The 144,179-nt window shown below is 36.7% G+C and overlaps 1 pseudogene; it reads right to left on the reverse strand.

Moving 5' to 3' along the window:
* Window positions 1-28,174: 28,174 nt before the first annotated feature.
* Window positions 28,175-107,783, reverse strand: LOC130876342 (spatacsin-like; annotated as a pseudogene).
* Window positions 107,784-144,179: the final 36,396 nt, after the last annotated feature.

Below are 144,179 nucleotides of genomic sequence, written 5' to 3' on the forward strand. Positions count from 1 at the left end.
ATTTGATTCAAGCTCTCTCATGTGCCTTGAATTAAAAGCAATTAAAGGCACAGAGATTTTCATACCACTGATATCATACCCTTAATACAGGTTACTCTAGTTTACAACCTTATTACAAAAAAGCATATTTGCAACACATGGGTCAACTGGACTCAGTTTACTATTAATGATGATGATGATGAGAGAGAGAGAGAGAGAGAGAGAGAGAGAGAGAGAGAGAGAGAGAGAGAGAGAGAGAGGAATATATTGCCTGCCTCACTTCTTACCATAATCTTGATCCATCATCCCCTCTTGTCCCAAGTCTGAGACCTAGGGATTTAAGGTTTGTTATTAGTTCTAGTACCACACATATCAGATAGAGACTAGAGGACCCACCATTGTAGCTCAGGTTCTGTCTCTCAATGTGACCTTTCAGGTATTTGAACCCATTGAAGTCTTTGCAAAAATACTTGACTGATGCCAGCACTATTTTTTTCTTTCTTTTTTTAAATTTTTTGTCCACATTTTGAAACATTTAAAATTTTCCTTTTGTAGCCTAGGGAGGCTTCTTATCCTCAAATCTCTTTTATTCATGGAAGTATCAACCTCAAGCTTCTTGTCTCAGCTGCTGTTGCAACTTTGGAAAGAGCTGCAGTGAAGACTCAGACTTCCTACTAGCTGATTCCCAAATTACCTTTCCTTGGCTTTGCTTTTGAGTCTCTCAGAATTGGAACAATTCCTTGTGCTTTGATGGCAAATATACCCTTTTCTGTTGGTTTATATTGGTCTGCTGCTTGGATGCTTTGATCTACTCTATTGTCTTCTGAGAATCACTGAGAAGTTCTGGGTATTCCATTTCCCAGTAAATAGACTTCTTTTCTCCCCCACATGATAGAAGCGAACATTGTTTCTCATGTTTGATTATCTCTCTTAACTTTACTTCCTGCCTCACTTTCAGATTCACCTTTTCTTTGCGTTGTTCCCTAGCATTTGTATGGTGAGGATCCTGAGAAACAGACATATTAGCTTGTTCTGGCTCAAATCCATCATTAGGCATGCTATCACCATTTGATTTTTTAGATCTTCTTTTTGTTTCTTATACTCTTTGACTTACCTTTGAGTCTGCATTGGCCAAGGTTCTCTAGAACCAAGAGGATCAATGGCTAGATACTTAGGCTAGATAGATGAGAATGGATTTACCAGGGACATTTTCTCAAGTGACTATGGGGACTAAACAGTCTCTTGAAATGCCAACTGGGTTGTTTTAGGAAGCTGATACCCTGATTTTGTCCTAAATCCCAAGGCTTCAGAATCAGGGAAGGCAGTTGTTTCACTTCTAGTTTGATGAGGCTGAAAGTCTGAATTACCAAGAGCTCACTGCTGAAAGTGCAAAGTCAACAGAACCTGGACCGTTGATGCCCAAGGGCAGGTGACAAAAAGTGTCTCTGAAGGACACAGTGAATGAGCTGTCCCTCTGTCTTGTTGTTTTGCCTCTATTCCTGGCATTTTGAGTCATGCCTCCCTGAATTGAGAATGGACCTTCCATGTTGAGTCCAGGGATTCATGTGCCAATCTTCTCTGCAAGTATGTCTTCACAGCTGTTTAGGCAATCCTGAATTCCATCAACTTGATACCTAAAATTAAATGCACATTTCTACTCCCGTCAGTAAGGAATGAACTTGATCCCTAATCCTTGATCTCTAATCTTTCTCTCTGCAGAAATGTGTTGTCCTGTTTTTCTTTTCTTTTTTTTTTTTTTTTTTGGTTTTTCGAGACAGGGTTTCTCTGTGGTTTTTGAGCCTGTCCTGGAACTAGCTCTTGTAGACCAGGCTGGTCTGGAACTCACAGAGATCCGCCTGCCTCTGCCTCCCAAGTGCTGGGATTAAAGGCGTGCGCCACCACCGCCCGGCTTTGTCCTGTTTTTCTTATTTTTATTCCTTTCATGCCATAAACTTATCTTTTGAACTTTCTTCTTTTCCATCTCTTCTTCTTGGATGTAAGGTCCATATAAATTTGTGGCTGATGTTCTGTTTGTATCCTAAGGTCTTGAGCAGTACCAGACAAATAGTAAATACTCAAGGACTCAGTTGAATGAACTTTTAGTAGGCAGGGAACAGCATGACCACGGTGAAGTGAGCCTTGTAGTGCAGAGAGTGCTTTGTGATTTGACTGGTTTTCCTTCCAAAATGTGCAGATAACCTGTAATGGCTTCATGCGGCTTTCCCAGTCTTCGCGAGGTTCTTCCCTAACTGTGATGGCTGGAGGCTTCCCATCTGCAGTTACAGGATGATGCCTTTAAATGCTTTCTTCAATGTGTTCTTCTAGGGAAGTCACTCAAGCTACTGCTGAGAAATTTCACCATTGCCGGGGGAAGAACATTTGCTGTAGATGAAGCTCATCTTCCCTTTCATATAGTTTCGATTTGGTGGCAATGACTTTAAGGTACCTCATAGTTAGGTCTCCATGTTTTTTGATTCTGTGCTGTTTCCAAATGGAGATCCATGTTATGAGCCATAGCCTTTTACAGTGTTTTAAATGTGCTAATCTGTTTCCTTTTCTTTTTCAAGTTATCTGCAAATCGTTTTTATAAAAGGAAGGAAAGTGATAAATCTTTGTGATAATCTTGGGGTCTTAGCTTTATGTTCATTTCTTTCAAGGTACTTACTCATTAACCATTTCTAACATATGATGTTTCTTATTCTTGCATCTGATCATTTATTGATTATTCCAATCAAGCATCTTTCCTTTTATGAATCAGTTTCTAGAAGTTAGTCCTTAGTTGGATCCTATTCAATGACCAAATCGGACTGCAATATAGGAGATGTCTCAAGGTGAGACTGTGTTACGTAAGTCTCAGCTATTAGCTCTTGGCAGGTCTCATGTGGCATTCTTTTTGGAGCTGGATGCCCTTTCAAATGTGGAAAGAGGAAGGAATTTCAAGCAGGTAAACTAATGGCTTCTGTTAATGTCAAACACGAGCAGCACAAAGGCTAAAGCTGCTCCCACTTGTTTTATAGCCCACATAGATATTAACTCCCTTTGCAGATGGAATCCTCAGCTAGCTGATGACAAGAAACACTACGAGGAACAGAAGTCATTTCACTCTTCACTGCCTGGAAAGGCTGTATGAAGTGAGCCTTAACTGAAATGAAAAGACTCCCTTTCCTTGATAAACTAATCCCTATATCATTCATGCTTGCTTAGGTCAAGACTACACCTGCATCAGTCAAGGTCAGCCACAAAAGTCAGCATAAGATGTGCTTATGAAACTGTCAACTGCTTATAAAAGAGTTGCTAAATAGCATAGATGTCTACTGCAATAAGTTTCCCTGACAAGATCAAGAGCAGAAGCCATACCTGAAACAATGTATCCAGATAACAATTTGTTTTGTATGTTATCTGATCACTGCTCATTCTGTCAACATTCTGGGGCATTGTTTAAGGATAGCAATAAATGATTAGTATGCCTTTCTTTTTTAATTTTACAAATTGTTTTTACAAGTTTCCTTCCTTCCTTCCTTCCTTCCTTCCTTCCTTCCTTCCTTCCTTCCTTCCTTCCTTCCTTCCTTCTTTCCTTCCTTTTTTTTCTACTTATTTATCTCTGTGTGTCCACAGGTGCACGCCTGCTATGACTTCCCTGTGATGACCAGAGATCAACACTCTTTCCATTATATTGTCCTGAGGATTAAACCCAAGCCAATGGGCTTGGTGGGAAGTGCTTCCATCCACTGATTATCTTGTTGAAGATAGCATGCCTTCTTTTACTTTAGTCTTATGTATTCAATTTGGCAAGTAAATACACAAGTTCTCTGGTGACTACTAAATTGCCAGTTTTATTAGTGAAGGGGGGCAATGGCAGAAGAGAATTTAGGTGTTTGCTTCTTGTAACATTTATAAATTTTATCCTTCATTAATTGAACTTACCTACACAAAATGACAGGCTGCTCAGCAAAGGAGAGCCATTGTCTCAGCAAATACAGCACAGGCAGAATAGGTAATATTAGCTTTGCCACGAAAAAGGCAACCTAAAGTAGGATGTCCAAATGCAATCATAGCATAATCCTAACCAAACCTAGTAAGAGAAATTGTGAAACCATCTCAATCTAATTTCAGAGCCTCTTCTTTAGGTTTGGAAACAAGCCTCTGTTAATGAACAAAATCAGGACAGCCAATAATCACTATGTAGTTAAAGTCCAACTTAAAAAATTTAGTCTTCATCATACTAAGACACTTGGGATGGAAGAAAGATTTTTGTCTGAGGAGATAAAATGCTGTTGAAAGATGGTTAAAAAGAGAGGTTATATTAAGCAGAGATTAGAACAGAGAGAGCTCATATGTGTGTCATTAATGGAAATAAAACAACATATGGGAAACATTAAGACTATGAGAGAAGGGTTGGAGAGGAGTGGCTAGAGAGATGCCGTATCCACGCAAACATACACATAAATAGAAATAAAAATGAAAGAGGGAAGAGAAAACAAAAACACTGAATGGCAAAAGTGACTGCAGGGCTAATTTGATGGCATCAAAAACCCTTCCAGTTGGTCCAGAGGGATCATCACTGCTGGTAACATCTGTGCAGTCATTGTTTGTTCACAGATAAAGGAAATCAGTAACCACTAGAACTTGAGAGAAGTGATAGTACAGCATTTACACACATCACATCTGGAAAGAACGATGGCCCCTTCCCTGTCTAAATCTGACAGTGCTTGTGTTGTTTTGTAATTGGGTGACAAATGCACCACTTTTTCTAGGTTCCACTGCGTGGACAGATGTGGAATCGTATGAATAATACAATTTAAAAGAATAAGAATCCCCGGTTCTCAGATTCTGGATTCACCCTTTCCTGAGTGTATTGCAATGATAAGAGTATTCAAGCATTCCGTGTTCTTGGTTTCCTATATTTAATCAGAGAATATTGATGCCCATGTTAATTTTATTTAGTAATTCATTAACTTTGTTCTCATAAGTTGTATTTGTTCTCCAGATTTTCTTCTAGTGAGTAATATAAAAGATTGCCAACAAATCACCAGTTAAAACTAAAGTTATTTGTGTATTACTTTTTTCTTTTATTGAAAATAGATTATTTTCATAGAATATACCATGGTTACGGTTTCTCTTCCCTGTACTCCTTCCAATTTATTCCCACCTCCCTTCCCATTTGGATCTGCCCCTTTCTGTCTCTCATTAGAAAAGAAGCATGCTTTTAAAGGGAATATAATATAAGAAAATAAAAGCCAAAGCAACCAAATTAAAGTAGGACAAAGCAAGCAAACAGAAGGAAAAGAGCGCAGCAAAAGGAACAAGAAACAGATAGGCATTGAAATCCACTTGCACACTCAGGAATCCCATAGAAATACAAAGTCATAAATCAGAATATACATTCAGAGGATCTGCTGAGTAAAAAAAAATGAAATCGAAAATATAAGAAAAGAAAATGTCCTGACACAATGGCCTGAGTTTCTTTTCTGTTGGCCCACTGCTGCTGAACATGTGGTTCGCACTGAGGAGTATTTTGTTTATTCTTAAAGATAAAATTACATTTGTATTATGTCAAACCATTTTTGTGATTTTAACTGATAATTATTTAGTATCTGCATGTATGTTTGCTGAGGTTTTATAAACTCTCAAATATGGTATAAAAGGAAGAATCAGCATTGGAGACTTCCAATGTTTGAAATCCCAGCTCAGTGACGAGGGGGATGTTACATAAATTCTGTGCCCCAATCCTCTCATCCGTGAAATGAAGATAATAGCATACTTATCTCATAGGATTTTGTGAGCTTAAAATACTTCAGAGTATGAAGTACTCTGAGCACAGTGTAATACATTGTACTCCAGCGTTTACTTTATAATTGTACTTGTTAGGTAGCCTGGGCATCTACTTAAGGTCAAATTGCCACCCTACAATTTACTAAAAGTGAAGGATCAGTTGCAATAGAAGCCATGCCTGTCTTTAGCAGCTGACTTTAGTGGAATACTCAGAGAGGATGCATAAGTGTCAGAGATCTAAAAGCTTATGTATCGCCAGTTTCCATTGGCCTATGACCCTTCCATGGTCAGCTCAGTGTGTTCTTTCTTCTCTAGCCACTTTCCTTATTAATCAGAAAATTGTGAACTGGGATATAGCTTAATGGTACAGGGCTTACCTACCATGCAAAAATCCCTGGGATTGATCCCTAATCTTATATCCCAAATATAACGATGGCTACAACATCAGCAAACCTTTGTTTTCTAGTAGTAATATAACCTGGTCAGTGAGTTATTGGTAAAATGTGAGACTAGAAGAGAAGATTCCCATATCTTTACATAGTCATACTATACTCCCATCTTTTCAAGTACTATTGCTATGTGGTTTGAGAAATTAATATTCTCTTCCCTTCTTCCTTGCTAAGCAGATATTAGTGAGTCTGTTAAAATAAATGGAGACTGCTCTTGTCAGGTTAACAGATCATATTAACCATCATAGGCAGTAAGAGGAGAGTGTTTTGAACTATGGCGTTTAAGAGATAGTCAAGACAAACAGTTCCAAACTTGGGTTAAAAGTCTCTCCGTTGCTAACAGGTCACCTTCATATTACTGCCGAGATGCAGGACAATCTTGGATTGTCTAGCTTAGACTTAAATGTTCTTTTAAAACAGGCGAGAAGATGGAAAAACAGGGCATGTTGATTGAAGCAGAGATTCAAATGATGCTCACTAGAGCTCAGAAGTGCAAAAAAGCTCTAGAAATCCAAAACCACAAAAATAGATTCTCCCCCTCAGACTTCTGAGTGGTATAAGCCTAGCCAGAACCTTGATGTAACACTTCAATAGTCAATTTAGACCTCCAACAATGTAAGATAATAAAACTGTATTGTTTTAAGCCCCAATTTGTGATGATTTATTATAACAGCCACAGGAACCTGATAAAGTCTGACAATACCAATAAAAATTGATATGATAAGTCGGCTAAGCTATCCAGAGAATGACCACATATAATTATGGGATGCTGATATTAATATCAACTGCTTTTTGCCCATAGGACAAGCTGTCATTTGCAGGCATTAAGTAATTTGTAAAGTCAGGGGACTGTGTGACCGACAGAAGCACTTGTGGAACGAGGCTCAGACTGAGCCATCCAGAAATCAACCCATGTCTTTGGGTGTCAATTTGATTCTAATCTTCTATCTCTGCTTCTCTGCTGACTGTTCATGTGTATCTGTCTTTAAGATTACTGACCATAGCCTTACTGTACAGTTTGTTGGTCCAGATGATAATCACATCAAAATACATGATGTTTAGTACTGTAGTCATTTATTAAGCAGATATTTAATAAATAACTATGATATACCAGACAGTCAACTACCCATACAGTTGAATGAGATAAATGGAGTTCCATTAGTTGGAAAGCTGAGAGTCACAGTAGAAATAAGACCTTTTTAGGACTTGTTACATTTCTACTTTATTCTCAGTCTCAGTTCATTTTGTTTTTTACTTTTTAGCTATTTTCTGAATGCATTACCATTGCTGGGTCACCACAAATGCAGGCCATATAACTCAGCTATCTATGTGTTTATAACATTGTTATCCAAAGCAGAAGATGAGGGCTGTTTTAAAAAGATGAATAGCAAATGTGGAACACAACATTCTCCTGTAATATCACCATTAAGAATTCTGCATTCTAGCATTCTTTACATGTGAGGAAACCACTTTTAATTCTCATTTCCTTTACTATCTGCAAAGCAAAATGTATTAATCAACATCTCCATGTTTTTAAACATGACAGAAAGTTTAAAGCAAGGCCTTTGGGAGCAGAGGAAAATTTCTAAATGAGGCAGCAATGAGTTCAGGGGACAGATTCACAAATAAAAGAATGCATAAAGCAAAACAAAACACAACAAAAAACATCCAAGGCATTTTTTTCTCTCCCTTTGATTTCATTCTCATGCTTTCAGGAGACAAATATTTCAGAGTCTTGTGTTAAATAAAAACAAAAGGCTTCTTTGCATACTCTTAAATAAAAAACTATAAAAATAATTACATAAAAATATATTGTATTTGGATTTTCCCAGTGCTATTTTTTTCCCAGTGAATTTGAGTTCATTATATTCACCTGACTCGGTTGATTCTGTTTCTGCAGAAGCTAAGTGAATTTTTGCAGTTTACCAATGTTCTCCTTTTAATTAAGCATGGATATTTAATACAGCAGCAGACATTATTTATTCCATAATATTAATTCTGCAGCTGCACACACACAAAGAACGTTATATTAAACAAACACAAAGTATGCTGCAAAGCCTCCAGGTGAGGTTCTATAGATAACCTAGGGATTCTAAGGTGTGATTTCCTTGCCTGGGTTCTGAAAACACAGCTCTGGTTATCTCTGAGTTAGCAGGGCCCTTAACTACATGCACCTTAATCCTGGAAGCTGTAAAATCAAGCTCTCTGGAATTCTTCTCAGCACAGTTTGTATAGGTTTCTGTGAGTACTTGCGAGCTAATGCTGTGTTCCACTGCACTCTAGAGAGAGTCAGCATTGGCCACAAAGAGAAATTCACCTTACATGTCAATGGTCATCAAGACTGCCTGGAGGAAACTTCCAAAAGCCTCTTGGGTGAAAAGTAGCTTGTTCCCAAACTCAGTGCTAACATATTTTTTATTTCCTGTTTGCTTTGTTGGATGGCAAGTGCCATGTCACAGGCAAACCAGCTCCAGCTAATTCTCCAAGGACTTTAGAAAGAGCTTTGGGTTTTTTGAACCTCTATTTTGCTTTTTCATAAACTTTCAGCTACAGAAACCCAAAAGGCAGGAGCAGTTTTCTTCTGAAGTTTGTTTCCAGTCTTATCCCCTAGTGTGATGCTCCCTTCCTTGTTGTCATTATGTTAAGCGAAATAAACAGATTCAGAAAGACAAGTACCATGCATTTGCTCATGTAAGAACTGAGCTTTAAAATTCTGTGTGTGGCTGTTATGAAGAAAGTCACTATGAACATAGTCGAGAAAATGTTTTGTGATAGAATGGAGCATCCTTTGGGTATATGCCCAAGAGTGGTATAGCTGGATCTTGAGGTAGATCAAGTCCTAGTTTTCTCATGGACCATGATATTTCTTTACATAGTGGTTGTATGAGTTTACTCTCCCAACAGCAATGCTGCAGGAGTGTTCCCCTTGCTTCACATCCTTACCAGCATAAGTTGTCAGTTGTGTTATTCATCTTAGCCAATTTGGAACTCATATCATGAGAAAGAGCCCATGTTCAACAGTGCCTGGATGACCAGAAATCAGAAGCTGGAAAACCTAAAGACCTATGAGGAGGAAAAAAAATCAATAAAAAAGTGATTCCTAACTATATCTTTACTCTTTTGTTTTTTTAAATATTTATTTTTATTTTTTTAAAAATAATACCAATCCAAATTTCCACTTCCTCCCCTCCTCCCACCTCTCTCCCATCCCCCCCACACCCTTCTCCCAGCCCCCTACAGTCCTAAGAGTGGGCAAGGCATCCTGCCCTGTGGGAAGTCCAAAGCCCTACCTCCTACATCCAGGCTAAACAAGGTATGCATCCAAAGAGAATAGGATCCCAAAAAGCCAGGACATGCAGTAGAGACAAATCCCAGTGCCACTGTCATTGGCCCCTCAGTCTGCCCCAAATGTCAACCATATTCAGAGGGACCAGTGTGATCCCTTGCTTGTTCATTCCCAGTCCAGCTGGAGTTGGTGAGCTCCCATTAGCTCAGGCACACTGTATCAGTAAGTGAACCCACATGGTCCTGACTTCCTTGCTCATATTCTCCCTCTTTCTGCTCTTCAACTGAACTTTGGGAACTCAGTCCAGTGCTTCGATGTGGGTGTTTGTCTCTGTCTCCATCTGTCCCCCAACCAAGGTTCTATGGTGATATTCAAGATAGTTTACAGGACAAGGCCAGTTCAGGCACCCTTTCCTCCACTGCCCAAGGTCCTAGCTGGGGTCATCCCCATGAACTCCTGGGAACCCCTCCAGAGCCAAGCCTCGTGCCGACCCCAAAATGGCTCCCTCAATTAAGATATCTCCTTCCCTGCTCCCATATCCATGCTTCCTCCATCTCAACCATCCAACTCCCCCAGTCTCTCCCCAACCCTTCCCTTCTCCCCTTTCTCTCCCCCTCTCCCCTTTCTTCTACCCTCCCTCCATCCCCATGCTCCCAACTTTTGCCAGGTGATCTTGTCTGCTTCCAGGTGGATCTATATATATTTTTCTTTGGTTTCACCTTATTACTTAGCTTCTCTAGGGTCATGAACCATAGGCTCAATGTCCTTTGTTTATGGATGGAATCCAATAATGAGTGAGTACATACCATATTCATATTTTGGGGTCTGAGTTATCTCACTCAGGATAGTTTTCTACTTCCATCCATTTGCATGCAAAATTCAAGATGTCATTTTTGTTTTTTTAACCGCTGAGTAGTACTCTAATGTGTAGATGTGCCACACTTTCTTTATCCATTCTTCCATTGAGGGGCATCTAGGTTGTTTACAGGTTCTGGTTATTACAAATAATGCTGCTATAAACGTAGTTGAATGAATGCTTTTGTCTAACTATATCTGTACATACTCAAAGATCAGTGCATAGCCCAATAAACATCAAAGAGGCTACCACCAACAGCTAATGGGAGCAGATGCAGAGGTCTACAGCCTTACATTAGGTTGAGAGAGAACCCAAATTTAAGATTTCCACTGGGTACCACTCTGTGTTGCTTAGGGAACCCTGTGACAGATAAGGAGGAAGAAATGTAGGTGCCAAATTTGTCAAGAATACAATGAGAACACAGTCCACAGACTTCAAATAAGTAGGGGTCATTGGAGTCCAAAAGAATGGAATGGCAATCATGGAGACTGCATGGATCTGCACTAGGTCCTCGGCATATGTTAGAGTTGTTAGCTTGATATTTTTGTGGGACACCTAACAATAAGAGTGGGTGTCTCTGACTCTTTTATCTCCTCTTAAAACCATTTTTTTCCTACCGGGTTTCCTTGCTCAGTCTTGATACTAAGGTTATTGCCTAGACTTATCTGATCTTCTTGTGACATATTTGGTGGATATTGGGGAAGGCCTGCTCATTCCTGAAAGGAAATCGAAGAGGAATGAATCTGCGGGAGAGGGGAAGTGTGAGAGAGGTGAGAGGGCTAGAGGAAGGGGAACCCGGGGTTGGGATGTATGGAAAGCTAAAAAAAAAAAAAAAAAAAAGTATGTGTGTGTGTGTGTGTGTGTGTGTGTGTGTGTGTATCAGGAAGCTGATGGAGAAGGAGAATGATGGGAAATATAATACATGTGACATGCAAGCAGAAGGGAAGCCTACTATTTGAGTAAAAGAAAGATGGGAACTACCAAGTAGAGAGTCAGGGGACATGAGGCAGGGGAAGCAGAGAGTCACACATACACACACAGACGTGTGTGCGTGCACACACACACATGACACTTTGAAACCTGTTTCTTGAATGTTAAATTAAAACATATATATTTCATCTGGCTGGGAAGAGTAAACAGACAGATCTCTTGAAAAAACTGGGAGGATGGGGGGATAGATAACGGAGGGTGGAAGTAGGGGAGGAGGTAAGAAGGGGAGAGGAGAGGAGAATATGAGGGAACAGGATGGCTGAGATGAGGTAAGGACAGGAGGGAAAGCAAGGAAAAAAATATCTTGATTGAGGGAGCCATTGTGATCCTGGTGAGAAACCTGGAACTAAGAAATTCCCAAAAACCCACAGGGATGAACCCAGCTAAGACCCTAAACAATAATGGAGAGGGAGCCTGAACTGACCTTCCCCTGTAATCAGAATGATGGCTACCTTAATTGTAATCATAGAACCTTTATCCAGCAACTGATGGAAACAGATTCAGAAATTCACAGTCTGAGCTCCCAAAGTCCAGTTGAATAGAGGGAGGAGCAATGAGTCAAGAAGTCAAGACTTTGATGGGGATACCCACTGAAATAGCTTACTTGAGCTAATGGGAGCTCACTAACTTGGAACTGACAGCAGGGGCAACCTGCATGGGGCCAAAATAGGCTCTTTGAATGTGGGTGACAGATGTATGACTGGGGAAATCTGTGGGGGCACTGGCAGTGGAACCAGGATTTATCCCTACTGCTTGAACTGGCTTTTTGGAGCCCATTTCTTTGGAGGGACACTTTGCTTAACCTAGATATAGGAGGTGGGTTTTGATCATGCCTCAAAGTGATGTGTTAGACTTTGTTGACTACCCATGGGATGCCTTACCCTCCCTGAAAAGTGGATGTGGGTGCGGTGTGGTGGGAAGAAGGTGAAGGGAGCAGGAGGAGGGGAATGAGTGGGAACTGGGATTGGTATATACAAGGAGAAAAGATAGTTTTTTTTTTTTAAAGCAAATTTAAATTTAAAAAGAAATAAAAAAACCCTCTTGCTTCTAATGAACAGAAATGAAAACAAAACCCCTTATGGTCTTCAAGCCCAAGATGTCTAATGGTTGTGCACTCCCTTTGAATGTCTTTCTCATAAAACTAATTGAGAGAAAATACAACACGAACAGCAATGGGTCACAGTGAAGGTTTCAATGCCTGCACATTTTCAAATCTCCTTTTAATGACTAACATTTAGTGTTTTCCAACACTCCCACCTTTCAAACAGACCCATCCCATCTCGTCAAAACCTGATAGGTATGGCTTGAGGAGAAGGCACCTTCTGGCTTGGCAAACAGAGTCATTTCTCTCACTTTGATACAGATTACATTTGCTGTTTGTGAGCACCGTGAAAAATGCTAAGTCACTTACAAGTCTATTTTCCTGAGCAAACAAAGATGCGAATGCTACATTCCTCTTAGTATCATTACACAGATCAAACCAACTAAAGGACATGAAGACTTAGATGCATAACCATCACACGCTGGTGGGATGAGGACTCGTATTTTGTTGTAAAATTGAACTACTATGACTACAGCTATTCCCAGAAAAGTTTGTGTAAGGCTTTAAATATATAACTTGTTATATTTTTCTATGTCTCTCTCGAGATGCAGTTTAGAAATAAAATTATATATATATGTATATATATAAAATATAAAACATAATCTTTTAATGTATGAATGCTTTGTGATATGATTACCCCAAAAAGCTAACTGATAGATCCATGAACTCAGGTAGCTATTATGTTCACATAGCAAATTTCAAGTACAGAATGCATTATTTTCTTGTTGAGTTCTGACACCCAGCACACATTGTTTATGTTCCTGAAGCCTTCATCCTTTGTTAATCATCTCCCTTACTTTGTCTTCCTCCATTTTCTGGAAAGAATCACCCTACTTTCTGTTTCCAAGTCTGATTTTCTTTCTATTTTTTAAGTATTTTTAGGTACGAGATTCTGAGGGTTTTGTTTTTCTGTGCCTGGCATATCTTATTTAGCACAATTTTCCCTAGATTCATCCACGTTGTCACAGGCAACAACATTTCTTTCTTTCAAAAGGCTGCATAATAGTTTTTAAGTTTCTTTTACAGTGCTTCCCTTAGTCTGAAAGGGAAAGGCAGCATGTACTACTAATTGGCCCTTTCCTTATCAACGAACAATGACAGGAGGAATCAAGTACCATGGTGCTGAACCATTTAGAAAACAATCAGGATACTGAAAGCAAAATTCATGAACTGTCGTTGATACCAAGCCAAATGGGTACTTTGGTTTAAAGGTAGAGCTTTAAGATACATTCTTCAGTTCACTTTTTGTAGGAACTGGAAGAAGCCCCAAGTGAGCCAAGTCTTCAGTGAATGTGTATTTTGACATGGTCATGAGTATGTCAGGGATCCCAAGGTCAATTGTCAGTATGAAGCAGACTCATTAGGAATGACAGTGTCCCTCACATGTCTGAGTATGAGTGTTTATGAACAATTGATGAATGAGAACAGAGGATTTTCACAAATTCCTCCTGTTACAGGGTAGATATTTTTGAGGGGTTATTTTTTTTTTTGTGCAACACTATGTGAAATAAAAATTTAGAATGTAACTGTGGTTTCCTCTGATAATTATAGCCTGGGACTGCTAATATCCAGAGGCTTTCTATCATCACTAGCCTGTGCTGTACCTAATAAACATGCTGAGGTTTGACTTGCTGTGGTAGCGTCAGCAGAACACTGTGATCCCAGCTACATGTCTGTCTGTCTGTCCTTTCTCCATTTCCTCTCATGCCACCCCTAGCCGCAGTTTCAGGACCATGTTACACACAATTCAGCAGCTTTTAGGTTGCAAGTGGGAGGCATTTTGCTTTTGTCAAACATAAAATATCAGTTTTATCATATAATGAAAGGTTACTTCACTTAGTTTCCTAAATATAGACTGTTATGCAAAAGATATGAAAATAGCTCACCTTAAGCATTTTCCCAGATGTGAACGGGTACATCTGGAAAAGAATGGCTCATCTTCTATATCCAAGAAGTGACAAGCCACCAACTGCCACTTTAAGGATAAACAGAAGATTTGCTGGAAGAATGTCTTTTTTTCTGAGAAGCAATTCCTAACTTAAAACCTATATTTAGTCAGAAAAATCAATTGTACTTACCAAGCATAAATATGTATAACTATCCATACTATTAATATACTATCTTTATCTTTTTAATAAAAGAACAATTTTCAACCTTGGCATTGTACTCACAAGGAGGTTTGCCAATACCTAACCATGGGTTGGTCATGAAAGTGAAGGAAAGTGTCTCATTCTCCTTCAACTAACCCTCCATAAATGTGCATGCAGGGTGGGTGGTGATCTGCATTACTGCAGGTAGGGACAGCATGCATTGCTGCATGACTAAATGACTGTTTCCTCTAAACTACTTTAGTACAAGGAATTGCATTTTGTAGTAGGCAGTGTTATATAGTTTGACTTATTTCCTCATTCTGAATTTTTATTTCACATAGTGTTGCACAAAAAAATAACCCCTCATAAATGTCTACCCTGTAACAGGAGGAATTTGTGAAAATCCTACAATTTTGCCAAAAGCAACATAACATTGCAGGTGGATGTAAACTTGAAAACATATTGACGCAGGCAATAGGAGATTGTACGTCATTGTCTGTACAGTCACAGAGCCGTCAGGAGGGCCAAGATTGTGAAAAGGGGAGGCAGTGTGAGCCTCAGAGCGTGAGGTGAGACTAATATAGTCACTTTAGACTAAGCCAGGAGCTCAGAAAAGTCAAGGAGCCCCAGGGAAGAAGGGAAAGGTCAGAAATCATGATCTCTCTTATGGTAGCTGCTTTTCTATCACTGTGCCCATTTTACCTGACAGAAAACTACTGGAAGCAAAACTTATTTCTGCTCATGATTTCAGAGGTTGTCATCTGCCAAAGTGGAAGAGCACAGGCAAGCAAGGGCTTCTTCCATGCTGGAGGGAATGTGAGGAGAATTGTGCCTAATATGACAAATCCACAAGCAGAGAGAACTGGAGGAAAAGACAGGATGTGATCTTTGAAGACAACCCCTAGACACACATCTGCCACAGACCCTGCTCCCTTAGGTTTCTAAAATAGCAGAAGCCAGGGAACAGTGTTCTAAGCTGGAAGCTGTGGGGCCCTAAATATTCAAATAGTAGCACACAGCTTGAAGCCTCCCTGATCCATTTAAGCACGATGATTCACAGTATAATAAGGAGTGTATAAACTAATATAACTAATATATAATATGATAACTTATTATAGCAACAATAGCCATGTATCACAATGCCAAAATTTGATTTTGCAACTTTTTAAAAATATGCCCAAAGAGGTTTATGTACCCATGAAGTCTGGTTTCATTTCTATTAAAGCCATACTTGGATGTAGATTTTATTTCCATAGGCATATTGTTCTACAACACATATTGATCTCTCCTGGAGATCTGGATCCATTTAATGGCATCACTGTAGTTCTCTTCATTAGCTAACGCACTTGCAAAAAGAGAGAAAAGGGTATTAATTATGTAGTACTCTTTCATATGTCTGTGTTCTTTCACTTAATTTGTTCTGAGACAGGTACGTATTTTCTGCTCCAGCCTGTTGTTACTAAAAGCAATCTTTAATCCAGAGATTAGGACTCTAATACATTTGTATTGTCTCTTTGCAGGTCTTTGGGGGAGAATTATTGTGTTCTCTATTAATAATAGCCGCTGATATAACCCAGTTTGTAAGTATATATTTGTCTTCAATCTCATTTACTGTGTGCCCAAATGATATCAACATATATTTCTTTCTAGAATGTTTATGACATTAGACAAAACAAAAGGTAGAAACAGAGAAAGTTTATGTTAGTTACACACACACACATGCATGCATGCACACTCTGGTGGTTTGAAAGGAAATGGCTTTCAAAGGAAATGGCTCTATTAGGAGGTGTGGCCTTGATGGAGTAGGTGTGGTCTTGTTGAAGGAAGTGTGTCACTATGGAGGCCAGGTTTGAGGTCTCATAGATCCTCAAGATACTGCCCAGTGTCTCAGACTACTTCCTGTTGCCTGCAAGACATAGGACTCTCAGCTGCTTATTGAGCACTGGATCAGTCTCTATGTCACTGTGCTTCCCATCATGATGATAATGGACTAAACCTCTGAAACTGTAAACAATCCACCACAATGAAATGTTTCCTTTATAAGAGTTGCTGTGGTCATGGTGTCTGTCTCTTTGCAGTAATAGAAACCCTAAGGTACACACACGCTGCCAAAACTTTACAAACCTTTCATTTTAATTCTTTTACTCTTGTACACATTATAGTAAGTTGGTTAATTCTGCACTACTTTTACAAAGGATGGTATCAAAGTTTATTTTTGTCTATTTTGTTTCAGATCACAAAAATAATAGACCACCAAGTGAGAGCTGTATTTTCAGTTTTAGTTTATGTGACTTGAAAGTCTATAACATCTAGAAGTCAATGCTATGCAGTCCACATTGTCCAAACCTACTCTGGGATTCCATGACAGTGTCCATCTCTGTGGAGTCTGTTAACTTGGCTCACTTGTCCCAGCTTCTGGAGTCAACATGGGATTTCTCTGATCTTTGTACCATCTCTTTTTCTTCTCCTTATTTCACCAGTGATTGAGTCACTTCTTCATCATTCAGTACCAGTTCCATATCCATTGGAATCTTGTTGGATGTCCCACTTGTTAATTGGGTTTCCTCTTAAATGCCCCTAAATTCGTCTTTCTCAAAGTAAGCACTTGATATGGTAGTTAGGATTTGCATCTTTTCTTTTTTAAAAATCTCTTCAGAAAGAAAGTTCTGTATTTAATCCATCCTTATAGACCCCGGACCTCTAGGAGCTAGCCTGTGCACAGTAAGTACCTGATGAATTAGTGAGCATATTCTCTGCTTTTAATATTTATATAAAATAATTTTCTAGAAATAGAATACATTAGTGATGAACATATAAAAATTTAGGACTTTAACTAACTTATTAAACATATATTATTGTACTTATAAGAGTTGCTGTGAAACTTGGGCTAGTTTCATTTACTTAGTTGAGCAATATGAAATTCAAAAGTTATTCTGTACCTCTGTTAAAGTGGGCTATGTGATAATATAATAGGAAATTGTCCGTTATTATCATTATTTTAGCTTAAAATGTTGCTCTAGTTAATAAATAAAGAGGTGTTTGTCTTCTCCAAGGTAACTACCCTCTCTACCCTGTACTAGGAATAAGGCATTTCAATCCCACTTTAATCAAGTAATACTTCTTCCCCACATGAATTTAGCTGTTGAATAGACTATCACAGTGGCCAACACAGCCAGGAAAGAGTGAAGTGGAAGGAATGTGGCTCATGTGATCAGGGTACACTTACGTAGGAAGTATGATTTTAAATGTTCTGTAGCATAGCACAATAGCAATGTTTGACAATAATTGAGTGCATATTTCAGAAAGTGATTGGGGGGTATTTTTGAATGTTCTCAACAATAAGAATATACTTCTAAAGGGACAGATACATCTATTACTCTATAATGATAATCATTGTAGTTTGTATACATATTTTGTAATGTCTTACTATGTAAATATGGGCAATAAATATATATCAATTAAAAATTTTAATAAAAATTTAAAGGAAATATTTTATTTGGCCACAGCAAGTGTTTTTGATCCCCTAGTTGTGCTTATGGCACTTTGGCTTCTAATGTACCACTTTGTACTATTGCAGAGGTCTGGTGCTGGAGGATGCATAAACGGGCAAATAGTAAATATAGTGTATAAATAATCTAGTTTTAAGTGACAGTAGGTTAGTTTTTGTTGCTTCTTATAAATGTGGATTATTATTTTCATGTCTAAATATTATCAAACTATCGGCTATAGCATGTTCAGGCTGTAAACAACTAACTCTGCATTGTATTCTTACAGAATCTCTCTCCTCTATTGGACAGTGATATCAGAGATGTTATTATTCTCAAATTGAAGAATAATTTATGCTGTGTTTAAGACTTGGTTTCTCCCCCAAATTCCCTTTGCTGATTTCCAAATTTAAGATATTTAAAAATCATAGAAAATGAGAGAATTTTAATTCCTATTTTAATGTAGTGTAAAGATAGATATCTGACTGGACCAAACTAGTCCTGGACTGTTAGTCCTGTTGAGTCTGCATGTGTGCAAAGATGTGTGTATATTTGTTAAGCGAAAGAGATTTATATGATATGAATAGTCAGGAACTTATTTTAAACAGCCTAACATGCATTCCTATGAGAGCTAAAACTCAAAACAGATGCCAAAGTTGAATTCAGAGTAAAGTATACAACATCAAACCTGATTGCTATTAACCTCCAAGAGAGACAGTCTGAGCAGAGAACACAGGAAGCCATTGTCTATCAGCAATACAAGCCCTGCCACTTTATTTCACCCAGCCTCCTTGATGCTTGCGTGCAAACTCACCGATTTGTCAAATTAAGCTCTAGTGGAGCATGTGAACAGCCCATTATCCTCTCAGGAAGAATGCTGGTTCTTTCCCCTCTTGCAGCCTGTGCTACATTTGGTGATGGCCTTTGAAAAATGCTAAAATACACTATCACTTCAGAGCATCTTGAGTTACTGTTCAGACTCTGAGCATTTATTTTCTCTGGTAGAAATATGCCAACTATTTCACGCATACAATGTTCATTAGAGATGTATGAGTGCTTCTCTGTATGTGTAGTCAATTAAATTCTAATACAATTTTTAAAAGAAAGAAAGAAAGCTGTGAAACACACATCGTATATTTGCATTTTCCAATCACATATACATTAGTTGTTGAAGACTCAAGATATGATCATGGAGCTTTCACAAGTGCCTGGTCTTAATGAAGTCATCTATAAGGAAACTTGAGGAGGCCACTGAAAACCAATTCTAATTCTCCACTGTGCCTCTGGTATTGTTTCTTATTGTTTCTTTTCACTCCTCTATACATGACAGAGTACAGTAGCTAAGATAACATCACCATTAAGAAGACGGGCTTTTTCCCTTGGCACTGAACTTGGTCAGTCTCTACAGTCCAGAAAAATTCAATACTTTTATATGAGAACCCAGGCCTGGTACAAACACAACCTCAGCTTGTCCCTGGTGATGGTCATGTTGGCAGTTGTTCACAGATGATAAATTGCTTTGATTCAAGAGAGCAGTGAGGCTTGCTACTTAAGGTGAAACTTATGAAAATACCAAGCCTCCTTTCTTGGGTACTTCCAGCTTCTAATTATTCTTTCCTAGATCATTTGTCATCTGTACTTCAGTGTTACCAGAAACTTACTGACTTCTCTATTGTTAAAGTGCTAGTCCTGAAATGCTAATAATCTTTTTATCAATTTGGATTCTCCTTTCTTCAATGACTAATCATTTTGTTTACAATAAGTCTCATTATTTATTTATTTAGTTTTATTTGCTATTTGAGCTTAGAACAATCTAATTAATAAACTCAAGCACATATAGCTGAGCTTTCCTAGATACAGGTATTTGTACCCAGTTTAAGTCACTGACTTTTTCATTCATTCCTATATAAATTGTTGCTCACTGTGGCTTTTACATATGCATTCACCAAGAATGTTTATATCAGTTAAAATTTCTAACAACCATTTTAGCAATAAGCCCAGTCTAGCTTGCTAGAATAAGTTATGTTTTAAAATAAAGTTTGTGTGTTAGGAAAGAAAGTGGTATGGACTACAATGACAATTATAGGTGTCTTTCCTCCCAAGTGTTTGCACTCTCTCTCTCTCTTTTTTTTTTTTTTTGCAAAGAATTCTTCTACCAAAAGCCCCCATTCTTTTCATGTTTTCATTATAGTCCTAATATCTCACAATTGTGTACCTTTGGGTTTTCCATTGTTGGGCTATTTTCAGCATTGCATGCATTTCTCTTGTCATTGTTCCCCCATGCTCAGTTCTCAGGACAATAAAATCGGATTTATCTACATTCTTATCCCTCTATCCTTCAATTTTCCTTTTAAATGATACCCTATGCCCTAGTCTGTGGATGATTAATTTCCCCATGTTTATCATCTCTGACAAACCTAATAACTGAATCAGAAATTAGTCAAAAAGGTCACAAAAACAGTAATCTTGACTCACTTTTGTCAAATACTAAGAACCTTAAATTTGGTTTTCAACACTAATTAATAGATAGCCAATCGCCAATCTTTTTAGTTCTTTCGCAAGGCATAGTATTTTTCACTAGTATGGTCTATGTTCTATGATATGTCACATGCTTTGCTTTTAGTAAAATTGTGCTTTGTTTATTCTTTTCTTCCATTTTTGTCCTCAGCCTACTCTTTATTTATTTATTTTTATTCATTTTAATTTCCAACCACAGTTCTCCCTCCCATTTCTCTCACCTTCCCCCTACCCCCTAACCTACTCCCTTATCCACACTTCCCAAAGGATAAGATTTCTCATGGGGAGTCAGCAAAGTCTGGCACATGAAGTTGAGGCAGAACCAAGCCTCTCCTCACTTCATCAAGGCTGAGCAGGGCATCCCACCTAATGAAATGGGCTTCATAAAGCTAATTCATGTACCAGAGATAGATTCTGGTCTCACTACCAGGGGCCCCTGAGGTAGAACAAGTTACAAAACTGCCTCCCATATGCCAAGCGCCTAGTTTGGTCCCATGCAGGCTCCAAAGTTGTCGGTTTAGAGTTCATGAGTTCCCATGAGCTTGGGTCAGCTGCCTCTGTAGATTTTCCCATCATGATCTTGAACTTCTTTCCTCATATAATCTCTCCTCCCTCTCTTTGACTAGATTCCTGGAGCTCAGCCTCGTGCTTGTTTAGTCTACTCTTTAGTCCTTGTCCAGAAGACTTCTATAATTAAAATGGTGTCAATTGTGGTTCTTTAGATATATAGAATAAGTAGTATATGTGAGTATGTTCAGATACACACACATATGTGCTAGCTGTCATCTATGTATTATCTATCTATCATCTATCTATCTATCTATCTATCTATCTATCTATCTATCTATCTATCTTCTATCTATCATCTATCTATCATCTAATCTATCTATCTCTCATGATTTTTCTGCCTATCTATCATCTATCTATCTATCTACCTATCTATCTATCTTCATCATCATCATCATCTATCTATCTAATCTATCTCTCATGATTTGCCTATCTATCTATCCTATCTATCTATCTATCTATCTATCTATCTATCTATCTATCTATCATCTTTACCTAATCTATCATTCTATCATCAACTATCATTAGACTGGCTTACTGTAACAAGTATCTATCTATCTATCTATCTATCTATCTATCTATCTATCTATCTATCATCTAATCTATCTATCTCTCATGATTTATCTGCCTATCTATCTATCTATCTATCTATCTATCTATCTATCTATCTATCTTCATCATCATCATTATCTATCTAATCTATCTCTCATGATTTGTCTATCTATCTATCTATTATCTATCCTATCTATCTATCTATCTATCTATCTATCTATCTATCTATCTATCATCTTTACCTCATCTATCATTCTATCAACAACTATCATTAGATTGGCTTATTGTAACAAGTATCTATCTATCATCTATCTATCTATCTATCTATCTATCTATCTATCTATCTATCTATCTATCTATCTAATCTATCTCTCTATCATTTATGTCTATCATCTGTCTATCTATCTATCTATCTATCTATCTATCTATCTATCTACCTATCATCATCATCATCATCTATCTATTTATAATATTTATCTAATCTATCATTCTATCATCAACTATCATTAGATTGGCTTACTGTAACAAGTTTCTATCTATCATCTATCTATCTATCTATCTATCTATCTATCTATCTATCTATCTTCTATCTATCATCTATCATCTATCTATCTAATCTATCTCTCTATCATTTATGTCTATCTATCCATCTATTTATCATCTATCTATCTATCTATCTATCTATCTATCTATCTATCTATCTATCATCTATCTATCTCTAATCTTTATCTAATCTATCATTCTATCATCAACTATCATTAGATTGGCTTACTGTAACAAGTTGGTTTATTGATTTATGATTTAGAATCACCATGGAATCAAACTTCCGGCTGTGTTGATAAGAGTGTTTCCAGGAGGGTTTTTACTAGAGAGAGAAGAATATTTACCCAAAATGTGGGCAGCATCATTCCATGCACTGGATTCCAGACCTAATACAATGGAGAAAGTGAGCTGACTATCGGTATTCATGTCTCTCTGCTGACTAACTGTGGGTTCAATTGTGAGCTTCCATCTCACATTGCCACACCTTCTCCAGTATGTTAGACTGTATCCCCTTTTAGACCATGAATCAAAGGAAATACTCCTTTTCTGAAGCTGCTTTCATCAGTGAGAAAAGTGACAAGTAACTAAAACAGGAATAAGGAAAATTAGTAACAGCTTCATGCCCTAGTGGGGGTTGGGGCTAACTTGGGAGGCAGGTCTAGTTGGAGGGAGCATGTCACTAGAGTTGTTCCTTAGGGATGGATATTTTCTCCCTGTCCTCTTTTCCTCTGTATTTTTTGTTTGTTGGTTGGTTGGTTGCTGTATTAGTTACTTTTCTATTGCTTTAATCAAATTAAGACTAAGATAATATATATAAGGAAGAACTCTTTTGGCTTATGGTTCCAGAAGGAAAAGAGTTCATCATGATGACAGAGAAGCACATGGCAGCTGGAAAAGCAAGCTGAGACCTCTCAATTGTGAACAGAAGCAGAAAGAGAGAAAGATAGAGAGGGAGGCAGAGATGCAGGAAGGGAAGTATACACTGGGAATGGCAGGGGCCATGGAAATCTCAAAGCCCACTGCCAAGTGATGTACTTTCTCCAGAAAGGCCAGATATTATAGGAGACACCTCACTCAAATCTTTACACTCCATTTCCTGCCCCAAATCTTGACACCACAAGACTGATATTTTTCATTTGCATTCTAAGACACAGATAAAGCTCAAATATACCCAACATGCATTTTCTCTGCTTGGAAATAGTTTTTAAGAGACTACCATTTCATTACAGTTGATGTAATGATATAACTTCCTTTATTGAACACCTTAACTTTAGCATTATTTATATTAGTGTCAGTCATTTTGAAAGGGCTGTGGATTTAATTTGTAAAAAATTTGGAGATAATATTATTTTGACCTTTTTATTTTTGAGATATATTTATTTATTTACTTATTTATTGAGGTTAGTTCTTATTATGAAGCTCTATCTCTCTAGAACATGTTATAGACCAGACTTGCCTAAAATTCAATGAGACTAGCCTGCCTCTGCCTTCTGTGTGCTAGAATTAGAGGCCTACCTATTGTGTCTGATCTATTTTTTGAGAATGTATGAAGAGTACAATCTCTTTCGAGTGTACTGAACTACTGATCACAGAGTTAAGAAGCAGTTACTCAGCAAATGGTTAAGGTAAATAGTACCACTTAACTGGTCTCATTGTTACATGGATTGGAAATCCTATATAACTAATGATCCACAGCAGAGCCAGGCTCTTCTACGATGGCTATACACACTTCTTAATTATTGCCTGTAAGTTAACAATACCCCGAAGGAATAAACTACACCATCTTCGCAATATTAGCCACTCAGTGTAACTATGAAGGCCTTGAGTCTCTAGGTTGTAAAGACTGACTGAGTAGTTTTTATTGTCATTGTTTGGAATAAGAAATGTTATGAAGAAATACTTGGGGGTGAATTGTCGCATCATTTTACTGCTTTTTTTACTTGCAAATCTGAAAGTATTCACAGAGCTATAGACAGCTTCATATAAATGAATAAAAGAGTTATCCAAAGGACAGACCTGGCAGCTCTATTAGTGCTCTTCACCAAGAAGCCAGAAGGAACAAGTTCTTACCTCTCTTGACTTCATTGTTATAGCAACCACTCATGGTTTACCATCAACTTTGACCCATTTCTTTCTTCTTAGCAACTTTGCTTTGTCCTCATCCTCTGAAAGAGATTGACATATTGGAACAAGAATCTTTTCTTTCTTCTCAATAGTGGGAAAGTGATTCTGCATGGTATACTGTGAGGTCCATTAAGGGAAACGTATAGAGTAAGCAAGCTTTGAGCTTATGTCCCTGATTGTCATTGAGGGTTACAGGTCTTTTGTGATGCTCTGAAAAAAAAAAAAGAAAGGATTGTTTGAAAGACAATCTCTGGTTCAATATTGACAGTAACATTAGGAGACATTTTAAATTGCCTATTTCTTCTGGCTGGAAAGTCCCATAGCTATAGCAGGCAGGGGGCTGGAAACCTTTGGTGGCTGACAGTGAAAATACTTGATCTGAGCTCCCTAAGCCTTTGTAGATATTTCTATCCAGAGAAGATCATCAAGGTTGCATTAGCTGAGTCCTTGAGATGCAATTGAGTGGATGCTGCTATTTTCTTCTGTATAAGAGAAATGACAGGGCCTCTTTGCAACAAATGATCATAAATTGCCTGAGTGTCTCTGAGGCAATGAGAGGCCTTGCATGCTTGTGCTAATGCAAGCTGCTCTCAAAATTTTGAGTGGTACACACTACTGGGAAGAAAAGGGCCTGAGGATAAAGCTACCAAGACATATCTGTATTTTCCTACTAATCATGATCAAAAAGGGAAGCCTCTCAGCTCTTAAATTACTTTAAAAGCAGATTTCAAAGCTCAATAATCAAATCCAGAGGGACACAAAGTCAAAAAAAAAAGTAAACTTTGGATATTGGAGAATGAGAGAACAAATAAGTTTCTCAGTAGAGGTGAGTGGGATGTCAACCTTTCCTCTATTGGTTTAATTTGTTGTTGTTTACTAAATTCTGTATAAATTTGAGTGGTTCCTGTTACTGCTGTGTGTAGTGTAAAATCTGCATCTATTCAAAGCTTGCTGTAAGAGCTCTGCTTCAGTTCTTTATGTGCCATTTTGAAATGTTTTCTGCTGTAAAATCTAGGTCACCTATTAGCTTTATACTGCAGTAGCATGGTTCTTCATGCATTATTTCCTGAATGACTAAGAAGTCTGATTGACACATTAGAATTTCAGTCACGTAATTCTCGAGTCATCTTTAATTCTCTTTACATTCTTGATTGTCAACTTCTGCATGACATCATTGTGACTATGAGGAAAATTTTATGTAATATATGAGGAGATTCCCTAAATCACAACAAATCCCAAAGAGCTACCATAGAGTTCCTACTTTCCTGTAAGCCACTTACCTGATGCTTTAGCATTGTATTTGAAAATGTCTTATCTAGCTGGGTGGTGGTGGCGCATGCCTTTAATCCCAGCACTCGGGAGGCAGAGGCAGGCAGATCTCTGTGAGTTTGAGACCAGCCTGGTCTACAAGAGCTAGTTCCAGGACAGGCTCCAGAGTTACAGAGAAACCCTGTCTCAACCCCCCCCCCCAAAAAAAAAGAAAATGTCTTATCTGACCATGGGTATGGAAGGCCAAGGTTGTTATCAGTCACATCATGAATTGCTCTTCTAACTTTGTTCTTAAGCAAGGTCTCCCAGTCTGACCGAGAGCTAGCTGATGATTGCTCTGTGGAGCTCCCTCAGTCTCTATCTTTCTTGGCTAGAGTTACAGGAGGACATCCCTCCCACCTAAGGCACTGAAGCCTGGTCCTCACATATGTGAGCAAGTGATTTACCTGTTGAACAATCATCCCAGATTTTGTGCTATTAATTCAAATCCTAGTCCAAGATTTGGACTGAGTGAACTGGCTTGTGTCTACAGATTGACCAGATATTTGCCAGAGCGTCTGGAAATTGAATAACTCATTGTTTTGAGAAGCAAACTACGAAAATACACCTTGCCATTTATTGCATGCTATGGAGTTTTGTGAAAATATAAAATTTTGAAATGAAGCATTGAACATTCTGGAAATATAAAAGTAAACCAAGCTCTTGGACCATGTACCTCATTGTTTCACCAAGTTCTGGAACCTCTTTCTCACATTTTGCTCCAAAACTGGTCTTTTTTATTTTTTGGTATGCATGTTTTGATCAATTTAAAATGAAAGAGATTACACTCTGCATCACAGAGGTTGAAGATTTGCAGCATCCGTTTTCAGACTTTGGAATGCTGCCCTAAGACTATGATGTGAGGAAGTCATTCTGGACAGATGGAGGATGATATGTGAACAGGAAGAAAACAGTGATGCTTCAGACAACAGTCAGACTCAAATATGAGACTGAAGAGATGGACCACCTTGTCATTTCTAGCTCAGCTGCTAGAAATGACACAGTAAGTGAGTACAGGAGACAAATCTCAGCCAGCAAGCATTATTCTGAGAAATAACTAATCAATGCCTTTTAAGTCACTTAGTTTTTCGGTGGTTTATTAAAGGTATGTGATTAATTGATACACTCATCATGACTAGGAGATTAGTAAGCCAGGGGGCATGCTTCACAGAAAGATGAAGGAAGAAAAGTGGATTCTTGGCATCATTGTGTGAGTGGTTAAATCAGCCTTTGCATGAACTTGGCTTCACTCCTAGGTTTGGCATTTTTGAGAGTTGGCTCCTTCTCCTGTTAATATTGTTGCTTTCATTGATTTTGTCCATTTTGTTTGGATGTTTTAGGAGATTGGAGAGAATGGTCTAAACTAATTATATTTCTTCAAGTTTTAATACTTAAGTTGCCTTATTCAGACACTGTGTGAGAGGCTACTGCTGATGCAGAAGTGGTTTATCCCGTTTGGTGAATTCACCATCTAAGAGACAGAAACCAAAATCATAATGCTCAACATACCCCAAATCTGAGCAGGGAGAAACACTAATGGCTTTAGGAATATCTTCATCTTATTCACTTATTAAATAAATAAGACTCCATGTGACTTATAACATATTAGTAGGATTTGGTACATTTTAATAAAATAAGAACATTCCCTAGATGAAAAAACGATTCCATTTCCTGAGCAATTGAAGTTCTTTCAGAAAATTTTTGCCAATGCTTGTATCTTGAAGTGCTTTTTATATTTTCTCCCTCAAACAATTTCAGAGTTTCAGGTCTTGCATTAAGGCTTTTGATCCATTGGAATTGATCTTTGTTCATAATGAGAGATAGAGCTCCATTTCCTTTTTGTTAGATGTCAACTTCTAGGTATGCCTTTGGCATCTTTGTGAAAAACCAGATGATTGTGGCCCTATGGTTTGTTTTGGGGGGTCTTTTATTTGGTCCCATGAATTGACGTGTCTGTTTTGTTCCTGTTGATGCTGCTTTTGTTATCAAGCCTCTATATTATCAATTGAAATCAAGTATGGTGACACCTTTGTCATTGTTTTTATTTTTTTAATTTTCTTTTCTTGATTTCTAAACTCAAGCTCATTTAATAGTAGTAACTGTGTTTCCTCAGTCTATATAATTTTGTAGATATTCTTTCATTTATGTTGGTTATTATATTTATTCTATTGCAACAGAAGCAAATGCAAGAAATATTTAAATTCTTGTATTTTGTGTAACGTATCTTATTACAGGATGTAGTTTTAGAAAGTTCCATTGGGTGTTGAAAATGATTCTTGCTATTTAGATGGAATGTTTTGTAGATACAGTTCAGTCCATTTTATTTGCAATGTCATTGAACACAGACAATTCTCTGTTTTGTTCTGGACATATATTTTGGTGAGAGGGGAGGGATCAGCACTTGGTTGATTTGGGATCACTTTTCCGTCCTTCCAGCTTGAGACTGTTTTTGTCTTTGAACATTCTTTCTTTTTGAAATTTAATTGCTTTAAAGGTTTCCAAATACTTTATTGCCATAGAGGTACGGAAAGCAATTAGGCATCTTTCAGATCTTCTAAGCTTTAAGCATTTCTTTAAGAGAGCATCCTGTTTGAGGGTCCTTCAGAAGCACATTTAAATTTCAAAATAATTGTGTTCATATGCCAACTTGTAATGCAGGTAGATGTCTTCACAATATGAAAGTAATTTCTTCAGGTTTTCTGTGACTCTGTTGGTAAGGCTGATGTTGTTTATACTTTTTGGAAATGTCTTCAAATATATTGGGTCTTAGTAACTTTTGCTGTTTAAATTCTTCCAAGTAACTTAATTCTTCTTTAAGAATCACATGTTGGTAGAGAACTTCAGCCCAGTCAGGAACAAAGTCATAGACCTCATACAATAGAAGCCTGGTAGAACCTAGGTAGAGCCATGATACAGTCCATTAGCTTCTGATGGCCAAAGTTGATAAGCATTGTGTTCTGACCAGTGTTCAGAAAATGAATCTGTAGTGTTATCAACTTGGTGAGCCCATTACAGTGTAGGGCTTGTCACAGGCAGGAGTCCTTGGCATAACTCTCTAACATCAGAGTCAGGGCTTTAAGCAGGGGCTGTTTGAGTTGGGCTCCATCCTTGAGGCTTTCCTCCCAGGGCTGAGACTCAATCAGCTTCAGTTGGATACAGCCCACTGCCTCATAATTGATTCTCCCCTATCTCCCGGTATTGCTGAAGCACAGGGCAATCATATTGTGCTTTTCGCTGTCTCCAGGGCAGCAGCGTTTGATGTAGTCTAGCAAGGCTGTCTTCAGGGTGCCACTTGGATCTAGCTTCTTCCTCATCAGAACTTTAAAATAGTGGCTTTTGGTGCAGCAAGTCAACTATGTACGTTATCTCACTGTACCTTCCAGTACCGGTGAGGAGACATACCACCAGCCGATACTCCTCTTTGGGAGCCAAGTGGTTATCAATAAGCATCCAGGCAGCTTATAGGACTCTAATGATGCCCTCCATGTGGCATGTGAAGGAGAAGCAGTGATGGGCCAGGACCAGGAGCTCTGTGGTGCAGGACAACTCCCGGTGGGGTATGGAGGAAATCCTGTCCAGCAACTTCATGCCTACCAGTGTGCTGTCTTGACGCACAGTAGTTAACTGAAGAAGTGTTTGGTTTTTCTCCGCTGGGTTGAGAGGCTGCTTTTCTCCTGTTCCCTCTGATGGGCTCAGCAGTTCTCCTGCCACCTCTTCAGTCACAAGTTTCAGCCACAGTGTTGACTCCAGGCCCTGGGTGCTGATAAAGACTTGGGCTTGTCTGCATCAGTCAGGCCACTGGGAAGCCAAGATTGTTCACAGCATGGCTTCGCTGTCCCTGGCCGCAACATCAGCACAGGAGCAGTCCAACTCCTTGGCAAGTTCATACAAACAGAAGACCTGCCGGCAGTAGTTCTTCCCACGGAGGCACTTGCTTGTGAGAGCTCAGAGACTCCTTGCTACTTCATCAGTGGATGGCAACACTAGGGCTCTCTTGGTCCTCAGACAGCGCAGCACTTGGGAGGAGAGCTCGGATGTCTGAGTGGAGGTCTTCCATGCTGGCCTCTGTGGAAGCCAAGTCTCTCCAGTGCAACACTAGCGCTACATCCTGACTACAGAAGTGGAAATACCGGCACACTCTGCTTGCTTCGTGCACACAGCCACCATCCAGCAGGTGTCCGATCAGAACATTCAGTGATTCCCGCTCCTTGCAATTCAGTCTGTTCTCACACATCTCTTTGGATGGACGAGCATTAAGGTCTAAGTTTTAAGGTCTAAGATGTGTTCAAAGCAGCAAGCTCGGAGAAGGAAAACTCATCGGCTAAGATATCAAAGGAAAGATCAGTACCAGCTGACATTTGTTGAGAGGGGCTGCGCTGGGTTTCCTCTGCGCCCCCTCCATGGGCATGCTGGGTAATGCGGCAGATCCAGGTCTGTTCCTCCAGCTGTTCTAGCTCTTCCTCCTGGGCAAGCCAGTACCACACCAGCGTGAGCAGCAGGTGGCGCTCCTTGCTCCTTGAGGCTGCCTTGCTCAGCCGGATGTTCACTCACCACATGGACCCAGCTGGAGAAGAAGGAAGAGGCTGCTCTGTTGGAAATGGTGTTTTTCTTAAAGTTTTCATGGCATTTTTTTTTCTCCAGAAGTCAATTCTTGCGTGTTTGAGGGACCACTTCTGAGTGCGTTTTAAGGGTCTCCATTTCCTGGGTTAGCTGTTCAATCACCAAACTGTCCGCAGGCAATGCTGCTAACTCTGCCACTCTCCTGGCTACAACAAACTGTCCATCTGCCTTTAGCTTTTCCAAAATAGATCTACACGCATGCTGAAAATTCTCAGGTCTGTAGCTGGTAATAACTACAGGACTAATGGCTACAGGTGTAGCCTTCAAGATCTGGTTGAGCACACACAGCTTCTGCACGTCTGGGCCATCAGAGAAGAGATGCTCTGTTCCGACAAGCAGCTGGAGGAGCTTTCCAGATCATACTGTATCTGACACTGCTGTGGCATAAGTTTCAAAAAGAAACACACCTGATCTTTCATCTACGTGGCAGGTAGGACAGGAGGACCCTAGTAGTAGCTGTGTCAAGCATCTCAAGGCTTTTCTGGAATTCCACAAGCTTAACTTTGGCTTTCTCATAATTCCTGAAGAACATACACAGTTTGTACATCTCCACAATCAATGGAAGGGGAGAATCCTTAATGAAAAGTTGGAAGCATTGGATGAGGGTGTGGCTCTTCTGCCTTGTCAATACAGTTCTCCAGATAATGGACAGGTCCCCAATGCTTCATGGATGATCCTCTACAGAAGCCTGGATGTGTCCCATTGCTCCAGCTGTAACCCTGTCCTCCACAGAGGTGACAATCCAAACACACAGACAGGGGACAGCACTGGCACCCTGTTGTTGGATAAGAATGTTTCAAAAGGAAAGACCTGGGCCTGGATTATACAGATGCACAAAGGCCACAGATGTACATTCCCTGTCAGAAGAGGTCACTGTTTCTTAGTTCAGGTCACTCAGAGAGCTTCCAAACGTGACACAAACTGATGACTAAGCAAGGGACCATCATAACTTGTCTGAAGAATGTGGCAGTTAAAGGCCACAAAGGGTATGAGACTCCACTAACTAGCTGAAGTTCAATCTAAAAATCTTCTTTCTCCAGCAAGTGGGAGGTGGATGCCTGCCCAAAAGAGTGTTCTTGTCACGGCCAGTCAGCCAGGGTCTGAGCTCTGACTGCTGGCTTCACTGGTGTCAGGAGATAGAGAGAAACCTTAGTGGATGGGATAGCCTCAGCTGTAGAATCATGTTCACTTTCAGTGACATTGGAAGCAGGTGCAGGAGCCTCACTATCGTGCATCACATCCCTATCCCCGCCTGTTGCTTGCTTTCCTTTCTTTCCCATCTTTTTTCTTCTCTCTCCTGTTTGATTCTCTTTGTGTCTGAGTATGTGTGTGCTGATGCCCACAGAAGCTAGAAGGGGACAATGGGTGCCCAGAGATGGAATAATAGGCAATTGTGAGCACTGAACTCCAGTTCTCTGCAAGAGCAACAAGCATTCTTAATCACTGAGCCAACTCTCCAGCCCTAGATTGTTTTCGAAAAATGTACTCGTTTGTGCATGTTTGCATGTATGCATGTAGATGTATGTCATGGAGCATGTGTGTGGGTCAGAGGACAACTTCTGGGATTCAGCTATCTCCTTCCATCTTGTAAGGTCCAGGATTCAAACCAGGGTGTTAAGTTTGGTGGCAAGTGCCATTACCTATTGAGCCATCTCACTGGTCCTTGCTTTGGCTTTTTTGTGGTTGTTATTTTACATTTTAAAAAGCTTACTTTATTTTAACTGTGTATATGTTGAGTGTCCATGTGGGGTGTATGCACAAGCGCTGGTGCCTGTGAGGTCCAGAAGCAATGGAGCCACAGGAGTTAGAGCTACAAGTGGCTATGAGTCACCTGATGTGGGTACTGGGAGTCACACCCTGGTCCCCTAAGAGTGCAGTGTGTGCTCATCTCATTAATCTTTGTGCTGCTTTTTTGAGACAGGATCTCACATTATGGCCCAGGTTAGCCTCAAACTTTCCATCCTCCTAACTTAACCATCTAAATATGTGGGATTTCAGGCACCGACCACTATGTTGAGCACTTCTATGTCTTTTTTTTAAAAAAATTATTAGATTTTAAAAAATACCAATTCAAGTTCCCACTCCCTCCCCTCATCCCATTCACTCCATATAACCTCTCACTCCATCCCCATCTAATCCTCAGAGATGGTAAGGCACATTGCCTTGTGGTAGGTCCAAGGCATTCCCTAATATATCTAGGCTGAGCAAGGTATACATCCAAAGAGAATAGGATCCCCCCCAAACCAGTACATGCCATAGGGATACATCCTGGTGCCACTGTCAGTGGCCCCTTAGTCTGCCCCAGCCATGCAACTGTCAACCCCATTCAGAGGAACTAATTTGGTCCTAGGCTTGTTCCTTTTCAGTCTGGCTGGAATTGGGGAGCTCCCATTAGCTCAGGCAAACTGTTTCTGTGGGAGAACCCATAATGGTCTTGACCTCTTTGCTCATATTCTCGTTCCTTCCACTCTTCTCCTCTACCCTTCCCCCTTCCCTATTCTTATCCTCCTACACTCCCCTATCTCTCTACCCCAATGCTTCCAACCATGCCAGTCAATCCTGTCTTTCCAACTTCCACGTGTGTCTCTATATATTTTTCTTTGGGTTCATCTTATTACTTAGCTTCTTTAGGATCATGAACGATAGGCTCAATGTCCTTTGTTTATAGCCAGTATCCACTTATGAGTGAGTACATACCATATTCATCTTTTTGGGTCTGAGTTACCTCACTCAGGATAATGTTTTATAATTCCATACATTTGCATGCAAAATTCAAGATATCATTGTTTTTTTTTATGGCTGAGTAGTACTCTAATGTGTAAATGTGGCACATTTTCTTTAACCATTCTTTAGTTGAGGGGCTTCTGACTATTACAAATAATGCTGTTATAAACATAGTTGAGAAAATGCTTTTGTAGTATGATTGAGCATCTATTGGGTATATGCCCAAGAGCGGTATTGCTGGTTCCTGAAGTAAGTTGATTCCAAATTTTCTGAGAAATTACAATACTGATTTCCAAAGTGGTCATACAAGTTTGCATTCCCACCAGCAATGGATGAGTATTCCCTTTACTCCATGTCCTCCCCAGCATAAGCTGTCATTAGTGTTTTTTATCTTAGCCATTCTGACAGGTGTAAGATTTTGTCTCAGAGTTGTTCTGATTTGCATTTCTCTGGTATCTAAGGATGTTGAACATTTCCTTAAATATCTTTTGGCCATTTGAGAGTTTTCTGTTGAGAATTCATTATTTAGTTCAGTACGTCATTTATAAATTGAGATATTTAGAATTTTAATGTCTAATTTCTTGAGTTCTTTATATATTTTGGAGATTAGTCTTTGTCTGATCTTTTCCCATTCAGTAGGCTGACTTTGTGTCTTATTGACTGTGGCCTTTGCTTTACAGAAGCTTCTCAGTTTCAGGAGGTTCTATTTATTTATTGTTGCTCTCAGTGTCTCTGCTACTGGGATTTTATTTAGAAGGGGTGTCCTCTGCCCATGCATTGAAGGCACTTTCTCTTCTATCAGGTTCAATGTGGTTGAATTTATATTGAGGTCTTTAATCCATTTGGACTTGAGTTTGGTACATGGTGATAGATATGGATCTTTTTTCATTCCTCTACATGTTGAGACCTCCAGTTGTGCCAGTGCCATTTGCTGAATATACTTTGGTAGAATTCTGCACTAAAATAATCCAACCCTAGGCTTTTTTTTTTTTTTTGGAAGGTTTTTTTGGTGACAGCTTCTATTTCCTTGCAGTTTTAAGGTCTATTTAAATTGCTTATCTGGTCTTGATTTAATTTTGGTATATGGTATCTATCTAAACAATTGTCCATTTCTTTTACTTTACATTTTCCATTTTTGTGGAGTACATGTTTTTGTAGTATGACTTAATGATTCTCTGAATTTCCTCAATGTTTGTTGTTATGTCCCCCTTTTCATTTCTGATTTTGTTAATTTGAATGCTCTTTCTATGCTTTTTGATCAGTTTGGATAAGGGTTTGTCTATCTTGTTGGTTTTCTCAAAGAACCAGCTCTTTGTTTCATTTTCTTTGTATTTTTGTTTGTGTTCCTATTTTATTGAATTCAGCCCTCAATTTGGTTATTTCCTGTTTTCTACTCCTCCTGGGTGAGTTTGTTTCTTTTTGTTCTAGAGCTTTCAGGTATGCTGTAAAGTCACTAAGGTGAGCTTTCTCTGTTTTCTTTTTATGGGCACTTAGTGCTATGAACTTTCCTCTTAGCACTGCTTTCATGGTGTTCCATATGTTTGGATATATTGTACCTTCATTTTCATTGAATTTAAGGAAGTCTTTAATTTCTTTCTTTATATCTTCCTTGACCCAGTGTGGTTCAGTAGTTTATTGCTCAATTTCCCTGAGTTTGTGGGCTTTCTGAGAGTAGTATTGTTGTTAAATTGTAACTTTAATCCATGGTGATCCAGTAAGACAAAGGGGGTTACTGCATTTTTTTGTATCTGTGGAGGTTTGCATTGTTCCCAAGTATGTAATCAATATTAGAGAATGTTCCATGAGGTGCAGAGAAGAAGGTATATCCTTTTGTGTTTTGTTGGAATGTTCTATAGATGTCTGTTAAGTTCATTTGATTCATGACATCTGTTAGTTCTCTTATTTCTCTGTTAAGTATCTGTCTGGTTGACCTGTCTATCGGTGAGAGTGGAATGTTGGATTCTCCTATTAGTGTGTGTGGGTTTGATGTGTGATTTAAGTTTTAGTAATGTTTCTTTTACATATGTAGGTACTCCTATGTTAGGGGCATAGATGTTCAGGATTGAGACTGCATCTTGATGAATTGTTCCTGTGATGAGTATAAAGTGTCCTTCTCCATCTCTTCTGACTGATTATAGTTTGAAATCAATTTTGTTAGATATTAGGATAGCTATACCTGCTTGTTTCTTAGGTCCATTTGATTGGAAAACCTTTTCCCAATCATTTACTCTGAGCTAGTGTCTGTATTTTTGACTGAGGTGAGGTTTTTGTATACAGCAGAAGACTGGATCCTGTTTTCATATCCATTCTCTTAGCCTGTGTCTTTTTATAGGTGAGTTGAGTCCATTGATATTAAGTAATATTAATGATCAGTGGTTGTTAATTCTGGTTATTTTTCGGTAGTAGAGTCAAGGGAGTTTGGAAAGGGGCTTGGGGTTTTGTTCCATTGAGAAGGTCCTAGATAGTGGGGCATCCTGCTGTGTGGCTGTTCACTCACCTCTTAAGTCCCCTCAGTATTGGAGCAAGCTGTGTTTCAGAGTTCCACCGAGGTTGCAGGAGGATAGGCAGATTTGGGGGTAGAGTGTGGCTAGTAGTTTGGATGGCAGCTGAATGGGGTTGGGTTTGGGGGTATCCTAGCTGCAGGAAACTCCCAGTTAACTGGCTAGAAAAGCCAAGGGAATTGGAGGAGGGATCTGGGTTTCCTATCACTGGGGAGGTCTTAGAGAATGGGACATCCCACCATGTGGCTGTTCACTCACCTCTTAGGAACCCTCAGTATTGGAGCAAGCTGTGTTTCTTGACATTTTATTTTTAATTAAAATATTATATCACTTTTCCATCCCTTTTCTCCCTCCAATCCCATATATACATTCCCCACTCTCTACCATATCTATGATGCTTCTCTTTAATTATTATTGTTAAATACATGTAAATATATATATGAACATTTACAAATGCATAAGAGGATATATGAAGAAATACATAATTACAAACTTCTGAGGCCATTTAGTATTGTTTGTATTTTTTTTTTTTTGGATTTCTCACTTGTTGTTAGATAAACAATAATGTGTTAATTCTTTGAGAATAATAATTTTGTGTCTCTCAGAAGTTGTTGATTTCTTACATTTCTTCATTTAGGGGCAGGGCCCTGTGATAATTACTCTCTGAATTCTTTCATTGGCATTTTATCTAATTAAATTTCATTGTAATCCATTACTGTGAAACTGATATTTTTTTTAGGGTGGCCACAGTGCCTTGATTTATTATGTTTCTTGCATTTCTGAATTGATTTTGTATATCTGGAAATATTTCACTGATTATTTTTAAAAGCTATATTCTGTCAATTGGAATATTTGCAATGTTCAAGTATGATTAGACTGTAGTAAAGTTGAAGTATCATTCATATCCAGTGGACTACAAAAAAGTTCATTCACTAAATACTAAGTCCACATGCTCACCATCACCTCTTTGAGAGTCTAATATTAATTAAAGAAGCAACCACAAACCACAAATAGATATGCACGTTATGTAACTATTGTAATATTTAAAATAGTTAACCATTTAGCTCCAATAACTGTTGGATGAATTATTGGTCTATTCTAAGACATTGGTTAATAAATATAAGAATGGAAGGGAAGTTGCCTAAGCATGGATATGGAGTAACATTAAATGAAAAAAGAAAAATGTAAGGAGGGAAAATATATGGAAGAGGAAATCCAGGACATTGCTATAATCAAAAGAGATTAAAGGTAATCGAAGCTATAGAAAGTTATTGTTAAGGATTAATGGAGAAGGTGATATGGAAGAGAGAACAAGAACATACAAATTTTCCACAGGCTGAATATTAAAGACACATAATAGGAAGAGTACAAAAACACAGAATAACAGAATAATCACAAACTCCAATGGAGTAACCTCAAAAAAAAAAAATCTAAAGCATGACCATTAAGAGATATTTATTTAAAAAAGTGAAGATTCAAAAATCAAAATAAGAATTAAAATGAATAAAAGAGGGAAACAGTCCAGCAGGATGAGTTTCTTGATGGGGTTTAAGTTTATGTCTTCCCTGTAATGTCTCATGTAGCAGATGGAGTATCTTCAGTTCAGACTTGTGAAACCAAATTTGCAGTTATGTAATGCCCCAGTGAATTTCAAACAAATTTCCGTTTGGGTCGAGTTTTGATCAGTCACCCATGGCAGCTTTGCCTTGGGTCTCTTCCAGTTCTCATCATGGAATGCTTGTTTTTGATTTAGACATGGTCATCTTACCTGGGCTCTGGCTGGCTCTATCACCATCAAATTATATGGTCTGCATGTCGTTTCAAACCAGGCCAGGTTCTGTGTGGGGATTAATGGTTTTGGCACTTCTGAGATGAGTTCAGGGCAGTGTGGACCATGCATACATAGCTCTTTCCAGTTGGTGGTTTACTACACTGTAAGGTCATTTAGTTTTTGTACTATAGATGGAAATAATTTTGTATCTGAATTTAGAGACTAATATTTCAAGAGCATAACAAGTCAGTCCAATCATTACTACAAATAACAAGTGAAACGAGTGGGCAGAAAATAGAACAGAATTCTTAACTACATTAAAATGTTGATTTATATGTTTCAGAGGGAAAATTATAATTGTCTTTGGAAACATCTCAGTCTCTAGCTTTCATTATTTGATTAAATCCTTGAAAATAAATTTTGACTTTAAACACCCTGATTCTAAATATTGACTTCTAAAATATCTCACTTCTAAAAGTATTTCTAAGTATGACATCAAGTAAGAGGAAAACACAACTAAGGTATTAAAAATACTGATTTAATCATCTATGGAAATGACTAATGTAAAGTGAATAAATTATTGTTATAAAGACCCAAAGTTTCATTTTACCGTAAGAAATAATCAGAATAGAGTATAGTATAAATCTCCTGTAGACTTTTGATTAAATATTTCCAGGCATCCCAAGAGCCATTCATTTACTTATTAAATTTATTGAGTACCTACAATATGTCATGCCCCATGCTGAAAGGAATAAAAAATGGTAAATTTTCTCAGGGAGCTCATAATCTCAGAGAAGAGCTAGGTGATATTTCAGGCTACACAATAAAGTGACTTAGAATAATGAGAATTATCAAAAGCATGAAACAAAGCCATGAAACAAATTGAATGTTCTCTTCCAAGGGAAGTGCCAGCCATACCGTACAGAGTTGCTACCTTGACTAATGGGGGATGCCATTCATGCAGACCTGATTCTTTACCACTGGTTGGGAAAATCTGTTTATGAAGTTGAAGTACACCTGATAGAGACACTAGGACTGATCTCCAATATCTTGCTTTTCTGTCCTTTCAGTAACCTATTGGGATTGTACTTGGGGCCCTCTTTGGGTAGATGAGACAAACTGTATAATCTCAGTTCATAAACTACGAATAAACTTTGTTATGCACTGCAATGTGGTAATGTTAGCTGATGTAATAAATATTTACAGAGAATTACCTCTGGCTTAGTAACCAGCAATATTCAATATGGTTTTGGCTGTTAAGAAGATATGCTCTTAGTGATCTTCATGGTCAGTGGAAGGTTTATGCCTTTTATTACTCAAATAGATAAATTAATTATGAGTGAAATGGAGTGGTTTATGAGCTCTTATAATTGCTTATGTATATGATTTGAGTGTGAATAAGCACAGAAGTTATAAAGTGCTTGTTCCTCATCTCTGTCCTAATACTTTATTTCTTTATGTCATTACCAGTACTAGTAATGTGCAGTCTCTCTGAGTAGACCTTTGAAGCTAAATATATGTTCCCATACATGTAAACGTTTAAGAAAATGCAGTGTTTGCTTTATTTTTCTGTTTCTTTAATATAGAATTGTTCACATGCTAAATTACAGAGTTGCTTGTGAGTTCTTTAGTGCTTGGAGAATATGATGTCCTAAATACCTTAAAACCAGAAACTTTCAAGACCTTAGGGAATATACTTCACCTCATTTTAAGGGTGACATGTTAATAGAATTATATAATTATAATCCTATAAAGCTGGTAAAATTGGGAATTGGAATATAGAAGACAAACTGATCTAAAACTATTGAGAGTAAGTGTGCCTGCTTTCTCTAGACATTTAGAGATTATAAAAGATGGTTGGTTCTGTATTCTCAAATAAAATTTCCTTAGGGATTCTCTCTATGGAGGATGCTTTCATTTTCAATGTGACTTTCCATAGTAGAGATCCTCTCTCTCTTTTTTCTGGAAGTTCTTGACGCTGTTTATGAACCATTATTTTAGTTATGTTATGAAATGCTATAGTTTCACATTATGCTCTCAATGATTAATCCTTCCGGAACTGCAGAGAGGATGAGTGTCTTCCCTTAAGAGTGCTACTATAAATTTCTGTAGTGTTCATTTAAAATAGTTTGACAACAAAACATAGCTTAGCGAATAGCAACAATGGCAATTCTGAAGATTTCTTTAGGTAAAGACATTAAAATAGGTATTTGATGCTTCATCAACACAGTCATGTATAGAAAATGAAGTTTGGGATAACTAGACTCCTACATTCTTGCTACTTCTTGGAAACATATATGGCATGCTAGGAGTCATATTGATTCATTCAAGATAAAATTATGATCTCAATATTAATGACTTAGCTAAGAGATTCCATTTATTTTCTTTTCACTTCAAATCATTATAACTTGGTTGGATTAGCTGAGACCTAGCTGTAAATGAAATCTAGAATGTGATTTATCTACCACAGAGATTTGAATTTAAAGTTTTAGTAATATCTTCTCAATTCACTTACAGAGTATTTTTGTTTTAATGGTATTTTACTTTCTCTTTTGATTTTATTTTCCTTCATTTATTTAGCAATAGGAAACTCTAACCTAGAAAACTGAGATCCCAAAGGCCAATGGAAAAAAAAATGGCCATTCAATTGAGGAACTCAGGCTGGTGGGAGGCACTATTTTAAATGTTGGGAACACTGCTGTTAACACTGTGTTAAAAAAGATGATGGCTGGGATGAATTAAAATATGTGGGATTTTTTATAATTTCTTTTTGAGGAGAAATTCTTTTCTGTTTGGGGTTACTATGTGTACTTATATCATGACAAACTGAAGCATAGAGAAATCTGCAGTTATTATGCACAAATTTATACCTAAGGCAATCTGTTTTGTATACACATTCAAGCTGATTGGCACCAGCCCTTTGTGGAACATTGATAGCCAAAAGAGTCTATGATAAAATAATAACATATTCATTCTTATGTGCAAAATACTAACCATAATGGTTGTCATGACACAAACACCATTAAAATACATATCCTGAAATGATGGGATATGAAGTTCTTCAGTTCCCATGCTGATCTACTTTTTTTTTTAAAACAATTTCTGGTTTGAACAAATTATAATATTTTCTAAAGAACATATTACCTGTTCTCTTGAAAACCCAGATGATCTGCACTGTCAGATTTTATTATTACTGTGACAGATACTTCAGTGTATAAATCTTAAACTAATGAAAAATGTCACCTTCTTTATGAAGCAAAATGTTTAAAGTGCATCAACCATTCTTTATGACAGACATTTTTTCCAAAGGCTTGGGAAGAATTACATATTAAAATACTTTGTATATGAAACTCTTACCGTTTATATCCACCGCCACAGTGCATAAGCTAATTGTCAACCACTTTTGAGAACTAAGTTGTTTTTTAAAATTGCTTGTCGAAATGAAAGTCTAAAAATGCCAAGCAATATTTCTGAGCATTTCTCCCTGTACCAAGGATTTTCTTCTTATTTATTGGCATATTATAAAAAAAAAACCAGAAAAGTAATGTAGGAACTTGGGGAGGAAAAATAATGTTTTCTACGTCTTTTAAACCATCACAGGCATAGGAACGAGGGAATAAGCTAGTCATAAGTCATCTTTACTTTTTAATGAAAGTAGCAGTTATGCCTTTTTAGGGTAAGCAAAAAACCGATAGAGTGTTTCTCGAGAAGCCATGTGCATAAGATCACTTGGGTATTTAGTTAATCACAGATTCTTTTACTGTGTATTCAGAAATGCTGATTTGAAAAGTTTCTAGTGGGACTCCAGGGTAATTTTAATGCAGTTATTTCTATATAGGCATTTACATAAAGAATAATGTGAAATGCGTGGATGTATTATTATGTGATACACAATAATACATAACATAATCAAGAGAAAAAAATATCACCTGAGTATATAGGAAACTGAATTTTCTGTAGGTTAAAGAAAGTATGTATTTATATATTACATGCATGTTTTCTCTTTTAAAATAGGCTTACTACTAAAATACATGATTACCCATGGGGAAATGCAATAAAAAAGATCTCCTAAGAAAACCGGGAGCATAAGGGTGGGGGGAAGTGGAAGAACAAAAGGGGGAAGGAGGGAAGAAGAACTTGACGGTATGGGATGATACTGATGGGAGAAGGACTGAGGAGAGCAAGGAAAGAGATATCTTGATTGAGGGAGCCATTATGGGGCTAGCAAGAAACCTGGCACTAGAGAAATTTCCAGGAATCTGCAAGGATGACCTTAGCTAGACCCTATGCAATTGTGGAGAGGGTGTCTTGCCCTCTAGTCAGATTGATGACGATCTTAATTGTCATCATAGAACCTTCACCCAGCAACTGATGGAAGCAGATGCAGAAATCCACAGTGAAGCACTGGGCTGAGCTCCCAAAGTCCAGTCGAAGAGAGAGAGAAGTGATAATATGAGCAAAGGGATAAAGAACCTGATGGGAATACCCACTGAAGCAGCTTACATTAGCAGTGAACTAATGGGAACGCACTGACTCGGGACTGACAGTGGGGAAACCAGCATAGGACCAAACTAGTCCCTATTGATGTGGTTGACAGTGGTATGACTTGGGCAGACTGTGGGGCCACTGGCAGTGAGGCCAGAATTTATCCCTACTGCTTGCACTGGCGTTTTATAACCCATTCTCTTTGGAGGGATAACTTGGTCAGTCTAGATATAGTACAGAAAGCCTTGGTCCTGCCTCAAAGCAATGGGCTAGTCCTTGGTGACGTCTCATGGGAAACCTTACCCATTCTAATGATGGAGGATAGGGGGACAGAGAAGGCAGAAGGAGTGGGAGGTAGGAAGGGAGTGGGAACTGGAAGGTTGGTATGTAAAATTAGAAAACTAATTTTTAATAAATTAATTAAAAATACATTTACCGTTATTCCAATTATATAAACATTTAAGTATTTTTTTACGTTTGAGGTTATAATATAATTACATTATTTCCCCTTCCCTTTATTTATTTATTTATTTATTTATTTATTTATTTATTTTGGATTTTTTCGAGACAGGGTTTCTCTGTAGGTTTTGGTTCCTGTCCTGGAACTAGCTCTTGTAGACCAGGCTGGCCTCGAACTCACAGCGATCCGCCTGCCTCTGCCTCCCGAGTGCTGGGATTAAAGGTGTGCACCACCACCGCCCGGCTTCCCCTTCCCTTTATTCCTACTAACCCAACACCTAAACTTTTTCAAATTCATGGCCTTTTGTCATTGTTTTTACACACACACACAGTATCAAATAAGAATTGGTACCCTCTTCCTTGGGAAAGACTATTTTTTTCCCATGGTATTAGCATTCCTTAGTTGTTTGTAGTTTGTTTTTTTTTTTGTTTTTTTTTTTGTTTTTTTTTTTTGGTTTTTCGAGACAGGGTTTCTCTGTGGTTTTGGAGCCTGTCCTGGAACTAGCTCTTGTAGACCAGGCTGGTCTCGAACTCACAGAGATCCGCCTGCCTCTGCCTCCCAAGTGCTGGGATTAAAGGCGTGCGCTACCACCGCCCGGCTTGTTTGTAGTTCTTTGTGTGTGAATGTCCGAATACTAGGCATGAGAAGCCATCCGAGCTGCTGGATAGGGCTGCCCAAGAGATTGCTAAAACATTACAGGCTATTGCTGTTGCCTTGGTTGCCCCCCACCTTGCACAGCTGTAAGGTAAGTCCACATTGCTGAGGACATCGTGCACTTCAAGTACAGGGCCCAGAGGCCCTTGAGTAGTAACTGACCTGAATGCCTCCTCCCTGACAACTGGCATTCATGGTACGAGAAGTCAGCATGCAAGCCTCCAATGGAGGATAACAACCAAGAAAGCTCCAGAGCTATTATGGCTATGAGCCACAGGGTGGACCAGCAATGCACCATAACCCTAAGGGTGTTATAGTGGCACACAGACCTTGGCAGTCACAAACAGCTATTTAGACTTAAGATCTACTCTACCAGAGGGAAATCGTACTTAGTTCTGAGAACATAGGCAATTGTCCGATTAATTGAAAAAGTATAATCAAAATTATCTTCATATAAATTCATGCTTGTCTTTTAGAATGAGTGTCTTGAAGCTGCTCTATTACATGACAAATTTGGTATTAAGCTATCTTCGTACCAATCTATTTAAGTCATCCTTCGGTGTGTTATGAGACTTCATTTTTCTTTCTTGTTTCTTTAGGCTGACTATCAGCGATGGTAGTGAGTTTTCTCTATTAAAGCACATTTCAAGAATTCTTTAATGATGCAATAGGTTTTTAATTTTTTTGCAGAGACCTTGTGACTCATTTTAAATACTATTAAAAATACAATGTTCTTCTGTCCTCACTTTAGGACACCAAAGAAGGATGAGCATTTAGGCCACAAATATGAAAACAAAAAAGCATACTTTTCACTACTTTTCACTGCTCCAGGTCAATTTAAAAGTGTGCAACATAAGTCTGGTGCAGCAGGACACACTTTTAATCCCAGCAAGGTGGATCTCTATGAGTTTTAAGCCAGTCTGATGTAGATAGTGAGTTGTAAAACAGCTTGACTATCTGTCTGGAAAACCAACCAACCAACCAACCAACCAACCAACCAACCAACCAACCAACCAACCAACCAATCAACCAATCAACACACCTGAGTGCAATATAAAGCATCTGATTCTTATTGAATTACCCTAAGATAAAATACCCTAAATGATATTCACCACAGAGACAGTCAGTACTTTTGATCTAAGAAAAGCCATAAGATTTAGCAGGATTTCATACTGAGTATCAAGCAATTATTAGCCCATGGGTTTCCTTCTAAAATGTTATTTCATGGTTATATGGTAAACATTGCAGACCAAACTATAACTTTGAAAGGTTTAAGATATTTACTTATTTTTTTTTTTTTTTTGGTTTTAGTTATTTGTATGGGTATATGCCTGTGTCAGTATATGCCATGTATCTAAGGGTGACTGTGGAGAAGAGAAGATGGCTTAGGATGCCCTGAACCTCGAGTTCAACTGTGAATCAACAGTCTGGGTGCTTGCAATAAAACTCAGGCCCCGTGGAACAACAAGCACGTGGCTAACTACTAAGCAGCTTTCTAGTTCTTTAAAGGGAAGTTTCTGAAGGGAAGGGTGAGTAAAACCTGTAGAGTTGATTGATAAAGCAAAATCCAGCTTACTTCATTGTTGTATTGACTAAATTTGCTCTTTGCCATCTCCTTCAAATACATTATGCATTTTGTTCGCTCTTGTACCCTGTGGTCTCTTCTCCCCTCCACCCCTATAATCCTCTACATCCTCCCCACAGGCCCTTTTCTTAAATTCAGGTTTTCATTTTTACTATTTATGTCTTATTTTAATTTTATTCTATAAAATTTCAAACTCTGTATTTCAGAAACAAATTTGCCTTTCTAATGTATCTTTCCTTTTAGATCTATTGTTTGCAGGTAACAGTACATTATGTTAGACTATTTTCTAAGTCCTACATATTTCTAATTATTTTTTAAGAAATAATTCTTGCTAGTTACTAATTACTTTGGCATGCAAAATCACAAGCCTATAACTGTGAATGAAGATGATAGAAATTTATTTTGATCACTCCAAGTCTTCTTAATTTAGTACAAGTATGATAAAGCTAGCCTTGAAAAATTACTGCTTAATACCTCTCATTGATCTCACTCTTTTATGGAAAATCAACCTCTAAGACCAGCTGGCAAATTCACAGTGGCCATTCTTTGTTCTAATCTCAAAGCAAGGACTCTGGAACTTTGCTTCTCATTTGTACACCACATTCTTTTTTATCTAGCCCCTTATTTTACCTCCATATGAACCCACCTACAGAAGCCACCAATAGTGTTTTGTTTATTATTTCAGTGCTTCCTCTTCATATAAGGAATTAATGTGAATTTTATAGTAGTTGATTTAAAGGTTTTTTTTGATATAAACCCAAGTAACTGTTCAAGTTGAAGTTATATTACCCTTGAATATATCCTTGTGCATACTTATTTTGCTATATCTTATGGAAGTAATGTAATCAACATTTACTGAACACATAAACATATGAGGATATGCTAATTTCTGAAAGAAACATGAGTTAATGTCGTGTCTTATTCCTGTAATAGAATACCTCACTGAAGTTACTATAAAGAGCAGAGTTTATTATGGCTTAGCCTTTGGTACAGTCCACTGTAGGGGGAATGATACAGTAACTGATGTCTTGCTAATGACAGCAGAAGCAATTGTGATACAGTGTTCACCTGAAAAATGAGAAAGGTCAGTTGGAAATGAGATTGAACTATAACTCCAAAGACATGCCCCTTAATCACTTGTGTCTTTTTGTTAGCTCCACCTCCTAAAGGTTTCACAATCCCTAAAATAGCACCATCAGCTTGAGGACCAAATGATCAAATACACACGTATTTGAAGGACACTTCAGATTCAATCTATAAAAAAATCAAAGCCTCCCATCCTTTCTCTTTTTTCTTTTATCCTTACTGGTGGCCCAAATGACACTAAAAGAAACCTTTTTTTTCAGGCTGAATTTCTAGGATAAGAGATGATGCCTTATGAATACCGGAATGGTCAAGGACAAAGAGAGAATAGGCCCAATATGCCAATCGTTTAAGAAAAGATAAAGAAACCCTTGAGGCCTGATGTATTAGTTACTTTTTGGTTGCTATGATCAAACACCACTGCCAAGGCAACTTATTCACGAAGGCTTTTAATTTGGAGTAAACTCCAAATTTCAGGGCTTTAGAGGTCATGATGACAAAAAGCGTGGTAGTGTGAATGGCTAAGAGTTTACATCTCAGCCCATAAGCAGGAGACAGAGAGAGGTCTTCAAAATGGTACTAGTTTTGGAAACCGCAAATCTCATCCCCGGTGGCACAAGTCCATCAGTATTATATTTCCTAATTCTTCCTAAATAGTTCCAACCACTGGGGACCAATGTGAGCCTATTGGAGGCCATTCTTATACAAATCTCCACACCTGGTAAGGTGAGTCATTAGGTCAAAGCAGTCTACATTAAACCTGAAGATCAGATGATGGAGAGTTACTTTCATTTAATAAAGAAACTGCCTTGGCCCATTTATAGGCCAGCCCTTAGGTGGGTGGAGTAAACAGAACAGAATTCTGGGAGAAAGAAGCTGAGTCAGGGAGTCGCCATGATTCTCCCACTCCAAACAGACGCAGGTTAAGATCTTCCCTGGTAAGCCAGCTCATGGTGCTACATAGAATATTAGAAATGGGTTAGATCAATATGTAAGAGCTAGCCAATAAGAGGCTGGAACTAATGGGCCAGGCAGTGATTAAAAGAATACAGTTTCCGTGTAATTATTTCGGGTAAAGCTAGCCGGGTGGCGGTGGGAAGCAGCCCCGCCGCTCTTATTACAACAATCAGAGATTTATCCCTGAGACATAGTGAAAGAAAGAAGGTAGGTTTTACATGATAAGTCAAATTTTCACAAGCAGAAATATGAAGAAATAAGCATTCCAACCACACGAAAAATAATGTGGAATGCATATTCTGTACATCAGAGCACATGTGTATGAAAAATTTAACATCCCTTGTCTTTCGGGTGCACAAACACAGGGTCTGATATAAAGTCACGTAATAACCATGAGCTATTAATGACATCATTAATACTTGCTCAGAAACACTGAACTCAGGTGTCCAAATACTAAGATCTTTGCCATTCCTCACTGCGATATTTCTTTTCAAATTTTTCGCGGTAGCGGAACTCACCTTTGTCCTCTCCACATGATTTTCCATAGTTCTAGGATTCTTTTCTTTTCCTATTTTGCATTTTATTTATGTTGTATTTGAACATGCATATCATGCTACAGCTTCTTTCCTTCACTGTCTATTAATACCTTCTTTTCAAGCCCTTTACTTAATACTTGTTTTCTTTTACTTTGTCTTCAGAATCTATAAATTTTTCTGTAAGCAGCATTTTTATATAGAAGTAAGCAGAAAATGGCTCAAATCCAGAAGAGAAAAAATACCAAGTGTTGGCAAGGTATGAAACATCAGGCAGGCCCATTCGTTTTAGATCAGAATGCAAGACGACAGAACTACTTTGGAGGACAGTTTGGGGCATTCTTACAATATAAACATATTCTTTTTTTTTTCCCTGAATGTTTTGTGATGAGAATTTGTTGGCTTTGCTGTTTTCTTTGATCAGTGCGTTTATTTTCTCTATGTTGTCTTCAGAATCTGAGATTCTTTCTTCTATCTCTTGTATTCTATTGATTATGCTTGTTTCTGTAGTCTCTGCTCGTAGACCTAGATTTTCCATATCCAGCTGGTCTTCAGTTTGTGTTTTCTTCCTTGCTTCCATTTCAGTTTTCAATTCTTTTCTTTTTTTTTAATTAATTAATTTATTTATTAAAGATTTCTGCCTCCTCCCCGCCACCGCCTCCCATTTCCTTCCCCCTCCCCCAATCAAGTCCCCCTCCCTCGTCAGCCCTAAGAGCAATCAGGGTTCCCTGCCCTGTGGGAAGTCCAAGGACCACCCACCTCAATCCAGGTCTAGTAAGGTGAGCATCCAAACAGGCTAGGCTCCCACAAAGCCAGTACGTGCAGTAGGATCAAAACCCGCCTTTTGCAAGTATTTCCTCCAGTCTGTGGCTGTATATAATCTTACCGTGATGATGCTTTTACATATCTGAAATTCTATTGTGATTGCTGTTTTATTTGTTTGTTTTGGGACAGGGTCTCACTATATAGCATTGGGTGGTCCTGGAATTCATTATGCAGACTAGGCTGGCCTTGAATTAAAAAAGATGCCTGTGACTCTGCCTCCCAAGTGCTGGGATTAAAAGTGTCCATCATTACAAAAAAAAAAAAAAAAAAGTAAACAGAAAAACATTCCTCATCTATTCCTAAGACAGGAAGCAAATATAAAGAAATCAGTTCCTGCCAGGTGGTGGTGACACACGCCTTTATTCCCAGCAGTCAGGAGGCAGAGGCAGGTGGATCTCTGTGAGTTCAAGGCCAGCCTGGTCTACAAGAGCTAGTTCCAAGACAGGCTCCAAAACTACAGAGAAATCGGATCTCAAAAACCCAAAAGAAAAAAAGAAAATAAATCAATTCCTATTTAATTATGTGATTATAATTTAGAATTAGTGGTGTTAGAGTATTTATGCATACATATATATTTAAATGTATATATGCATACTATGTATATTTATTTATAAACTCAAAATAAAACACATCTCAGACACTTTATGTGAAGAGTTGCAATGGGAAATTGTTTAAGAGAGGAAGGTCGTTTCTGAAATCTGTTTTATGGCTTAGGCTGCCTTGATTTCCTTGAGTAGTCCATTTTTGGGGTGCTTATGATGTATGAAACAATACTACAGATCATACATGCTGCCAAGGAGTTTTAAGACCATGTTCCATATGTGCTGGTCAGCTTCCAGTTACCATAACAAAAACCTTGAGACAAACAATTTAAGAAGCAATACTTAATTTCATTGTGTGGGTTCCAGTGTAGCAATCAAGCTTTGTCACTTTGAGTCTGCATTGAAGCCAACATGGAAATAGATTGGGAAGAAAGAAAGATATTCTCAGTAGGTCAGTTAAGAAAAGGGAGAGGAAAAGCCTAAGGTTCCCACATACACTTCTACCAAGCCTTATCTCCTGATACTGTCACTACTTTCTGAAGGTGTGGCAGGATGACAACTAAGCTATTATTAACACAGGACACTTGGGGACACTCTAGATAAAATCATAGCACCATTCATGAGTAACATAAGGAAAACAATGGATTTGCCTGCTCTGGAAGACTGGAAGAGGTGCCTTCTCAGCTTTCCTGTGGATGGTGGTAAAATAACAAAACATGAAAGCACAATGTGCTCCTCCCTAACTGTTCTATTTAGCCAAAGATTCTTAAGGAGAAGGTGGAGTGGACATTGATTAATTGTTCATGCACACAATGAGGCCTGGCTGAAGCAATGAAAAGAGACAAACCACTAATACATACATCAATATCACTAAGTCAAGTAAAAATTACATTATATGAAAAATATGTAACACAAGAATATGTAGGCTATATCTCTACCCACCAGCAGGCAAAGCAAAGAGATACATTGTTCATATTATGCTCTAGAGAGCAGCAAGGGTTATGATGCCATTATCAAACTCACACTGGAAACTTTATAAAGATATTTAAAATTCTATTATGAAAGCAGGGTAGCTTTGGTATAACAGCTCTTCCTTCTTATTATATATATATTGTCATTTTTTTACTACAAATACTACATTGTAAGTAATTAAAAATGATTTATCAAGGAATCATATACATTACAGTGAATTTTTTCTTATAGCTGGAATCAATAAAATTGGGCCTGCCAGTCAGTATATTCCTATATCTGTAGAGTTCCCAGCTCTGTGTGCCCCTTGCTTCATTCCTAATCATTTTAACACCATAGAGGCGCTGCAGTTATTTGATAATAGGCTTTAGTCTGAAGAAGAAAAAGGTGTAAGAAAAATAAAGAGGAAAATAATGGCCCTGGAGATAAGTGAAAAATTAAATTTAATCATAATTAAAGCATTCAGCAATAGCAATGTAAAAATCATCCACAAAATGTATATGTCTTACCAACATGAAATGTAAGCCAGTTTAAGAACTTGGCAATGCTGTGATAGGATCAAATTATCATATTGTCTTATGTTTTCAGTCTAGAATTGAGCAAAAATATAGAAATTGGTGAAGAAATTAAAAAATTGAAATAAGAAGGAAGACATTCAGGGAGAACAGGAGTAAATCATAAATAATTCCCTTTATAATTAGGAAGATTAAAGAAGAGAAAAGAGGCCCGAGGCAATGCACAACACAGGCTTCCCTTCCAGAGGACCCTGGTTTGGTTCCCTGAGCACATCTAGCAGCTCACAGCTGCCTATGACTCCAGTTTCTGGCCTCTGTGAGCACGGCACATTCATGGTACACAGACACACATGCTGTGAAAGCACCCATATACATACAAATAAATAAATAAACAGATAAATAAATTTTCTTCTTTAAAAATTCAAGGAAAGGGAAAGACCAAGGGAACAATTGTGAAAATAATAAAAGAGAATTATCAGAAATGAATATGTTCAAACTGGAAAGTTCTACCTCGTGTTTGTATGTGTGGGGGAGAGGGAATGAGTTTATTAAAATACCACCTTTACAATGTTTGATGTTTCATGTCCATAGGTGAAGCAAAATGCCAGAAAACCCCTGGACAGAAAAAATATAAACCTATCATTAAATAAAATATAATCATACTGGAGCCAATATTTTCAGCCAAATTCCAAGTACAGAATACTCTGTAAAAAAAGGTTTTAATAGTCTAAACTCATTGAATTGGGACATAGGTCTAGTAATATGGGATTTTAACGTTTTATATTCATTTCCTATGAGTTTGTATGAGATTCTCCACTAGGGCAGGTTGGAGGAATCAAGAAACAAAAGATTTATAAAATTAACTAGCACTCCTAGGAGACTGACGATGTAAGATGCTAGGAAAACAGGCATGAAGCTACCCAACAAGTGACTCAGGTGGGTGAGAGGAGGGAGCCCCCTTTAAGGCCTGTATGTGGGAAATGAAAGGGATTCAGAGGCTTGAAAATCTAAATATATAATGTAAAGAAATTATCCACGCTGCATACAAATCTTAGAGCAGATTGAGTAAGCAGAAGCGCAGCACCACAATTGTGTCTGAATTCATTGTCCTATTAAAAGTCTGTTAACATAAACATTGCTCACATATTTTCCAACATGAAGCCAAAGGAAGGCAAACATTAGCCACTTAACGCTGTCCTTGCAAAGCTGCGAGTAACCGGGAAGTTTTGTCACCCATATTGTCTCACACATTTAACTTACATCCTTGTTCTTGTGCCTTTAATCATCTGTGCAAAGTTTCCGACTAAAAATAGGCTGTTTTATGTTTTAATGAATAATGGAGTCAACTGAATGAAATGAACATTTTCCCCCACAAGACAAAGGAGGTTTCAGTGGACAGAAATATGGAGCAAGAAAGCCAAGGCCAGTGAAAACATAGAGTGTGTCAAGGAAAGTGTCTACTTTATTCTAATCATGGAAAATTAAAATGTTAACAAGGAACAAGAATAGAGACCCAGAGAACAAGGGGGGAAACATCAAATATTTGTGTTCAGCAGTTCTGTTAATACATATTGATCGAATGTCTACTTTGTCTGAGGCAGGACTCAAGGTACCAATGTTTAAATTCCAAATAAAATGAGAAAACATTTTTATTCTCATAAAGTGTGACCCTAGAGAATAATAAGAGTGAGCATTAAAACTCTGATTATATACACACCAGGCATCGTTCCAAGCATTTTTAACATGGGCTTTCTGATCTGTGGGGCAGGACCAGACTTTGTGGTGAATGTGAGATACTTCAGAGAAAAGACTGAAAGCAGGTCTTTTCCCAACTCTTCATTTGGATGGAAACGGATTGTGAACTGCTTAATCCCTGTGGTAACCCATCACTTCTACCCATCTGAGGCATTTCTATAGTGGTGTGGACTCAGGTTTTACACTGACTACTCCCACTCCCATCTCAGTTTCCTTATAATACTGTAAATTAAGGCTAAACAAACAAACAAACAAAACCCCCCACAGTATCACAATAGCTCAGTGGAGCAAAGGAGCAAAACTTTATTTATAACATATTTCATTTACTGTATTGGGGCTTTTGTGTGACCCAGTGACTCTGAGAAGATTAATGGGGCTTCATCACTTGGAACATATATCATCCTCTATTACTTTAGTGGGAAAAGAGACATTGTAGAAAATTCTTGGGGGGTTGGTGCTCCTTTCGGATGAACCTCACATCCTTTCTTCTGGTATTTTATTGGTCAACCCATTCAGATAATCCATAAAACACATGTTGAGCAGAGATGAGTGTCCTTCCTATAGTTCTAAATGAGGAGGCCTCACCAAAACTAAACTAAAAAAACAGAAAATCTGAGAGTTCCATTGTGTCTTCTGGATAGTACATGCAGTGAACCATTAGAAAATTATGGTAAAATGGTACAAACAGGAGAAATGAAGTTAGACGCAGAATATAAAAATGACCAGAGTGAAATTTTCTGTAAGAGACAGACAAAGTGATTGAATTACCAGCTGGATGGAAGTTTCTAGTCCTGTGCCAAGTCCAAAAATATCCATCTAAAAGTTCCATCAAAACCCAAGATCACTATCTAAGATGCACAAAACACCCCAGGGATGGTTAAGTTAGAGTAGTACTATGTGACCCTGTGATGAATTCTTACAATCTTCTTCACCACAAACTCTCCACTCCATTTCCAGATGCTGCAAGATGCTTTTGTAGGTGAATTACTAGCATAGAGGAGCATAGTTTAATCAGTGTGTACTCTTACTCTCCCTTCAAAAAAATTCATTATGCCTGATATTGATAGTCCTTAGATAATAGGTTGTTTCCCCCCTCAGGCATTAAAAAACATTTTGTTTAGGAACAAATACAACATGGCACATTTGTGCTGGGTAATCCCCAGCAGGGGCAAAGAAGATACCTGATGGGGAACATTTACATCCTAAACTTTTCTATTGCCTTGACTGCCTCTTTGATGCCCATCATCCTCAAGCAGAGGCTTTTTTCAGAGTCAGAAGAGTCATTACATAAGTATCTTGATAGAGATTATGAGAGTTCATGGTATTCACACTGTTGACATTTATTTACTGATAAAAATTCTTGAAATAATAGACTCTAGTTGATGGTATTTATGGAATATCATTATGAATATTAGAGCTGCAGTTTCGTCCAACAGGTCTAGGCAATGAGGAATTCAAGAAAAGTCAAATGGAAAAACACCCGAAGAGAGACAAAAGAATTGTCACGTGACAATGTACCAGCAGATATACCTGTTCACAGACAGAGATAAGCTAGTCCGGGACTGAGGATTTCTGAGGACAGGGAAACTTGGACTTTCAGGAGGAAGAACTTCTCAAGGCAGGGGAAAATACCCATCTGAAAGACTCCTGGAGTCCTTCCCCAAGGGCATTTACATCCACAGATGTTATCAAGGAAGAAAAATGAGTGCGGTGCACAGGGAGAGCCCTGAATATAGCAAATGGCAGATAATTTGGTTTATTGCTCTGTGATCACCTTCTTGAAAGTCTTAATAATTTTTTCTTTTAATTTGCTTTAGAAGACAGAAGTCCAAGGGAGCAAGTAAGCATCTGTCAGGGATTTCGAGCTTTGGTTTCCATATGGCTTTGCTTCCTACAAGATCTCCATCTCGGCTCCTCATCTTCCCAGGCTTAGTTCATTTCATACCCTCCCAGCAATTGCTCTGTCCCAACTGGCTCTTCTTTGGGGTCTGTTGCTTGGGCAGGAGGTAAGAAAGGTCAAGGGAGAAGGTTAGCAATCACTTGATGCCTTATAAAAGAGCAATCGCTCTTTTGCCTTGTAAAAGGCTTATTAGTTTATAAAGTACAAAATTTTAGGTTGAAACTATGATAGAAGAAGAAAATTCTCCTTATTTTAACAAACAATCCAGGATTTTCACCCTGCACTGGGTTCTGCCATTTATGCTGTATTTTTTCAGACATTTCCTCTGGCAAATGAGCCCTGGAAATGTGGGAATGGAGAAATGTTTTGAGGATTGTTTGAATTGCTATTGGCAGCCTTCTTCCAAAATAGCACCTTTAACGTGAAGACAAGCAAGGATCAGGATTTGAAGTAAATGCAGCAGACTTTGGGTATTCTGGGTGGGTAGTTCACTTCCTGGATATTTTTCAGCTCTGTCAGTATGCAATTCAAAGTGCTATATTTACTTTTATGTGCAACCTCCACGTATTATCCTTTACCTGTGAGACAAGGAATATCAAAGTGGATAAGCAAAAATGAAAACTCCAAGATCTATATCTATATCTATACCTCTATATCTATATCTGGCCAAGAAAGGTAATCAGAAACACTATCTTATTTATTTATTTATTTATTTATTATTTTATTGATTCTTTGGGAATTTCACATCATGTGCTCCAACCCCACTCATCCCCCAATCCCTCCGTATTCACCACTAGTCGTTCTAGTGTGCCCCACTCCACAAGGAAAATTTAAAAAAGGACAAAAGTAAGATAAAAAAGAAAAAAAAAACCCTACTTTGCTTCTCCATCTTCCCCATATCTGCATCACCTTTTCATTCATCTTAGTAATATTGGGAGCTTTGAGTACCATGCAGTATGTACCCTTTTGTCCATACATCCTTACTTCCAAATGTTCTTTGTGCAATGAGTAGCTGATCATGTGCAAGGCCTCTGGCTTTGGTCCATCACCAGTACTGGACCCCACCAACATCTCTTTCCCACATCCTGCTGTTGCCTGCAGTCATGAAGATCCTCCAGCTATGGTTCCACAGGATCAGTCCCTTCACATACTCCAGAAGGCCACAATGGGGTAGATGTTGGAGTGATAACTCCAAGCTGTATATGTGCCTGGGTAGCAGCTGAGTTGGTCAGTTCAGGACAGAGGGACCACCCCTTTTAGGTGAGAGGCAGAGTCAGCTCTTCCAGATCCACGGTGAAGGTTGGAATGAGCCCTCCCAAGTATGGGGTCCAGCTTTCCGATTAGGGAAAGGGTATTAGGGGTGGGGACAGCTTTCCCTTACCAAGATCATCAGGATTCATTATCTCAGCACCCAGGATGTCCAGGGTCTGATCTCCTGGGGAATGGGACAAGTAACCCCAGGCCAGTGGGGGGTGGAAGCAATTCGGCTCTGGGAAGGCGCGCGCGCACGTGTGTGTGTGTGTGTGTGTGTGTGTGTGTGTGTGTATGTGTATGTTTATTTATTTATTTCCAACCCGTGGAGTTCAGTTATTGTGGCCTATGTGTGCATGATTGTGGGATTATCCACTGGGGAATAAAGGACAGAAAGTTGGGAGATGTGATGGGGGTTCTAGGGAAAGCTGACCTCGGGCATTTAGGCTTTCACATGCCTGTATGCACAAATGTGCCATTACTCACATACACACATTTCCCCTTACCTCTACAAACACACATATACATGCAAGCATCGTGCACACTACACACACACACACACACACACACAATTCAATTAAAAGAAACAATAAAACCCTAAAATCATTTTAAAATGCAACATGTAACTCTAAATTATTCCATAATATTGTCTGGGCATTCTCTCAGAAGAGAGGTTGTCATTAGGATTTTATTTTATTTTATTTTATTTTATTTTTTTTTTTGGTTTTTCGAGACAGGGTTTCTCTGTGGCTTTGGAGCCTGTCCTGGAACTAGCTCTGTAGACCAGGCTGGTCTCGAACTCACAGTCTACTATTCTTTAATGAGTGATAAGTATTTTTAATATGCTAAATGCTTGAGCTATTTTATATGCTTTTTTGGACTATTTTTAAACAGGTTATTTAATCTTTTACTACTGAGTTGTTTTAATTTCTAGTGTATTCTGCATGTATAGCTCTTATTAGAGATAGGATTGGTAAATATCTCTCCCATTCCTTGGGCTTTTTACTCTTCAGCTTCCAGTTTTCTTTGTTATGTAGGGACATTTTTAATTTGTTGCAGTCCTGTTTGCCTATTATTAATTATAAACCTGTGCTTTTAAGCACGTGTTTTTAAAAAATTATTGACTGTTCAACATCCAGAAATTCACTCCCTCTATTTTCTTCTACTTCAACCCATTTTCTAAGTAATGTGCAAACATTTTAATAATATTATACTAAATATGAATTATCCATAATAATATAAATGATGAGAATACCAAATGTTCCTAAGCTATTCTGAAAGTAATAACATTTTACCTTTCTGGAACATACGACTGGCAGGTATAATCATATTTAATTCAGTTGGTTCACCAAATAGTGAGGAACAAACAAAATGAAACAGCACACATGTCAGCAAAATTGGCCCTCATTCACTCACACCAGGTGTCCTCAATTACTGAAAGAAAAGATTTCTGGATGCAGCGCTTGTCCCTCACCAGAACTGCCACATGTCACAGACAACAGGCAGTGGCAGGGCTTTTATTGACTTTGATCCTATTATGTGGCTTATCTCAATTTGAATGAAAAGCCTTTGAGAAATGTGTGCCTCTCCTCCCTAACATTAGTAAATTGTGGCCCTTCACTTCTCTTCAGCTTGGTAAAACATTTAAGTGTTTGTTTTCTTCTCGTAATATTATCCACAGCTGTTATTAGACACATTATAAGTGCTGGAATTATATTCAGTCTCTTGTTGGTTTTAATCTCCAGTGCCCGCTTGAGATTGACAGTCCAACTTGTCTCTTCCTGCCTGCGCGGACTCCCCAAAATAAACATCTTGAGCTATGTCAGGAAAGTCTTAAGTGTAGGTCCCTTTCAATAGGTATCATAGTACCATGTTGTGTAGCTTTTCTTTTTTAAAAAAATAACTTGGCAAGACCTAAACTGAAATTCATGTTTCCGGTAATATGATAACCTTGGTATGTCTACTTAACTTTGATGTAACTTCATGGGTCTAAGGTAAAATTTGTAAAGAAAAATGATGTCTATTATGCTCCTTTAAAATGTAATTTCTTCACAGTGAAGGCAACATTGTAATCTGAGCAGCCAATTCAAATGAAACAAATAAAACATTTACTACTTATGCATTTCTTGAGATCTTATTATGTTCTCAGCCCTTTGATAATAATGAGTTTTGATAGGATTTGATAAGGGTCAATGACCATTCTGCAAATGGCACCAGTCTAAAGTGAACATGTTGAGATGAAATTGAGAGAATGCTTGCCTAAGGGCTTCTGGAACGGAAAGGAATGGCTATTCAGCTTGTGTTAAGTAGAGATAGCTGCAGGGAGATTAAATATAAAAATTACCCTATTGTTCAGGAAAAATATCACAAAAAACAAAAATCATTCTCTTGAAAAGCTCAAGCAAAAAAATGCTTGGATTTTAAAGTGTCTCTCATACCCTAAAATGGATAAGCTTGGTGATACTATAGGCCCAAATATGGCCACTTTTTGAAAAGTGGTGATTGCGAATATGGAAACTAGATAGGGTGGAATTTGGGAGCTCCATTTAGAACCCTGACTTCTTTACTTCAGAAATATTTTGGCCATGTGGTCTTGAAGGATGATAGGTTAAAGGAAATAGACTTTCTTGTCACCCTTTGTTAAATGGAGACATCATCACTTAAATTCCAAAGTATTATGGCAGGACTTTGAATAATTTTGTCAACATTCTGCTTAATAACAGGTCATTCAATGAAAATTAAATTTTATTATTAAATTCATAGATTTCTTTATGTAGTCAGAGATTTCAGGCATGTGGTGTCTTTCTTTGAAAATAATTTTACTCTCATATGATTTTTTAAATGACTTCCTAAGGTGGCTGCCTGCTGGAATGTGTTACCCCATGCATTTTCATACATTTCATGCAGGTATCTGTATATTTTTTGAAGATTAAATCTTACTAGGCTTAGCTTAGTTGGGCTTCTTCATTGTGAACTGGATTGGTTGTTATTTATCTTAAGTACCTGACCCAAAATGACTCCAAAAATTTAAAATTCCAGTATACATCTGTTATCTATTTTAATAATTTTATTACCATAAGTACTTGTGTATACACTATATTCTATATAGTTACAGTTAATAAGTCACTCAGATGCTTACTATGAGCTACCTTCTCCTTCTTTGTATCTCATTTTTCTCTTAGAATTCCGGGATGAAAAAGTAAATCTACTTGAATAAAAGCTAATGTACTTATGCTCCCATGAGCAGACTAATATTAAACTCATTGTTTAATTAAACTTCACTGTTCATTAAAAAATATTTTCATTATAAAAGTACCCCAACATAAAATAAATAATTAATAAATGTCAAACATTTAAGAAGTCGGTTCCAATAAGGTTGTTCCAAGACAATCTTTTATTAGACATGCTCTTTATATATTGTATTCATATTATTTGGGGCAGTTTTAATTGCATATCTTTGTTGAAAATGGTTTTATAAGCATAGGGAAAACATACATGTAGTAAATATACATGTCTACATATAATTTTCCTCCATATGTAAGACTATACCAATCCTTTAAAGATTTTGTTCCATCCATTTTCTATCTCACAGTAGAGGGATATAAATAAGAAAACATGAGAATGTGACCAAGTTTAGGCCTAATAGAGACTCCTGTAATTATTGTACACACACTAGTGTTCTGGTTTGATAGAAAATGACTCTGATAGGTTCATACTCTTGAATGCTTGATTCCCCACTTTGGAGAACTGTTTGGCAGGATTGGGAGGTGTGACCTTGTTGGAGGAGATATGTTAATAGGGGTATGCTTTGATGTCTTAAAAGCCTCAACCATTCCAAATTAGATCTCCCTCTCTCTGTCTAATTCCAACTTGTGGATGAAGATGAGTCTTCCAGAGCCAAGCCAGTCTGCCTGCCAGCTGCCATGTTCCTTACCATGATGTTTCTAACTTTAATCCAATCAGACCACAGGCCTCAAATTAAATGATCTCTTTTATAAACAACATTGGTTGTGTTGTTTTGTCATGGCATAAAAAACTAAGACAAGTGTAGAAAGTAACTAAGGCAAATGTGTGTGTATGTATGTCTACATGTGTGTATCCATGCACTGAGACTGACTTTAATATAGTATTTTGCTTAAAAAATTTAGCTGTTCATTTCTCACAATTGGTGCCTACTTATCATTTGTGTAGTCAATACAGTTATGTGTCCTATGTTTTAGAAGTTTTAAATATATATCTGTACACAAATACAAATGTTTGTGCACAGATTTTTTCTCCTAGTGACTAGACATGTGATTGACTTATAGAAGAGTGTAAGTACTTAAGAAGGGTCCATCTCTTCTACAAAGTTTGTGCAACATTTTATATTGCCATTTTCTTTTTTTTTATTAATTAATTTATTTAATTATTAAAGATTTCTGCCTCTTCCCCGCCACCACCTCCCATTCCCTCCCCCTCCCCCAATCAAGTCTTCCTTCCTCCTCAGCCCAAAGAGCAAGCAGGTTTCTCTGCCCTGTGGGAGGTCCAAGGACCACCCACCTCCATCCAGGTCTATTAAGGTGAGCATCCAAACTACCTGGGCTCCCACAAAGCCATTACGTGCAATAGGATCAAGAACCCATTGCCATTGTTCTTCAGTTCTCAGTAGTCCTCATTGTCCATTATGTTCAGCGAGACCGGTTTTGTCCCATGCTTTTTCAGACCCCGGCCAGCTGGCCTTGGTGAGTTCCCGATAGAACATCCCCATTGCCTCAGTATGTGGGTGCACCCCTCGCAATCCTGAGTTCCTTGCTTGTGCTCACTCTCCTTCTGCTCCTCCTTTGGATCGTGAGACTTCAGTCCAGTGCTCCAATGTTGGTCTCTGTCTTCTTTCATCGCCTGATGAAGGTTAATATTCAGGGGGATGCTTATATGTTTTTCTTTGGGTTCACCTTCTTATTTAGCTTCTCTAGAATCACGAATTATAGTCTCAATGTCCTTTATTTATGGCTAGAAACCAAATATGAGTGAGTACATCCCATGTTCCTCTTTTTGGGTCTGGCTTACCTCACTCAGGATAGTGTTTTCTATTTCCGTCCATTTGTATGCAAAATTCAAGAAATCATTGTTTTTTACTGCTGAGTAGTACTCTAATATGTATATATTCCATACTTAGTTAAGCAAGAAAGTAAGGCATCTTGTGCATTTATTTTTTGTCTGCTTAATGGTTAAGATGTGGATAATGGTTCTATGCGCTCATTTCCTTAATATATTAGTTGCTTAATGTTTTTAGATTCTAATGTAATGATTTTATCCATCCTTTAAATCTTTCAATTTTTTGCCTGTTTTTTATTGGTGTGTGTGTGTGTGTGTGTGTGTGTAGTTTTTATTACTGAGTTGATGGGTGATCTTTGTATTTTAGATAAAGATCATTACATTCATGTGTTTTGTAAATATTTTCTTCCAAATGTATGGCATGCCTTTGCTGTCAACATCTCACAAAGAGCAGATGATTTAAGTTTTAAAGGAACTAAGTGTTCAAAATGAAGTTTATGGTGTCAGGTGACCTGTTCTAAATTATAGTTTTGATTTTCATTTCTAATAAATATTTCCATATATATCGTTTCATGTTTTCTTGTAAAAAGTTTAATATTTATTTTTTTAATTTAGATAATAATTGTTTTCTTAAGTATTATTAGATAGTGTTGTATTTGTTTTACACCAACACCATTTTAGAAAATTCACAATTTTAGGAATAGGAAAAAGAAGCAACTTTTTGATGATATAACCTCATAAGCCAATAATGACTTCTAGTATTTTACAGATTCCATAGAATTCCTATATAAATAACTATCTTTTCATAAAATAAAGTTGTATTTCTTCTATTTCTAATAAAAAAATCTTTACTACTTTTCTTGCATCAGTTGGACAGGTTCTATTTTATGACCCCGAGATTTATATAGAACAACTAGGAGTGGATATCAAGATTGCTCAAGAGCTTTTCCTGCCTCTATTGGAGTTATGTATATTTTCTGCATCAATTTAGTGATGATTCACTAATAGACTGTAAAATTTTCAAACAGCCTTTTATCATTAGGAACAAATAATGGGTTCAGATATTTCATTCATTTCTATATTGGTGGATAAAATTTACAATATAATGTTTTTTTTTCATGTCTGGATAGTCAGATGTTATAGTACTAGTACTTTTAATTATTTTCTTTTAATATCATTATTGTGTAGCCTCCAATTAAATGCTATCTCTTCTCTTTAAAATGTAACTGGCGAAGTAGGGATTTAACTGGAAAAATTTTACATATATATATTACATTAATTAAATAGTTATTTAATATTTGATAGAAAGTCAGGTATAGTGGTGCACATCTTTGATACCAAAATTTTAATCCAAGTACTTGGGAGGCAGAGGCAGGTTGACAATTTTGAATTTGCAGGTAGCCTGAGCTGCAATGTCAGTTCCAAACCAGCCAGTCAGCCAGTACTGACAATGAGAACCTATCTCAAAAAGCTATATATTGTATGCAAAATGCTACAAAACTTTCATTGGAAAAATACTTTTTTTTCTGAGAAAGATTTCAGCTATGAATTCAAAGTTAAAAAATCTATATGAGAGCTTCCAGGCTGATAATTGCATAGTCTTTGTTATTTTATGTTTTTGGAATTGTTGATTATTAATATTATGATTTGATTTTAAATGTTCCTATAATCCATATTTTTTAACCCATGGTCTTACACTGTTTCCAAATGAGGAGCACCAGTTAAATTCAGTAGTGAAAAAGAAGGAGGAGGAAGACAAGAAGTCATCAAGTTGTGGATGACATGACCTTTGGAGAAGGACGTGGTGGTAGTGGGGAAGTTCATGAAATAGTTTGATGAGGGGAATGGAGATGGATATATTCTAAATCAATTATATTTATGATGAAATTACCAAAGAATACACAGCAAAGTGATTAGATTAGAAATAAACAAAATAGATGATAGAAGAAGCAGAAAACATGTAAAAGTTGCCTTATATTTTCTGATAGAATGAAATATAAGAGCAATAAAATGTATGCAAACAGACAAGCCTTATTTCTCTTAGTGTCTTGGACAGAGTTTCTGTCTTTCTAGTGATGCTGTAAATTAGCTGCTATTCATGTTCCCTTTCTTTTGAAAGAAGTGATCTTATTTTAGATGTTCTGGTACCTGTGGTACAGAATTTCAGCTTATTTCTGGTTCTTTCCTCCCTACAAGTATTTCAAAGCATTGATACTTTATAGACATAATCCTTGGGATTCTTCATATAATTCTACAAAGTATTTAATTCAGATGTACAAATGTGAGATTTTTGTTGTAACTATTATTTTCCAAAGTTCTCTTTTTTGAATTGAAAATTTTAGTTCTAAATTTTCTTTAAATGCTAAATTATCTTTTAGATGTTTAAGAAATAACAATTTCATTTCACCTTCTATTTGGTATAACCAATACAAGTCTACTTTGATTAGTTCCAGTTTTCTGACATAATTATGGTAAGTTTTAATTTCAATAAATATACATTTACCTGTTTGTAATTATATCTCTTGGTTACTTTAGTGTATGTGTGTGTTGTTTAGTTATTGCATTTTGTATTTCATTACTTATACAATAATATCTATTGCATGTTGAATAGAGAAAGCTTATGTTTTAATTGTTGGTGCTTATAAAAAACATTAATAACTCTAAGTGTCAGTGTGAACATAGTGCAAAGGAAAACACAGTGTTTGAGTAGATCTATGTAGAAGCATTCAGGTTATGGAAAGTTTGTAAGAGAAGCGGTGATGATGTGTGCCTTTAATCCTAACACTCATTAGGCAGGCGGATGTCTGAGTTCAGGCCCAGGTTGGTCTACAGAGTGAGTTCCAGAAAAGCCAGGGCTACACAAAGAAAACAACAACGAAATTTTGTTGTTTCAAAAAACAACAACAAAATGTAAATAAAATCTAGCAGAGAGGATACATTTATTTAATTTAAAAAAGAGTGAGTAACTATTTTAATACATAAGATACACCTAAGTCATGTTGCAGAAATAAAGATTCTCTTGGATAGACAATATTAAATGTTCAAAATCTTCTCTGTCGCTTGAAAATACTCATTTTAAATAAAGTGCTTTGAGGAACAGTCCATGCTAGTACATCAACAGTCCCTTTCCTTTTTTCTAATAATCATAAGAAATTTGCAAGGAATATTTTCAAGGTGTAGATCTTCCTTGCAAATATAGTTCTTTAAGAAGTGTGTATCTATCTGCAAAGGACTTCACTTTCCTCTGAGAGTCATATATCTCTAGTATTCATTTGTTATCAACTGTGTTTCTTTCAAATGCTAAAGAAACAAAATCAGAAATTTCATTAAGTAGTCTTTAACTATATAATTGAGGATCTTGTAGAGTTTGTGTACCAAATATATCATTAGTGCATAGAAGATTAAACAAAGGTAAAAGCAGAGATTCAATTTCACGTTGGTAAATATGATTAATTGTGTGAGTCTGTGTGTGCATTTAATTAAGTGAATTTCTGATCAGTGATTTACTAAAAGAAATTGGATCTCTTGTATTTCTGAAAGTTTCTACGTCATTTTAATATCTAGTAAATCTCACAAATATTTATTTCTTAGCATCAAAATCACCTTTAATAATCATGTTTAAAAGCACCTTGGTTTTGTAATTTAAAGAAGGAAAATATTTAGCCTTGGTAAATTTTGTGTTCCACATTATGGAATTGAAAATGAATATTATCAGTTCTTTTTTTTCAATAATCACGCATTTATTAGAAGTTATGGTCATCATAGGTATACCTGCACAAATAAAGACAGACAACAGTCCAGCATATATATCTAAGAAAATGAAACAGTTTTTTTTTCATATTATAATATAAAGCATATTACAGGTATACCAAACAATCCTACAGGTCAGTACAGGCCAGGAAGTTATAGAAAGGTCAAGTGCCCAACTATGTTCATAGCAGCATTGTTTGTCATAGCCAGAACCTGGAAACAACCTATATGCCCTTCGGCCAAGAATGGATAAGGAAAATATGATACATTTACACAATGGAGTACTTACTACACAGCAGAAAAAAAAATAATGACATCTTGAATTTTGCAGGCAAATGTGTAGAGCTAGAAAACATTATTTTGGGTGAGGTAACCCAGACACAGAAAGACAGTTATCACAGGTATTCACTCATAATTGGTTTTTAAACACAAAACAAAGAAAACCAGCCTACAAAGCACAATTCCAGAGAACTTAGACAACAATGAGGACCTTAAGGGAGACATACATAGATCTAATCTACATGGGAAGTAGAAAAAGAAAAGATCTCCTGAGTAAATTGGGAGCATGGGGACCTTGTGGGAGGGTTGAAGGGGAGGGGAGCAGAGAAAAATGTAGAGCTCAATAACAATAAAAAAGAAAGTCTCAAAGAAAAAAAGCCTGATTTCCAGAAAAATATTTCTCAAAGATACATGTATAAGAGTCATTCATTATTGATTTACACCATATATAGTACATGAAATTTTACTTTCTTCTCATCATTTTGCTGTTATTAATATGTTTTTAAATCTACCAGCATAAAATATTAGGAAAATGACTTGAATGCCAATGGTGTGATCTTTATTGGCACATTGGGAATATATCTTTGTTGTAAATTCAAACCAAGTAACAATTCTTTTGTCCGAAACTGTTCATTGTGTAATAGGAACTACTCTAAGCACTGATATAGAGTTGTAAACAGATTAAGTCCCTGAATTTATCTAATAAGAATGTGATGGAATATATAACAGTTACGGTTAAATTAGTTAAAAAATGATTTATTCTAGGAAGTATGCTTGCTTTTTCATCATAAAACAAACACACTGTACTGTATGAATTTTGGAATTTATTCTGGCTGGATAAGAAGGTGTTAAAGAACCTGAACAGAGGGGGATGTATTACAGCCATCACAGTGGGTCCATTCTGGAAGCTTTATAGTTTGTTGATGACTATAAGACAAAACAAAGGCCATTTAGTTGGGTAATGAGTCATGATAATGGCCCATTTCAGCACTACTGCAGTAATGACAGTGGGAATTGGTCAAATTCTAGATATATTGTGAATGTATAGGTAGCAAATTAACTTGACAGGTAAGATTGGAAAGGAAAAGAGTATCAATGATTATTTAAAGGTTTTTTTTTCTTACAAGAAAAATTAGAAATATAAAATTTTCATTAACTGAGGAAGGAAAGGTTATGCACAATGGTAATATAAAATTTAGGGAAATAATTAAATTTCTAAAGCAAGTATATTCATTTTGAAATGAGCGACAGATGGAATGTGTAGATACACCTTAGGAGCACGTGGGTGTACAAATAGAAAGTTATGCTAAATGTAACCTGGATCCCCATCCATCGTCAAGTATTTGCTGCAGCACCGTCATTGCATAGGGTTCAATTTTCCAGTGTGAGTGTTAAACCCATGGGAAAGGTGTACATGCAGTGGAGAGAAAAAGTGTGAAGTTGTCCAGGTGGCCACAAGCACATCGTTGATTTAATTCAAGACGTGTGTGTGTGTGTGTGTGTATGAGAGAGAGAGAGAGAGAGAGAGAGAGAGAGAGAGAGAGAGAGAGAGAGAGAGAGAGAGAGAGAAGGCTTTCCTCTGAAGTTCACCCTGACCACAAACTCACGGAAATCCTCCTGACTCAAACTCCAGGAACTGGAGTTACAGGTCCACCCAGCTAACGTCGCAATTCTTAGAGATAATTTACAATCCCTGGGATGTCTTCCACGTGACCATGTCAGCTGCTTGGAAGATGGACATTATTTTCATAATGTGGTACGAAAACATCATTTTGAATCCTTTCATACACTGACCATTGCGCTGTCCCAGAATGAAACGTACTGCCTCTCCCCAGTCTCGTGCCTGACATGCTGTTACTCATGCTGGGGCTTTGCCACATGGTGTTGTCCAGTACATGACGTGAGACCCTTTCCTTACTCAAATGCCTATCTCCACACACACGCACACACACAAACGAGTCCCTTTTAATTGTTTAAATAAGTCATATGAGTTAAAGGCCTGTGTATTTCAATGCCCAGCTTCATACCTCTGGCAAGAGACAGTGTGGGTTTGGTATTCTCGAGATTATGTATTATGTATTGATAACTATTTTTTCTGGAATAAATTATTGATACACAAATATACAAATTGGAATTCATCAGTCTCATAATATATTATATGCTAGAAGACAGGATTAGAAATTCAATCCTTATGCTAAATGATCTATATTTTAGCTCTTAGAGCAGTGTTCTGGGTTGCTATGTGACCTGCGACTGATGGGTGTATGTACTGGAAATGTTAGTTATTAACTATTCTCACTTTGCCAGGCATATGTCAAGTAAAAATAGACATATTTACTTCATCAATGCTTTCTACAAAATTATGCGCTAATGCTTGTTGTCCATATTACTTTGCTGAGATTATTTCTTCAGTTTAATTGATATAGAAATTGAGGCACAGAGCAGCTGCATACTGTATCCTATGATCTTGCTGTTTTTAAGGAAAAATGCCATGGTTATAGGAGAGGAAGTCGAGCTTCTGAGACTGAAGTTATTACCTATTACACGTTGCCACTGCTCCGGATACTCTGAACCCATTCATTGATATATTCTTACAATAAATTCTAGATGCATTTACTACCCAAAATATCGCATGACCAAAAAAAGCAGATAAAAATCTCAACATGTTATTATTTTAAGACATCTTTGAGATTTCCAATTTCATGGGAAGGGGAAGGGGTATGTGTGTTTATCTCCAACTATTTCTTGTGCAAATAAATGAATATTTTTGGCAACTCCTAAAAGAGTTCAGATTCATAGTCAGTTTCTCTGTTAATAGTCTTAAAAAAAATCCACGTGTTTGAACGTACTTTTTGCCCTCCATCTTAGAGGTCAGTCATTAGTTTACAACAGAGAAGCTATGAATTTTTTATATTACCAAAGAAGTATGGAATTTAGTAATTCTTTTTCAGGCAAACCTCCATTGTAGAATTAAAGTCTTAGATTCGGAGGTAGGATTAAATTTTCAAGGTCACATAGGTAATTAATTGCAAAACACGGGTTTCCGTACAGATCTCCTGATTTTAATTCTACAGATTTTCTTCAGGATTATGTGCTATCCAGCAAAGCCAGTATATTAACATGATCACATCTCATGGCTATTCTTTATACAATGCACATCTAATAAATGTAGCTGGAGTTTAAAGTTTTTCTCTTTTATTTGTAATTTCATTAAAGAGTTGAAGTTAAACACAAACTTAGTGTTTTGAAAATACAGCACTTTGGCTGGCATGAATTCTAATCACAGAGCATGGATGCTGAAGCACTTATTATAGTAATTACAGATGTACTTTTTTTCAGTTTTGTCTGCACTCTCAGGCCTTATCATGTTTAAATACATTGAGTACAGGAAATAAATAATTGTTGCATACATTTGTGTACATTTATCAGGATGTTTTTTTCTCCTTTGCTTTGAAAATTGTCTCACCAGGTAGAGGGACTTAAGGTGATGATTATCTTTATTAATCCATACAAAATTTATATGGCTTTATCATTATGAATGCAAGAAGAGGAGAAATATCCACATTAATAACTATATTAATTCAAAACTAGATGTCTTTAAACTTCATTTCCTATCTCTAGGGTGTAAAACAAGATGTTAAGGTTGCCAAGTAAAATGTACATTTCTGAGTATTGGGCAAGTCTTTAAAGATCAAGATAATGTTGGACATTATACATATACAAAGTAATATTCTGTTTATCTTTGGGTATTTGACATAATTTAGAGCTATGTCTGAAAAATATAGAATACACTAATTATTTTGGAATTCCAAAAATGACTAAATGCAGCACTTGCTATAAAATATTGACAACTGTGATGACCATTAAATGTCACAAAATGCTAGCAAGTATATCTCTTGACATCGAATGTTCAAACAGAGTTTGAAATTTAACTTTTAATTTTACATTAAATGCAGGAAGGCATTTCCCTTTCATTAATCAAATGCAATGTTATGCCCAGCAAATAACATTAAGAAAAGGCAAAGCTGTCACCAGAAAGCCGATTAAAGATATGGAGACTCCTGCTTTCAAAGGTGAGCCTGGGAGCTCATATGCTGGAAGATTTGTAGTTAGGGTTTTTGAGTTGGACCTTGGTCAAATAAAAGATTGTCAGGACCCTACCCAATATGATATCCCTTGAAAAATATCCATTAGAGCTGTTGTTCTCAAGAGACCCTCAAATTATTTATGACCACTTATTAAAATAAAATTTGTATTGTGAGCTTGAAAAAAAAAGTGGTATTTTAATTGCTTTCACTGCTTATGATGTAGAATGTGGTGGAGTGCTTGTGTCGTGTGCAGAAAGCCTGGAATTCAAGATACAGCACTGTAAAGCCAAACAGAGCTTATTTAATTGTTTTCTCTCTAATGCAAACATTTATGGATCAAATCATAAGTCAAGTCATAAATACTGTTCAAAGTTTTATTTTTTATTTTTTTGATATGTGAGAAGGTAGCTAAGCTGTGAACAATTTTCTTAACTCCATCATCTCCTTCAGAGACCAGGGTACAGTTTCTTAATTCCCGTCTACTCTCATTTTCCTCCTCAAATACACTGCTACTTGCCCAGCACCTTCATGTGCTTCCCTGCTTATATTATGTCATGCTTGAACTGTGCCTCCTCTTCCACTGTTTGTGTCCATTCTGCTACTGTCCATTTTCCTGGATACTCAGTGAAGTGAATCTGTGGAGGTCGAAAGATCACATTACAGATGGTTTCCAAATTCCGAGGTCTGCAAATAGAGACAAGATGAGAGTCAACTATACTAAATTGTTTTCAGTGTTTGATGCATTTCACAGCAAGGAATGTCTTACTTATAAACTGTGATTGTTTTTTCATTAGTGTTCAACACCTTGAATTAATGAGGAGAGCTTCCAGAGTCTCAGAGAAAAAAAAAACCTGTATCTTTGAATTATGTTCTATTATTAGTAGAAAAAAAGGAAGCTTTTACTCATCTATTTTTTTCCCAAACTAAAACCCCTTAATAGACTTTGGAAGGTTTAGTAATCATTTCCAAAAGGGAAAACAATTTGTGGAGTTCACCTGACAGAGCAGGTCATTTCACTTCTATTGTGCTTCCTTTTGCTGTTGTGCTTTAAATTGTCCATTCATGGTTGTGCCTCTACCAACACATCAAGATACAGTTAGAGAAGATTTACATTACATGACTTTACATGGACCGTTCCTTTCATACTACGATTCTTCCCGAGAATTAACATTTAAAAATTGTTTAAGTGTGACATTTTATGATTTCATAATCATTTTTCTGATTGGCATTGCTTCTCTTAGTTAGTGAACTCTTTCGTATCCTAGTAGCATCCTGATAGGTTTTCAGTTTAGCGACAGTAATTCAAGGAGTGTACTGATGGAGGCTTTGTGAGCGAGAGACCTTACAGCTTCCCGCTTCCCAAAACAGGTGTGTGATGCTCAAAAAAATAAAACCTTTTACTATATGAAAGCAGGACTGAGAATGGGAAATCAGGGAACACAAAATCTATGCCATCACTCCCCTTTCCACTGAATATACTAAAAAAAAAAAATTTCAAAAGACATTTTGAGAATCATGACTCTCATTCCCATTCTAGGCATTTGTTATATACCCAGTAAACCTGCCTCTTTGTGCTATTTTAATTCTCATTTAAATTCTTTCATGCATTTCTAGGATGTATAGGGCATAGGTGTTGATGTTTTATGGAATCTAAATAGGGCTATTTCACATCTGGGTGTAATTTATGAAACATGCCAAGAATAGTCACTCTAAGAAATAATAGAAAACAATGTGAATATAAATGCTCTAAGAAATTGGAGAAAAGTTGCAAGAATGCAAATAGTTTGAATTTCCCAAGATTGAAAGGTTGCAGTTATTTTCTGTGGATATTTTTCAAAATGGATAGTGTTCTACCTGAATGCCATTAAAAATTCATATCTTCCTGCTCTGCAAGTAGTTTTCCATGTGTTGCCTAAAATGTCATCCGCAGAACACAATAGAAAAGTGAAAATATGAGCAATCAGGCTCATATTTAGCTTGTGGTTTATTTTCTAAAATTTATTATCAGATATTAAGTTCTTAGAATATTATAAATATAAAAAAGCCTTATAATTTTCCATAAGTGCTCTCATAATTTGAGAAAAATTAGATTTATGCTTTTATTGATTTTTATTGAGCTCTACATTTTCCTCCACTCCCCCCACTGCCTTTTCCCTCCCCTTCAACCCTCTCCCAAGGTCCCCATATTCCCAATTTACTCAGGAGAACTTGCCTTTTTCTACTTCCTATGTAGATTAGATCTATGTATGTCTCTCTTATGTCTAAGTTCTCTGGAATTGTGATTTGTGTGCTGGTTTTCTTTGCTTTATATTTAAAAATCACTTATGTGTGAGTACCTGTGATAATTGTCTGTCTTTGTTTGGGTTACCTCACTCAAAATGATGTTTTCCAGCTCTATCCATTTGCCTGCAAAATTTAAGATGTTATTTTTTCTGATATGTAGTACTCCATTGTGCAAATGTACCACATTTTCCTTATCCTTTCTTTGGTGGAGGGGCATTTAGGTTGTTTCTAGGTTCTGGCTATGACGAACAATTCTGCTATGAACATAATTAAGCACATGTCCTGTGGCACAATTGAGCATCCTCTAACTCCTGAATAAGTTAACATTTCTCAAGGTCTCTTTTTAATGACCAGTAAGTGGATTATAAAGATAAATACAAATTTATCATTTTTTATTCAACTCATGTCTACTGAATACTTACAGCATTCCTAAAGTATTATAGTGTTAAGTTTCTAAAACCTGCAAACACTGACTGAATGGTGAAATGAGACCAAGAAACTTATTTCTATTATTAAATAATTGCAGTTACAATGTATAGTACAGTCTCTCTCATTAAAATATTTTGGAAGTCATATATATGTAAAATAGCGTAAAGTATTTTAAAAATGCTGCAAGACAGGAAAAATACTTATTCTTAGAGATGGGAACAGAAAGGAAATAGAGGGAATCTGTGACTTTATTCCCTTCATTTTTTCCTAGCGTCCTTCTATCTCCTATAATGATATTAACACAGCATCTAATTTTATAATATATTATAATATAATATAATATAATTAATAGTATTTAATTACTTATATTCATGGATTCACACTGGCTAGAAGAGTATCACAGAATGGATTTGGTGCCTTTGTTAGTGTTGAGCTTACTGATGGGGTATTTTCTAGATTATACCCATTTGGATTTCGTTGTTTGGTTTTTATTCTATTCATAGATTCAGTTTATTCATTTGGAGAGAAACCCAGAGAAATAAAACCCCATTCTTACCCTGGCATACCAAAGTTGCATACTGTTGGTGAAACATTGAGGTGGGTGTTAATCACCTTGGATTTCTGAGCTCCTCATAGAGTCCTTTCCTTCACATCCTTCTTTGTGGACAGATGCAAATAAGAGCTATCCATAAGCATTTAGTGGTTCCTGGACATGATACCCAAACAATACTTGTCAGGATAGCAGAGGATCCAGAGACTGTGGTCTACAGCCGTTCTTCTTCTTCTTCTTCTTCTTCTTCTTCTTCTTCTTCTTCTTCTTCTTCTTCTTCTTCTTCTTCTTCTTCTTCTTCTTCAATTTTTTATTATTTATTTATTTATTTATTTATTTTTATTTCTTAAAGATTTCTGCCTTTTCCCTGCCACCGCCTCCCATTTCCCTCCCCCTCCCCCAATCAAGTCTCCCTCCCTCATCAACCCAAAGAGCAATCAGGGTTCCCTGCCCTGTGGGAAGTCCAAGGACCACCCACCTCCATCCAGGTCTAGTAAGGTGAGCATCCAAACTGCCTAGGCTCCCACAAAGCCAGTACGTGCAGTAGGATCAAAACCCAGTGCCATTGTTCTTGAGTTCTCAGCAGTCCTCATTGTCCGCTATGTTCAGCCATTCGCGTTTTATCCCATGCTTTTTCAGACCTGGGCCAAAGGAGCTAAAAGGAGCTAAAAGTATACAATGGAAAAAAAGAGAGCATCTTCAACAAATTGTTCTGGCAAAACTGGATGTCAATCTGTAGAAGAATGAAAATAGATCCATATCTATCACCATGCACAAAACTCAAGTCCAAATGGATTAAAGACCTCAATATCAGTCCGAACACACTGAACCTGATAGAAGAGAAAGTGGGAAGTACTCTACAACACATGGGCACAGAAGACCACTTCCTACGTATAACCCCAGCAGCACAGACACTAAGGGCATCATTGAACAAATGGGACCTCCTGAGACTGAGAAGTTTCTGTAAAGCAAAGGACACTGTCACTAAGACAAAAAGGCAACCCACTGACTGGGAGAAGATCTTCACCAACTCTGCAACTGACAAAGGTCTGATCTCCAAAATATATAAAGAACTCAAGAAACTAGACCGTAAAAGGCTAATCAACCCAATTATAAAATGGGGCACTGAGCTGAACAGAGAATTCTCCACAGAAGAAGTTCAAATGGCCAAAAGACACTTAAGATCATGCTCAACTTCCTTAGCGATCAGGGAAATGCAAATCAAGACAACATTAAGATACCATCTTACACCTGTCAGAATGGCTAAAATAAAAAACACCAATGATAGCCTTTGCTGGAGAGGTTGTGGAGAAAGGGGCACACTCATCCATTGCTGATGGAAATGCAAACTTGTGCAACCACTTTGGAAAGCAGTGTGGCAGTTTCTCAGGAAATTCGGGATCCACCTACCCCTGGACCCAGCAATACCACTCTTGGGAATATACCCAAGAGATGCCCTATCATACAGCAAAAGTATATGCTCAACTATGTTCATAGCAGCATTGTTTGTAATAGCCAGAACCTGGAAACAACCTAGATGCCCTTCAATGGAGGAATGGATGAAGAAAGTATGGAATATATACATATTAGAGTACTACTCAGCAGTAAAAAACAATGACTTCTTGAATTTTGCACACAGCCGTTCTTCATTGCCACCTTAGTTCACACTTAGCTGTCAGAGTACTGTCACAGTTGCCCAGGCAGTGTTTCTCCTAGCTTAGGTCTTCCACTGGCTCTACCCCATGTGAGAGTTTAACCAGCATGCCTCAGTCTTTTCCAGTTTTGTTGTTCAGCTTGTCCCCCAATTTCAGTTTACCAGCAATTCAAAGGAAAAGCATCAGTTTCTAGTTTTCCCACATTTGGCTTCTAATAAAGTCCTACAGTATGAATGACACTAAAAAATTGATTATCCAAGATTAAGAGAAAGGACTTCTAGGGTCAAGGGTCCCTGTGACTTATCTACTAGGGTGGGAGATGACTAGCTGTCTTCATGTAACTTCACATCATCTTCCTTCATGCTTGTGTCCGTTTCTCTTACATAGATGCTTGTCGTGTTGACTTAAGGTTCACTATAATCATTCATTTTATTTAATAAGTTACTAAATATTATAAAAGCCACACTTCCAGTTACTTGGAAATAAGTTTTTAACATGTGAAACACAACAAAGGACATTTTAGTTCTTTACATTTTGAAGCAGAAACTGACTCAAATTATCAATGCTTTGTGTGCAGGGTTTATGCTAAGTATTATTTGCAAAAGTTCCACATTGAATTATCAGTGAATTTCTGTGGTAAAATTGATGTTAATTAAGTATTTAATGATTTGAGCCCTGTTTTTTGCTATTAAGGGTAACTCTGTATATTAGATACATTTTATGTAATCAAAATGTCTTTTGCAGGGATGTCACTAAATAATTGCTTCTTTTTATCAGTACTGTGGGTGAATCAGGCTCTTAAAACAGAGGGATAAATATCAGAAATTTAATTCTGATATTTATGAAGACTGGAAGTACAAGGCTGAGACATTATAGACTCAACATTTAATGAAAGTCAACTTCTAGGTACAAAACCATGCCTCTTCTTTCTGTGTTTTCTCATGGCAGGGTAATCTGGAGCTTTCTAGGACACCCATCCTGTTCATCTGCTCAGAATCTGGTGGCTTACTGATTTCCCAGAGTACACATTACCATGTAACATCATCTTGGACATCGGGTCTATCTAGTCTATAGTGATTACTAATGGTGGAAATGCTAATGCCCTAAAAAGAAAGTATTAGGAGTTAATTGAGCTAAGACATATCAGGGGCAACTAGGAAACAGAGAGTGAAAGTGAGTCGAGCTGCCAAAAGTCAGACTATCCCATCAAAGGAACAAACAAGCTCTAAATGAAAGACTAAAGACTGTCATCATTTATTGTCACGGTGTCAGCAAGGTTCTAAAGCCAGCATATAGTTAAAGGGGCAGATGAGTAAATCATCTACCTTTATTTCACATTTACCTAAACTAATTATAAAAAATGCTTAGTATGCTGACAATTTCAGAATTTATAGCAATCATACCTAGCAATTTTCAAGATAAATTTTGAAAAGTATGTGTATGTAGTTATTTGAAAGTGAAGCTATGATTTTGTAAAATAAAGAGAAATACTTCGATTTGATGAAAAGAGGTTCGAAATTTTAGCTAATTCTGACTTCAGATATGTGGCTGAGCTTTGCCTAAATTACTCAGCCATGTTTTTTCACTCTTAGAATATGTGAATTTAAACACAAAATCACAGTATCCATCTAAATTCCAAAATTCTGGGGGACAGTATATATTCTATAATAGATAAGTCTCTTTCACTACCTTTAAGATGACTCATACCTTCCAAGTATGTGGATTCCTTCTGAAGGTGCATATTTATTATAGACATTAATTTGGAGTCAATCACTGTGTTATGTATACATGGAGTGCTTTCAATGGGATTGAATTCTCGGAGTCTACTACCTTTCTGTATTCAATATACTACCTTCCTGTGTTTTGTCATAGTGACTCTCTGTGATTCATTTCTGTAACCTACAGAGAAGACAGATTTTTTTTTCCATTCTGTGAGTGGGACACAGGAGACAGTCCAATAAATTATAACATTTGAGAGGGAACTAGGTGAAGATTCAATTGCTGTTAACTTTTTACTCAAAAGCAAGTTTAAAGCAGTGGTTTCTACATTTCGCAGATCTTGAAGTATCACACAAAGAAATGGCTTTAAATTATCTTTTCAAAATGTTATCTAATTGTCCCTATTACTTTTTGAATCTAAATGGTAGTATGACTATGTGATAAATGTCTATATATCAAACTTCTCCACTAATTCCAAATCCTAAAACTTAGTGACTGAGAAATTTATGGCAAATCAGCATGTTTCTGTTTCTCAGCATCTGTAAAATAAAGAGGTTAACAATTGCGTCATTCTTTTCATAACTTGAATATAGTAATTACCACTTAGATTTTATCTTCATTGTACAAGGTATGCGTCAGCATATCTTTAGAAGGTATTGATGAAATTCACACAGCAACAAGCCAGCATAGTGAATAATACAAAAATAATATATTTAACCCATATAAATGGGCTATTATTTAAGGACTTGAGTGTGTTAAGATACAGCTTTTTCCAAGCCCCTTTACCATTCCAGGCTAAATTTAATTGCTTTCCATAAACATACATTTTTAACAAAAATTTAAATCTTCTTTTAAACATATTTTTATTGGTTCTTTGGGAATTTCACATCATGTACCCCAATCCTACTCTCTCCCAGTCCCTCAGTATTCACTCTTCATCCCTGTAGGATTCTCCCAAAAGGAACACTTAAAAAAAGAATAATAAAAATAAAAATTTTAAAAAAATCAAAAAGAATAAAAATAATAAGATTTTAAAAAATAAAAAAAATATGAGTAAGAATATCGATTAAAAATAAACAAGCAAGAAATTAACAAACAAATAAAAAAGCAAGCAAACAAACAAAACAAAAATTGTTCCTCAGTCTTTCCCTCCTTTCTACTGCCTCTTCATTCATCTGAGTGCCATTGGAAATTATTGGGTATCATTTAGTATACTATCTTCCCCAGACAGTTTTACTTGCAAATGTTCATTTTGTAATGTGTTGTTGGTCAGGTTCAAGGCCTCTGGTTTTGATACACCATCCAATACTGGACCTCACCAACACTCCTCTTGGATATCTTGTTGCGGTGAGTCATGGAAACCTGTAGCTATGGTTTTATAGGACCAATCCCTTCAGCTGCTCCAGCAGGTCATAGATGGGGTAGATGTTATGGAAATGCCAACTCAAATCCCTGGATGTGTGCCTGAGTGGAGCTGAGTTGGTCAGTCAAGGCAGGTAGGACCCCTCCCTCAGGTGAGGGGCAAAGCTCCTATGCTTATGGCGAGGGGTTGGACAAACTTTCTCAAGAGTAGGGGTCAGGGAGGTAGGTAGGAAACTCTCCTGTGAGGGGTGGGGCCATCTCTCCTGCTGTAAGGGTCATCTGGGTCTGCTATCCCATGGATGGTGAGGGGTGGAGTCAGCTCTCTGTTTGCTTCAGTTATGTTGGACTATTCAGAACCTGCTATGGTAGGGTAGCTGGGCTGTAATGGAGACATATTGCCCTGGCTGTTATCAACTGTGTTTTATACTGTCATTTAGGAATCTGGGTTTGGAATAATTACAGGTCTAGGTGTGGATTTTCTGTTGCTGTTGTTGTTGGATGTTTTGTTCCTTGATTTCTCTTTTCTCTGTATTTCAGAGAGTGTGAGAAGGCTTTGTGTTGCTTGTTTTCCTGCCTGCTCAGCTGATGTAATCAAAGGAGTTGGGAGCTGGGATACACTGACCAAGTGTGTAGAGTGAAGGAGGTTATGAAGAAATGTACTATGGGATCCACAGGAGATGTTTGCAAGGGAAAGGGATGAGTTAGGAGAAGTTGGGTTGCAGGGAGAAGAAGTTTGTGCTCTGTTAGGGATGGAGTCAAAGAGGAAAGGGAGATTACAGTAAGTTTTCTGCTACAGAGATGGGGATGAGACTGGGGTAGGAGGTTGGGATCTCAGGAGCAGCAGGAGCATTGTGGATCTGCCTTCAGCCTACTTGTTTCCCAGGAGGAGTTGCCCTTAGGTTAGCTGCAGGTGCCTGCTGGGTTTTGGGTCTGAAACAAAGCAACAAGTGTGTTGAGGTTAGTTAGAAGAGGAAGATCTATGGGATCCTCAGAAGCTGGGAGGTACAGGAGGGGTAAGAGAAAGTTGCCACTGGTATTCTGCTACAGAGCTGGGGATTGGTTTTGGGGAGCAGAGAGAATAGAGGGTCTGGGGGTCTACCTGATTAACCTTTATATTTCAAACACCTTTTTAGTTTTGAAAGAGACATATAAGCTTGCTATGTCACACTTGCAAGATGTCTTATGCATCAGTCTCTCAAAGGCTGATTGCATGTGTGCATGACTATAAGCATAGCCTGTTATTTGGAATGAGCTAAGATAATTTCCGTGTCAGTTTTTCTGTTCTCTCTCTCTCTCTCTCTCTCTCTCTCTCTCTCTTACACACACACACACACAAATATATATATATGTATATATATATGAATATATATGAATGTCTACCTCATATATATCTTATAATTTTTTTCCCTCTCCAATGTGGTTTCTGTATAGAAACAGTGTAGTCTCTGGCTTCTAGAGAGAAACACAGTGTTTGAATCTTACTCTAGGCTTCCTGAATCATATTCTCAGTTTGTGAAGCCTGTTGGGAAAGACTGCTTGTTGGTTCCCAACTGTTCAGCCCTGAAATAAACACATAGAAACTATATCATTAAAATCACTGCTTGACTCATTAGCTCTAACTTCTTATTGGCTAACTCTTATATCTTAATTTAAACCAATCCTATTAATCTGTGTATCGTCACGTGGCTGTGGCTTACTGGATAAATTTCTGACTGTCTGTCTCCTGTGGGGCTACATACCATCTCCCTGACTCTGCCATTCTTTCTCCCTGCATTCAGTTTAGTTTACCCTGCCTATCTAACCTTTCAGGACCTTTCTTCATTAATGAATGGTATTCTCAGCATACAGAGGGGAATCCCACATCACATCCCCTTTTCGGTTTAAATGAAATAAAAGGCTTTAACTTTAACACAATAAAATTTCAAAACAGTTATCAAGCAATAATTATAGTTACAATATTTATATCTACTTTATCTTTTATCATAACTAAGGAAAGCTATAACTATAAACTACTCAACTCCATCAAAGACTCCAGAGGGATATAATATTACCTAAGTAAGCAATAAATTCATTAAAAGCAACTTCCAAAGCTCTAGAATTAACATAGACATCTCACTACCTAGAAAGCCAACCAAATTTCTTTTGTACAATTGGGGCATAGATCCTTAGCCTACAGGCCCATAGTTTCTAGCAGACTTTTCCATGAAGCAGGAAATTTCAAAGAAAGTTCAACCTATATTGACAGTTTGTCAGTCACTTTCCTCTATGTTCTAAAGAATGTTTAGCAGACTCTTCCGTGAATCAGGAACCCTGAAGAATGGTCTCACCTTTAGACAAGTTCAGCAATCATTTCTCTGTGTGTCCTCCATGTCCAGTTCATTAAGCACTCCAGGTAATAGCAGTTTCTTTCCCAAATGGCTAACTAACTCCATAAGGAGCCTCTTTGATACCCATCTTCCTCTTAAAGTAATTGGTGCTTCCAGGAGCAGATGTATCATGAAAAGTCCTAAGTTCTTAAAAGATTTATATGCCATATTCCATAGGTCTTTGAAAGGTTTGAAGAACACTTATCTAATTGAAATATATCTCTATACATCTAGCAAACCTAATTAGCATGACTGCAAGCGTGACCATTATAGAAGAATATCTATTAACCTGTATTTCTTAATTATACATTACATTTCTAAATGAACTGCACAAACACAATACCTTAATCAAGAGCAGAAATATACATATAACAGAATTGACCTTAAATTTGTATCAATAAATCAAGATCCATACCAGTGCAAAGTCTCCATTTCTATAGCATATACACCTTTAAACATAAACAAACATTCATAAACAATATTTGGAAATAAAAGTACAGTTTTCTCCAAACTGCTTCCTGGTGTTTATTAGGCAAAGTAATTTTTTGAGGGGTGTTCAAGGTGACCTTTCAGGGAGTCTTGCTCCATCAAATAATATTAGTCTGGGAGGATTCCACAGGTTCTCAAACTCTGTGGAAACAAAAGAAAAATCTCTTTTCCAAAGCAACATATCCTTAGACAAAATTCTGAAGTCAGGATACCTTTATAATATACATGCTGTTGTAGCTTAGCAGCCCATATAATGAAATGTCTCTCTGTACTTAGCTCCTTCACAGTCAAAAAATTTAAAGAAAACACAATAATATACATAATATACACTCTCTTTGCATAGTACATCTTTACATTGCTTATTTATTTTTATTCTACTTTTTAATATTTATTTTATTATCTTTACTCTTTTAATCTATATCTGTCTCTTTAAAGACTTGGTTTTGTTTTTTAAACCATTTATTTCTTTTTATAATTCTCTATACTCTTTTTCTTCTCTCTCCCTAGCCTACATACAATTATCCAACACTGTGACCCATTTAGATGTCTTTTATATCTGAATATGTCCTGTTGTGTATCTGTAATTTTCTACTGTCCAGGAGCACTTCTTAAAATGTTAAGTGCTTCTTAATAACGTAAGCTGCACCATGCTAGGGGAAATATAGCACTTGCTACTTGCCCTATCCAACCCAACATGATGGAGTTGCTCACTGCCTTTGAGAGCAATGCACAATGCCCTATCTCTAGGCACACAGCTGGTCCATGTTGCCACCAAGCAAGGCATAGCATGTTGCTCACAAACCCCATTCAAATGCCCAGTCTCCTAAAAGATCCAGAGTTTGTTCTGGCAGCACGGCCCAGATGCTGGCATTTCAAAATGGCATGGCTTATTTTCTGCTACCAGTGAATCAGGAAAACCTCTCTTTTAGGAGCCATGCCTCTGCTTGTTTCTAGCAAACAGAGCCCATCCTAGAAACTGCCGCTACCAAACCATGCTTAACTCTGTTCTTTTGTGTCTAAAATTCCTTTCAAGCCCTCTCAGGTTTTAAGTGGATTTTAGTCAACCATGTTGGTACCAATTTGCTGTGGTGGCCACTTGTTCATGCCCAGGATTCTAGAGAAGAACACAGTGTATGAAGCTTACTCTAGACTTCCTGAATCATATTCTCAGTTTGAGATTTACATTTATATTTTAATAAATAGCCTTTCAGATGACTCTGGATCAAATTAAAGATTGAGAAATGATACTCTTTAGTCTGAAAAAAATCACAGTGTATCCATTAGAATACAAATCAAATCATAACACTCTCATAATCTAAAAAGTATAAGAGATGGAATTTTGACTTCTCAATGACAAGTAACTAGGTTAAAGCAATAATATATAACTAGGTCATGTATTTGGTCTCATGTCTTTGTGTAAGGACTAAAATCTATCACTCTGAACCTATGGTCACATTGAAGGCTTTAATTATAAATTTGGTTAGTCATAAAAGAAAACAAAACATAACAAAAGACATGAAAGTGGAATGAGAGTTATAAGAAAAAGAGTTATGGATGAGGAAGGTAGGAACCAATAAATAATTATGAATATAATAGAATTGTGAATATGATGCAAATCATTATATATATATATATATAGAGAGAGAGATGCATAAATATATAATTCTCAAAAACAAGTGATGTGGGATTCCCCTCTATATGTTGTGAATATATGTATATGAATATGTTTTATTACAATTGGTTAATAAAGAATCTGCTTCAGCTTATATAAGGGTAGAATATAGCCAGGCCTAAATTATATATATATATATATGACAGAGAGAGTAGGTTGAGTCAGAGAGTTGCCATGTACCTGCCAAGGAAGACAGATGCCAGACCCTTACCAGTAAGCCACAGTCTCATACCAATACACAGATGAATAAAAGTGGGTTAATTTAAGATGTAAAAGTTAGTTAATAGGAAGCCTGAGCTAAGAGGCCAAACAGTGTTATAATTAATATTGTTTCTCTGTGATTATTTGGGACTGAGCAGTTGGGAAATGAGTGAACAATCTGTATGCAAACAAGTTTCCAGCATAAGACTAAAGTCAAATCCTAAAGTATTTTGAAGGTTCCTGCATGATTTGAAGGTCCTGTGCCCTACACAGACCTTAGAATGTCATTACTTTCTTGTTAGTATCTTTGCTTATTTATTTCTACTGTCAATCAGAGGACTCATTTCACACATTTTACAAACAACTCAAGTATTAACTTTCTAGTGACGGTTCCCATGTATAGCCCATTTAAATACTAACCATTTCCAGTGTCTCCTTTATCCCCATTTTTGCTTTATTTACTGCCTAGAAATTGATATTCTTTATTACACTACAGTGTGCCTATATTACTTACCAGTGTCAACGCTGATTGGCAGCTCCCAATTAGCATTCAAGTCATATAAAGATGAAGCTGTCTTTCTGTAACTGTTTCTTTTTTAGATAAATAGTGGAAGATTTGTATTCATTTAAGGATTATTAGCCTGGTAGTACACTAAAATTTTGGTATAATTCTTCACTGTGGGGTTCCTTCCTGATGATCCTCCCTTCCTAAATGATGGCATACTGGTCTGGAACACAGAATAACAGGAAAATTTCTCATGATGGTGATAGTGCTGAGGTGAAATATTAAATGAGGGCATTTTTGTTCGTCTTTGTTTTTTGATTTCTTATGATAGGTGCTATTCTCCTTAGCAGATTAGTGTTTCTCAAACTTTATTATACACATGGAACATTTTGTTAATAGTTGATGTCTTTGAGACTTTGCCAGGGCCCAGCAGTCTGCATTTTAGGAATAGATAGCACATGCTCAGGAGACCTGCCTGTTTTTGAATCTCTTCACTGTAAATCCAGAGCAAAATGTTTTTTTCCTTGAATTAACTCATGTGCTAGCTATTCTCATTTGTGAAGCTCATGAAAACATTGTAAGCAAGCCTTGCCTTGTCTACTGCCATGCCGATGTTATGTGCAACCCTTTACTGGTGATCAAAGATCTTTGACAAAGTAATGTAGAGTAAAACAATGGCTCTGAAGAATATGAAAACTGAAATCATACTCTTCATCATCAGCTATCCTCTTCTTACTTCCCTTCCCACTGAATAGACAGATACAGCATGTCAGAGAAAGTCAGGATTCTACATTTTCTTGGTCTCAATACATTTTTTTTTAAAAATTAACTTGCAAAGAAAATATTCATAGTCCTTAATCCAAATACAATTTTATTCAATTGACAATGAACAATTCTGTCAGTATGGTAGTTTACTGACACAGACTACCATTTGCTAACAGCTTATAATATAAAAATAACACTGAATCTACAAAAATGAACAATAATATTAACTGAAATATACCATATGGCACATAGTTAGAACAATAGTAAATGCTTTTCCTTGATATCATTAACTGGTCTTCAATTTAGTTTTTCAATTATATATGCTTATATTTTAAATCCCATTTCCTCTGCCTCAATTTGTCCCATCCAGATCCTCCCTACCTCTGTAGTCACCCAAATTACTTTTTTCCTCTGCCTTTCTTTCTCATGTTTCTCCAAAAATGCAAAACCAAAAAAGTCTAAAAACCTAAATAAAATAAACAAACTCACAAAAAGCCCAAACAAAACAAAATAAAACAAAAAGTTTACACCAAAGAAAAACAAAAGACCCAAAAACCTTGAAGTGTGGTTGATACATCTGTGATATTGTAGATAAGTGATTCTTTCTACGCAGGAATCAAATGCCTTTTTAGTTACTGTATGGTTCTATGTCCACTTCCTTTTTTCTGTGTTAGAAATTTTCCAATTAGAGATTAGAATTTATGTAGGAAGTCAAACAAAAGCTTAAGATTTGAACTCCATCAACAAATGAAAAGATATGGAAGGGAGAACTTGAAGTATCAAAGGCAAAGTAGAAAAATAGATTGCTCAAAGAAAATGTCAAATCCAAACAAATATAGGCATGAAACATCCAGGAAATCTGGGACGCTACAAAAAGACTGAGCTCATGAGAAACAGGTTAGTTTCAATTCTATTATTAAAGCTTATCACGTAAAATAGAAAACAGTAGTTGAGGTGTGGAAACCATAAGGAAGTCTATGGCTGACATGAAACTTTTAAAACAGAGGAGTTTTCACAAAAGAGAGACATCAACAGATGACATTTGTGTGGGAAGAAAGATAAATAAAGAAAAACACAAGCTGTGGGAAGATTCATATCACCTAAATGTTGAAAGATAAAAAATGGCTAAAAATATCTCTACGGAAGGACAGTGACAAACTCTGTACAAAGAAATATCAAACAATGGCACATCATTAATGCCAAGGCATCACAATTAAAGGTATAAGGGTGATTGTGTTTTCACCAGGAAATCTGAAAGAGCATTAAAACTAATAAGTCATAAATTTATTTTTAAGCTGCAATATAAAAAAAGAAATCAATTTAAATTAATCAGGGCAGAAAGAATCAAAAGTTTCATCATTAGCAATTTCAGAAATAAAAGAAAGACTGAAAAAATAATTTTAGGAGGCACAAAAAGGCAAAAATGGAAATCTCTCACAGAGAATGTGTTCTTGGCATTTACAAAGCAGAAAAGTGCATCTAAACCACTGACTGTTGTGGTTATTTGAAGATCATCTAGACAGGAGAACCAATTTTTAAAAATCATGTAATACAAATATTAAAAATCATAGAACCTCACATGATGCTCAAACCTTTGTTATAATCACTGGGGAGGCTGAGGGAGGAAGATTGTGGGGATTCAAGGCCAACTTTGGCCACAGAATTAGTTAGTGTCTCATTAGCCTGGCCTAGGATGAGACTCTGCCTCAAAATTATTTCTTAGGCAATTAATAACTCTTAAGTCTTAATTTTATGAAAAACTGTAATATATATCCTCCACTCTAACTAGCTCCAAGGGGAATCAAGAAGATCATATATTAAAAGTGAGTATTATAAACAACCACTCTTTTGGTACATAGTGTCACAAGCTAATAACAGTCATACTAAAATAAATAAAGACGTCATACTTTCTGTTAATTTTATACCTATCCTACCTCTTAATTGAAATAAACTCTTTGGCAAATCAGCAAAACTTTCATGTAAATTGAAGTAATAGATCCACATAACATTCCACTGATATTTAAAGTATGCTCAATACATCCCAAAGGGCATAGTCTGTGACTAAATGGAACATAATTCATAGCTGAATGAGGTTCATAGATTTTAGTTTCAGTAGAAATCCATATCAAAGTGTTTCCATTATTAAAGAGGTAGCATATGAATTTCTGGATTTCTTTTTGTTCTATCAGTAGCTGGGAAGAATTTCAGTTTCTAGGCCATCATTCTTTGACTCCCTGTATATTGTCCATTACAAATGACTTAGAGACTAGTTGAAAAGCACAATATATTTTTGTAATTGTGGGGTATATATTACGTAAGAGGCTTTCTCCATCCCATAACAATCTCGGCAAAGAAATCAATGCATAATTGAGAATTACATTCAACACTCCATTTTCTTATCACACTTGCTCAGTCTTTAGCTGGAAACTCTGGGTCATTACTGTGAAATAAGATCCTACTATTTCTATATGATGTTCCACGGTGAAATTTGAGTTGCTTGAGCTTGAGGATCATCTTAAATACCCCATCAATAGCACAAACACAAAATGGTATTCTTGTATTCTCAGTTGAAGCTTTGCCTGTTTTGAACCACCTTGTGATGGTCTTTGAAAAGGAAGGTAAAAAACCCATCTCCTGCACACATTAGTATAAAAAATTGACAGTGATGATATATAAATAATGTTGTAAAATACATAATTCTAAACCTACCTGCTTTCTCTCTGAATTTTGCAAGAAAAGTCATTCCATGTTTCAAGACATAGCTTTATATATTTGCAGTAATAGCAAGAAGCCACGCATGATACATAGCAAGACCCCTTGGCTCCTTTGAAACATGCATTATTTTGTAGACGAACCTTAAAATAATGGAAAAAAGAGATTGCTATTTTCATAGGCAACAAAAATGAAAAGTATTTTGTGTAAGAAAATGTTTCAGGAACTGAAAGCTGTCACCTCATAGCTTTCCTAAAATGAAAAGCAAATAATTAGTGACACTTTTCTTTAAATAACAAATCATTATAGTGAAAAGAGGACAGGGTGCTATGACAAGTCCATATATTAGTAATCCCCAGTTGATGTTTGACATTATGGCAGGAGACTAATGCTTTTAAGTTTATTAAAAGACTTCCAGTGTACTCCACGTTATTCAGAAAGAGTAACTGAAATCTTTCATTAGCTATAATAAAACTTTAGCAAAGTTTTGCTTTCATGAAGAATCAGTATGAAACAATTATTATAAAATCTGAATAAATATAAAAATACATTTGAATGTGTGAAAATTATCTAAATTAGTTACTCATGACATTTGATGAATTTACATGTATATTTGAAGATATAGGTTCAGATATATCTACATAAAAAGACTGAAGACAAAAACTTCATAAGTTCTTTTACATAGAACATGAATTCAAAGAACCTGTTCTAAACCTGAAGACATCAAGTTGAGCAGGCCCTGACCTTGTCATTGGCTAGCCATTAGAACCTATAATTTTTCTTTCCTTTTTAAGTATGAGCAGTGCTTTAAGAAAAGAAATTCTAAAATTATTCAAAGTTAAGGCCTAAAATTATTTAAGTAAATGGATAATTCAGATTCCTAGCATATAATTGCTACTTTGTGTGAAACACTGGGTATATTTCTAGCCCTCCAAAACATGACCTAACTGAACTTCCAGATGAAAAGTCATTGAAGTATAAAGGATATCAGTGGACTTAATTGTGCTCATTATAAAAGTAAGTATCTTTTTCTCCAATATCTTCTAAATGCATTTGAGTGGTATGAATCACAACTGGGCACCTCCCAAAAGATAACCATGTTGCTTCCTTTGTCTTCAGTGTAGTATTTGTGGGGATGTGGTGGAAGATTTAAGACATGAAGGACAGGGCAGCTATTGGGAAATCTCCTTCTGAGAGACCAGTGCTCTTCTTGTGTTCTTCCAGTCACAGGCTGCAGGACTGACTTTCTCTGATGGAAAAAAGGGATTCTTCCTGGCTTGGGATTCTTTTTACTGCTTTTGCCTCTTGCATCCATTTCTACCAGGATGCTATCTGTCCCGAGGTCTTTAGCAGAGACAGTGACATGCTTTTGGGATTTTCATCCTCAAATCCATAAGCTAAATAAATGCATTTTCTTGAAAAGTTATCTGACCTTTGCTATTGCATTTTAGCCATGGAAAATGGACAACTACAGTGAATTAAAGCAGTGGAGGGCCCTGCAGAACTTGATAGACTGAAGATGTAAATATGCTTCACTAAATCTACATAATTTGTACAAAACAGTGGAACTATTTTTCTTACTAGTTTTGCATTTTTATTTAGTTATTTTTTTTCAGGGTGGAGAAGAGGAGGTTCATGTCTGCCAGAGTATAATTGTGGCAGTCAGAGAACAGCCTGCTGGCTACTCTCCCCTCCCAGGATGTGGGTCCAAGTAATTAAACCTAGGTATTCATGCCTGCTAGCAAATGCTTTCACTCAGCCATCTAACAGACCCTGGAAGATATTTTTGAAGATATTTATCTAAGTCTAGGGCTTTAATTTTCTTAACTACTGGCTACATTTAGGTCCATCTTCTAATCATTATTTTTAGTGTATCTTATGATAAGCTCATGATTCTGTTATAACCTTTTCTGTAACATCTACACAATAAGAAGACTTTTCATAGGTTTTCAAATACTTCTATGATGAAAATTTCTGTTTCAAGGGTGATGAAGATGCAGTAAGTTAGTTAGTGGCTAGCTGTGTGACAGCTTAGAATGACCCATCAAGTTTCAGTGATTTCCAGACAGCACGATTAGGCAAACAACTGTGTTTGGGTTAAGTTATGGATGCTTAAGATCTAGTAACAAGTCACATTTGTTTTTGCAGAGGATCTGCTTTATCTATAGAGAAAATCCTTGTCTTTCATAGACTGTATTCAATAGCCAAGAATATATGAGAGACTGGATAAGTTTCAGATATTTTGGAAAGGCTAAAATGGAATTTTGGGAGTTTTTTTTTTGAAAGTTGATTTTTACAGATTGAGAACAATAATGCTTATTTTTATGGGAGTGATGAAGTGGAAAATAAATCTGAAGTTTTCCTGCCTGTTGTTATAGATATAAGTAAAAAAGGAAGAGTTTAAGGAATACTACAGATATTCATTAGAACTGGATTATTATAACATTGATGGAAATATTTAAGTTGTGGTGTTGTTTTATTGATATGTGAAAAGCAAACTAGAAATTTATTTATGCTGTGTTTTTGTTTGTTTGAAGTTTGTATTCATAGCACAAATATGGTAATCATTGAGTTGACTCACCTATAAAGCAACTGGAACTCAATGTAACATATTTTAAAAATTATGTATACCACTATAGCAGAATTTTGAGAAAACAATATTGAGTGTATTTGACTAGCAATGATAGAATAAGGCAATGGTTACAGAGAGCATAAGAGCAATAATTGAGATTCAGTGATGATGTAAAAATCCATAGTTTATTGGTTTGCTTCAGAGAATGTATACATAGATTTCTATCTCATAAATGTAGCATGGATTTTATAAATTTGACTGAAAATATCATGATCTTCTATAATGACAAAAAGGTGAACATCTTTCTCCATTTTATATTTTTTGCTTCTTTGTCAAAATCAGATGTTTGTAGTTATGTGGATTGATATCTGGGTCTTCAATTTGGTTCCACTGGTCCTCCTGTCTGTTTTTATATAAACAGCATAAATACTAGGCTGTTATCAGTGCAGTAGCTCTGTAGTAGAGTTTGAAGTCAGGGATAATTATGCCTTTAGAAGTTTCTTTATTGTAGAGGATTGTTTTAGCTATCCTGGATTTTTTTTTCTTTTCCATATGAAGTCGAACATTGTTCTTTCAAGGTCTGTGAAGAATTTTGTTGGGCATTGCATTGAATATGTTGATTGCTTTTGGTAAGAGTGCCATTTTTACTATGTCAAGTCTACCACCCAAGAGCATTTTCTGGTGTCTTCTTCAAGTATTTTCTCCAAAGATTTCAAGTTTTTGTCATCCAGGTCTTCCCATTGCTTTGTGAGAGTTACTTCAAGATATTTTTTTGTTATTTGTGGCTATTGTGAAAGGTGATATTGCTCTGAATTCTCTCTCAACCCATTTGTCATCTGTATAAAGAAGGGCTACTGTTTTTTTTTTTTTTGAGTTAATCTTGTATCCTGCCACATTACTGAAGGTGTTTTTGAATTGTAGAAGTTCCTTTGTAGAGTTATTTGGGGTTGCTTATGTAAACTATCATATCATCAGCAAATAATGAGAGTTTGACTGCTTCTTTTCCAATTTGTAAACCCTTGATCTCCTTTTGTTGTCTTATTACTCTAGCTAAAATCTCAAGTTCTTTATTGAATAGATGTGGAGAGAGTGGACAAGATTGTCTTATTCCTAATTTCAGTGGGATGGCTTTGAATTTCTCTCCATTTAGTTTGATGTTGGCTGTTGGCTTGCTGTACATTACCTTTATTATGTCTAAACATAATATGTTCCTTGTATACCTACTCTCTACAAGACCTTTATCATGAATTGATGCTGTATTTTGTCAAATGCATTTTCATCATCTAATGAGATGATCATGAGTTTTTTCAGTTTGTTCGTATGGTGGATTACATTGACAGATTTTTATACATTGAGCCATTACTATATATCTGGAATGAAACCTACTTGGTCATGGTGGATGATTTTTCTGATGTGTTCTTGGATTCAGTTTGCCTGTATTTTATTGAGAATTTTTGCATCAGTTTTCATGGGTGAGATTGGTCTGTAATTCCCTTTCTCAGTAAATTTTTTTTTTTTTTTTTTTTGTGTGTGTGTGTGTGGTTTGGATATCAGGGTAATTGTAGCCTTGTAAAAGAGTTTGGCAATGTTCCTTCTGTTTCTGTTGTGTCAAACAATTTGAGGAATATTGATATTAGTTCTTTTTTTGAAAATCAGAACCACCTGGTCTTGGCCTTTTTTTGTTGGGAGACTTTTGATGACTCTTTCTTTCTTTCTTTCTTTCTTTCTTTCTTTCTTTCTTTCTTTCTTTCTTTCTTTCTTTCATTTTTTCTTTCTTTCTTTCTTTCTTTTTTTTTTTTAGCAGTTATGGGTCTATTTAATTTGCTTGTCTGGTCTTGATTTAATTTTGGTAAGTGATATTTATCCAGAAAACTGTCCATTTCCTTTAAGTTTTCCAATTTTGTGATGTACGGGGTTTCAAAATGTGACCTGATGATTCTATGGATTAACTCCATGTCTGTTTTTATGTGCCCCCTCCCCGTTTCATTTCAGATTTAGTTAATTAGATAGTCTCTCTCTGCCTGTTGGTTAGTTTGGATAAAGGTTTGTCTATTTTCTTTATTTTCTTGAAGAACCAACTCTTTGTCTCATTGATTCTTTGTATTGGTTTCTTTTCTTTGTTTCCATTTTGTTGGTTTCAGCTCTCAAATTGATTATTTCCTGCCATCTAGTCTTCCTGGGCGAGTTTGCTTCTTTTTTGTTCTAGACATTTCAGTTGTTCTGCTAACTCACTAGTGTGAGATTTTTCCAACTTCTTTTATGTAGGTATTTAGTGTTATGAATTTTTCTCTTAACACTGCTTTCATTGTGTTTTACAAATCTGTGTATGTTGTGTGATCATTTTCATTGAATTTAAGAAAGTCATTAATTTCTTCCTTGACCCATTGGTGAATTAGGTGAGCCTTGTTTAATTTCATGTGTCTGTGGGTGTTCTGAAGTCAGTTTTGCTGTTGAATTTAATTTTAAGCCATGATGATCCAATAAAATACATTGGGTTATTCCAATTTTTTTTCTGTTAAGATTTACTTGTTAGTATGTGGTCAATTTTGGAGAAGGTTCCAAGAGGTGCTGAGAAGAAGGTATATTCTTTTATGTTTGGATGGAATGTTCAATAGATGTCTGTTAAGTTCATTTGATTCATAATGTCTGTTAGTTTCCTTATTTCTGTCTTAATTTTCTGACAGATCTGTCCAGTAGTGAAAGTGGAGTGTTGAAGTTTCCCACTATTAGTGTGTGGGGTTTAATATGAAATTTAATCTTTAGCAGTGTTTCTTTTAAATATGAGGGTGCACTTGTACTAGGGACATAGCTGTTCAGTATTGAGATTTTTTCTTGATGAAGTTTTTTCCTCTGACAATATGAAATGTCCTTATCTATCTATTTTGGTTGATTTTAGTTTGAAGTCTATTTTGTTAGATACTAGGATAGTCACACCAGCTTGTTTCTTAGGTACATTTGATTGGAAAACTTTTTCCCAACCCTTGACTTTTAGGTGATGTCTATCTTTGAGGCTGAGATGTCTTTCTTATATGAAGCAGAAGGATGAATACTGTTTTTGTATCCATTCTGTTAACCTGTGTCTTCTTATAGGTGAGTTGAGTCTATTTATATTTATATATTTATATTAAGGGATATTAATGACTGGTGAAAGCAGGCAACAAGATATTATTACTTGTTTAATTTCTTTTTAGATTGCTCATATCTCTAGGTTGTCATGTATATTCTTTGACTACCTTAAGGTACTTTGTGCCAAATGGGTTTTTAGATGAAAGTTCCAGAGAGGCAGTTAAAACTCTGGGTAAGTCATCTTGTCTAGACTAAATCCTGTCCTTGTACCTTTTGTCCCTGCTCATTAGTTTTGATTATTTTTTAAAATTGTTTCAAGTATTTCTATCACTGCCTTTTGTAAAGTTTGAATTTCCTTTCCAGTGTTCTGTTTTAATGCCCTCATTGAGGATTCCAAGGTATTTTGAGTCTAGGTGGCCAGGAACAAACCAGTGGCATGGCATCCTCCTACAAATAACCAGTGATTTCTAGTTCCTGTTATTCAGCAATGGTGCTGGCATAACTGGATATCAACATGTAGAAGAATGAAAATAGATCCATATCTATTGCCATGCACAAAAGTCAAGTCCAAATGGATCAAAGACCTTAACATAAAATCAACCACACTGAGTGTCATAGAAAAGAAAGTGACTGTTTCCAGGTTTTGGCTATTACAAACAATGCTGCTATGAACATAGTTGAACAGATACTTTTGTCATTTGATGTGGCATCTCTTGGGTATATTCCCAATAGAGGTATTACTGGATCTTGGGGTAGGTTGATCCCAAATTTCCTGAATAAGAAAGTGAACCCAAAGAAAATCATATAGTCATCCGCATGGAGAGGGGGAAGTAGACAAGATTCCAGGGCAAAAACTGGGAACTTGCGGGTGAGGTGGCATGGGGCAAAGGGGAAATGGGATGAGAAATATGAGAAGGGGAGGATGGGAGGAGCTCGGAGGATTGGGATGGTTGGGATATAGGAAGGATGGATACGGGAGCAGCGAAGTATATATCCTATCTAAGGGAGCCATCTTAGGGTTGGCAAGAGACTTGACTCTTGAGGGGTTCGCAGGTGTCCAGGAATATGTCCCCAGCTGGTACCTTGGGCAACTAAGGAGAGGGAACCTGAAATGACCCTATCCTATACTGATGAATATCTTGCATATCACCTTAGAACCTTCATCTGGCGATGGATCGAGGTAGAGACAGAGTCTCAATTTGGAGCAACGGTCTGAGCTCTTAAGGTCCAAATGAGGAGCAGAAGGAGGGAGAACATGAGCAAAAAATCAGGACCACGAGGGATGCACCCACCCACTGTGACAGTGGAACTGATTTATTGGGAGCCCACCAAGGCCAGCTGGTCTGGGACTGAATAAGCATGGGTTGATTCCGGACTCTCTGAGCATGGCGGTCAATGAAGACTGATGAGAAGCCAAGGACAATGGCACTAGGTTTCGATCCTAATACATGAACTGGCTTTGTGGGAGCTTAGCCTGTTTGGACGCTCACCTTTCTGGACGTAGATAGAAGGACCTTGGTCTTCCCGCAGGGCAGGGAATTTGGACTGCTCTTCAGTATCGAGAGGGAGGGGGAATGGAGTGGGGGGAGGAGAAGAGGAGTGGGGATAGGGGGAGGGAAGTGGGGGGAGGGCAATATTTGGGAGGAGGGGAGGGAAATGGGAAATGGGGAGCAGGTGGAAATTTTAATTAAAAAAGAATAAAAATAAACAAATAAGTAAAAAAAAGAAAAAAAAAAAGAAAAGAAAGTGGCAAGTACAGTTAAATGCATTAGCATAGGAGACCAATTCCTAAATATAACACCAGTAGCACAGACACTGAAAGCAACGGTTAATAAATTAGATGCCCTGAAACTGAGAAGCTTCTGTAAAGCAAATGACAAAGTCAACAAGACCAAACAGCAGCCTACAGAATGGGAAAAGATCTTCACCAACCCCACATTGGACAAAGAGTTGGGATTAAAGGCGTGCTGGGATTAAATGTGTGCCCCACGACTGCCTGGAAATATTAAGCACTTTCTATGCAATGCCTTAGCTAAATATGGAAAGAGAGAGTTGAATGGGGAATGAAGAGATGCAATTGAGGGTTAATGAGAGGTAGAAGAGAAAAGGAACAGAGAGAAGAGAATAAGAGTTTTGAGAAAGACAGAGGTGAGGGGAAAAACAAGGAAAGGAGACAAGAAGAGAGAGTAGGGAAAGATAGAGGTGAAAGAGCAGGGAGTAGAGTAGATCGATGCTTTAGACAAAAGTCTTGAAGATGCACAATTGAAGGGAAAGAATTATGTCAAATGATAGTAATATTATCACAATGGTAACAACTTATTGGGTACTTATGTCTGGGGAAAGACTCAGCTAAAATGGTGTTCCTTGCATCATTAATTTTCACAGTGAATTGCGAATAGAGATACAGTTATGTCTGCATTTCATAGTGAATGAGATTGTGGATAAATGTTCAAGATATACAGGTAATATAATTAAATTGTATTTCTTTATGCAGATAGCAAGGAAAAGAATCATATCTTCCTTCTATTGTGAATCATGTTGGGAGTTCAAAGAAACTGTATAAATAATAAGACAGGAGAGACTTAGCAGCTGGTGCTTAGATTTGTTCTGAAAAAGAAGATAATACTTCAGGGTTGAGGTTAAACTTGAAATGTGTAGAAGAAACATGAACTAAAACACACCTTTAAATGGACAGCAGAAGGAAAGAGCTGTGCTGGGCTGATAGAAGGCACAGTGGGAAGCCTATAGTGATAAAAAAAGATGACTAAGGCCAGGTTTCCTCTATTAGGGACATTTAGCTGTAACTGAAGTACAGTGATGAGCTTCAGACGACTTTATATGAGAGAAGGGACAGATTTGAAGGTGTTGTTAGCTCCCTAGCTATTTACAGGAGGATTAATTCAGGGATGAGGAGTTTGGATTAAAAGGGACCAATTAGAAGGATTTCAAAGTTATTCAGTGGAGAAATATCTGGTCTAAGCTAGAAAACGATAAAGAAATGAAAGAAGGAGATGAATTTGAGCAAAGCTAAAAAGTGAGAACATTAGAATTGGGTTCTGTGAGGTGAGTGTTCTTAACATGTGTTGGAAGTTATGTTAGGGACATGGCACACTCACTTTATAGAGGGTGTAGCCTCCATAGAGACTGGAAACATAACAAAGAATTGAGCTTGTGGGGCCAATAAACTACCAATGGGGATTATTTTACAGGTGCTTAAGTGTAGAAGTCTAAAGTTTGGAAGAATGATCTAAACAGAGAGCTGGGAGTCATTGACATAGAGTTAGTCATTAAAACATAAGAGTCCATGAGAATGCTCATGGGCCACTTGGGGCAGTGGAACAGCGAACTCCTTTTAACAACATTGACATCGAAGTAGATTGAAGAGGTAGAAATTTAGCATAACAGAACCTGTCTCTTCCCTATGTCTGTACTAATGAAGCATCAAATCTTGTGCTTATCAAAGTTCTTCCTGGGTTGCCACCTCCCTTAGAGTCATCTGTGCCACTTCTCAAAAATAACAATGCTTTTCTCTGCCCCAGGCATAGAGACTGAGATGTTCTGAAGGCTTGCTTCAAGTACAAGATTTCTTTACATTTACTTTTTTTTTTACATGTAACAATGGAAGTATTTTATTTTACACACAGGCACACACACACACACTACATCCCAACTGCAGTTTCCCCTCCCTTCTCTCTTCGCTGTCTCTCCCCAATACTCTCCCTCTATCCACATCTCATCTACTCTTTCTTTCTCTTCAGAAAAGAGCAGGCCTTCCATGGTTATCAGTGAAACATGGCATATCAAGTCGCAACAGACTAAGCACCTTCCCATATATTAAGGCTGGGCAAGGCAACCGAATACAAGAAGTGGAGTACCAAAAGCTGGCAAAAGAGTCAGTGACAGCCTCTGTTCCCACTGCTAGGATTCCTACAAGAAGATCAAGCTACACAGCTGCAACATATATGTGGAAGGCATAAATCACTTCCATGCAGGCTCCCTGGTTGTCAATTACATCTTTGTGAGCCCCTGTGAGCCCGTTAGTTGATTCTAAGATTTCTGAGAACAAGCCTTCTTATGTTCACTATCTCTTATTGTGGAGTATTAGCTTAAGATGCATTACATCCATTCATACTGTGGAATATTTGTTTAATGATGCAAAGATGTGTTGCATTAATTTATGTTACTTTGGTTTAACTCTGTGAAGCTAAGTTACTTTGCCTGTCTAAGCACCTGATTAGTCTAATAAAGAGCTGAACAGCAAATAGCTAGGTGGGAGAGAGAAATAAATGAGGCTGGCAGTAAGAGATAATAAACAGAAGAATGAAAAGAGGAAGGAGGAGAAAAGGAGAAGAGAACTCCATGGTCCATCCACCCAGTCACACAGTCCGCAGTGAAGCAAGAAGAGGAACATATAGAATAGAGAAAGGTAAAAGGCCAGAGACAAAAGGTAGACATGATAATTTAACTTAAGAAAAGCTGGCTACAAATAAGCCAAACTAGGGCTTTGCATTCATAGTAATAAATAGTCTCTCTGTATTTATTTGGGAGCTGCTTGGCTGGTCCCCAAAGAGCAAAGAGAAAATAAAAAAACAAACAAAAAACAAACCCAACTACATTTTTTTTTTTTTTTTTTGCTTTTGTTGATTCTTTCCCAGCACAGCAACTCTTGACATTGGCCAATGGGTTTAAGTTATTAGAAAGCATTCACATTCTCTATCAGGTTGAATCTGGTATGAAGCAGGCTGTTTGATGTGCTGCAGCTAAGGGTCATCTTGGATATGAGACAATCTTGCTTCAAGTCAGGCTCCACTCTTAATACCTGCATACACATTAGCACATTAGTAAATTGTTTAACACTTCTTAATTTCATTTCCTCAACTGCACAAATGATATACATCTATTTCCGTCTTAAAACATTGCTAGAAGTATCAAGACAGTCCACACAAGATACTCATCAGGAGGTGGAAGTGCTCAGGGTGTGCCTGACTCAAAGGTTGAACCTCAGTCTAATAAGTACTTATAATATCTCTAAATCAGTGCCTGTTCTGTGATAGGTGTTGGCCAGCTATGCATTTATTCAACCTTGTATAAAATGACCTCTGTAGTAAATATTGGTGGAGAGTTTCCCTCTCTTTCCCTTATTTCTCAAGGACACGCAAATTAATGAGTTGTTGAATACAGTTGGTGAAATAAAGAAATAAACCTGTTAAATCAGCTTCTTGTTTGTAAATAAACAGATGAGGAAACCAAACAACATGAAGGCCAACCATTCACCAACATGAAGTAATAGAACAAAACACTGAAAAAGAGGTTACCTCACTCCAAAGTCCATGATGTTCACCCCCACCCTGAACAGTATAAAGCAATGGCAGCTAGAGCTAAATTTCAAAAGAAAATCTCCCAGGGGCACTTATTAGGAGCATATAATACACTCCCTTGACTGAGCAATGAATATAAACAAGCAGAGTTTTTGGTAACTGCAAGCTTACTAGCATTGGGAAGACACAATCTCCTCATTTAACCCTGATTTTCAAGAGCATTTATGGACTTACAACCCTCTTGACCTTTCCCTTTCTCCTTTCTTTCATCTCTTCTTTCTATCTTTCTTGTTTCTTTGAAGTGGAGATCACTGTGGAGGTTTGGAAGGACTAATATTGATAAACTAGGAATCATCTGCATGTGGAAGGGTGCAGAGGGATCCATATCTATCTCCCTGCCCAGACCCCAAGTCCAGATGGATCAAGGATGCTGGAGGAGAAACTCTGGGATGGCCTCGAACACATTGGTATAGGAGACCAGCCTGGTGTTCTGCCTGGGCAGAACACCAATCGTGAGACTGAAAGGGCTTCTGCAAAGCAGGAGACACTGTACCAGACTTTTCCGTTTGAACCACCAAGCAGATCCCAAATGCTGACCTGGAGATTTCCCATTAGTTACAAATGCTCATTCTAGCTTACAATCATTTCTAGATATCTCTTTTAACTTAAATCAACCTGTTTCTCTTTATCTACATTTTGCCTTGGGTCTTGTTACTTTTTTCTTTCTTTCTCCATAAGCTACTTTTACTACTTCTCATGTCTGGATGCCTGGCGGCTGCCTGGCTCCTTGCCCCAGGTGTGTTCCTCTTTTGTAGCACGATTAATAAAAACCCAGAGATAGAAATTGGGATTCAACTTGAAGTTCAGAAAAGCAAAACAGCCAGCCACTGGCTCTTACCTCTACCTCAGTCTCAAATGGCAATCCTGTCTCCAGGAATCTCAGGATGAGACTGTGTCTGTGAGCTGTCTCCTACTGTCTTATATTCCTCTCTAGGACTGAGCTGAAAGGCATGCACCACTGGGACTAAAGTGTACATCACCCGGTTTCTATGGCAACTAGTGCGGCCACTGGAACTAAAGGTGTGTGTCACCACTACCTGGTCTGTAATGCTGGCCAGTGTAACTGTTTTATTCTCTGAATGCCAGGCAGGCTTTGTTTATTAAAATACAAGTGAAATATCACTACAATCTCTATCTACTCTCTTTTTTCTTTTCTTCCCATATTAGATTCCTCATTGTATGTATTTTCTCTGTCTGCCAGCCCCACTTATCTTTTTCCTGCCTAGCTATTGGCCATTCAACTGTTAGGCCAATCAGGTACCTTAGGGAGGCAAGGTGAAACAAATGCAGCCCATTTTTACATGTGTAAACAAATGCAGGATAAACAAAAGAAGTATCACACACAGTTTTACACAGTAAAATTAATATCTGAAAGCATAAACAAATGTAATATATCTTTGCCATGTTAAAAGAATATTCCACAACTTCTACCTCAGTCTCAAATGGCAATCCTGCCTCCAGGAATCTCAGGATGAGACTGTGTCTGTGAGCTGTCTCCTGCTGTCTTTTTTTGTTTGTTTGTTTTGTTTTTTTTTTTTTGGTTTTTCGAGACAGGGTTTCTCTGTGGTTTTGGAGCCTGTCCTGGAAATAGCTCTTGTAGACCAGGCTGGTTTCGAACTCACAGAGATCCACCTGCCTCTGCCTCCCGAGTGCTGGGATTAAAGGCGTGTGCCACCACTGCCCGGCATCCTACTGTCTTATATTCCTCTCTAGTTATACCACAACCAGGCTTATACGCAATGGATACTCTATATCATCACAATGGCACTTGTTCAACTAAACTTATAGCAACTTTATTCATAATAAACAGAACCTGGAAACAACCTAGGTGCTCCTCAACTGGAGAATGGATAGAGAATATTTATCCATTTTACATAATGGCATGTTACTCAGCTGTAAAAATAATGACATTATGAAATTTATAGTAAATGGTTGGAACTAGAAAAACATTATCCTGAATGATGTAACAAAAATGATACATATGTACTCACTTATTAGTGGATATTAGCTGTAAAGTATAAGATAATCATGCTATGGTCCACAGAGGTAGACAGTCTAAGTAACAAGGAAGGTTTAGGGGGAGCACAAGGATATCCTTAGGAAGGAGAAATAGAACAGACATCATAGGTGGATGGTGGGTCAAGTTGTCTGGATGGGTGGATGTTCATGAGACAGAAAAGATCTGGTAGGTAGCGATGGAGAGGGAGTATTGGAAGTGACAGCTGGAATTAGGGGCATCTCAGGGATGAGCTAATGAGCTAGGAAACCTACATCAATGGAGACTTCTGAAATCTCTGAAGGTGACCCTAGCTAAGACTCCCAGCAATGTGCTAGAAAGAAGCTTAATGAGCTATCTCCTGGACCTAGATAAGACTTGAGGGATTGGAACCCCAAATCATCTACATAACCTTTGGTCTACAATTTGTCCTGCCTACAAAATGAGCTGGGGTAAAGGTGTTTCAGAAATTATGAGAGTGGCCAAAAATGGCTGGTCCAGTTTGAGATGCATACCAGGAGAGGGAGCCCACCCTGACACTGCGTAAAGCGTCAGGAACTGGAGTTTGGACAGTCAGTCCACAGACCAAGGATAGAACAAGCATGACTGGCAAATAAATAAAAAGGGAATGAAAGAATCCTAATGATATTCTGCTATCTTCATAGATCATTGCCTAACCCAATTGTCATCAGAGAAGGTTCACCTAGAAACTGATGAAAACATGCAGAGACCCATTGCCGAACATTAGACAGAGCTGGGAAAATCCTATGAAAGAGGTTGATGAAGGATTGGAGGAGGCAGTGGGGTTAAGGACACCACAAGAAAACCTAAGAATCATAGCCTGGGCTCATATGGACTCAAAGAGACTGAACTATCAACCAGAGAGCTTGCTTGCATGGGACTTGCACTGCTAGCCTTCCTGCACATATGCATGCATGTTACCGTTGTATACCTTGGTTTTCTTGTGGGACTCCTAATAGTGAGAACAGGGGATATCTGTGACTCTGTTATCTGCTTTTGGCACCCTTTCTTCCTACTGGTTTGCCTCATTCAGCCTTAATAGGATAGGAAGTCTTACTGCAACTTGATATGCCATGGCTGACTGATAAATGTGGGAAACCTGCCCTTTTCTTAATAGAAAGGAAAAATGGATAGGGAAAAGAAGAGAGGTTCAGGGAAGAGACTTGGAGAAGAGGAAGGAGAGAAGGAACTGTGTTTGGGCTGGAAAAAATTGATCAATTAATAAAAAATAATTATTAGTCTAATTTAATGAGTTATGCCTGTAATAGTGGCTCATTATTTTTTCAGTGTCCTATTGTTGAAGACACTACACTCTTCAGACACAGTACTTAGAAGATTTGTGTTGTAACTGATATTAGGAACATTGACTTATAGAAACACTTCTTCATTGTCTCAAGAAAACCAGAAAATAATACTCAGAGTGTATAAAAGGATAACCTTTGACTAAGTTCTGAGTGATGCAAATGAAACCTGGTTCTACCATTCTGCATTTCCATTACCTCATTATCACAGTGCTTATGTATGTTGATCATGACGTCAAGTCCTTTGATTGTGTTTTCATTTACCCAGTCGTCTTTAGTGGGCCATGGGAAGCAAGTTTTGAATGAAGCATAAGATTTTCTTGATTTTAATACATGTCTAATTATAAATTAGAAAACACGGGTTTATCTGCTTTACCATGTATCTATTGATATTTTTATCCAGCTATTAGAAAAAGAGCAAAGTATTGGTCTTGTTTATAATGTTTAATGAGCTATTGAGAGCTATTACATAAAAAATAGCACAGAAAATGGTAGGATGATTATATAAACTTTGCCACCTAGACATGTAAATTCCTTAATATGTCAAGTAAAAGTACTTTTTTTTCTTGGAAGGTATTATTAAATACCTCATTCAGATACACATTTTTTCAGGCTTCTAGCAACTGTATTTATTACTTCACACATACATTTACTCACAAATATATGAGTATGCATAACAATAAGTTAAGAGAAAAATTAGTGAGGTCATTAATGACTAGGATGTTTAGAAATCAACTAGGCACTAATTGACAGCTCACCAATTGTTTGATTTTTAAGTGGTTACCTTCAAAGTAAATGCATTGAAGCCTTTGCCATTTAGCCACACTAGCATGCATACTGATATAAAATTTGAGTGCACCACCTAGTCAAACTCTTTAATTGCATATGTGAGCAATTTGATATTTGTCTTTAACTTCTTAATAATTAATTCATTTTAACATAACAAAATCACAGCTGGCATAGTCATTTTGTATTGATGAAATGGTTGATAAATTAATGTAATGTTTAATGTTTACTGGTTGATTGACATAAACTTAAAACTATACGTGAGCTATTATCACATTTAAGTCCTACATGAAAATTACTGATGAGGGAAAAAGAGGTAGGAGATTTTAGTCTAATTCCTACTCTCTGATCTTAGTCCAATTATCTATCTTTGAGGCTTCTCAGACTTGTCAATTATCACATAAAAGCCACTGGCAAAAACAGATATTGTCTATTGTTCTAACAGTGTACAAAATTCTTTGAGATGCTAATGCTCATTATGAAACAATAATACATGTTCCGCGTGCTCATTATATGTCAGGACTGCAGTAAGACTTCATAGCTGTAAGAATGACTAGTTTTCTCATGTTTCATGTATGTGACAAAACTGAATTTGAAAAACCAGTAATGATTAAGCAAGCACCCACAGTCAGGAAACACAAGAGCTGGGGCTCACTCTGCCCTACTCAGTCCTGTGCTCCTTGCTCTGCTTCCACAATCACTGCTACAGAGCCACTCCCAATATTTTCTCTTTTTATAGACATCATCTTCAGATAAGGAAAAGAAGAGGTCCAACCTGATGGCGTTGAGGATGGCCATTTAGCATTCACACTGGTGGTAGATTGTCTTAGTGGTAGAGAATAATCTTTGTGCCTAGCTTTTTATCAAAGGGACAGTGTGTGTGTGTGTGTGAGAGAGAGAGAGAGAGAGAGAGAGAGAGAGAGAGAGAGAGAGGAGAGAGGAAGAAAGGAAGGAAGGAAGGAAGGAAGGAAGAAAAAAGAAAGAAAGAAAGAAAGAAAGAAAGAAAGAAAGAAAGAAAGAAAGAAAGAAAGAAAGAAAGAAAGAAAGCCAAACAGAAGGAAACAGCTACCCAGGGAAGCTGAAAATCCAGTTAGAACCATAGGAATGAAATTCATTAAACTCAACTTTTCGTACAAGGAGTCTGACAGCTGCTTTTTCTTGCGAGTCAGAATAATTAAGCAAAACACAAGGCTTCTTTATAGAGTAGGTTTTCTGGGCACCTCGCCGCTGACCTAGAATTTGAAAGATGCTTCCACGTATATTGTGGAAAGCATCAGAGCCAACCGGGTTTCACTGATGTATTTTCCCCCTTTGCACAGCAGAGATCGGCATAAAACCCAGTACTTTTACTAATTCCCAATGGAGCCCAGACACCTGGAAGAAAGAAATAATGTTTACCACCTACAGGTTTCCAATGGGAAGAGAAGAAGAGAAAGAAAACCACCGAGACCAAGAGCGAGGAAAAGATTAATAAGCACTGCCTCCAATGCAAGAGAAAGAGATTTTTCAAAACAACCACAATAAAAAGTGCCCAGAGGACAGCTGTGTGTTGTTCCCTTCCCTTCTAATAAAAAGGGAAAGAAATGAGAAAACAAAGGAAAAAGAGGACTGGAAAAGAGATAAATGATGTAACAGGTCAAGATTCCTGAGTTTTAAAAAAACAGTAAAAATGAACATAGTTTAGGTGTTTAAAAACTTTTCATGTATTGTATATGCATGAGTGTTTGAAAATGGGTCCACATGGAAATTATGTATCTGTGCAAAAATGCATGCTGGCTGTAAAATAGATTATACAATAAGGGATTAATAATTCTAAGTTGTTCGATATTACAAATTGTCAAGCACAGGATTTCCAGATGCAATACAAGACTATAAGAAATGTTCATTATGCCATCGATTCAGATTAAAAAAATAATAAGAAATAAATCATTCTTAAGAATGCCTGAAGATAATCGACTATTTATGTGTTCTTTCATGTCATAAACTACCTTTCCTCAAAATAAACAATTCATGTTGTTGGTGGTGTGCATGTGTGTGTCTGTGTGTGTGTGAATTTTAAAATGAATGTGATTAATCTATATTTTCCCTAGGCATTTTCTCTTTTAAAATGACTTAATATAATTATTGGTGTAGATATTTAAATGAAATAAACCACATGGCTGTATATACCTTTTATAAAATCCTTCCTCATTTTAAAAGGATCTGTTGGAATTGTCCATTGGGATTTTTGCATACCTCCTATACATGTTTTTTTTTAAAAGGGCACACTCATGCTAATACACTTAATTTAAAATTGCCAACCTGTCTGTCTCTCATCAACTCACAGTGACAGTACCTCTGGTGATGAAAATTTGACTGCTTGTTTTGGCTAGGCTGCTTCACTTTTTGTATCCTCTAGTTTTTGATGTGTTAATAACCATAATGTTTCATTTATTAAGAAAATATAAAGTGTTGAAGGGTAAGGGAGAAGAAGGGAGAGAAGCAGAAAAAAATGTAGTGCTCAATAAAAATCAATTAAAAAAAGAAAATAGAAAGTGACTTAAATAATAGTCCTAGATACTTCAAATGATGATATGGAAGAAAAAAATAGCACTAAGCAATGTGTGGCTTCGGCGTCGACTTTTCTTGATAGACTGCCCCTAGAGCAATGCTGCAGAGAGAGGAGAGTGACACCCCAGTGATTTAATTACTGCTCCACTCCTCATTACAGGTGTGGCTTAATATAGCGAACACAACTGCAAAGATGCCATTGTGGATAACGTGCGCTTGCTGAAATCTACAGCATCCTCCCACTCATAAATAAAGCTCTCAAGTTATTGTTATCCCTACAGCAACACTCTCACTTCTCAGGAAGGAGAATGTTGCACTCGGATATGTTGCTGCCAGTATTATCAGCATGTGGCATACTGAAGAAAGGATGTCCACACTGAAAGGATGCCAAGGTGGTATTCTATTTCATAACGTTAAGAGTTAGACTGTAGCCACGTTGTGTTCCTATCAAGTAACCCACAGTATTGACTTGTATATTTGGAAAGGATATGAGAACCCTTCCTATGTGTGCTTTGTTACATAAATTGTGAATATCCACTCACTAACTTCAAATGCTAACCATATTCCCTGGTTTGAACTGGTGCTACTGTGTTGCAGCTTGAAACTTATTGTTAGAATTTTGGTCTTTGAGAAGGATTGGCATGTATTTTACTAGTGCCTCTGCAGTAGTCATATTCCAGAAGAATTTCTTGCTAGAATGCTATATCAAAAATTATGTTTTTGATGCACCTGCGACCTTAGAAATCTTTTAGATCAGCTCAGGCAACAGATGACTTTGTTCTTCACTTTCCCTCTCTCCCACCTTCCCCATTCTTTTCCTTCGTCTTTTCTCCTGGAGCTTGAGATATTACCTTTTACTCTCGATGTGTCTTCCTTCTGTATTACATGATAGCTGCATTGTTTCCCTGGTTTAGAAAATTTCAATATAGTTCATCTCTATTCCTGGTTATGTAAACTACTCCAGTCTTTCCTTTAAGGTCCTTAAAGGTAACACGTTTCATTATTTATTCTGTTTATTTAATGGCTATGAATTTGGCGCATTGCCTGTCCCAACAGATAACATGAGTCAGAAGGACTCGCTCTCCCAGTGCTTACAGTCTTACACATGTATGCTCCTAGTTTTCAGCAACAGAAGTAACTGTTCTTTATATACCTCTACTAATCCATTTGTATTTTTATGATAATTCTTATTTTTGACATAGTTTGTTTTGCTTTCTTCCTTAAATCTGTCTATGCCATATATGAGCACAAATATGCACATTTATTCAAATTTTATATTTACATTACATTTTACTTCCAGTTAATATTTATTTGTATAAAATAATTCTATGAATTAATATTTTTTAAAAAATCTTTTAAAAAAGATTATCAATAATTTTTCATTTTCACATTTAACAAAGGAATATTTGATTATGGCCTAGCAGTAACGTCGTCTCTCATTATTCAAAACTGTACTGACATGGCTAAATGCCTAGGACCTCAGAAATCCAGGCACCAAGTAAATCATTTTTTATTGTTGTTTTGTTTTGTTGTTTTCTCCGTGTAGCATTTCCATGTGACTGCATGAGCTTTCTTAGGATGTGGTGGCTTCTTCTCCAGGATTCAGCTGAGGCATCCAGAAAGATAAGTTTAGCCGAAAGCTTTCCAGTGCCTGAGAACTGGAGATGATTTCTTCAAATCCTATTGTGAAGGAAGAGAGAAATATGTAATCCAAACTCAGGAGAAGGGGAATAAGACTGATAGCTTTTAGCTACCTTCTGGTATCAAAGTACATTCCTAGCTTTCACCAGATGTTGTGTATGTTTTCATGGAAACATGTGAAGCAGAAGAAACTTACAAGAGTGGTGAGAGCCTGAAATGTATAATTCAAATCAGCAAACAATTTCCAGGAGAAATGAGTCTCTCTGATGAACCAAACTGCCTGCTGTTGTACAGGACACTTGAGAGACGTAAATTTTGTGACTCGCCACGGATGCTAAGAAGGAGTTTTTGGTGATGAACTATTATTATTTTTTTTTTTTTTGGTTTTTCGAGACAGGGTTTCTCTGTGGTTTTGGAGCCTGTCCTGGAACTAGCTCTTGTAGACCAGGCTGGCCTCGAACTCACAGAGATCCGCCTGCCTCTGCCTCCCGAGTGCTGGGATTAAAGGCGTGCACCACCACCGCCCGGCTGGTGATGAACTATTATTGAGACAACCTCAATAACCTTGAAAATTTGCTAAGCTACACATGGAAATCTTTTTTTTCTACTGTATATCTTTAGTGCTCTATATGAGATGAATTGAAATTTCTTCATGTCTCCTAAGAAAAGTCACATACCTGAAGACAAAATATCCTTGTATACTGGATATAATATTTCTAATTATTGTTTACATCACTTCAATGGGAATATTAGTACAATAAATGTCATGTGGCAAATTAAACTCTGTATTTCATTAGCTTACCATCACATGCATGTAATACACATATGTACATATGTATAGCTATCCCTATAGAGGATACTTCTAAGACATCCTCAAGGATGCTATGAGTCATGTATAGTGTAGAACACTACATACATCATGATTTTTCTTATGCACAAATATACACAGTAAAAGATCAAGAACAGTGATAAATATGATAAAACAATTATAGTGATGTACTATAATAAATGGTATGAAAAATTGATGCGCTTTTTTTCTGGAATATTTGACTTAGTGGAATATTTTATAAGCATTAATTGATGATACTATGTTCCATGTATTTAAAAATTTCAATTGTGTTTTATTTCCTGGAATACTTTTTCATACTGATTTGTTTTAAAAGATTGCACTTAGGTCAGAAAAAAATCATAAACATATCTTGTGAATATAAAATATGATAGAGGAAAAGAGGTGAGGTGAAGACTGCCTCGAGACAGGGAGAAGCAGTGAAAAAAACTTTCTCCCCTTTCAGGGGTCCTGGGTTTACTGCCCAGCAACAACTTCAGGCACTTGCGAACTGTCTGTGATTATCAACCCAGAGGATACAGCACTTTCTCCTTACCTTTAATTACACACACACACACACACACACACACACACACACACACACACACACCAGCTTGAGTTGGGCTCCCACCTGACTCTGTTTCTTCCTTCCTTCTTTATTTTTTATTTTATGTTTTAGAGGGTGGCCTTTCACCCAGCCTGGCTCTTACCGGATGTGATGCTGAGGATGGTCTTCTGAACTTACTATTTACAGGTCTCGAGTGCCAGAATCACAGACATGGGTCAAGACATCCAGTTTATGTAGTACCGAGGATAGCGACCTGCATTTTGGGCACCCCTCTCCTACATGCAAGATCCTCAATGCTGCCTTTCTCTGTTTTTCTCTTTCGTTATAATGAAACAGTTATTGTGAATAATAATTATAATATAATAATATATAATAATTATAACATAATAATAACACCTGCCTGTGCCCCACCAGGTTCCATTATGATGGTAATGGACTAAACCTCTGAAACTGTAAGTCATCCCATTAAATGTTTTCATTTTTAAGAGGTGTCATGGTCATGGTGTCTCTCTCTTCACAGCAATAGAAAACCCAACTGAGATAGCATGTCTGCCAAGCCAGTCATTCTTATAGCTCACAGGGGTCAAAGTTAGGTGTTTGGGGCTTACTTTTCTCTGTTGATAGACTGCATAAGTGCCTTTCAGATCTCTGAAATCTATCTACTAGGGATGGAGCCTCCAGATCTGGACCAGCCTACTTTCTCAATGCTCTATGATGAAAGTATGCCATGTCTTCAACAATAGGGTCTTATTGTCATGATTTGGTGGGTAACCAATAGTCTATCATATTGAGATTGTTCTTTGGGATGTCATATATTGGGATGACCAATAATTATAACACTTTTCCAAGGATTAGACTGTTTATTTGTTAGTATCTTGTGTCTAGAAGGGGGATTGTTGTTGTGCTAGGGAGGAACACCATTTTAACTCTTTGCATGTATGTGTATAAATGTATTTTATGGTGCTTTTTTATTCAAAAAATTTTAATTACATTTCTAGGATCAATTATGTTTCCAAATCTGATTGTTTACCCATTTATCATTTAGTATATATGTGTTTTGGTTTTGTTTTAATTTATTTATATAATGATCCACACAGAGAGTCACAGCTGGCCAAGGAGCAAAGAAAATTTCAAAGCTAATGCTTTAAAAATTGATATATTATGACAAATATGCTGCACCTAAGAACGAGCATTCTCTTCTAGAACATGCTTATCCCCTCAAACAACTCTGTTTATAGCATCTTCTTAACATCAACTTATCTTCACCTCCAAGAGCTATCTTGTACTTGTATTTGTTAGTGTTAATGATACCTGAATATTATAAAAATACAATTCAATGGTATATGAACTTTTATATATCTCTCTATACACATATATACATATTGTTGTAGTGTACAAGTAAATGCAATACTTCTATGTACAAACATGCACATGTGTATAAACATGCATATATACATTTTTATTTATATCTCTATATAGAATTCATATCTATAATTTGAAGTTTGAGTTTAAGAAAGAAATTATAGTAATTTCTACCTACCTTTGAGAGTCCTTTTCTTTAATATCCTGAAGCTCTACTTTCAAGAATTTCTGTATGCTTTTAATTTATGCTGACATTCAAGATGATCTTTCCTGAACTTTTATATAAAAAAAAAAAAGAATGAAAAGAAAAAAATCCTGATTGTGTTATCTTCAACACCTTGTCAAATGCACCCAGAACACATTTGGATTTTGACCTCTTTTCTTTGATCTGATACCTCAGAAAGCACATGGCTTATATTCTCATTTCAAGGAGGAAATAGGTTTTCCAAATATCTGAAGGTATGCTTCCAAAGGTGACCATTCTCTGGATTTCACTATCAGTTATCTCTCTACCCAGTGTCGGACCAATACGTGCTTCCTGTTTTACTTTCTGTATCTTGTTTGGAGGGCCGGTTTCAGGACTGAGCAGTGAAGTAATATTTGGTACTGCACAAAGAAAACTTTAAATCTTAAGAGATTTGCATAACAAAGGTTTATTTCTTATTCACATCCTAGTCTGTGCTGGAAGAGAATTGATGCTTTATCTTGGATCCATGCTGTTTCTCTGATCACAGCAAGAGAAGAGAAAGTTAGCTGTTCATGTCAGATGTTTTAGTGTGTTAATGGAGGAGAATCATGTCATTCCCTTTTAACCCTTAGTTTGTAAAACCCAGCATCCAGAAATTTATCTATGAGTATGCTCCAAAGTTTATGGATGCGTGCAAATCTGTTAAGAATAAAAATTTCTGTAATACATTTGTCAAAATTCTATGAGCATACTTTTTAAACAGTGAGCATCCAGGGCATTATGATTTATTATCTGTTTTGAGCAGTGTGCCTTATAGTGTCCTTTACCATCTTTCCGTTATCCACTTGTAGCATCCCCTCACTCAATTTCTTTTCTTCCTCCATGTGCCGTGTGTCCTTTTGTCCACGCTCATTGTCCATTTTTACACATTATTGGAATCTTTCTGGTTTTTAAGTTTTACACACATTTTCAAATACATGCACACACATAGCCTAGAATCTATACTATAAAACAGTTATATTTTCTGTTCACTGTACCATATGTAGTTTCTCCTCTCCTTCCCTCCCATCTGGATTCACTCTTTTTTTGTATCTTTAAAAAAGAAATGATTTTATGAGATACCAACAAAACATAACAAACTAAAAGTTTCTTTTACCTTGTTTTTATTCTTCTATTCAAAGAAACACGGTTATTTTTTGTACTGCTAAGTACAATGAGTTGAGGAGTACAAGAGTATCATTTGCAGTGTGATTTGCGGATAGTTTTAATTGTATTAATTTGTGTTACCATTTCTGGTAACTCAAACATCTTTGTAGCATTATAATTTTCTTATTTTTTTTCAGCAAATGATCTACTTGGAGGGAGAAAGTTTGACTTATATTTGGAAGATACATTAAACTCTAGCCCTTATTGATCATGCCTGGGATTAACTTTATCTGTAGAATTGTTCTACCAATACAACTTAATGCTATGGCAACAGCTGCATGCAATATTGTATGTAAGGTATTCTAGCGCGCACTGTACAGCATGTACCAGGAAAGAAAGCTGGTGTGTTATTTTCGCCTCCTACGGAGTCATGTGAATTTTATGTTTTTACACTTTTCTAGGAAGAATCTGTGAACTTCAAAATCTAGGAATCTTTATATGTTGGAGACAGCAACCTGACTGGCATACCCAAACTTAGACTATTAATTTTTTTCCTGTGTTATTGGGTAATTTTTCCCCACTACACAGAAGCAAGAGTTTCAGAGTATATAATAGGCATCATTTTCTGTATTTCTTTTGAAATAGTGCTGGATAGCAATCAACAAGTAAAATTATTGATAACCATAGTAGGGATCAATGAGTATTTTATGAGTGGTTCAATGTTAGAATAGATGACTAAACACACTTGAGTCCTCTTTTTACCTTTGTCTCATGGGTCTTTTCTACCAAGAAGTGTGTAAAAACTGATGAGCTGGCTTCCGCATGGCTGCCGTTATGTTTCTTGTGTTTATTAGATTCTAAGTCATACTGGCAGACCTGTTCTTTTTCTCTTATGTTTGGTGAATGCTATAGAGTAAAGTAAATGAACCGTAGCAAATACAAATAAATCTTTTCCAAGGAGGTAGTATAAATTGAGACAATTGCTTCTTAATCATATAAATTTCTCAGGAAAACCGTAGAACACTGGCAAAGGTAATTACAATAAAATTATTGTTTTTCTGGATGTTATCAAAGATAACTTGACAAGCTTTGGGTTCTGGTTCAATTAACTTGAAAATTTTGCATTCATGATTTCAGTTTGATGATTTATTTATAATGTTGCTAACAAAGGACCTGTGTCATGGTTTAAAGCAGATACGTTTGACTTAATGTGTTCTAACTTCTTGCTTTAAATGCAATGTTTAAGCGTGTATGATCTCAGGATAGCTCTACGTTCTCTGATTGTAACAGTTTTCTTGTACAAACTTTACCACTAGCAGAATCCAGTATTCTACCCAATCTGTGGATATTTTTTTCTAATGATATCCTTGCTTGTGGGTCAGACAGTTTTAGCCTCCAGTTCCACAATATCTTCTGGGGTACATTCTTCTGTTAAATTCATTTAACTAGGCAATAGTTCCTTATTGTGAGCTAAACTTTTATGCAAGTTCTGCCTATGTATTTGAGTTTGACTTCTTGGAGAAGTATAATATTTCTGTGCTCCGATAGTTTATTAGAAATCCCAACAGTCATGTCCACCCTCAGCTGCTCCAAACCACTCTCATTCAATTCCTTTAGTCATAAACTTAGATGACAAGACTTCCAGACCTGTAAGATTTAATAATCTCTTCAATAGCTTGAATTAATATCCTTCAATAAATTCAACATAGTTCTTTAGAACTACTAAAGCTCTAAAAGTGTGCTTTCAAGCTTTGAATGGTTTATTTTGGGTATTTAGTTATGTATTTGTTGAGATAGTGTAAGATGATTTTGAAGTTAAAAACTCACCATAGTTCTATAAAACACCTGTACTCTAAAAATATGTTTTCAAGCTTTGAACAGTAAAGATTATTTTATATATTTAGTTATTGATTTGTCAAGAGAATATAAGATGATTTTCAAGTTAAAAAAGTCATGCTTGATTTTACTTGATGTATTTTCAATTGTGAGAATGTGCTCGCTCTCATCATTCTGTGTCAACTATAGCTACTTACTGTAGCATTTTGCTTTTAAGTCTTGAAATTAGACTTTAGCTTTGCAAATAATTTTATATTCATGTTTCTGTGTAACATCACTGACACACATTTTCAGTTTAAAAACAGTACTAAAGGCATAATCCTGAAGAGGTAATGTTCTTTGACCACATAATTTTTAATAAGAGGCGGGTAGCAGTGAACTTGTATCTATACGTGTATCTGTACACTCACATGGAGGCCAGAGGTTGATGGTGAGTATCTCTTTCATTGGCTCTCCTCTTTATATATTATTTCAGAGTTTCTCCCTTGACCCACTTGGTTAGTCTACCTGGAATGCACCTATCTCTGCTTCTCCAAACCTATGATCACTCATAGATTGCTGTGACTTATTGATAGTCACAAAGATTTAAAACTAGTAGAACATACCATGTTATAAATTAATGTGTTTTACAGACTTCAAAGCTCAGAAAATTATGTTGCTAATGTTTTTTAATTACATTGAAAATAGATTTCCCCCCAATATATCCTGATTACAGATTCCCCTCTCTCTACGTCTCCCTTCCAGGTTTAAGGAACCCATCTAGTGCTTAGTCATGCAGGGCATGTGATTTCTGCCTGCATCTTTGTAAGTTCATGTGTGTTGATCTTTTTCATTTAGAAGACTTTGCTTTCCTGATATCCTTCATCTCTTTTCACCCTTACTCTCTTTCCATCATTTATTCCACAGGGTTCCCTGAGTCTTGAGGTGAGTGTTTTTCTGGGGACACCCCATTTAGGGCCTAGTGCTCTGAGGTCTCTCACTCTCTGCATAATGTCTGGCTGTGGTTGTTTCTGCTTATTTCTATCTGTTGTAGGAGGAACTGTCTCTAATGATGACCAAGAAAAGTACTGATCTTTGCATATAATAGAATATCATTAGGAGTCTGTTTTTTTTTATTTGTTCATTTTGTTAAAATAAAATAACTTCCTTATAACTTAACATTTTCAAAATAAAGATTTTATTCTCATAACAATTTCAGAATTAGATAAGACCTAAAACGTATTTTGGCTAATTCTAATTGTCAATCTGATAGGCTGTGGTCGATCGGTAGTTAGAATTAACCAGACCAGCCCAATTCAAAAGATTTAATAATTGGGGAGAAAGGAAACTTACACAGCCAAGAATCCAACAAAAACCAGGAGCACAGGGAACAAAAGAGAGAGAGACTAGAGCACCTGGATCTTTTATCTGTTTTTCTTGGCCTCAGGGAGACACACCCTAAACAGAATGTGATTGGCTGAACTTCCCCATTATCAATCTAATTGGACAAAAAAATTCCTAGGAAATTAGTGAGGCCTATTTTGGGGGTGTACGGGGCAGGTGTTTTAGAGATTGTACATCGTGGTCTCTGATAAAATGAATGAATTGATCCATGGACTCATAATATGGTGTTATTATTGTAAGGTTATTAATTTCTTTCATTGGGGGGCATTTTTGGTATCTTACCCTGGCCTCTTGATGTTATTCTTCAACTGCTTCCTGGTTTGGATGATATGAAGCACTGACTCTATCAAGTCACTCCTTCCCCACAATGATAGACTGAAAACTCTCTGACGCCATGAGCCAAACTCAATTCTTCCTCTCTTAGATTTCTCAGTCATGGTTTTTGTTTGTTTGTTTGTGTTTTGGTATAAACAATGTTAAAAGCAGACAACAGGAAAGAAACATAGATTACCTTAATGTCTTCTTTTCTACCACATTTATTCAATCATTAATTTCTTAAGTTCATATAGTAGATTTTTTTACAACTAATAAATTAATATGTTAATATGGAACTTCACAGTTTACTCAGAATTTAATCAAATGCCCCCCACCACCATTCTTTTGGAATATTCTATTTAGGATGTTTTATTCTATTTAGTTATTATGACTCTGTAAGCTTCTCTTACTTATAATACTTCTATTGTTTTTATCATGAAAGTACTTAAGATGTTAAGGAGTCCTTTGTTAGATAAAGGATGAGTTATAGTGTCCCTCTCCTCACATACGTCTCATGAGGACTCTGTAAAATCATAAAATAGTCATTTTATCATGCCACTTCACGAGGACGTTAACATGACTGATTACTGATAATGTTGATATGATATCTGGCTAAAGTTGTTGCCAGGGCTTTCCCACTATAAAGTTATCATTTCCTCTCTTCCCAATAAATGTCTTTGTAAATAGTGATCTTTATGTATTCTCTTCTAGGGAGCTGCAATCACATAGACTAGCTGGACTTTTTTTTGACACCAGAGATTTGTGTTTCTATTATAATTAATAATATCAATATACTATTCAGAAATATCATTGTAGATTTGTGGATGATTAGTTTCTAGTTTTAGTTATAATATAATTATTGTTTAATAATTTTGCTTTTACTTCTCAATCTTTTGCAGTTGAACATTCTCTCAGGTAGTTCTTATGCCCCATTTGGAGAGGTCTATACAGGTGCTTTCCTGGCCCAAATCAATCTTGTCTATTTTCTGTCTTTTACATAGATTTAGATACTTCTATAAACAGTCTAATATTTGGGGATTGGAGAGTATGATTAGAAATAGAGATCTGGAAGGTAAGCATGATCATTGCTGCTTGGGTTTATTTATTTATCTTAGTTTTCTAAGACACACATATCTATCTATCTATCTATCTATCTATCTATCTATCTATCTATCTATCTATCTATTATCTATCTATCTATCTATCTATCTATCTATCTATCTATCTATCTATCTATCTATCTATGTCTTCACCACTTATAATTGTAAACATCTGTTACTATAGTAAAACTAAATGATTATTCTTAGTGATATTATCCAATTTGTATATTTTCACATGACTCACTCTAGCCTCCCCCACTATGTACAAAGGTCCAAACTAATAGAATGCAATTTATCTGTCCCCATTCTACATCCATTCGTTTTTTATTTGTTGTTTCTGTTTTGAGAGATTTGGAACATTTTGCATATCTGGTTTACAGGCTAAAACTAGAGCCATACAGATGGAAGAAAGGGGCATATAGCCAACCAAGGTATTTGTCTGCTTTCACCAGGGCCTTATCTGTCAAGGTCTGAGAAGGCACTGCTCAACTTTCCCCTTGCAACTGAAGGAAATTGTCTTTTCACCATGCCTTTTGTACCATAAAACTTAGACACAATAAATTGTCTCTCCCTTAATTTACTTCTTTTTTTGGGCATTTTTTGAAGCATTGTGGAAAGTGACTAATACAACTACTCTGTACAATTTTTTTTTATGAACTAAGGAAGTAAACAAGCTGAGTATTGCCAGCTATTTAAGTTGATTCATCAATTCCTCAATCACATTGCAGACAAAGTAGCATTGTCTCTCATAATGCTACCATCACAAGAGAAAGAGTTCTCTCTACTACATCCCATGATGTAATCAAGCAGGAAAGCAAGTATTTATTTATGTTTTTTCAGATTCATAAATTATACTCAAGGCATTCTATGTGTACTTTTACCTAGTAGATATGAGCTTTATTTAGTTATGAAATCACTTTAGTTGTTATTCCGCAAACCAACTGTAAATTTCTATCCATCCCCTCCCTTTCTTTCTGTATCAGAGACAGAACTCAGTATCCCTCCTGAGAACAGGAAAAATTATAGAACAAAATTTCAGTGTCCAAAATACTGAAATAGTTTCTATCCAACTTTTATATGTGGAATTTTTTATGAGTTCTGTACATATATGTGACTTAGACTTTTTTCTGACTCAGTAAACTCAACACCAGAATAGGAGTTTATTAATCCTCATCACACCTGGTGCATTACTAGGATCTAAGCAGATGAGTTAAAAAACATATTCTTTCTGGGATAAAATGTGTCTCTATGTCCTGAGGAGCATGGGATGCAATATTATCTTAAACATATTGGTAAATTCAGTTTGATTAAAATTTCATTCTCATTAGACTTCAGCAGGTTAGAATTTAAGAGATAAAACACTTTAAGCAGAATATTTTTTTACAGATTTTCTCAGACATAGTAAGACTTATGATGATATATATTCCAAGCCTTAGATGAAGTTCTTTATTTTACATTTCAACAAGTTTAAAGCCATTTTTTTTTGATTTTTCGAGACAGGGTTTCTTCATAGCTTTTGGTTCCTGTCCTGGAACTACCTCTTGTAGACCAGGCTGGCCTCGAACTCACAGAGATCCGCCTGCCTCTGCCTCCCGAGTACTGGGATTAAAGGCGTGTGCCACCACCGCCCGGCTAAAGCCATTTTCTTAATTTTTGAATTTCATCGGACTTATGTAAGGAAGTTGTTTACATGGATTTTTTTTTTTAAGTAGGGGAAGGACTCCTGAGCTCCACCCATATATGAGGAACACAGTTGTGTTTATTAGGAAAGGAACAGTCATATTCCTTAGGTACATAGCCATCAATTTGATTTAGTCAAGTGAATAACTATTCTATCCATTCTCAAGCAATCATCTCTAATGAAATACAAGTGGGTAACAAAGAAAGAAGACAGGACAGTAAGAGGAAGACTTTATGGTAAGAAGAAAGGAAGTGGTAGTAAAGGAGAGGATGAGAAATGAACATCAGAGTGTGTTGTGTCTGAACATATATATGTATACCTAAAACTGAAAATCTTATTGATTATCCAAAGCAAAGTAGTAATCTGAGACCATATACATAACAAAATAGAATCAGCATGCTAGATTTATATATTTATGCATACATTACATATCACATAAAACACATTACATATTACATGTTACACATTACATGTTACATATTATAAAAGTGAAATTAAAGGAGGATATCAACTTGAGAGTAAGAGCTATGGGTTGAGTAAAACAGAAGGGCTCTCAGAGAGGCTGAAGAAAAGGGAAGAAGAAAGTGATATAATCATATTTGAATTAAAATGTACTTAAAAAAGAAAGTTACTATGATCATCAGCTTTCTCATTAACATAAAGACTGCAGCATTCCAGAATGAGGGCTTCAGGGTAAAACAAAGGCATTTCTTTAGGCATTTTTCAAAGCAAGAATCCTACAGGATAACTTTTAAGACATGATTAGGTTTCCATTCAAATATATTTTCTTTTGTGTGCTAAATTTGTTTTCTTTTTATTGCTCTTAATGAATTATTTTGATTTTTGTTTTTTGGTTTTTTTTTTTTTTGGATGTTAAGCTGGCAGGGATCATATAATTTACATCCCAGCTGCTGGACTGAGCAACAGAATGTTTGCAGAGCTTTATATTCTCAAAAAACATAAATAAGGACAAACCAATTTATTGCCTCAAGACAGAGATACTTGAACACATGTGGGTAGGTCTGTAGGAGGATGTCCAAGTATTTGTTCATCTTTAATGTCCCAGGAAGGTCTCCAGAATACAGCTTTATCCCGTGTGTTCATCATGAGCAGATTGACCCTCACATCTGGTACAATCCTGATGGTTTACTCATCTGCTACAAAATTGGAGTATGGGATTTGATGCTTATCCATTTTTGATCCATGTGTTTGTCATGTGAATGACACCGTTTACCACTGCCAAAAGAAATGTGATTAGCACTAACATGGATGCCAAAACTGGTGGGTTCAAGTTTTGTATATTATTGACTTATGTTTAGACCATGGAAAACATGGATATTCTCATATGTCAATCCAAGTCAGTTAGCATATATTCAGATTCAGTTCCTGGAACTATTAGAAATAAATATTTCCCAGTATAAGAGTCATCTAAGCAATTCAAACATAAATATGGAGTTATCAGTTTTGTTACACTTCAGAAGCACTTATTTTAGGCTCATGAATAAATCTCAGGGCATCCCATTAGATTTCAGCCGGAATACTTAGTGAAACAATCCTAAACACATCCCTTAAATAATACCCTTCCTCTCATCTTTGAAGGCATAATTCAGTAAGATTCTCATAACACAGGTTAAAATAGATCCGATTTAGTAAGGTTTAAGTTTAGGTCTTTTCTCTAACTCCCATCTAAAAATTTCATAGCCATTAATATATTTACATGTGTATATCATGGATTCTTTTCTCTTTTTTTGGTTAAGGCTCATTTTAACTATAAATGTCTATACTTCTAATTTTTACAAATAGAACAAAATGCATAAATATATAGGTTGAAAATCTTTTCTGTATTTGAACTCATATTTTTAAGGAGTTTAAATTTGATGTCAAAAAGCGAAGTATCTCTTTGAAGCTTAATGATTTTTTAATGTCCTTGTTATAGTATCTTTCAGTATTAATCAGTATCTATAACATGAAACTCATCTTGATGCCTTTGCTTGGCACCAGGTACATCACATCTTCTCTGCAGGATATTCTGATACTCAGTGGGTAGGAAGATACTAATTTTAGACATGGTACTTACATATTTTCCTTTTTAACATCAATTTCAGTTTAAATGAGATTAGTACAAGTTTCTATGTTTTACTCAATCTGTGCATGAAAATTGCCATGATCACTATATATTATGTTTATAACTTTTCTATTGCTGTCATAAAATACTATGACCAGGGTAACTCATAGAAGAAAGTTTATTTATGCTGAAGGTTATGAAGGGTATAAGTTTGCCATGGCAATAAGACATGACAGCAAGCCTCATGGAATAGAATCAGGAACAGGAAGCTGATGGCTCACATCTTGAAGCACAAGCACTGTGCATAACAAGGACATGGGGAATAAAGGGAATGGTGTATAGCTTATGACTTTAAAATCTCAAAGACCACCCCACATGACATACTTCCTCCAATAATGTGAGACATCATAATTTTATCAAAACAGCGTCACCAACTTAAGAATAGAGCATTCCAACGTCGGAGCCTATCCAGCAATTCTTATTAAACCATCCTAGATTTCAAATAACAATTCATAATTCAAAGGAAAAGGTAAAATACAAAATAAGATAATACTTTCTCATCCATTTGTAGAGAATAAGAAAAGAAAAATATTCAAGGAAACTCACCCAATATCTAAGAGGATTGTGGATTGTAAGAAGCTATTCATTGAAAATATAAAAACCCCTCTGGTGGTTGTTTCCCTAAGGCCCCAGCAATCTTGGTTGGGCATAGCCACTGCGGATCATTCATTGTACCAGCTTACAATTCTCCAAAGTTTTTTTGATTCTGTATGCCCTACATTTCATCATTCTCTTCTGAGTAAATTTGTGCTCAAGCACCTGAGGAATTCCATTTGTATAGATTTTGAGAAAGGAAACCCTTCTTAGATCTCCAGGGAGGTATTTATTTTCCATGTTCCAGGGTCCTTTGGGTTAATGCAGAGCACAGGAGATTCCAAGAATGATACAGTGTGTATAGCAGTAAACTGTAAGTGTACTTCTGTGGTTCTCCTAATTCTGTGCATTCTCCCTTGTCTTCGATTATAATTCTCTTCTCTGTTATTTGATAAGTATGTGAATTTGTCGTATTTTTCCATGTAAAAACAGCAAAAAACAGTGCTGATGAGCTGGCTCTGCAGGCAATGGTGTTTGCCTGGCCAATCTGGTGGCCTGAGTTCAACCATTGAAATCCATGAACATGTTGAAGACAGCTGACTTCACAGTCTGCACTGTAATTTCACATTCAGACTGGGACACATTCTCCCCATCAGGAACTCAGACATATATGCAAATGATGATGATGATAACCAGGAAAAACAAACTTATCCATTCCATCTTCGTTACCCAAGGGAAAGTTGTCAGATGTTTTCCTTTTCTCTCTTTGATTGCCTGTCATTTTTTATTTCTCTCTTGTAAATTTATACTAAAAAATACCTTGACTTATTGCCAGAACACAAATAACCTTTGGATGTGCTTCAAGTCTTTGGAAGTTCATCAAAAATTTTCACATTGCAGTAAAAAAATCAATAGGTTATCCTAATATTACATTATTTAAACATTCACTTGATCGCTTCCTGCATCTAGCAGCTTTTCTTAGTTTCTGTGTTGGGAAAGTATGTTTGCTTAGTTTACCACCAATAGATTGGAACACTGCATGCTCTTTTCTCCCACACCTACACGAAATTTGAGCAATATGGGAGTCATGGTTGATGTTTACCTCTTCCTACTACATTCAATCCCTTATAGACACTGTCTCTTCTTTTAAGGAAAAGTGTGCGAAGACCCCATGATTCATGTTTATTATACTGGATTTCTATTCAAGACTCTCAACTCTTTATGTTGTAGCCTCCTACATTACTCCACTGAATATTCTAACATATAGAAAAGTCAGCATGTTAAGCTCCAAAATTTCAATTTTCCTCTGATTTTTTTCTTCTACACTTTCCCGTAGCCCAAAGAAGATTGCCCATTTTTCTAGTTTCTCAGACCAAAACCTTCATGTCAAGACATACTTGGCTTCTCTATTTTCTTCATAATCTTTTCCATTTCATCAGAATATGCTACAAATATAATTTTCAAAAATTTCAGAATTTAAAACCACTTATCACTTTACTGCAATTAGACTGCATTACAGTAACTGTTTCAAAGAGAAGACTTACTGCCCCTACCTTGCAGGATTTATGTTTAACTTGATTGATTTCATTCAAGTGAAAAATGCCTAAAAATATGATTTCTCTCTTTAAGATAAAACCTCATAGACATTAGAATTATTTACAAATAAAGGGACAGGTGACAGGTGTCTGTTGTAAGTCACAAAGAGAAGGGCAATTCCCATTCATCAAAGGGGTTTTGTTTTCATCTTTAGTTAAGACTAACTTCCTAAGGAATGACTGTCACTCTTGCCGGTCATGGGACTTCAGCAAAAAAATCATTTGACAGTCATTAGCACTAAAAATTGCTAATCTCATACATGGTGAAAATTCATAACCAGGTAAATGCAAGAGAAACAAGTAGAGACATGACAGAAATCTTCAGTATACTGCTGAATTCAGCACGGGTGACATGGAGACATGTCACCGTCTCCCAGACTAATTTAAGGATGTGTTCCCTGTAGTCCCAATGCACTGTAAAATTTTTAAAGCATCAAGCAAGGTTCTAAGGCTGCCAAGAATAAGATCATTTACCTATTTATTTTCCTAATCACATTATTTATTTTCCTAATACACTGAATGTATCTGAAAAATTTCACATATGAGTGGAGTAGAACAAATTATGAAAGCATAAAAATTGACTACCATGTGATGAATGGATTCTGAAGTTAGAACTATGAAATGTGACTCCTTGTCCTTAGTAGAACTTACTTTGGAAGCTCTGCCTTCATTCTACCCAAGACAGGTATTCAGTTCAAATTTCTTTTTTTTTTCTTCTAGAGTCAGTTTCTCTGTAGCTTTGGAGCCTGTCCTGGAACTAGTTCTTATAGACCAGGCTGGCCTTGAACTCACAGAGATCCACCTGCCTCCCAAGTGCTGGGATTAAAGGTGTGCACCACCACTGCCCGGCTTTCAAATATCAAAGAGAAACTGACCTACTTTGTATTCGATACTGTGCTAAGATTCTTGCAGATTTACTCCAAAAAGTATTTGACTTGCCATTGGAAAACATATATGCCATATTGGAAATGGAAAACTTTGAATGCATTCATAATCCCCAGTATTGCATCTTTATTGTGGGAGCCAAGATGAAGGTAACAACTTTGCAATGTTTCCATTAGAAAATGGAGGCAAAGTACACTCACATTTTTGTTTTGTTTTAAAAAGATAAAAATAAAACAAGTGTATTTACTCATAGAATGATACAGAAAACACATAGTTATTAATATTATACAGATCGATAGGATTATGAGAATAGAGATAATGACTGAGCGAGAGAAGCTCTACTTCTCCATAAGCCTCCAAACTTCCTCCTTATATATTTTATCGAAAACAGATCCTTTCTTATAGAACAAATTTAGACCATAGCTTCCTCACCTTTCACTCCTCCCAGCTCCCACACAGCACCATCTCCCCTCTCTTGCAGATTTGCTCCTCTTCTGTTTCCCTTCAGAAAAGAGCAGTCCTCAGGAGATGGTGCTGCAGTCTTTAATCTCAGCATTTGGGAAGAAGTGGCACCAGATCTCTGTGAGGTTGAAGCTAACCTGGTCTACAGAGTGAGTTCTAGGACAGCCTGGGCCAAACAGAGAAACCCTGTCTAGGAAAAAAAAAAGAGCAGAAGACCTCCAAGAGACAACAGGCAAACATGACAAGATAAGATAATATAAGACAAGGTAAAAATCCTTATATAGAGGCTGGACAAGGCAACCCAATAGGAGGAAAGGAGTAGGCAGCAGGCAAAAGTGTCAGAGACACAACTGTTCCTATTGTTAAAAGTCCCACACAAAAAAAATACAGTCATAATATATATACAGAGAACCTGGTGCAGACCCATGCAGGCCCTGTGCGTGCCACTTCAGTTTCTGTGAACCCACACACACCCTGCTTAGTTGATTCAATAGGCCACATTCTTCTGGTGTCTTCCATCCCCTCTGCCTCTTAAAATCTTTCTTGCCCATCTTCACCTAGTTCTGCAAGCCCCGAGGGGAGGGACCCAATGGAGACTTACAATTTAGACTCTTAACTCCATGTAATATCTGCCTGTGGATCTCTCAAGAGACCCCAGTAGGTAGTGAACACTGAAGTGAAATTTCAGAAGCTGTTTTCACTGTTGCAGGGAAGTAGAGAGAAAATTACAATGAGAAGAGCTGTTTAGCATGTAGAGGAAAGTGATAAATGTAAAACTCACTCGTTTAGGATGAAAATACGCTCAAGTGGCTCAGCGTATAAATTCAGATTATTCAGCAGCAAGGAAGGCCACTTAAGTTAAAGGTGTACAGTGGAGATTAGCCATTTTCAGTCGTGTGGAAGTAGTCAACAAGCAGGTCGACATGCAGATTGTGCTTGCACAGGATTTTTGCTAGGTGAGCACAGTCACGCAAGAGAGACACAGGGTTGGACTCCTATGCAAATGAATGATTATAAAAACAGTAATGGCGAGACCACCCTGGTCTACAAGAGCTAGTTCCAGGACAGGCTCCAAAGCCACAGAGAAACCCTGTCTCGAAAAACAAAAAACAAAAAACAAAACAAAACAACAACAACAAAAAAAACAGTAATGGAATTAATCAGATTCTGATGGAAAAGCAGATAATATTGATGATTTGATTTAGAATCTTACGTGTTAGTATGCAAGGCAAAGGAATAGAAAATAAAATTTTGTGAAAATTGAAGGTGGTCTGTATAAAGAAACTTCCCTAAAACTGCAGCCATATATAGAAATACACACACACACACACACAGAGAGAGAGAGAGAGAGAGAGAGAGAGAGAGAGAGAGAGAGAGAGAGAGAGAGAGAGAGAGAGAAGCTTAAAGTATTGTAGCAATTTTTTCTTAGGTATGTTTTGTTTGGAAAATTCTAATTGTCCATGCCTCTACTCACCAAAAACATCATATACCTTGCTTTTAATGAGGAGGAATGTTGAGACACATTCCCTCCATCATATTCAAGTGGATTTTTTGAGTGGTGGAATGTGACTGCCAATAATGAACCTGCACAAATAGACAAACATGTCCTTTCAATGAGAAAGAAAAAAAAAAGTCTAAAGAATCCAATGTTCCGTGCTGTGGTTGTTACACTCCTTTCATTTATCATTTCAAGCTGAGCTACTTTGATGGTTTCTCAGCTGTGAGACCACCGGTGCTGATGCAGAGATAATGAAATACTGAAAACCTCGAGCAACAGAAATGTCTGTAACTGGTAATGGACATCCTCCTTCAGTTTATTAACTCCAGCTGTGCTGTTTGACTTTTTTTTGTGAAAGGTGCCACATGAGGTGAATATTGAACAGAAGATAAAGGATTCAATGCTACAAGTAACTGAATCACACAAAATCAGTATCCCCAAGTAGGCAGGTGGAGGTAATTGCACTCACGTGAAACACAGTTCCCTGCTCAACAAGATTAAATGTGAGTGGTCTAAGTTCCATTACATGGGGATGTGGCAGTCTCAGTCTTCACAAAGACACTTGATAATGAACTTAGTGATTATTCCCAGGCAAAACTTTGAATGATTATTGCAGAAGTATCAACATCATGTTATAAAATATTTGGCTAATAAAAATTTCCTTGCAGAATTTTAGAAAATGAAAAATGACTCAGAAGTAAGAATGAGAATGTTTCCTGCCCTATTCCTTACTGTTCTCTTTAAACTGATCTTTGAGTTTTGAGGACATGGACCATTGTAATTTCTGTAAAAGGAAATAAATTACTAAACTAACAGGAAAAAAGGAACATTGTTCTGAAGTTTGTAATATAGAAACTGATTGTAGAGAATCTTTATCATTTTTGTTGACCTCTCAGAGAGATGAAGTAACAGGGAAAGGAATTGGCCAAGTTCTAAAGAGGGTGAGATGCCCATGAGGAGAGTCACTAGGAAAAACTCATTACCAGATTAGAAGAAGAAATGAACAAAACCAACTCCCTCTATTCCTAGAGTAGTGTCAGAAATGAATGAGGTAGGGAGGGTGGGAGTGTTGGCATAATATCTTTGGTACCTAGTGACTTAGTGTTAAGTCAGAAGTCAGAATCAATCAGCCAAGGAAAACCACCACTATAAACATTCTCATACCCAATTCTTTACCAGGCTGTAAAGAATCAAGCCACTATCAATCAATTTGTCTATGATGTTCAGTTCAAAGGAGATGATCAAACACTGTAGAAGGATAAGAACTGGAACATATACAGATGCTGATATAAAATAAACATTAGAAAAAACACTTTAGCATTACTGTTAGATAAAAGAAAAAACAATAAAATGCTTGATCAGAAAATGATATATTATAAACCAAAAGCAATAGCTATAAATCAAAAATTTAAAATCAATTTCTTATGGGTACATAGCAAAATTTCAAAGCCTCAGTGACATGGAGTGTCTCCAATTTATGTACCGTAGAACTCTAGACTGATTCGTCTGCCCCACATCTCACAGCCCATTAAAGAAATTTATCTGTAGCTCTAAATTTCCTTCTATATTCAACAATAATTGCCCAAATTCAGCTCACTGAAGTCAAAGCACCCTTAACTATTGCATCAATCTCTGACCCTCCTTTGTAACTTTTTCCGAGGATGTCCATTTTTCAATGCCCAACAGGAAGCTTTCTCAAAAACTTACTAAATATGGTATACTGGCCAAGCAAGTTGAGTAAATCAAGATACATTAATTTTTCTTTCAAAGAAATCAAAGTCAAGTGTTTAGAAGCTTTAATTAAGTTTGAAACCACTTGTGGTAGGGACATCTCTTCATATGTGTAAACTCCTTCAAATAAAGGGGTATGAATAATGCAGAACTGAAGGGCTAGAAGGTTGGTTATCTGAAAATCATTAGTTTTGTGTGTCATAATTTTTATTCTGTTCTGATAGGTATAAAAAGTTGTTGATTTGTCCTTACTTAATATGATACTGTTACTGTTTGAAGGAATCTGCCTTCTAATTAAAAGAAGGTATACTGATAGGAAAACAGAGACAAGACTGACAAATTTATATCTCAGAGTGGACACACTGTTCCCAGTAAAGAGCCTCACTGGACTTTGCACATGGTGTAAACATGGGTCGCATGAGTCAAACTGTATAGTAACAAAAGGATGGAAAGGATTTCTATGGAAGGATAGGGTTGTTGGGGTAGTTTTGCAGGGTAGCTAGGATCTGAAATCTATTATTGTGGGGTAAGTACATGATCAACCTGCAGCCTAGAGAGAACGTTTGACTAGCTAAAGGAGTTTTCTACTCAAAGAGAAGAGAAATCTAGAGGGTTTGAATAATTCAGATTTTACTGTATAATATATACGTTTTAAAAAGCAAATGTTTAAGTCTTAACACAGTATCTCAAAAATATTTGGTAATCAGGTGTTTTATGTGTGGATGAACTGTAACATATTTTTCGAAGGTCATATGGGAAATGATTGACCCTTAGTACAATTTCACTGACTGTATTGAAAAAAAAAAGATTCACCAATACACAGATTAAATGGCCTGTTGACACAAAATGGAAGCACAAGGCAGAGCAGTCAGGAATTTGTGATAAAACTGTGAAGAAGAGGAAAGTAGAGATTTCTTCACACAGTGATCAGAGGCTGTTTATCTATAAAAACAGTCTGCTGGGATTTAAGAAAACAGACCACCCAATTAAAAACTGGGGCATGGAGCTAAACAGAGGGTTACTGAAAGATGAAACACAAAAGAATAAGACATCTTTTTAAAGATTGTTCAACATCTGTAGCCATCAGGGAGATGCAAATTAAAACTATGTTGAGATTTCATCTTCCCCAAGCCAGAATGGTTAGTGGATAAACTGCTGTAGCCACTATGGAAATCAATGTGGAGCTTCCTCAAAACGCTGGAAAACAGAGTTTTTTAGAAATTTTATGCTCTCAGTATAAATGGAGGGATCTCACAGGGCTCCACTCCTAGAAGAGTTATAAGCAATTAATAAATGCTAGAGAGGGACAATTATTGATGAGCCTCCTGAGCAGTTATACAATATTAACAAAGTCAGGAGGTTATAGTTTTTTCACTTATATGTATATGAATGATTAATGAAAAGGAGACTGTTTGGAAGAGGGAAAGGGAGGGAAGAAACAATGTGATTGTATTTAGATGAAAAGAAATACATTTCCATGTCCCGAATTTGAGATAGGAAATTTCTGGTATTTCAAGTAACCCAGTTAGTAATTATATATTTTTACAGTCCAAGGTCATTATGAGCAAAACATCAGGGCTTACTCCACACAAAGCCAGCATACTGGGGCAAACAAGATGGGTCGTCAGATAAAAGCATCTGCTGCTAAGCCAGATGACTTGTATTCTATCCCTGGATTCCACATGGTACAAGGTGAGAACCAACTCCTTCGAGTTGTACTCTGGTCTCCACACATGCATGTAAAAGTTTAAAAATACCAACAACAACAAAAAAGAAATATTCTTTGACACTTAAAATTTATGGTAAGGTTTTTCTCAGAAGAATGATAAATAGCAAATAAGACCCAAATAAATAATGGGGTAGGACACATTCCCAGTTTGAACGGTCATATTACTACTGACTTTATCTTCTTATTTGATCAATATATTAACAATATGAAATGGATGATATTGTGTTGACAGTGATGATACAAAAATGGTTCTCATACTTTGGGAAATTGTTTCATGTTTTCTTATAAATTAAATGCATACCTAACATTTTATCCAACAATTTAATTCTCTTGTGTTGAGTCAAGTGAAACACGTGCATAAAACCTGTAGAATTTTCATAGCTATTTGATGAATAATAACAATCATCCATCATAGCTTCACAGAAAATAAAATTTAAAAAGTAAATAAGAACCTAGAGAGATGGCTCTGTAGCTAATAGTTATAATGTTCTTGCAGAGGACCTTAGTTCAGTTGCCAGGACCTCTCAGGCAGCACCCAGTGACCTGTAACTTCATTTTCTGGGTGTTCTAGAGTCATGGACAACACATAGTGATACACAATTATTAAATAAGTTTTAAATATAAATTAATTTTCTTGGATTTTTGAAACAGGGTTTCTCTGTGTAACAGCCCTAGCTGTCCTAGAACTATCTCTGTATAACAGGCTGGCTCAAACTCACAGATAATCCCCTATCTCTGCCTCCTGAGTGCAGAGATTAATTATGGGACTAATTATGCTCAGCACAAATTAAAATACTTTGAATAACCTTGAGTGTAATGCCTGACTGTAGTTAATACCCCCTACATGTAAATATTTTCTTTCCTTTATGATCTGGTAAACATGAGAGTTTATGTTCATTCTATAATATTTATTCTAATACATGAGATATTTCACGAAAGTGGAATGTAGCATGTTATGCCACAAGAAACTTGAAGTATGAGGAGAGAAGGATCGAGAGAAGATGGTGGTTAGATTTTGGTTTAAAGGTAGATAACTCCTGATACAAAAGCGAAAAATTAATAAATTAATAAAATAGCTACAATAAGGTATCTTTGTTAGGGATTCTATTCCTGTGATGAAATATCATGACCAAAAAGCAATTTGGGGAGGAAAGGATTTATTTGGTTTAAACTTCCATATTGATATTAATCATCAAAGAATGTCAGAACAGAAACTCAAATGGGGCAGGCACCTGGAGGCAGAAGCTAATGCAGAAGCCTTAGAGGGATGATGCTTACTGCCTTGCTTCCCAAAGACTTGCTCAGCCTGTTTTTTATAGAGCTTAATACCACCAGTCCAGGAATAGCCCTCCCCGTCAAGGAAGTGTGTGCCAACCCTTTTGTTTTGAGTTGCCAACCATCTCCCAAATCATGACTTGGAGACATGTAGTTATTAATGCTCAGTTTTATCTTAGCTCTATTTTAATCTGTTCCTCTTTTTCTATGTTTTGCCTTGGATGTTTTTACCTTCCTTTCTTCCTTCCTCTCTTCTTTCTCCCTCTCTCCATCACTCCCCTTTCTTTCTTTCTGCATAACAATTCCATGTCTGACTGGTGGCTGCAGGGTATCTGGTCTTGGGTTTGTCCCTCTCTTTCTCCCTTGTTCTCTTCATTCTTCTCCCTTTCGTTTTTCTTGGCCCTAGATTTCTCCTCCTATTTATTCTCTCTGCCAACCAGCTCCACCTATGCCTCTTCTGCCTAGCTACTGGCCATTCAGCCTTCTATTAGATAATCAGGTGCCTTAGGCAGGCAAGGTGAAGCAGCAAGGCATATTTTCATAATTAAACAAATGCAGTATAAACAAATATAACACATCCTTACATTTTTAAACAAATGTAGCAGCAACAAATGTAACATGCACTTATACAATAATATTAGACAACATAAACACATGTAATATATCTTTATATAGTTAATATTCCACAACAAAAATGCCTTACAGCTGGATCTTATGGAGGCATTTTCTCAATTGAGGTTCCCTTTTTTATCAGATAACTATAGCTTGTGTCAAGTTGACATAAGACTAGCCAGCACAAAAGTTTTTTTTTTCAAATTTTATTTATTTATTTATTTATTTATTAAAGATTTCTGCCTCCTCCTCGCCACCGCCTCCCATTTCCCTCCCTCTCCCCCAATCAAGTCCCCCTCCCTCATCAGGCCGAAGAGCAGTCAGGGTTCCCTGCCCTGTGGGAAGTCCAAGGACCTCCCACCTCCTTCCAGGTCTAGTAAGGTGAGCATCCAAACTGCCTAGGTTCCCACAAAGCCAGTACGTGCAGTAGGATCAAAACCCAGTGCCATTGTTCTTAACTTCTCAGCAGTCCTCATTGTCCGCTATGTCAGCAAGTCTGGTTTTATCCCATACTTTTTTAGACCCAGTCCAGCTGGCCTTGGTGAGTTCCCGAAAGATCATCCCCATTGTCTCAGTATATGGGTGCATCCCTCGCAGTCCTGAGTTCCTTACTCATGTTCTCTCTCCTTCTGCTCCTGATTTGGACTTTGGGATTTCATCCGGAGCTCCAAAAGTTTTATATTCAGAAGAGTGCAGCTGGAAGTAAATAATGCATGGTCTGAGATTGAGGAGGAAGAGGGAAAAGAGTGGGAGCAGAAGGCGTGGCAGATGGATCTGGAAGCTAAGTGCTGAGGACTCATGTCTTGAATCAAAACCAGGAAGGAAGGAGACAGGCCAACCCGACACAATGTAAGCCACTAAACTCTCAGAACTCTTTTACAGTGACTTCTTTCAGGAAAAGCAACACTCCTAAGCCTTTTTAAACAGGGCCACCAACTGAGGATCAAGTATTCAAATATCTGAGGTTATGGCCTTCAAACTACCACATTAATTATTACTACTAAATTATTAAAAACTTACAATTATCTACCACCTATCTACCTCTATCCATTCATCTATGTATGTATGTATGTATGTATCATCTATCTACCTATCTATCTATCTATCTATCTATCTATCTATCTATCTATCTATCTAAATATCTATCTATCTATCTATCTAAATATCTATCTATCTATCTATCTATCTATCTATCTATCTATCTATCTAAATATCTATCTATCTATCTATCTATCTATTTATCATCTATCTATCTATCTATCTATCTATCTATCTATCTATCTATCTATCTAAATATCTATCTATCTATCTATCTATCTAAATATCTATCTATCTATCTAAATATCTATCTATCTATCTATCTATTTATCATCTATCTATCTATCTATCTATCTATCTATCTATCTATCTATCTATCTATCATCTATCTATCTAATCTATCTACTTCTTTACATCTACAAATATTTATATTTAATTATCAAGAATATATGTGTGTGTATGATTAGTGATTGAGTAGAGAGGAGGGCCCATTTCTTTGTGGGTGGTACCATCTCTAGACTGGTGATCCTGGGTTCTATAATAAACCAGACTGAGCAAGCTATGGGAAGCAAGCCAATGACTATGTTTATACAGTCATTAGTGATATGTATGCATACATGAGCACAGATTCAAATGAAAAAATAATGAAGGTCCAAAAATGCTTCATTGAAATAATATCTTTGAATACAAACAGTATGAAATTGGCAAAAAAAACAGAGTTATGAATCCCAGTTCCAAAGGATACATCTACAAAGCACTTCCAATCTAAGTTTCAGCAATCATTGTGTAAAAGGAACCAGAAAAACAAGAGCCAAAGGACTAGGATTTTCCTGTGAGGTTTTGTCTCCCAGTAGTGGCAGAAGCTACACCCATAAAGTCTCTCCAACATGGTACCCAAACAGGAGCTGAGCAAGGATGACACACATGGAAATGCTAAAGTGGATGGGGCCATGAGACCTCAGCCCTACACCAAGAACTACAGGAACTGAGAAAAGCTAGGAATGAGAGAGGTGGTGCTGCCCAGGGAAGAACAACCACCTGCTTCTTCAGTTCGCAGCCCTCAGCCTTGGAAACACACATACAGGTGATTATATATGGAACAAATAGTTTGTATTTAGAAATAAATATCTATATGACACATACATGCAATAACAGTTAGTGAAAAATAGGCCATGTCTTTGAAGGGGTGTGAAAAGGAGTAAATAGGGAGGCTTGGAAAAGAAAAAGGAAAAAAGAAGTATTGGAATTAAATTAAAATTTCAAAAATGAAATAAAATATGGGATTAGACTCAGCTGTGATTCCAGTATTTGGGTTGGTGTAGAGAGGGAGATTTCAGTTTGGAAAAAACTCTTCTGGTAGGCATGAAAACAGTTGACAATTTAGGAAAACTGCACATGAGTTTTTTACTGCACATAAGTCTGAAGATCATAAAGTCTAGATACAATGTTTTATTTGGCAAATTTTCTGAATAGGGAGAACATCAGTGCATATTTTTTATTTATTTATTTTTATTAAAAATTTCCACCTCCTCCCCGCTTCCCTTTTCCCTCCCCCTCCCCCCACTCCCCTCCCCCTCCCTCTCCAGTCCTAAAAGCAGTCAAGGTTCCCTGCTCTGTGGGAAGTCCAAGGTCCTCCCCCTCCATCCAGGACTAGGAAGGTGAGCATCCAAACAGGCTAGGCTCCCACAAAGCCAGTAGAGACAGAGACCCACATTGGAGCACTGGACTGAGCTCCCAAGGTCCAAATGAGGAGCAGAAGGAGGGAGAACATGAGCAAGGAAGTCAGGACCGCGAGGGGTGCACCCACCCACTGAGACGGTGGGACTGATCTAATGGGAGCTCCCCAAGGCCAGCTGGACTGGGACTGAAAAAGCATGGGATAAAACCGGACTCTGAACATGGCAGACAATGAGGGCTGCTGAGAAGCCAAGGACAATGGCACTGGGTTTTGATCCTACTGCATATTTTTATTTTTAAATTTAATTTTATGCTTGTGTTTTGCCTGCTTGTATGCTTGTGAATCACATGTGAATCTGTGTGTTCAGAGGCTAGGATGGAACACTGCATTTCTAGAATTCTGGTTACAAATGGTTATGAGCTGATATGTGAATTGCAGAAGCAGAACCCAGATCCTCTACACAAGCAATAAGTGATTCTAACCCCTATGTTATCTCTTCATCCTCAGCATGCATGTTTTTAAAGAGCTTATGTAACTCTCTTCTGTAAATTATATTGACAGCATAATTTATCACATTTAAAGAAAAAATTACACATGAACAAGAGTGGGAGAGTAGCATATATCTTTGTGATAGTGAACTAAAATTTGAGGCATCAAATTCATTCAGATTTCTGGAAACATACATATAAAATGTGGACATGTAAGTGTTCTCATTTGTGTGCACTTCCAAGCTCTGACTATTAAAAGGACCAATGAACAATGATATTACTGTAAATGAAGCAGATCAAGAAAACACAGCTGGTACATAGATAAACCTTGTCATGAAGTGGACCAGGTATTTATTCATAATTGGCTGTTGTATCGAGAGCTTAGGATAAAAAACAAAAGAAATTTAAAGCTTGTAATGATACTATAGATTAAATAAGTACTTAAGCAAATAATTGAATGAATGTATAAGGTATGAATACATGTTGAAAGGACAAAGAACTAATATAACTATGCCCCAACTCACTAAACTGAAACTTTGTGGACAGAGATAAATGGTTATCGTCAAATTTCAGTCCCTGAAATGAAATAAATCTATATAAACCCACACTAAGATAATTCATTGAAGTTTTTGATAAAAAGAATATGGAAAACTTTTGCATTACAAATAAATTTGATTTTAAAATATATCAGATTGAGATGATATCATATACCATCTATTATACTATTATAATACTAAAGTTTAGTGGCCACAGAACATTTTCATTTACATATTTTGAAATTATGGAAGAAAGTTTTGAGAGAAAATGAGTATTCGCATGGTTTTGCAAGTGTCTGTATTGCAGATATTCAATTCTGGAAGAGTTAATTTAGTTTTACAGCAGCAAAATCTTGATGCACTAGTTAATCTATTGATCAAGCCAACCTCACCAATAAAGTGAACTGACATTATGTGCTTCTTGAAGTGATATACTGGGGAGACACAACATCATTTCTGTGTCATTCTTTTCCCAATCCATAACCAGAAAAGTTATGAACAGGCAGCATACAAGTTCTAATTCGAAGATATTTTATAAAATATCCATCTGGTACACTCAAAAGCATCGAAGTCCCTGGAAAGGAGAGACTCAGAATTTGCAAAAAGTCCGATATTAAAATGACATGACAAGTTAATACAACATGGAATCTTGAATTGATTCCTAGAACAGAAATAGGACAGTATTGAATACAAGATAAAATATGACTAAAGTATATAATTTAGTAAATCATTCAATCAAATTGTGATAGGAGAATGTTGTACACCAGCCCACACATAATATCCAGAGCAAAGAGAACTAAGAATCTGTGGCAGTACTAGAAACCTTTTTCCATTTGAAATATTCTAAATAATCCACTATACAATAAGGTCTAGTCTAGATTTATCCTTCTTTAATTTACCTCTACCTATGTGTACTTATTATTAAGAGTAGGCTTTTTCTGTACTAACACATCTTGTTTTTCAAAGTGAATTGCTTAGTACAAAGCTAGTTTAGAAGGCCATGGTACAGGTTGAAAGGTACTTAATGTGGTTCTTTCGATGTTGTCTCTTTAACAAATTTTAATTTCCGGCAGTTATAGTGTGTTTGCTTGTTTTTCTGCTCTTTTTAAATTTTGATAATTTCATATCCTTTTCAGAGATTCATGTTGAAGCATAAGACACACTTACTTATAATCTTGTGATTCTAAATATACTATAAATATGAGCAAAGCTGCTTAAGAATCATTTAGCCTTAAACACCACTTAGCAATGAGACCTTTCCATCTTCTGCCTTGCAATGTGTCCAAAAACTAGCCCAGTTATGGAATTCATCTACGTTCTTTACATGAGGAGTATCTTTGTCAACACTTCCAAATCTTTACATGAAGAATCCTGAAGTTTTCTAACTTAGCTGTGTGTTACTCTTACTCCATTGAAATGATGGATGGATAAGATCACAGCAGTCACCTGAGGAAAGTGTGAGAGACTTTCCAGAGATGGGAACTCATGTGTGAGTGTGTGTTGATTTTACCTTTGTTGAAAAACTGCATTGGGTCTGCCAGCAACGTTATTATTAATGATTGCATCTACATATGCCCTATATTAATTATCTAAAATTACAAAGTAAAAATGAACATGTTTCATTCTCACTGCTTTAGAGAGGTTGGAAATTCCATTTTCTTCTTTTCAGATTATCAAATTTTTACTTTCCCTGTATTGAAAAGTTCCGGGTCCATCATTAGTGTAATTAATGTTTAACAAGCATACATTACTATGTAGAAATATAACTTGATTCCCTCAGTAGATTCATTTCTCTGATGGCATATCTTTGCTAGTTCTAGACATTTTCAGTATTTATTGTAAATTCAATTTCCCTTTAAGATGATGATTTCATTGATATCTGATTCAATAAACCACCATATATAATTCCTTGACCATTAAAATAGTTAAGACATTAAAAATAATGAAAATTAATTTTATATGCATCATTTATACCTCTATCTATTTATCTCTCAGTCTATCTTCACGCATATATTATTTTGTCATGAGTTTGTGTCCATGTGTGTATGTATACATGTATATGCTTCTGTGCATGAAGTTGTAGAAATTAGCTCAATTCAGGAAATAACCAGGATAGCTAAAGAATAAAACAATTATATTATTATTTATTTTAAGGGAAAAACCTCATGAAACAGGAACAGGAAGTCCAAGCTCAGCTGTGCCAGGGGGGAACCACACAGAGAGCAAGAGCACCTGGTCAGTGCTCCAGTTTTCTCCTGGGATCCAGGAAGCCACACCTTAACTAGGACCCACCTCTTAAAGATAATTGGCTAGCAAGGCTTCTCCATCAGGAACTGAGAAGGCAATATTGGGTGACTTCATAAGTTCACTTTCTATTTGGAGACAAGGACTCTCACTGACCCTGTAGCTCACTGAATTAGCTAGTCTGACTAGTGAGAAAGCTCTTACTTGATTTGAGATTCCTCTCTGTATGCTGTGAATATATTCTATTGTCATTGGTTAATAATGAAGCTGTTTTGGTCAGTAGCTTAGCATAATACAGCAAGGTGTAAATTCCAGGCAGATATAAGAGGAGAGAGTAGGTAGAGAGTAGGTAGAATTAGAGAGAAACCATGTAGCCACCACAGGAGACACATGGCAGATACTGGACAGAACCTTACTGGTAGGTCACAACCTCATGGTGACTCCCAGATTAATAAAAATGGGTTAATTTAAGATATAAGAGTTAGCCATTAAGAAATGTGAGCTAATAAGTCAAGCGTTGTTATAATAATACAGTTTCTGTGTGATTATTTTGGGTCTGGGTGCTTGGGAAACAAATGAGTAGCCTCTGACTACATTTACTGGGGGAAAAGTTGCAGCAAGCAGAGAATAAGTCAGCCAGCTGAGACAATCTAGGTTTGTCATCTGCTACCAAGTTCCCAACTAATTATAGTTGCAGGAAGGGGCCAAGCTCATATTACCAAGGCCAGCCAGCTTGCACTGTCATACTGTCCAGATGGTTAATGGACTTCTGGGAAAATAGAAGTATGTATTGTGGTGTGCCATTTAGAATTTGTGGTCTTTGTACACTATTAGTGTGGAAAGGCATGGCAGACACAGACCTAGAGGCAGGCAATTTTAAATTAAACAATATATCTATTGTTATGGAGATCAACTGATGTTTTGGTGATTACCTTCCTTTTCCACTTCAACTGTTTTGAGAGCACAGTCAACCAGGCACAATCCTGTCAAGAGAATTCTTATTTGTAACTCAAAATACGAAGTCAATGTTTTATAAACTTCCTACAAAAAAGATTATATCTAAACACCAAAGAATTCATATGTTACCTTCTAGTCTTTAAATTATACCCCACCCTGTTTCTTATAATTCTTCAACTAAGTTGAATATTCCCTGTGCTTCTAGGAGGCCACAGATTGTAAGGTGATGGGAGCAGAAATACAAAGTTGTTTATATAAAGATCATACTAAAAGTAATGAATTTGGTGACCTGTACTGGGTCCATTATACAAGAGTGTCTTATTTGTGCCATGTGAGTTTATGTTACCTGCTTTTTTCTGTTAGTAAATGCTTCCTGTGCCTTGCTTTTTTCTGACAACTCACTTGAAGTTCTTTTCCTAACTTCACACTGTCATGTGTAGTCAGGTTACCCTACCCTATCTGAAAAAAAGATGAGGGCACAGGGACATATTCAGAAAGTATGGCTCTTGTGTCACCTAGAAAAATCCTATGCCGAGTGGCAGGGGGAGCAGTTCTATCTGGAAGAGGTGTGCAACACTAAAAGTGATTCACTAAGATAAGCAATAGCTTGTTTCTGTGGCATCTCTTCTTAGCTGTCAAAATCTCTGACTGTGTTATCTCACCCTGTTTTGTCCCAAGCATCCAGAAAATTGAGAGACATTAGATCATTAATGACTCTCAGAATCATTACAGGAAATTATCCACTCTTCCTTCTGTACAGATAGGCTATGAGGGTCATGTATATGAGTACCTTGTGCAACCAGAGGTTGATATCATTGATATCATTTTGAATATCTACCATTTGACTATCATTTTCTACTTCTAAATTTTTTGAAATTGCTTCTTTTTGTACACATAGAAACCAAATGATTCAGGTGGATCAGGGAGCAAGGAGAAGGGCACACAAATATGCAACTAAATTTTATTGAGTTCCTTGTATCCTGCCCATTCAAGCCTCCTAACCATTAGCACGATTCGGAGTCAGCTCTCTTGTCCTTCTCAGAAAATGGAATTAGCTCACCAACACCTGATCTCATCTTTTAGTTACCTAAGCTTTATTAAGCATCTCATGTGTAATAGTTAGAATGCTGGACATTTTAATATTTCAGTTTAATGATGACTCAGTCTGATATCATAATCCATATTTGAGATTAACAGAGGGACCATAAACAGAACTTTCGGCCACTTAAATACAGGTTGGCAGTACAGTTATTACATTAACTCATCTATTTAACTCCCAAGAAAAATTGGAAACACAAAGTACTATATAATTTGGGCAGGGATAACTAATCAGCTTTCTCTTATTTTATGTAGGCTTTAGGCTTACTAACCCATTTTGTTTCACAACAAGGGATCATGCTATCTGGTATCCTCTGAAAATGCTTCTATGGTGCAGTGAAAAATAGGAGATACCTTTTTTTCCTCTATTTTATATTATACTTTACCATTTCTAGTTAGTATAGACAGAAATACATTTGCATATAGGGAAAACAAAAGTCCTGTGTCTGGATGAAGTCAACAGTTTGGATACACTTCTGCTCCAAGGAATCTCAGTATGGTCATTAAACATCTCCAAAGCATCTAACTTCTCTTCCAAGGATGTGATATTTAGCATATTCACTTATTTCTTAATCCCCATCTTAAAATTAGCCACCTATTGCTCCTATTCTAAATTATCTATGCACTGATCTCTAAATATACCTTTAAAATTTATGTTACCCTTTCAATACATACCATGATATCATCTTCAAGCATATCAACTCTAGCCAACAGATTATTATTGTTAGATTTTTGGTATGGCACCTAGCCATGTGTCTCCTGCTTTCATCTACTATTTTGCCTTTGACCATAGCCAATATGTAGGTGCTTTATAACATTAACTGTTTGCTGACTTGCTGGTATATAATCAGAACTCAATGGATTTGTGTAAGCTGCTATTATTTATTGGTTACACCATTTTACTTTCTCTGTGAATGGTTAAATTTTTTATAATATTAAAATAAGGAAACAGAATATTGTTTATGCAGTGTATTAAAAATAACATAGCTGATCATCAAGGATGTTGTTACTAAGAACCAATGTACTTAGTTGCATAACTATTCTTTGAGTAATATCACTACATAAAAAGGCCCTACCCTTCTCTGAATACACACTTACTAGCATGTTTACTCATATAAATCCAAGGCAATAAATAATTTAAAATCAACATATTAAGATACACGTTATTATTTTGCTGGAAAAAGGAAGTTTACTATATTTATTGCTTATTTTTCTAATACATGTTTATTAAAAAACATAATTTCTTAGAAAATTGAAAAGATGTAAGAATTTCTCATTTGTTAATATATGCCTAAGAATTGTAATAAAGCAAGGAATTAGCTTTTAGTAAAACTGTTTATCTTAGCACTATTTAACTTACAACTGTGTAAATATATTATTGTATAGAATATTTTTAAATTTGAGAATGTACATTTTATAAAGGCAGTCATTCATAAATCAAAGAAAGTTTTAAAAATGAGCAAATTGTGGAATTCTTACCATTGAATGACCATATTTAATGATCTATTAAAATCTAAGGGCTTTTGAGCCTTCGACACTTCCTTTGCCAGAATCTGGCAGTGTCTCCCAGTACAATAGAGTTTTGTGCAGTGACTATTAGACTTTGTAGTCAAGGAGAAAGTTGTATCTGATCATTTTTATTTTAATTTATTTATTCTGAAGATATCAAATGAAAAATTATTTTTATAGACTTTTAAATTTATTATTTCTTTGTTTATTCATTTTGCATCCTGGCCTCTGTTTCACCTTCCTCTACTCCAAGTTCCTTTTCCTACCCTTCCTCTGCTCTCTTCCATCCACTCCTCCCATGTTTCTATTCAGAAAATAGCAAGTGTCTCATCGATGCCAAAAAAACATGGCATATCAAGTTATAGTAAGACTATGCACAGTATAAGGAATAGGATCTCAAAAGCCAGCAAAAGACTGAGAGACAATCAGCCTCTGCTCCCACTGTTAGGAATTGCACAGAAAGACCAAGCTACATAAATGTTATACATATGAGAGTACCTACGTCAGTATCAAGCAGATTTTTAGATGGTTCAGTCTGTGTAAGCCCCTATGAGCCCAAGTTAGTAGATTCTGTGGGTTTTCTTGTGTTGTTCTTGACCCTTCTGGCTCCCATAATCCTTAACAGAGTAATCTTCAGCGGAATTCCCTGAGCTTGGGTTAATATTTGACTGTGGGTCTCCACATCTGTTTCCATTAGCTGCTGGATGAAGGCTCTGTTGACTATTGGGCTAGGCACCAATATACAGAATAGCAGAATATAGTTAAGCATTGTGACATTGACTTTTTCCCCCAGTATTATTTGATTCTACCTGACCCTGAAATGACCCCCTTTCCAGTTCTCTCTTTCAGTACTGATCCCTCATCCTACCCATCTCTACTGGGCCCCTAGTCCACCAATGAAATCTTTTTATTTCCCCTTCTCAAGGAGTTCCAAGTGTCCTCCTTGAGCCCTCTTAATTTATTTTAGAATATTTAAGAACTTTGTACTTTTTTAAAAACAGTCTTAACTAGCACAATATCCTCACTTTGCCAACAGTGTTATTTGGCAAGATCCCTTTGTTAGTGCAATTATTCCATCCAGAAAAGTTTTTCTTTTTATTAATTATGTGTTTTCATTTATTTTACATCCCAACCCAGTCCCATATTCTCTCCTTCTGTTCCCTCCTCCTGCCTCTTCCTGCCTCCCCCTACCCTTCTCCTTTGAGGTATCTGTGAAAGGGATGCAAAGGAAATCCACTTTCTAAACCTCCTTTCACAAAGAAACCCAAGGGATTGTAGTGTGGGAGGTCCTTCTGTCTATGTGTTGCTTTATTGGTTAATGAATAAAGAACTGCTTTGAGCCTTTGGCAGGGAAGAACAGAACTAGCAGAAGCTAGGCTGTATGCTGGGATGAAGAAGGGCAGAGTCAGAGAAAAGTGATGGAGCCCACTAGAGACAGATGTTTGATGATTTAGCTGGTAAGTCACAGCCATGTGGCAATACACAGATTAACTGAAATGGGTTAAAAGAATAGCCAATGAGAAGTTAGATCTAATGGCCCAATCAGTGATTTAATTAATACAGTTTTGTGTGATTATTTTAGGTCTAAGCTATCCTGGCTGCTGGGCGGCCAGGAAGAACAAGCGGCTTCCTTCTTCTATAGGATTGTATGCCTGTCTTTGCAGTCCTTGAATTTCTCCCTGTCCTCAGTATGGTGGCAGGAAGCAAAGGCAAAGTCATAGGAGGGAAGAGAGACTCAGTTAGTGCATCACACAGAGGTAGTTGCCAAGGAGTGCTCTCTAGTGAGGGATAGCTATAATGGGTTCTGTGTGAAATGAAGTGTATGTTTTCAATATTGAGATTTCTGGCCTTATATCTGTACCACCACAATCTAGTAGCTCACTTTTGGTGCTTCATAGTCAAAAGATGAAGTAGGAATGTACCAAACAGGCCACCCCAGATAGGTAACCCCCACAGAGCTAGATTAAGAGCAAGGGCTGATTTTAGGACCTTTGTCTCCTTTTCAAGACATGCTCTCTCATTTTGTTCCTGGATGTACGTGATGTCACTTCCAACGATAAAGCAGTGCAATTTAAAACTCTGATTGATCATGAACTGAAGAATATATCTCGTTTAAGTAAAATATAACATGACAGACACGCATACATATTGTTTTGAAAGTATTTTGTAATAAAGTTTTCATAAGAGAAAAGAAAATATAATTATATAGTCTCTATTTATCCACATGTAATATATAATATCATGTGTTCTGAATTTGATCTTAAAAATGACAGAAAAAAATTGGAAATCAAACATACTTATGTGTCATGGGGTTTTCTTTGATAAGTAGTAAGAAAAATATTTAAAATTTGTTTCCTAAATTTCACATGCATTTAAAAATTTTTTGAGCCTGTGGTAGATAGTTTTACTTCCAAAGATATTATATGGGAGACAGAAACAACTGATATGATATTCATGTCTTTATGTCTCGGGGCTGCGGAGACCACTGACCACTTGACATAGTTCCATGTGGTTCAGAAAGCTGTGACTGTAGGTGGTTAATTTAGTGGTTAACAGTAGCTGTTTGTAGTTTTCTATAGAAAATTCATAACTAATTTTTTGTATGTCACCTTACTAAATGACTCATGATGCATGTCATAACTAACTTCATAAAAATAATATTTTGCTTACTTTTTGAAAAAATTGCATAAAATATATTTTGATCTTACTTAAAGAATCAAATCAGGTCCCCTAAATGTGCCTTTGTTTAAGCAAAATGGATTGCCATTAGCTTAACATAGTTAATATATTTTGTATGACTTTACTTTAAATTCTATTATTATATAATATATAATATTGAGATTTTTAACTTTCTATATTATTTGGAATATCACTTCAGCATTTAGCAACATTCAGGAAAGACTGAATTCTTATACAAGACATCATGGACAACTTTTAGTGCTGACAAACTATCTCAGGCAAGAGCTATACAGCAAATCAGTCAAAACTAATCCAAGGTTCATTAACTACTTAATCTGCAGAAGCAGCATTCCCATGTCTGCATTTCACAGACAATGGCTACAGCTACCCTTGGCATTCTCAGTTTCTCATTCTGAAACTGCAGAAGAGTACAACATCATTCTAATATAAGGCAAACATGTTTCTTAGGAGATATTATGCTATATTCTTTTATGTTTTGATAATAAGGATATTTTTTCAGTAATATGAGCTTTTTTAATTTGTTGAAAAAATATTAGTTATTCAACTGAAGCATTAGTATTAAGTGACAGAGATGAACTTTTGGTATGGGAAGTCCTTCTGTCTATGTGTTGCTTTTATTGGTTAATGAAGAAAGAAACTGGTTTGGCCTGTGATAGGATAGGATAGAGCTTAACAGGGGAAAACTAAATTGAATGCTTGGAGAAAGAAGGAGGAGTCAGAGAGAAGACATGGAGCCCCACCAGAGACAGATGCCTGGATGGCGTCTTGCCAATAAGCCACAACCGTGTGGCAATACACAGATTTATAGAAATGCGTTAAGATGTAAGAGTTAGCCAATAAGAAGGAAGAGCTAATAGGCCAAGCATTAATTTAATTAATACAGTTTCTGTGTGGTTATTTTGAATCTTAGCAGCCGGGAACAAACAAGTGTCCAGCAAACTTTTATCTTTAAAACTTATTTATAACAATGTGGGAGGTTTTGTGAAATATTTCTTAGGTATTTGAATGAATGGAACCCTGAAATAAAAGGATGACAACCCTCGGCATCATCTTTGCCTTTAGAATCGTACTACTACTATTAATTCACGTCCATGTTCAGGGATTGGTAGTTTAACATAAATTATGTCTTTAAGTGGTGTGCTTTGTAGTTTGTTTAGCCATGATCGGACTCAAGATTTACTCAGTCATTATGTTCTTATCTTTATGAGATTTTGGGTAAATATAAAGATTTTTAAAAATAATATTTTTTAATTCCATGAGAATTTCATAAAATATATATGATCACATTACTCACAACTTCTGTGATTTCTTCCCAAATACAGCCCCTGCTTCCTACCATATTCCACTTTTTTTAGGAGGACACTATTTTGCAGAAGACTCTGTGTCTTGGACTCTGGCAATATTCTGTCCTCTCTTCTCTGCTTATTTTTTTTTCTAAGCCTTAGGTGCAGAGATTTTGTTGTGTATGGGTTATTTGAGGAGAATACCCTATGGTCATTTGTTCCTGCATTTTGACTTGCTATGCTTTAGGGAAGGGTCTCTGCTTCCAAAAGAAACTTCTTATGTGAGCAGTGGGAGCTACACTTACCTATGAATAGAAGTATTTATAATGTAATTAAAAATTATACTGTTTTAGGCCAGGTGGCAGTGTGCATGCTTTTAATCTCAACACTCAGAAGGCAGAGGTAGGCAGATTTCTATGAGTTTGAGGCCAACCTAGTCTACATAGAGTGCTCCTGAACAACCAGAGCTATGCAGAAAAATTCTGTCAAAAAAAAAAAAAAAAGGCAACCCACTGACTGGGAGAAGATCTTCACCAACCCCGCAAGAGACAAAGGTCTGATCTCCAAAATATATAGAGAACTCTAGAAAGTAGACCGTAAAGGGCTAATCAACCCAATTAAAAAATGGGGCACTGCGCTGAACAGAGAATTCTCAAAAAAAGAAGTTCGAATGGCCAAAAGACATTTAAGGACATGCTCAACTTCCTTGGCGATCAGGGAAATGCAAATCAAGACTACTTTAAGATACCATCTTACACCTATCAGAATGGCTAAAATAAAAAACACCAATGATAGCCTTTGCTGGAGAGGTTGTGGAGAAAGGGGTACACTCATCCATTGCTGGTGGGAATGCAAACTTGTGCAGCCACTTTGGAAAGCAGTGTGGTGGTTTCTCAGGAAAGTCGGAATCAACCTATCCTTGGACCCAGCAATACCACTCTTGGGAATATACCCAAGAAATGCCCTATCATACAACAAAAGTATATGCTCAATTATGTTCATAGCAGCATTGTTTGTGATAGCCAGAACCTGGAAACAACCTAGATGCCCGTCAATGGAAGAATGGATGAAGAAAGTATGGAATATATACATATTAGAGTATTACTCAGCAGTAAAAAACAATGACGTCCTGAATTTTGCAGGCAAATGGACGGAAATAGAAAACACTATCCTGAGTGAGGTGAGCCAGACCCAAAAAGAGGAACATGGGATGTACTCACTCATATTTGGTTTCTAGCCATGAATAGGGGACGTTGAGCCTATTATGCGTGATCCTAGAGAAGCTAATTAAGAAGGTGAACCCAAAGAAAAACATTTAGGCGATGAAAGGAGACAGAGACAAAGAACCACATTGGAGCACCGGACTGAAATCTCAAGGTCCAAATCAAGAGCAGGAGACAGAGCACGAGCAAGGAACTCAGGACCGAGAGGGGGACACCCACACACTGAGACAATGGAGATGTTCTATCAGGAACTCACCAAGGCCAGCTGGCCTGGGTCTGAAAAAGCATGGGATAAAACCGGACTTGCTGAAAATAATAGACAATGAGGACTACTGAGAACTCAAGAACAATGGCAATGGGTTTTTGATCCTATTGCACGTACTGGCTTTGTGGGAGCCTAGGCAGTTTGGATGCTCACCTTACTAGACCTGGATGGAGGTGGGTGGTCCTTGGACTTCCCACAGGGCAGGGAACCCGGATTACTCATAGGCATGATGAGGGAGGGAGACTTGATGGGGGAGGGGGAGGGAAATTGGAGGTGGTGGCGGGGAGAAGGCAGAAATCTTTAATAAATAAATAAATAAATAAATAAATAAATAAAAATAAAAAAACACACAAAACAAAAAAATACTCTCTTAGGAAAATAACTGTAGTAGGTTCTCAAGTTTTAGTTTTATTATTTTGTTAGCTGAAATAGAAATGTTTGGTTTCTTCTCTAGAATTTTTTGTTTTCCTTTTATCTTTTCTTTCTCCCTATTCTTTTTGCTAAGCAATAATTTACTTATTTATAAGCTTTGACACTTTCTATTGATTGTCTGTTAACTGTATGTCTGGTTATCTCTTCTCTATGTAAGACTTTAAAGCAAGAAGACATAGATTCTGATTTGTTTCTTTAGATGCCTGTCATATTTTAACTGTTAGAAAGTTGCTAAAATGATGGCCATCCATGAAATATGAATTGTAGACAGAATTTTTCATCAGGACCTCTGACTTCTCGATAAATGACAGAGTCTTATTAATTATGAATGCTTGACCAATAGCTTAGGATTGTTTCTAACTAGCTCTTATAACTTAAATAGACCCATTTCTATTAATTTATGTGCTGTCACATGGCTCATGACTTTTCCCTTATATCCTGCAAATCTTGCTCCCTGTGCATCAGATTGGTGACTCCACCCTTCTTTCCAGCATTCCCTTAGTTGACTTTTCCATCTAACTTCTTGCCTAGTTATTAGCTAGTTATTTTTTTTATCAAGCCTATGAGAGCAACACTTCTTTGCAGTGTAGAAAAAGAATGTTCCACAACAATTAGTAGTGAGGTGGTTAGAGTTTAGGACACAAACTCATGCTTGTCCATGCCTCTTGTAGTTATAGTAAAAGAGCATGAGTGCTGTATTTGATACTTAGTATATTTATTTAGAAAGTGAGTTTATTAATTCTTGATGTATAAATTCCCTGTTAAAATTGAAATAATTTATATAATGTATTGTATTACCTTATATGAACTATACAATAACAAATTTTATTGCTTCTTATTGGTTCTCATGAGAACATGTCCTGTTTGCTACTTCTGTTTGGTATTATTGTATTTTTAGAGTATATTGAGACTATAACAGACTTCATTGATTTAGTGCATATGATCATTCCTTTGTCCTGTACATGTATGCATTAATTTATATAAAATAAATATGCAAAATTAAAATAGATTAATGTTAACCAATCTTCACAATGTTGAGAAGTTTAAAGTTTTATCTTATGTATATACTAAGAATATGTATAATTAATTTAAATGTTTATTAATTTCAAAAGTCTGTATTGATGAATTTCAATTGACTGGACTTTTGTAACAGTAATATTCCTACTATTTTCCATATATCTTCCATGTATATTAATTGTTTTCTCTGTGGTTTAAGAATGGTCATCCTGAGATTGTTTTGTGTTTGAAATTTACAAAGGGTGCAGCATAAATCTAGTTGTTCAGTAAAAACATATTTCACCAAATAGGTTCCTATTTAAAACTACATGTAGGAACTGATTGCTTGAATAAATGATTTTTTGCTTTGAATCTGAGTCTAAATAATGTCTTTATTTTATTAAACTAAATTTTAGCTTGAATTGTAAAACTATTATTTGCCTGTTGCAAATTTTCACTGTATACCTTCCGCAAATGCTGTCTGAAAGAAAAAAAAATTGGAAGAATTTGATTCTATCTATTATTCAAAGTATATACTGAAGACCTATGGAGTATATTGTGTTTACTCTATTGTGATTTTATTGACAAAGAAGATAAAAAAATAACTGCTCAGATTTACTTTTGGACCTTTACGTTTTCAAGTAAAATTGTTGTCATGGTTTGTTTCTAGAATATCTACCAAGTTTGCATGTGTTTACAAGTTGGACCATGTTACACTAGCTTCTTTTCCTAACATTTCTCTTAGATCTAAAGCCAAGAGCTTTGATTCATCAGGTTCTCCCATTACTATGCTCCATCACAAGAGTAAACAGTAGCCTTCATCAACCCTGAAGTAGATTACCTAAAAATCTGAGTCAAGTTACGAGCTAGTTATCATGTTTCTCTTTATGGTAGGGTGGGTTGACTCAGAGACTCACTACAGTCCTAGAAAACTAAAACAACAGAGAACTGAAGTTCCCAAA

Source organism: Chionomys nivalis, chromosome 6, assembly GCF_950005125.1.
Source record: "Chionomys nivalis chromosome 6, mChiNiv1.1, whole genome shotgun sequence".
Taxonomy (NCBI): Eukaryota; Metazoa; Chordata; class Mammalia; order Rodentia; family Cricetidae; genus Chionomys; species Chionomys nivalis.